Source organism: Pezoporus flaviventris, unplaced genomic scaffold (assembly GCF_033815535.1).
Source record: "Pezoporus flaviventris isolate CSIRO_AGI_PZ_B2104156 unplaced genomic scaffold, CSIRO_AGI_Pfla_v1 ptg000054l, whole genome shotgun sequence".
NCBI lineage: Eukaryota > Metazoa > Chordata > Aves > Psittaciformes > Psittacidae > Pezoporus > Pezoporus flaviventris.
The window spans coordinates 4,586,919-4,731,097 of record NW_026892602.1 but is presented as its reverse complement, the minus strand read 5'-3'; the positions used below and the strand labels follow the sequence as shown (position 1 = coordinate 4,731,097).

General features: G+C 38.0%; 1 protein-coding gene across 2 annotated transcripts; it reads right to left on the bottom strand.

Annotated features, from left to right (window-relative positions):
- Positions 1-50,997: 50,997 nt before the first annotated feature.
- On the bottom strand, positions 50,998-128,334 carry TOX3 (TOX high mobility group box family member 3). Of its 2 annotated transcripts, XM_061469050.1 has the most exons (7): positions 127,630-128,334; positions 77,139-77,204; positions 72,990-73,244; positions 58,468-58,737; positions 56,346-56,573; positions 55,056-55,136; positions 50,999-53,167 (listed from the first exon to the last, which is right to left on the bottom strand). In XM_061469050.1, exons 1-7 carry the CDS (start codon positions 127,729-127,731, stop codon positions 52,433-52,435), a joined length of 1,737 nt encoding a protein of 578 aa, XP_061325034.1. In that variant the 5' UTR covers positions 127,732-128,334; the 3' UTR covers positions 50,999-52,432. The 2 variants fall into 2 exon arrangements, with proteins under 2 accessions (XP_061325035.1, XP_061325034.1); XM_061469051.1 differs by lacking the exon at positions 58,468-58,737 and having other exon boundaries at positions 50,998-53,167.
- Positions 128,335-144,179: the final 15,845 nt, after the last annotated feature.

Genomic DNA, 144,179 nt, shown 5'->3' with positions numbered 1-144,179 from the left:
TAAACACCTTAATTGATCAATGTAATGAGGAATTACACTGGTTTCATATTCATATATACGTATGTCTAGCTAAATTAGGCTTATGATAATTTATAGAACAGTACAACATACAGAAGCTATCATGAAAAACACAAACACTTTACAAAACTGAATTTCCAATTTCATAATCTGAAAATACAAGTCAAACAAGGAGAATATTTCCTAATGTGAGTTAGAAGTTCATATCATGAGGCTTAGCAACAGTGGGAAGATTAAGTATGGGAGTTTTATTAAAGGATTTTTTTCTTTAATGCTTTTGAAAATCCCACTTCACACTATTAGTTTCAAATATACTGGGACAATTCTATTAGCTATCGCAATTAAGTATTGACAACTTCCAATGAAAGATGTGTTCTCCTATTTCAGGAGATATTGCATAAATTAATTGCAGGCTTTTTGCAGTTAAGTTGCATTCATCTTAAGTTCAACACACACCGATGCTTTGGATAACATTAAACAGAGACCCTTGACTACTTCACCACATTTAATAAATAAATGTATAGGCACATCTTACTGAGGATAGAAGAGAGAAAAGGCTATTGTGTAGCAACATACCATGCATTTGTAACATATTGAAGATATCCAAAGGCCGTACTATTTTTAGCTTGCTCTTCTAAAGAAATGAGTCATTTGTGCTTGTGTGTCTGTCCGTTTGAACCTGCTGGCCAGTTACCCTTGACAGATAGGCAGTGTTGTCAGAGGGATTGTTGATAAAGATTTCATGAAAGCCAGAGGCCGGTTAGAAGTCAGAGCCAAATACTGTCCCCATTAAGAGATCCTCAGAGGACTTTGTCCTTGTACATTCTCACAGCATTACTGCCAGCTGCTTGCACAGAGGACATGATTGCACCTGGACTAGCAGAGATCTGTCCTATCTTTTGTTCTCCTAACTATGCGAGAACTTATGAGCTGTTGGGGAAAGATTATAAAATACTAAATTAAACAACTTCAGTAGAAGACAAGGCTGGAACATGGAAAAGACGTTGAGGTACTGCCATGGTGAAGCTGTAATGAGGGGAAATAAAGTTGCTGACATGACAGAACACTTATGAGGAAATTGGAAAGAAACCTGCAAGACTCCATTAGGGAAGGTTCATAAAGGAGTTGTTCCTGGAAAAACAAGTGCTCTCTTATGGTGAAGCAATTAACTGGAATTCACTCTCAGAGGTATTGCAATTTTGTAAATTATTTCAAGAGAATAATCATCTAAATATACTAATGCTTTTTGTTCCAGGTGAATATACAGAGCTTTCTCCCCCTCTAAGCTACTCATTACAAGATGTCCTGTGCTCCAACAACAGCAATTTCATCCCACATTGTATTTAGTAAATTGTACTGACGCACATGAAGCCTTCCTATAATCTCTGTAAACATGGCTGTATATCTAAAGGCAACTGTTACATATGGGTCATTATCTATTCTATTGCTCAATATCTCCTGTTCATGATCATGTCATCTCAGTAAAAATGAAGTTGTTTTGCATTTAGATGCCAAGTAAGACATTCTAAAATGTATAAAATACAAATATTTCCATAAACATAATTTTCTATTCATATAGTAGATTATATCATTCATATAATGCCTTTAAACGAAACAAAATATACATCTGGAGATTTAAACAGCTCCACAAGCACTAAGTATTTTGCTTTGAATGCATTATTACCTGTGTACACAGTACACAGAGAAGGTTTTCTCATCCATCTGAAGTTTAGAATAAACTGAGTCAGGAAAACAAGAGGCCAGATACAATTTTCCTGAAACTCAGGGTGGCGAGTATCACAGCTTACACATACGGTGTGGCAACATATGTGTACAAATCAAAGAAGCTCATCATTCTTGTAAAGCATTTCTCCAACATGAGCCTATTAAACACCTTTCTCTTCTATTTCTCCCTAATGTTTAGACATCCTGATCAAAAGGTGACAGCCACTAACAGGAACATACCAGTTTACCATCAGAGAATAGACTGCAGCTGAGCTCCCTGTTCTAAAGACTCCCATTTTGTGGTTCTTAAAGTTTAGGGCGCACTACCAACCCACCCCATCTGAGACCACATAGCAGTGTACACACTCCCCCATTTCATCCTGTCAGGATGTATTTCAGACGAGACCAAGCTCAAAAGTATCTAACAGGAGCAGCAGAAAGCCTGCAAAGCTAATGAAAAAAAAAACAACCCCCAAACAAAAGCCCACATAATATAAAGTTGTTAACATCCTGCATTTGACTCAACTTGATAAAAGTCATTCTGCAAGACCTGGGCAGTTGCAGTCGTTACCCCAGTGAAGCATAACAGATGCACAATATTCTCCAATGCTGTCAATAAAATATAGCCTGGTAGTATTTGCTTAAGAGTAGATACATACAGGCAACCTCTAAAAGACTTCTCATGAGGTTCTCAAAATTACCTCCTACAATGCTTCCCATAGACTTTTCCTTAGGTTTGCAAATGCAAAACACATTTAATGTCCTAATATTTAGCAAAGTAAAGCTTCAATTGTATGATAATTTGATGGCTGGGTTAGAGAGGACTTGTATTATGAAACTAGATGTCTTGTAGGAGCACCTTGGTGAAGCACATATTTCAAAATTAAATCCATTTCATCCATTTTTATATGTGCTTTTTTGTCTAGATTATCTACACATCCCTGCAAAAAGGACCTGCTGATGCTATGGCAGCCCCATGGTTATACCAAATCTATAAGTACAAGGAACCATCCTGCTTCTGTGAGCAGCTGCGTAAACAAGGTAGTTCTGTAGTGCAGCATATCAATTGACCTATTCAAAAATTACACCCTCAGATCCCACTTAAATAAAAAAATAAAAATAAAAAAATCCATCTAGTTTTCGTCTAGAAAAAGTGACACTGGAGGAAGAGGCCAGCATTTTCAAGTGGGGTTTTCCTGTCTTTCATAATATTAAAAGGCCAGATTCTATTATTTTTAATTTATTGTGCAAGAGCTTGGATTCATTAAAGCTTCTGGAACAGGTCAAAATAAAATGTGTAGAGTCAGGCATAGGATAGTAAAAAAATAACTGTAATTCAGAATGAAGAAAATCAGAGGTGTATATCCCTTTAAAAAGTCACTCTGGCATTTTAATGAAAAAGTTCATCTTGGTGCTGTTTTATGATATTTTCAAAACCTAATGATTTTCCTTAAAGAAGAAATCTAACATTTTTTGCGTAGTACACAGCTCATTATATTTAGCTGTGACGTGAGGGAAAGCAGGCATTCATGAGTAATCCATCATCAATAACACATGAAAAGTCTGTTGGTAGTAACTAGCTTTATAAAAAGATTTTGTGGGTAAGTGAACATCTATTTAATCTCTGTTAACTTTTTTTCCCTACAATTTAGAGTAGGAGCTTCTCTGTCATTGCAACACTAAAGCATCTTCTATCATAAGAAGAACAAAAGACCAAAGCACCATTCAAAGATGATAACATGAAAGGCTTTTGGGGCCTTTCATGCTTTCAATCACATAGCTCTGAATCCTTCCTTTCTCACTTATTTCTGTATATTATTATATAAAACCGTGTGTCTGTCCAATGGAAGTTCTAATCTGGAGGTCAGGATTTAAAATAATACTCATCTAAACTACAAATTGTTTGGATGCTTTCTCAACTTCAAGCCCTTTTTTCTAGTTTTCATAAAATTATCCTGTCAGTGAATTTAGGCCTCAGGGCAATTTATTCATTTGTTCTTTATTAAATAATACCATTTTTCATGGGTTTAGTGCTTTTCTTAAGGACCTAAAAACATTTCTCAAATTATAATTAACAACATCCTAATCACACTTGTATTTTTACTCTCATTTTACCAATAGAGAACGAGAGACATGATTAGGTTTTTTCCCAAGATTTCTTTTAAAACTTAAAATAAACTCATGGCAGAGTTAAAAACAGAACCCATAATCATAGATGTCCAAATACTGTGCTTTGAACACAAAAGCATTATTTCAGGATGTGTCTTGTTTAGAACAATTTTCTATGCTAGACAAAACATGTCAGAGTATTCAGTGGTTTTTGTCTAGCCATAGGTACATGAAGTATTTATTCACATGTTGACATGAATTGTGTCTATGTAGCCTATGAGAATTCTTTTTTACTCTGTTTTCTTTCTACTACGTTTTCAATTTTTCCGCCTCTCATCAATCCTCCAGAAGTACAGAACATGCATTTTAATGGAGAATACATCAAAGGTACACAATGATGCCCAGCTACTCAACAGAATGCCAAACCTGTGAATCACAGCTCACAGACAAAACAAAGACCAATCTAAACACTTTACATGTGCTCAATTTCTAATCTCTGTATGCAGGAATATACTCAATATACTTTCCTGGGCTCAACAAGATTCAGCTGTGCTTCTACTGTTCACACAGTTTTTGCATTTTTGCAGCCTTCTAGAAATACCAGCATAATCTCTAAAACCTATATCTGTTAGAACCTTGTCTTTGCCAGCCCTCCTGAAAATAACTTTAAACAACATACTAAAATTTTAGTTGGAAAATTAAAGCAAAAAATGAGGTGGAAGGATTTTTGCAGAGCAGAGTGAGACAGATTTAGATTCTTGTACTTGCAAAAACGTATATAACGGGAATATAATTTATCAGGAGGAAATAAGTTATATCTTAGAAAAAGTCAGCTTCATAAAACATTGTTTCTCTGCTGAAATTAGAAGCAGGTATGAAAGAATGAGATAACATGTAAAACAGTTAAAGAATTTCATCCAAGAATATCCAATATTTTCCATCCATTCAGTAATAGTGCTCTTGTTGCACAGTGCCTCTCCCCTCTGTAGAATCATTTCATTTTTAATGGAATAAATACATAAATTTAAAATCTGAAACCTTGCCTGGAGCCATTAGTTGACTATTGACAATGTCCATACATTTTCCATGAAAAGACCCTTCCTTACATCCTTCAACATTATCAAGTCAGAAGGAAGAATAAAATGAGTAAAATTATCCAGAAGTTGAAAATAAAATTTCTACTCCATTAAAACATTGGGTTACCCTTATTTTGTTTGTTGACATGACGTCCTCCAGCAGAGCCCCACAGTACTGAAGACAAGAGTTAGCAAAAGATAAGAAACCCCATGTCTCCAGGATGCAGCTCCAGTTCTACTCCATGGCAGGAGCAGACTGTTAAGCACTGTTAACAGCAACAACTAGCAACAGCAAAGCTGTTCTGACAGACTGATGCTTCAAGGACAAAAATCTACCCTTACAGCTGACCAGAAGTGCCAGAAATCTAATAGCGGAAGCCGTGCTACATCTGTTTTACTTACACCCAGGTGTGTTTGACCTGGGATTAACATACTAACACAGAAACACCAATCCTGTGCCAATGGTGACTGTAATGCCAACCCTTCTCTCCTTAGAACTGCTGAAGGCATGGAAGAAGGGCAGATCTGTGCCCAGGACAAATTGTAGGCACAAGATTTCCCATGCTGGGGCACAAACTCCTCCTTCCTTATGTCTCCTGAGTGCCACTTAATTATCCCCACTGTTGACCAGATCAGAGGAGGCTGCCAAGATCTGACAGTGGACAAACAGAGTAGCTTTCCTGGGCAAGCCTTCAAGACGTTGCTCAGGGATGCCAAGAGACCACATCAGAGAAGATCTAATATATTTTAACAATCTGACTTCTAGAAGCTTTTGTTTTCTTTATCCAGAGACACAACATTATGTGCAAACCTAGCAGAGCTCTGATGTTACTTGTGTGTCACATGCTGCAGATACTGTTTTGCATCGAAAGCTAAAAGATTTTATTTTTCTAAGGCACATAGCTTGTTAGGAGGTATTTGGACTCCGAAGCATAAGGCATCTGTAGAAATACTAAGACATTCACATATTTTAAAGTACTTAGAGTCCAGGTAGTCACATATCCATCCTTGCTGTTAGCAGAGAGCAAAGCAGGCTCACACTCATTCTCATCTTTACCCCAATACATACCTAAATGAACTGAGAAGAGAGAAGTGTAACTACAACTGAGTGGAGGCCACAAAGCCAAAGCTTACAAATAGAGAAGTTTGTAAGAGCTCCTCCTCCTGAAAAGATGCGTCTAAGTGTGATATTGTCACAGAGACAACATCCAAGCAAACTGATAATAAATAATACATTACAAATAAAACATCAAGAAAAAAATGGCGGTTTGTGGGGTTTTTTGAGGTTTTTTTTTTTTAATTAAATACTCTTGCCTAGTTTTCCTTAGCTAATTAGCATCCCTTCTTAGAGGTTTAAGTAACTGCTCATTTACATCAGTGAATGATTGCTCTGAGATTAGGGTGTGGGAAAAATCTTTCTGTTGGGAATAATCTACTTATGCTAGTTTATTGGAAGCAATGATAAACATAGAGATTTTTCTTCCATATGTGCCATGTATAAGAGAAAGCAGAATGATTAATGAACCTGTGAATTTTACCAATAAATTGCTAACTTCAGACACAAATTTATAGTGCTTGTTAGTACAAGTTTCATTAGTTTCATTGCAAGCTATTGGTTTTTTAAGAACGTTTATATTATTTCTGTTTGATCTGCTGGGAATGACATTTTGCACACCATTATTTATAATCTACAAAAATTAATTATGCTTCTAATTAATGGTATACAAATAAATTTTTGCTCAAGGAGTTATTTATTCTGTTGTGAAGCAGGAGCTTTAAAACTGTATATATACACATTTCAGGTGTGCTTCTAGGGTTTTCTATTTTTTCCTTTTCATTTTTACTAATTTATTTCTTCACAGGTTTCTGAGAGCCATTAACATTTGGCTTTTGTGAAAGTTTTCAGATGCTCATATATATTTGTTCTTCAGTAAACAAGAACTGGATATACAACCTTATATGAGTTTCCTTTCCTATACAAAGAATAAGGATTCTAAGAAAAATAATTACAGGAAAGAAAAAGTGGGACTATATTGACTGATTAATGTATACCCTTCTCATGGCCATTTAATGAAAATAGCTCCAGAGACTGATGTGTTATTATCTAGAGAGCACATAAACCAGACAACCCTTATGCAAGCTACTTTCTTTTGCCCTACTATTTCATTCAGCTACAATTAGGAGTCATTGTAATGAAGGTAAGACACCCTGACCCACTCCGTTCTCACCTCCTTTGTCAGGTTCTCAAAAAGCTGCAATTTAGTGTGAGTTCTTCCTGCAGGTTTGCAGTGGACCTTAGCGGCTTATTTTTGAGAAGCGGGTCTGACACCATCAATCTCTTTTCAGAGTCACCCAATAGCTGTTAGGTGATAGAAACTCTGTTATGAAAGGGGCTGAGTGAAGGCAGCCACACAACTACTCTGCGCCTGCTTTCCATACATTTACAAGTTAGTGGTAGATACAGTCATAGCAAATATTTTGAACTGATGATGCAGAATGTTCAGAGAAAATGCTCTTTGCACCATAAATGTTAATTTGCCCAATAAAAAAGAAACTACTCCACATAGTGTGTCAGGGAAACTGTATGTGGTGTTATGTCCAGGAAGAACACCTCCAGGTTTGAAATACCAACAGCCAGAAAATAATTTGAAAACATTTTATGGACTGCAGTATGCTCACAGAAATCCTTTCAAACAAGCAAATCCACCCTGAATGGGCAAACACAGGATAGAGAAAGTGAACTATCAAATTCTTAATTGTTAAGTCAGAAATAGCTTAAACTTTATTCTTTTTTTTTTAATTGAAATAATTAAGTACTGAAATAATTTATCTGGAGCTCAATGAATCATTCATAGGCTTTAAAAATAAAGATTAAGCAACCTAGGACGGTAATATTCTCAGAATACTTTCTAGGCCATGGTATGCATACACATCTGAAAAATGAATGGTTCTTCACCACAGGCTGTCTGTATTTCTCTCCTTTTTCCCAAGCATCTGACATCAGCTGAGGTTTAGTACTTTAGCAAAGGTGAGTAAGCCTCTTATGTCCTGTAGATATTGTCACATGCGTCTGCAGACCTTGTTTTGTGCTTTTACAGTAGATGTTCACAACCAGAGCTACTGTACAAGGTGGCTCCTCAGCTCTCTGCGGAGTCAGACAGAGCTGAAGTGACCAGCTCCACACCCCTGGCAGCCAGTTTGCATTCATCTGCCAGCTATTTTCTAGAGAGTTGCTCTGGCACAGTCCACTTCAAAGGAAGCTGCAGAACCAGCTGGAGTTTTTTAGATGCAGCCACGGACTAAATGAATAAAATTATTAAAATGAAACAATTTTTTAAAAGACACAGCCTTGCATATATATGTGGGGGTGACGGCTGTTCGAAAGAGTCAATCACTATTAGCAGTGAGGGTTTTGTGCACAGCAAACACAGCAATGGCTGATGGTGATGATTTGTTCTACCAAGAGATCCATCGGTTCCTCCTCTTGTTACTGGTAAAACTGGAGAAGGCTGTTTTCTCTCTAGGGAAGGGACTTAAATTCAAATATAAAGTTTTTATCAGCTGCCAGTGAGAGGCTTGCTTCAGCCACTCATTAGCTACGTAGCATCTGCTGCAGTGACATGCTGGGGCCCTTAGCAAGAAGGGGAGTGAAGGTTGCTGAAGCATTAAAAAGAAAGTAGAGCATGATGACAGCTGTGTGAGGAGAATCTGGTGGCAGCAAGAGGGAAAGGAGACTCAGAGTCTTCTGAGGGAAATACTTCGTGAACCTGTTGCATATAAATCTACTCCCATAGGTCAAAATTATTTAAAGCTTCATGCAATTACCACAGGCTAGATTTATTGCAGGAATGCTCCTGCTTCATGAGAGGTTTCCCACTGTAAAGGTGAACATATGAAAACTCATACAAAGGAAAGGGAAGGTCTTCATCCAATCTGTACCACAGCTAGAGGACTACCTGAATGAGACACAGAGCAGCTGTTTTAAATGGGGGCAATATATGGAATAACTGAATATAAAGCAATACCAGAGACCAAATGCATGAAAGAAAGGTCTTGTTGAACCACTGAATACTATGGCAGTAAGATCATATTGATCTGAAAATTTACAATAATGGTACAGCAATTTTGCTTTAAATATACTGCTTTAAATATACTGCACATACAGAAGGGGAAGTCTTCCTTTTTAATACTGGTCCTGTTCCAATACATATCACCTCTTTTTCTTCATAGTTGTCATGTGGGTCATGTTGAAAACATAATGAAAGTAGCAAAAGGTATGTTGGACAGTTTAATAGAGAAGTCTAATAAACAGATGTTAGTAATGAAGAGCTACCAGATATATTAACATATCTTCTTTCTAATAAAATGTAATGTAAAGTAGATGGATTATGATATTCAACAACCTCAGTAATGGAATTAAAATTGAATTATATGGAAGAAAAAACAGCTCTGCTCTTATTTCAAAATTATGATGATCTACTATTATGATCCATCACTAGCAGAGCAGTAGGTGAAACAATAATAAATCATTCTTATTTATAATGCAGAAAATTGTAAGAAGCATCAAGAGGAGCTATAATTCATTTTCACTTCAGGTCATATTTAGACATCTACTGCACTGTATTTTTGCATAGGTATATCAGTAGCATGGTAATTCATAATCCATCACACAGAATCAAAACAAATGCAAACTGAGTAAAAAACTAGGTTTTCCCCAGTATATTTAATATTATATATTAAGTAACTGCAATAAGTACAGATATGCATAACATTCAAGTGATATGCTGTATATTTTTTCTATTATGCTAATATATTTCAATGATTTGTGCAAAAATCCCTAATGTCTTTTGTATGTAAGGACTCACGAAAAAACTTGCATTCTTCTTAACATATATTTACCAGGTTTTTGCCAGGCTTTCTGGGTCATAGAGGTGGTGATTTGCCAGCCAGATAGTGGCTATTGGTTTCCTTCTTGGTTTCTGAGTGCACAGACATTCAAGGGAGCTTACTAACAAATTGGTATGGGTTTGTATTTGAGGGAGGAATTCAGTTATTTTACCTTCTCCTTTTTCTTGTTTTTCTTCAGTATGAGTATTTTTGCTCCATGGATCATGCAGGAAGCACTGTGCTGCTGAAAAGCAACAACTTTGATATACACCAGATCACTGGAGTTTATTATAACAAGGATTAGAGAGTCTTAGTTCTATTTACAAAGAATTTCTCTCCAAAGCAGAGTGAAGCCCATGCAGCTTATTCTTCATGTATAAATACCTTTTTCTTAAGAAAAAAAAAATAAAATAAAGCAGCATGAGATTAGTTTGGACATAGAGACATTGAATTTTTTCTTTGAGATACTGTAAAAGAATAGATATTTCTGTTGCTGGAGGGAAAGTGTCATGTTTCCTAGATGCCAGATCCAAATATCTAAGGTCTAGGACTAGCACACTTGTTTTCCAATGTATATCCAGGTTTGTACAAGCAGAGGTTTCTGATGCCCAGGACCTGATGAAATGATGAAAATATCTTTAGTATCTTTCAGTGGCGCAGGCAGCCTGGATACCTCCCAGGATATTCAACAAAACCCCAGCAAATATAAGGCATAAATTCAGAAACATCTGGAGAAAGTTATAGCAAACTGCTTAAATTTACTGTAGGATATGGCATTTCCAATGCCTTTTGTTACTCAACTTGTCACTTCTCCATCCTCTCCTGTGACAACCTTTGACTCAAGCTCTGCCCCTTCACATAGTCTCCTGACATCCTGACCTATTCCCACCAGTAACAAAGCACACTTTTCAGTTACAATTTACAGCTGGCCGAGGTCAGACTCTTAACACCTCTAACAGTATTCTACAATGCTGTTAATTATAGAATTATTTCATGAGAACATGTGTCTTTCAGCTTAAAATGTATCCTCGTGTTATTTTTGTACACCTAAGGCCGCAGCTGGAGAAAGAAGCCACCCACTATCAAAACTAGGAAACTTTTGAAGAACATTGTTGAAAATGTGAAGGTGAGCTATACATCAGAACAGTTACTTGTGCTTCACATTAGTGTTATATCTCCTGTTGTGGACAGGACATTCTTCAGGAGAGCTACTTCAACCCACACAGCTCTGGGAGCCAGGAGGGTTAATATAACCCCTCCCTGGCAAGTTGTCATAAATGAAACACCATTACCCTGCAGCAGGAGGGGATCTGCCCCTCCATGTCTATGTACTCTAGGTTTGGTAGAGACATCTGTCTGATAAATAGCTCATTTTGCAATCACTATCGTATAATTTAGTATTTTGACAGGTGCATAAACTTAACAAGAACTTTCTATAAATATTAAACAGTCTTTCTAAAAATGAAAGCTCTGAAATTAACCCAGTTCCCTAGGCCTGCCTTAATAATTATTCTGTAGAAAGGTTTTTCTGAAGAAGAAAGGGGAAGAGAGTTCTCTAATGAACGAGTACTGAAGTAATTTGGTTATACTGTATATATGAGTTTTGTGACTATCAGTTTCAGGGGCTATCAGACAGTACCCACCATGACAGCTTTGAACCAAGCTTTCCTTTCTTCCCTTTGTTTTGGGGGAAGGGTTTTTTGGTTTTTGGGTTGTGGTTAGTATTTTTTTTTTTGGTTGGTTGTTATTTTCTTTCATAGTTCAGGCTTCTCTCTTTATTCACTAGCCTGAAGGGAGATGTTTATTATAAATTTTTAAGGATATCACAGAACTGGATCAAGTTGAGTGAACACACAAGAAGATTTAGGGACGTAAACACACGATAAAATTAATGAAGATGTTTTCTGCTGATGCTGTTCCTGTTGCATTACCCCTTACAACCTACGATAGTCTTTCTATTGTCCACCTCCTTCCTCCTGGCCTCTGCTCCTGCCCTGACTGGGCATGTCTCCATTCCCAGAGAGGCACTAAAAGGATAAAACCCAAAGTCTTCATGCTGCTGCTTCTTTTATTCTTTTCCTTTTTTTTTTTTTTTTTGCCTTTTTCCCCTTCACACACATTGATTTTACACAGAATGCTTGCTACTTTCAGCACTTGCTGCAATCAACATGAAAATGGAGTGCTACCACTTCTGAGGGTACCTTTCTTGTTTTGTGTCCTATTACAAAAGATCATTTAAAAAGAATGACACAGCTGAAACCTGCTGTTTAACTTCTTGTAAAAATGTTCTCTTTCTTTCGTCCTTAAATACAGTATTTAAAGTAACCTTTTAGGAGGCCTTTCTTTTGTCATAATGCAGCATCTAAAAAATAGTAGTCTGAATATTCTCTTGCTCTGCCCTAATAATGGCAATTCAAAGTTATCTGAAATGCATGCCTTTTTTTTTTTTAAGATCTTCAGTGGTCATCAGTTAAACAATGCCATATCTCTTTAAAGATAATCAAACAACCCAACACTGACTTCACACTTAAAGCAACGAAAATGATTCTGAAAAGTTATAAGTTGTCCAATACAACTGAAGGGGCCAGTCTTGGGACTGAAAATTAATACCCAGGAGCTCCCAGCTCCCAGTACCCTTCCATGGTTAAATATAATGGCTATTCTTGGCCAAACATCATGTGCATGCCTCAAAACCCTGACAGGGACACAGTATCCAAGACACCAAAATCTCAGTGAGAGCCACAGTGTAAATCAGACTCCCTGACACTTCTGCCTCTGTTATTTTCTTGTATACCAATTTTTAAAACACCATCTCAATTACCTGTTTAGAACCTGTTTGCTTGTTCATTACAGTTTTGTGAAGTTCTATATATTCCATGCTTCACTAGACTTTTTGCTTATCTCTTATTTTTGCACTATAAGGAAACACTTCTAGAGTAAATCCAGCTTCGTGGTGAGGATTTCACCACCCCTATCCCTCCCCAACATCAGCTGTATTTCAGCCTTTTATGTCTCTATGTTAATACGCAGATATGAAGATGTCTTGGGTTCAGCAGTAGCAGTCATTTTTCTCCTCCTTCGTAGCTGGTGCAGCGCTGTGTTTTTTACTTTCAGCCTGGGGACAATGCTGATAACACCGATGTTTTTAGTTGTGGCTAAGTAATGTTTACTCCTACCAAGGACTTTCTGAGAGGTGCCATGCTTGACCTTGTAGAGGTGCCATGCTTAACCTTGTGCTCACCAACAAGGAAGGGCTCGTTGGAAATCTGACGCTCCAGGGCAGCCTTGAATGCAGCAATCACAAGATGCTCGAATTTGAGATCCTCAGGACAGTGAGAAGAGCATGCAGCAAGCTCACTGCCCTGGACTTCAAAAGAGCAGACTTTGGCCTCTTCAGGAACCTGCTTAGTAAGGTTCCATGGGATACAGCCCTAGAGGGCAGGGGGGCACAAGACTGTTGGTTGATATTCAAGGATCACCTACTACAAGCTCAGGAGTGTCGCATCCCAACTAGAAGGAAGTGGAGCAGGAGGGCCAGGAGATGGATAAGGAGCTCCTGAGGAAAATTCAAATGTAAAAAGGAGCTTATAATAAGTAGAAGCAAGGACAGGTGGCATGGGAAGAGCACAGGGATGTTGTCTGGGAAGCTAGGGACCAGGTTAGGAAAGCTAAGGCTCAGTTAGAATTAAACTTGGCTAGGGATATTAAGTATAACAGGAAGGGATTCTACAGGTACATAGCAAATAAAAATCAGACTAAGAACGTAGGCCCCCTCAGGAAGCTCTCGGGAGAACTGGCTACACAGGATTTGGAGAAGGCTGAGGTTCTGAATGACTTCTTTGCCTTGGTCTTCACTGGCAAACACTCTGACCACACCACCCAAGTCTTGGAAGGTAGACGCAGGGACTGTGAGAACGAAGACCTTGGGCCCACTTTAGGAGAGGATCTGGTTCAAAATCTGAATGTGCACAAGTCCATGGGACCTGATGAGATCCATCCATGGGTCCTGAAGGAGCTGGAGAGTAAGGTTGTGAAGCCACTGGCCATCATATTTGAAAAATCATGGCAGTCAGGGGAAGTTCCCAACAGCTGCAAACAGGGAATATAACCCCCATTTTCAAGAAAGGGAAAATGAATGACCTGGGGAATTACAGACCAGTCAGTCTCATCTCTGTGCCTGGCAAAATCTTGGAGCAGATTCTCCTGGAAGGCATGCTAAGGCACATGAAAATCAACAAGGGGCTTGGTGACAGCCAGCATGGCTTCACTAAGGGGAAATCCTGCCTGACCAATTTGGTGGCCTTCTATGATGGGGCTACAGAACTGATGGACAGGGGTAGAGCAGTTGATGTCATCTGTCTGGACTTGTGCAAAGCGTTCAACACTGTCCCACATGACATCCTTGTCTCTAAATTGGAGCGACATCAATTTGATGGATGGACCACTCGGTGGATAAAGAACTGGCTGGATGGCCACACACAAGGAGTTGTGGTCAATGGCTCAATGTCTGGCTGGAGACCAGTAACGAGTGGTGTCGCTCAGGGATCGGTGCTGGGACCGGTCTTGTTCAACATCTTTGTCGCTGACATGGACAGTGGGATTGAGTGCACCCTCAGCAAGTTTGCCGATGACACCAAGCTGTGTGGTTCGGTTGATATGCTGGAGGGGAGGAATGCCATCCAGAGGGACCTTGACACACTTGTGAGGTGGGCTGATGCCAACCTCATGAAGTTTAACCATGACAAGTGCAAGGTCCTGCACCTGGGTGGGAGCACTCCCAGGCACAGCTTCAGGTTGGGCAGAGAAGAGATTCAGAGCAGCCCTGTGGAGAAGGACTTGGGGGTGTTGGTCGATGAGAAAATGAACATGAGCCGGCTTCAGTGTGCGCTCACAGCCCAGAAAGCCAACCGTATCCTGGGCTGCATCAAAAGGAGCGTGACCAGCAGGTCAAAGGAGGTGATCCTGCCTCTCTAGTCTGCTCTCCTGAGACCTCACTTGGAGTATTGTGTGCAGTTCTGGTGTCCTCAACATAGAAAGGACATGGAATTGTTGGAACAAGTCCAGAGAAGGGCCACGAGGATGACCAGGGGTCTGGAGCCCCTCCCGTATGAAGACAGGCTGAGGAAGTTGGGGCTGCTCAGCCTGGAGAAGAGAAGGCTGCGTGGAGACCTCAGAGCATCCTTCCAGTATCTGAAGGGGGCCTATAGGGGTGCTGGGGAGGGACTCTTCATTAGGGACTGTAGTGACAGGACAAGGGGTAACGGGTTCAAACTGAAACAGGGGAAGCTTAGATTGGATATAAGGAGGAAATTCTTTCCTGTTAGGGTGGTGAGGCACTGGAATGGGTTGCTCAGGGAGGCTGTGAATGCTCCATCCCTGGCAGTGCTCAAGACCAGTTTGGACGAAGCCTTGGGTAATATGATTTAATGTGAGGTGTCCTTGCCCATGGCAGGAGGGTTGGAACTGGATGATCTTAAGGTCCTTTCCAACCCTAACTATTCTATGATTCTATGCTCTGCCAGGGAGGAGGTGAAGCTGGGAGGAAGCAGAGACAGGACACCTGACCCAAACTAGCCAAAGGGGTATTCCACATCACAGCACATCATGCCCTTGGGGGCAGTTACTCTGAAGGTCTAGATTGCTGCTCGGGTCGGGCTGGGTATCAGTCAGTGGGTGCTGAGCGGTTGTATTCTCTTCTCTTGTTATTTCCCTTATAATTATTATTATTGATGGTAGCAGTAATGGTTTTTTGTTATACCTTAGTTACTGGACTGTTCTTATCTCAACCCCTGGGAGTTGCATTCTTTTGATTCTCCTCCCCATCCCTTCAGGAGCAGGGGGAGGAAGAAGAGGGGGAGTGAGAGAGTGGCTGCATGGTTCTGAGTTACTGGGTGGGCTTAAACCATCACGGAAGAGTAAATAAATATTCATGCATCAATTCTATTAAGGACTGACTTCTGGCTATGACATTGAAGGTAAAGTTTTCAAAAGATACTTTCCCACAGGAGTGTATGACGTAATTCTAAAAGTGCTTTCTTAAAATGGTAATTTATTAATAATGGCCTTATGCATACACAATTACTGTGGAGCTTATTTTGTGACACTGAGAAATTTGGGACTGTTCAGCCTGGAGAAGAGAAGGATGCATGGAGACCCCATCGCAGCCTTCCAGTATGTGAAGGGGGCCTATAGGGGTGCTGGGGAGGGACTCTTCCTTAGGGACTGTAGTGACAGGACAAGGGGTAATGGGTTAAAACAGGGGAAGTTTAGGTTGGATATAAGGAGTAAATTCTTTCCTGTTAGGGTGGTGAGGCACTGGAATGGGCTGCCCAGGGAAGCTGTGAATGTTCCATCCCTGGCAGTGATCAAGGCCAGGTTGGCCAGAGCCTTGGGTGACATGGTTTAGTGTGAGGTGTCCCTGCCTATGGCAGGGGAGTTGGAATTATATGATCTTGAGGTCCTTTCCAACCCTAACTATTCTATGATTCTAGTCTATGATAACAAGCTATAGCAGTCATGTCCTTTTAATATGCAGGGCCCTGCTTTGTGCATGAGCTGCCTAAATGATTCTGCAGCTACATGGCCTCATGATGCTAACAAAGCAGATGACGAAAGCCACCCTGAACAGTGCCTTCAAAGTTTAGTCAAATAAACCTGACATTTAATTGATCTATCTAGATTATTATTTAAAAGAAGGTGCTAGTAGCTGCTCACCTCATCTTTAGTCGTTGTGTATGCTATTTTCATGCACATGAGTAATCTCATCTGTGGAAAAGGGTGAATTAACCAGATAAAAATTCACTGAAATAAGGTAATGTGCATAAGTTAACTGCTCCTAGCATCACACGTAATATTCTAACACCAGAAAATACAGCCATAGGCACATGAGCTGGAAATCTAGACCACTTATAAATATAAAATACTCTGAATTCAAAATCAAGTTGATTAAATGCAAATTCCCAGAACATTTACCAGAAGTTTTCAGGAAAACTAAATCCAATTCTTGTGACTACTATATCAAATCAATTCTAATTCCTACAAACCTCCATTTGAATATTTCTATACATTTTACCTTGCCTGTTCCTTACATGAATAAATCCCCTGAAGTCCCTCATTATTATTTTACCAGAACGACTCCAACTAAATAGAACATTTTCACGTGCTGAAGAACTGACTTTTAAAGACATATTTTTCCAGTAAAATAATAGGGACCTCAGTAAAGTCAGAGAGCTCCCAGAATATTGAACAGTAGTTATATTTAAGACCCATCTGAATTTCATAGACAGGTTTTATCATGTGTGATTTCCATTCCATTTTCTTCATCTCTGTTATAGCATAAAATTTCATCAAGTGTAAATGTCAGATCTTTTCTTTATTATTTGCTAATGTCATAAAAAGCTGAATTGTTTGCTTTGTTAAAGGGCTTACTGAGCATTGACTTTTCTCTATTTGTATTTTACTATCAAAAATGTTTTAAAAAATAAAATAATAAAAAAAAAATCCCATCTGAAATGGGATTTAAATAACAGAGCAAGGTTTGTCATTATCATAAATGTATAAAGTGATTTGCAAGTAACAAAATGGATCATGGATTCCAGATAATACAAACTGAAATGTTATGTTCAGTATCACGATTAGATTACATTAATGTAGTTCATTTTAAATAGTTTAAAGGCCATCAGATGCATATGAAAAGAATCTGTATCATAACTTAGAATAAATAGACTGAGACATTTGTTTATAATGTCAGTGCTAAACAAATCTATTACTACATTTCTGCATGTAACACTGTTACCACTGTTATTAAACAAGCAGAGCATGAAGATAAATTATAGCTTTAATTATAAACATTACCTTTGCATATTTATTAATTTAAAATGAAAAAATGTTCACTAACCTTGGATTATTTATATTTGTTAACATTTTAATTAACTTTGGTTTATTTACATGGATTCTTTGCTGCTGGTGGTTATACATAGCCACTTAACTTCTGTAATCTGATTTATCATACTACATATTATCCAGGACATCATACAATGCTGTTATGACTAGTTTTGCTATAAGATATATATTAAAAACCCCAGAGTTAATGTCTGATGGGAACCCCCTTTAAGCTCACTCTTAAACTCCAGCTTTGCTTTGCTTTTTCTTTTATATTACACACATCTATCCAAGATGCCAGCCATAATTCAAAGAAAACTCTGCTTACCCTGAAATTATTCCACTTGACAATATACCCTTGATTCAATATTGCTAACATTCATTGTTGAAGTGATCTGGGGAGAAAAAAGTCCTTGAAGGACTCCATGTTTATTATAGCTCAATAATGAGCAGATAATAGTTTATATGGAGAAATTAAGGTCATAATACAGCTTGAAAATGTTCTTTGCCTGGTTGAAGTATATCAGAGGAGAAGAAACTGCTGAAGTTTCAAATCCCTGGATGAGTTTCAAATCCTTCTAACTTTCAGCTAGAAAATAAGAAAAAATGGTGACATTCTTACTGCTGCTTTACAATAAGCCTCTTTATAACTTTCCATCATCCAAACTTAACCAAAGTCAAAATAAGACTCAGCTGACTTCAACAGCAACTTTATTGGGCCCACCTGTGAAAATATGATTGAGCAGAGCGGCAGCCTCACACAGCAGATCTCACAGCATGGGCTTTGTCTATCTCTAATCTTGATGACCTGATAAATGGCAACTATACCAGTATCTGTCTTAGGACCAAGGTTTACATATGGCTGTTGAAGTGGATAAGAGGCAAAGGCACTACCACACTTTTAAAATTTATGTTCAATTCTGCTATCAGATTTCAGCTTATGCTTGTATGGATTCACTTTTTCCCAAATATCTTAGAGGAAATTGCTTAATGTTGTCTCTAGCATAAATATATATTAAAAAGATCTTTAGAATGTATCATATTTTGTATAATTAAGGTTTTATAAAATAAATTTTATAATTATGCAGATTAAGTATCTCCATCCCTTTTAATATTACAGTAGTGGAACAAAGGATAGATGGGTTAATTTTTGAAGCCTTTCTAAATGGCACAAAAAAATTAGACTTTGTGAAGAGTTCCCCAGACATAATATAGCTAAGTGATCACATGTCCAAGATTTTCCTCTCATTTGTTTTAGGAAATTAACTTTTTTTTTTTTTCACTGAGAACCCCCCAAAAATATTATGCTGTTTTAATGGGTGTCTTAATTATGCATTAATAAGCAAAAAATTGTCATTTTCCTACTTTCTGCATCCAAAGCCAAAAAACTACCTCTATCTTTATTTAGGACATCTAAACTTCTGTGTTTTTAAATAAAAATACACTAGAGTAAGTTGCAGTCCTAGCAGTGACAAAAAAAAGAATACCCTTATTAATTATAAGATGCCCCTGTTTCAAAACCTTATGAGTAATCCCATTTAAAAGCAGTTGAAACTCTTTAGTGAGATCACATGTTAGCTTCTGATAATCATCAGTAAAACTGTCTAATTATTCCAGCTCATTATTCATTATGATGACTGAAACCTCCTTTATCAACTCTTTTGACTTTTATAGTTTTATTATTCTTGAAATCATTTACAGCATGTCTCTTACCATAGCTGAAATTGTAATTAACCTTAACGATATCATCAAACATTTTATCAAGTTTTTCATCCAAAACTTTGGAAAAGTTTGAGAATAATAGGCAGAACTAAATTTATAATGTCCTCAGTGGTGGACTTTGTTAATCCAAATCTTGTGAAATAGTGATGTAAAATGAAGTTTATGTACAAATCATAAAAAAAAGAATCATCACGCTTACTTTAGAAGAATACTGGCTGAGTTCCTGCATTAAGATGACAGTACTTTTAATGATATCAAATTAAACTCAATAAACCAATTATCATTAACTCCCAGAGTCATTACATCTCTGGGCATGACAAAGATCATACTTCAGCCAACATGCTAGAGAGCTTAGAGACTGAATGAATGTGTGGTTTACTTCACAGGGTCATGTCCTTGATGTTATTGTCCCTGACAAAGGAGTCAACACGGCAAGAGCTGAACAAGATGGCAAATGTGCACACTTGTCTGATTATGCTTTTGCCAAATTTCCTCGACAGGCAAGAAACATCTCCTGGCAAAGCTTAGCAAAACTCTCCACAATTCCAGCCCTTCTTCGCAAAAATGGAGGAGAAAATCAATCTAGCCATGCAGAAATTAAAGTGGGAAATGCCAAGATAATGCAATTTACTTTGTATTTTCTGGACAAGCCTGGAAGAGCAGAAACAAAACCATCCATGTGTGGTGTACTTGGGAAGACACTACAATTGTGAGACTCTTGTATCTGCTTTGGAAATGGTAAGTTATGCAATTCTTGGGCTGTAGTTCCCAGCAATTCTATTCCTGTGAAAATATCTTAGAGAAGAGAAAAGCCCAAATCAAAATCTTCTGCTTTCATTCTGTCATGGTTTAAGCTGAACCCAGGACACATTCAATAACAAATTCTGCAAAGTTTATAATACCATCTTAAAGCACCTCAGAAAATGGTTGAAAATGGAACAATTGATTTCCTATTGAGCCTAGTTACAAGTTCAAACACAAGCATTTTCTTCAGATTTTGTTTAGTTTAGATTTTGCAGAATCCGTCTCCTACTAATCCAAATATCAACATTTTATTAGGAAAAGACATGGGAAAAAATGATCTTATTTTGATCTATTTTTTTTGGCAAATGGAAACACTGGAAAAACTATTTATTACACAGCATTAAAACTCTTGCTAATGATGTTAATATCAGCATAATGTGGATATCTCAAAATGCAAAACTGAAAGAGTTGGTAGTTATTCCTTATTATGACATATACAATAAATTTACTTCTGATTTGTTTTTAAATAGCTCCCTAATTTAGTTACGTTTTCTTAACCTGTTCCCTTTTGCCTAATACCTTGTTCTCATCAGGAAACCTTAGGAAAAGAATTTGGAAAGAGATGATACTAATTCTGCTGTGACACATTTAATACTGTGCCAGCTTTGACAGTTGGAAAAAAAAACTATTTTTCAGCATGAATCTTTCCATTGAATCTTAACTATAGGATTTGATTACAGATTTTAAAAGTTACATTTGAGCTTCAGTAGTAAGCACTTCTTACTGAGAAAATACAAAAGAGGTGAAGTGGTGCTCGTGCCTGGGAAAGACAATGTCCTGGGCTAAATCCTGCTCTGAAATGCAGCAAGCACTGACTTCAAAGAATATTCCTTTTTCCTTGACTCCAGTGACATTTTGCCCAGGGGCACAACATTTTGATGAGGAGAGGAGGATAACTGCACCTAAGCACCTTCTACTAAGCTCTCTTGCTGTTTCCCACTTGATACAAATAAATACAGGAAGATGCAGGTTTAAATTTCACAGGTAAATGGGATGACTTGCAGGACTCAGACCACACAATCTGAAGGTTCAGGTTTTGTATCCAGCATATGGGAGACACATCTGAGTGGCTGGAACTCCAGCAAACTTCTTTTTCAGTTTCACAGCATATGTCCGAGATGTTGTTCCACAGATGTTGTGTATACAATCTTAATAACATACCCATTTAATCAGATCTGACACAGTACCTTAGATATCACTTAATTGACTGAGGTTTATATCTTGCATATTTAATAGTTACGTGATTTATCTACCTAATGAAAAAAAAGACAAATATTAACAAATGCTACACTGTGAACTCAAATTAAATGTGATGGTTTTATTTCTATGGATTTTTTATTGTACTAAATAAAGCTCCCAAGCTGAATCTGTAGAGGGGAAAAAAAAGTTCCTAATTATACCTTTCCAGTCCCTTACTAGAAAATCAAAGCATCATTGCTGAGACAGCTAAAAAAGATCTCATTATGTCCCAGTCATCCTTAGCACCAGGTCTTCGTCTAGTAGCAGGCAATCTTTTATCTTCCTTTTTTTTGTCCAGGTTAACTGTATTCGTCATTTGTCCAAAAGGCTGCAACATGTCTCATGGCATTTCATAAGCTTTATAAATTCAATTTTTCCCTTTATTTGTTTCCTCTGGTAGTTTTAAATCAGTTTATCTCTCCCACAGAGCAGAGGTCCTGACCTGACATGGGCCTTTGACTGTCACGGTACTAACACAAGAGCTCGCTTATCAGATCTGAGTGCCTTGGAAACCCAAAGACATCTGGCACTTACTGAGAATGAGAGGTTAGTAAAATTAATGATGTTTTACTGAAATTTAAAAGGTAAATATTATGGTACGTTAGAAGAGCATATATACCCATAAACTGCATCCATATGGACACTGCACATGAGAGGGGGCTGAGCCAGAAAAGGAGAAGCAATATGGAATGCTAAAAAGTGGCTGCTTCCCCTCTTCCCCTCCAAAAAAAGTTGAGTTGTTTTGTTTTTTTTTTTCTCACACAATTCTATTTTCTATAGTTGAGTTTAAAAATAAAAGGGAGGTCATTCTATTCATCCTTGAGCTTCCTGGAAAATTACTGAAAGTCAGAGACATGTGGAAGATATCCCCATGAAGGGGCAGTCAAGTAAAATTCTTAACTCAATTTGTCATCTAACTTATGACAAACACTTGAATTACAGAGAATATTTTGGCAATAATACATCCAAAATAAAATTTTGATATCAAACGCTAAGAAGAGGTAGGTGTTATGTTAGCTAATGTACCTATTTTCTCATTTTCAAGAAAATTAGGAAACAACTGTACTTTTTGCATAAGGGAAAAGCAAACCCCAAAACAACATTCAGGACCTTTAGAGTTTATTTAAGGTCTTATAAAATCAAAGAATACATAGCACGAAATATGTTTTCCTCGGAAAGTCACTTAATTTTTACCACTGAAGAAAAAGAACTGGAATATCTGTGGAATAATTGCTATTTTAATTATAGCAATACTGGTTAAAGTTTCTCTTGCTGCCATAATGTTCATGTTTGCCAAAAGGTTTTCTGAGTATCTGAAGGAAATTCCTGGATAATTATGTAATCTTGAGAAATTTAAGAGGAAGTGTTCACTGCCTCCAAAATTAGACGACTCTCAGGAAATATATCTGGAATGACAAAAGTTAATTAATTTGTAGTTTGATGGAGTAAATGTCAAGGTATGAGTGACGTAATCAGTCTTACTGCATTAGTTTGATTTGAAATTTCATGTTCCTGCCTTCCTCCACAATCTCTAGGTCTGTGTGGGGACCAAGACAAGGAAACACCCTCTCTGGTTTGGATTTAAAGCTGGGAAAGTGTGGGTTTTGTCAGACTCTGCGCAGCCCCATCCCAGCAGAGATGCACTGAAAACTGGAATATTCATTATTCAGTAGAGAAAATGGACCTTTGATGTAAAGGTCACATTTCTTTTCATGTTCCTTGTGCTTCCTCACATCCACGTGAGTGACATCCATGAAGAGTAGCACAATTATCTTGACACCAAGTGAGCTGTTTCCTAAAAGCTGTGAAATATCTGTAGCTAATGTTTCCAAACAAGTTTTGTAATTGTGAGCAGAGCAGAGGCCATCAAATCTCACCCAATAATCCATCCAAGTAGTTTGCCTTTGTATCAGCAGATATGCTGTGATTTAAGGACGTTAAAGAATGGACAGATTACTGTACTCCTTGTTAAACACTTCTAATGTTTAATTATCCTCATAATATCCTGCAGATAAGTGGTACCTCAGGTGGTTTGAGTTCCACTGATTTCAAGAAGAAAAATTAAGCTAAACTCACACTGTTTAGCAGAAAGAAAAAAAGAGAAATCAGCAGTAGTCCTCAAAGTCTGTGGAAGACATTGGCACAGAGGACTCGTGCGATGGTTACAGTGGGGAGCACAGGGCAGCCCCTTGAGGAGTGTAAGATACAACTGCTCCATGCAGAGCTTCTTGAGGACAGATTCAAAAAATCTGTCAAAAATCCCACCTTGGCACAGTCTGACCTCAGGTACTGGAGCAGGTGACCACTTGAGGAGTCTTTTCAAGACAAATTGATGCCATTCTTTATTTTGAAACTTGATGTTCATTTTCCGGCTATTGCAGTATGACGTGGGTTTATTTGATGGATTCATGAGCATCAGGTCAGGTGTCAGGTCTCTGTTTCTAATATACCCACATTTTCTTTTAAGATTTGCACTCATCATATCGGCCAGCATATCTTACCTTAGCTAGTCTTACCAAACCCAAAAATGCAGTCTTCACTTTCATGAACACTGCTGTAATGTTAACAGGAAAATGTATGTGTAGGGACATGCAAATGGGCTCTTTGTTATTAAATCATGATTATTTCAGTGAAAACTAGCTTAGCACATAATAAAAGTGTTGCTATTAACATATTAACAGGAGTATTAATATTACTGGTGAAGTTAAGATCCCAAAGGTATAAATAGTTTTTTTAGCAGATTTTCTTTTTTTCTGCCAAAAGGGTATAATTCAACACAATCACTTGCCATTTACAAACAAGTTGTGCATGTGTTTTAGTAAGAATTTTCCTTTTCCATAAGTGCAGAAAAACATCAGGCCCTGATGTTAACAGGTAACCCCCTGGCTTTATTAAATTTAATGTCAGTTTTACCATGAGCTTCAGTAAAAATAAATAAATTATCAGGATTTCAGTTAAGTCCTTACATGTTCATTCTGCTTTTCTTTCTTGCTTTTATAATCAAGCATGCTCCAGCTTGCTCAATGAAGTTTGTATTATTTTCCAAATAAATATTTCATTGACACTATTCTACAGAAATGGACAAATCACAATTTAGAATAATTTATGGGAGCATAAATAAGAGAAGGTCTGTTTTCCCCCCACTCATTCTGTCTTCAAGTTTGACTTTGATTAGAGTGGGATTGCCAGTAGTGTTGGACAGTTTACAAGCTGTCCTGCAAATCCTGAATGATGTGTTTCATGCTGAGTCTATGCCCCACAGGATCTGCCAAGCAGGCATCTTACTAATCCAGTATTGAACTATTCAAGCATGTGGGAGTTCGAACTGTCAGGAACTGTAAGAATCATATGCAAGAAAGTCAGCTTTTCTCTCTTTTTTTTCTTGCCCATTTTATATAAGTAACTACATTTATCAATATGTTACGTGCTCATCTCAACACTAGCTTATTTTGATTTCTTGCTTTGAAGAAGCTGCTATAATCAATCTAAACAATTCAAGGAGTTTCATATATTCACTTCAGAAAGAGCTTCTGTGAAGAAAAGGCTTTTACAGTTCATGTAAAATATAAATGCAGTGCTGGGTAGCCGAAATGAGACAAATCTCAAAGTGGCTGCAGACTTCCATGAACCCTGAACAACTATTTGAGCCTCTTTTTCCTCTTATCTGCAAGCATGGCCTCAGAAATCAGTGGATCAAGATCTTATTGAAACCATTAGCACACCCAATTTTCCCCATTTCCAAAGTTCAAAGGTAGAGAGGAAGAAATGAGCTGACCCCATGATGTGGGATTTCTTAGCTGCGTGGTGCTCCTGCTCAAGTTCCCTTTGTCACTCAACAGTTTGCAAATGAAACAGCACAACTTGGTTCAAATACGGAGCTTGGATTGGATCTAAGGATACTGTACACATAATTCTGAGCCACTCTCCAGAAATGCCTTGACACAGATTTACTTATAGATTACACAGTGTAATTAACGCTGCATTTCTGAGAAAAGTCTTCAATAATAAAGAAAAAAGTCCTAAATTTTTGGTCACGTTCTGTGTGGAGACCCATTGTTGTGTATGACCCAAAAGTGATTAAGAAAAGTAGATCAAGGCAGCAGAAATTGCTCAGAATTTTTATGTGACCCCGTGAATAGAAAAGAACTCAGAGCTCTCTGTAGTAAAGTGGGTAATATCTATTTCAAGAAAATGTTTTTATTGTTTATTATGTCATAAGCAAAAGAGTAAAATAAACTGTTTACTATCATGTATAAAATGCGTTTGACCAGCCAACTGAAAAACTAATTTCATTTTCTCATTACACTGCCTCAGGCATCCTTTAACGTCAATATTTATTACAGACAAAGAAGAGAAATTAAAAAGATAGGTTACAGTGGAAGAAAAAAACATTTGTTTCAGTATTTTAAAAAGACTAATAAGCACTGAACCTGCTAATCATTCTTGGTAATTACCATTAATTTCACAAGAAATGGAAGAGGCGTCCTAGGAATCTGAATTTTAATGCCCCAGAAGGAAATCTCCTGTGTGGAAATATTAAGGTTTCCAAAAAAACTTGAAACAGTAAAACCAGGAGTCTCTGCAGGGACTGCTAGGTCTCATTGCACTGGAATAGGAAAGTTAGTTATATAGATGCTCCTTAAAGAAGAATTAGAGGCATTTTTTCTTGCTTCTAGGTGGAATTTATTGTTCCCCTTTGAGTACGATTAAATCAGCTTCACCAGCAGTCGTACGCCTTAACATCTCTTACACCTCTGCACTGCATCATATTGCAACCGTTCTATGGGCTTACCAAACAAGACAAGAAAATGCCCACAGGGTAGGTCACTGAGAGACCTCCCAACTCCCTCAAGGGGTCATCTCAGCCCCTTTCCTTCACAAAGGAGCCATTTTAAGGCAGTCCCACACTGAAAGTAGGCCCCATGGTGATCCCTGAAAGAGACACAGGAAAAGGTAAAAAATATATCTGCATTTACCAGTGGCCCAGTACCTCATTCTGTAATGCAGCTTTTTATCAGCTGTGATTGCCTTTTGGAGATATGTGGCCAGAAAATCGACAAGCAGCAAGACTGAAACAGTTGACATCATAAGTATTTACCATTTTCTGGTTTGTTTGTTCCTTCGTTATTACTTTCCTTGAAAGATTCAGAGTGCCATTGAGCTCTTCACCTTAAAGTGCCTGCCAGAGCTTGTAGCAAAATATTTAATCATCTGGTTCTTTCAAGACCTTCCATGTGCTTCAGCTACTGGGGGACTGGCAGCAGGGAGGACCTTCGTGGATGTAACATCAACTGCGCAATGATGCCAAAGCAATGTGTTCTCACAAGGTGCTTCTGCCACAAACTCTACAAAAGCAGCATGTTCTAACAAGACAACAATACAGTAAAACATTTCATAAGAAAATAAGATGTCACATCTTTTTATGTAACAATTCCAATCCTATTCCCAAGCTAGATCACAGACATAGGAATTCAAGCTATTCATTTTCCTGAGACATCTTTAGGAACCATCAAGTTTTCTTTCCTTTTTTTTTCCTTTCTTCCCTTTCCTCTTCCAGCATTTTCTTTCTCTCCACAGAACATCTTGGACTTCAACGGGAATGGTGAATATCATCTAAAGATGATAGAATACTACCTTAAATGACTATCACTATCTTCCCTGGAAAAGACTCAAGGGAAATATATGTGTAAATATCTGAAGTTGGTGGTGGATGGAGGAACCAAAGCATAAGTGTGTGCAATGAATGTGGTCAGCTCAGTTTTTTTCTGGAGTCAAACTATAGGGAATCAATCCTGACCCATCTGTAAAACTCAAATTAAAAACCTCTTAAACTCTGCTAATAGGCTAATTTTTAGGGAGCATTTACTTTCAAAGCATCCTCCAGGTCAGTCCTTCCTGGAACTCAGGTGAGAAGGATTGCTTTTCCAGTTCAGGCCTGATTCCCAGCTGTTGTGTTCTGGTAAAATTACTTCAATTTAGTCAGTAACTAGGCCAGTTGATATCAGTTCAGAATAGTTTGTACATGCCCATTTGCAATGGTACATGTGGTGTAAAACATGAGACAATAAATTTCCTTATTTAGATCTAAGCCCTAAACAGGTGTTTTTCTCTTTTCTTCCTGAAAATTGTTTAAACCTTTCAGGCAGGTGCTTGAATGATCACTATTAAAAGCTAACTTATGATCTATCTCCTTTCTAAACAACACATTGATCCAAGACTATATAGCATATAGTTATGACCAAGCCTATCTAATTATTCTTTTATGTAAGTCTCCACATTATCTAAGTGTTTCTCTGACAGACTAACCCTGAGATTGTAGCAAGTACTCTTCACTTTAAAGTTCTTCTGGCTTTTATCAAGCAAAAATAATATTAAACTGTTGAATCCTAATGTAATTCATCTTAAAAAAGGCAGCAGCAAACAGCTAATGCATAAGGATGGTGAGCAAAGCTTGCTCTTAATGCACCTGCAAGAACCTACCACTAGTAATTTATGCAATACAGTTTGTTTGGTTCTGTAAAGCAATCTAGTCTTCCAGGACATAGAACTAATATAACATTGGATTAAGAGTAAAAGAGGTGCTAGAATAATATTTCCATAAAGCAGGAATACACCAGTATGCACTCACTATACAGAACTAAACACAGTATTTTGAGAATGCCTTCTATTATTCTTGTGAATATTCTCAGGGGGATAAGAAGGCTTTATATCACAGATAATTAAATGCAGGCTCTTTACTATTATATCTGTTGTATTCCAGAGAGCAGTAGGTTATAGGGCAATAGACTGAAATTAGATTTTAGCAGAACATGTGTCCTGACCTTTATTTAAAGCAGATCTATTTACTTTATAATGCAGTTCATCTTGTAGGAGCTGATGTACTCATAGCCAGTGTAAAGGTTAAGACATATGTGACTCAAACTTTCTGGCTTCTAACTCTAACATAATTCTCTGTGTTTATATTGTGCAAAGAGATATTTTAAATAGCCAGTGTTGAAAATAATCTTTTTTGTGGTGATGTTAATTTCAGCTATTGTAATGTTTAGACATGCAGTGGAGCAAATGCACTTCTGAATTGCAAATCTAATGGGCCTGATCTCAACGTAAATCAGAATAGCTCTACTGAATTAAATACTGAAGCCAACGAAATTTCGCTGATTTATATCTAGGTACCTAAGTTGGAGCTTAAATGGATTACAGCCAGATTTACATGATTGTAAGTGATAAGATCTTGGCCTCATGTACTTTGATACATTATGGGCCAGATTGTGAAACCCTTATGTCGGTGGCACGACTTGCATGAGTAAGTGCTCACTGATGTGACTGTGAGCTGCGCAATCTGGCTCTGTATTACACAGATGTAAACAAGTAACCAAAAGAAAGTTATTAAGTGGCTTTGATGATCTCATAAATAAACAAGTCATGACACTTAAGTAGCTTTAATAGTACCAGAACCACAAGAAATATGTACAATCCTCTATTACAGATGCCCTGTGTTGTGGTCTTTAAACATAATGGATGAGAGGTGATCCAACTATATCATGCCATGATTCTGGATACCATTTGATTTGCAGAGAAAAAAAATAGCATAAAATTGGACAATGTTGCACTACACGATTCAAATAGGAGGGTTTGCACATTTCTCACTACTCTTACTGTTGTTGTCTATTGATCACTCCAAATCTTTTTTCCTTTGGCTTGTGATCTTGTTTTTTAATTCTTGTTCTTATTTTCTCCTCCTTCATATAATTTATTTTCCCAGCAAGACTTTCACATTTTGAGCACTACTTCTTTTTTTTCTCACTAGGTAAACTTATAATACTGATAGTAATTGAATACTCATGAATATAATAGACGTTATACATGTATGTACGCACATTTCACAGACATACAATACTAACAAATTTTGATTCGATGTACATCATATAGGCTAATTCACAAGAAACAGTCATAACTTTCAGTGGTCATCCAAGCCCTTGAGGTAGTTACCTCATAACAGATCTCTGAAAATGCATGCCCACCCTGGAGCCACTGCAATGTCCTAGCAGAACAGCGCTTCTTGATGTGACATTCTGCAGCCATTTGAGACCTGTACAAACATGTTCGCATATCACTTAGCAGAAGGTGAGAGAGTTAGCTTATTGACCATGTCTGTAGCTCTTAACTACTAAACACTACATAAATTATTTCAACCCAACACACGGGTTCTTCTGTAGTTACAGTACTGTGAACAATAAATACAAAAGAAACGGGAGAAAATAGCATTTTACTTTCAGACAAATGGTGGTTCATTTTGGGGAAGTTTCCTTTAAACCTAGTCTGTGTGACCACCTGGATTATGATCACAATTTGAGACATACAGGGATAATACTTAAAACTTCAATTGAGTTGGGAAGGGGGTGAAGAACAGTAACTCAGCAACTTCTTAAACGCTGCAGGAAGCAGAACAACAGAAGGCTTTTACAAAAGGAACATCTAGAAACAAAAGAGTAACAGAGAAATTAACTAACAGAGACTGCTGGAAATACTGTGGGCTTCAAACTTGTCCCACCCCAGAGATGCTTACTTCTTCCAGTGTGTTTTTTGTCACTGACCAGGAATCATTCACTTCCTGTGCAGTACTCAGCACATTCCCCAGCAGTGGCACCTCATGAAGCTGAAAATACAGCTGCCAAGGAGCACTCTGTCTATCTCAACATTTATTCCATTTGGGTCAAAGGGCATTCCCAAGGTTAAGGTAATCTGAACCAACAAAATAGAGAGGTGGGAGTATAAAATGTGTTGTACACCTACACAGCAACTCAAAATTCTACCTTAATCTTCTTGAGAGATGTAAAAAGAATTATATGCCCTAGGGAATTTTTTTTTTTTATAATTTTCACATTTTAGTTTGTATACTCCTTACTATTGCCATTCCTCTCATTCATTGTATGGAATTCATATGAATTACAAATTCAGTTTTATAAACCATAGTAAAAAGAGCAATAAGTAGTAAAACTAGTTCCAAGGGGAGAGTCTGGACCAGGAGCTCTGTTCTGACATTATATGATAAATATCGATTCGCGTGGCTGTTAGGCTTTTCTACTGGATTATCCCAAGTCTGTTTTTATTGCTGTGCAATAAAGACACATAGAGCTGTACCATAGGTGTTAGCACAGTTAGCAAATGGCAGCAATGTGGAGTCCCAGGCCTTGCAGCTTTGCTGAGATTTGCTAATAGAAAGCTAAGACAAGACCAGAAAACTCTTGTAGAAAATGCAAGCCCAAATACGTATCACCTAACTATTCTATGATTCTGTGACCCAGGGTAGGATTTGCATTATTTCCTGCTCAGTTCTATGGGAAACTAAGCTGTCAGCAGGCAATCCAGTTCTTCTGATACTCCTGTCCTTCATCACACTTTACTCTGTTTTATGGCCACCCAAGTGAAGAAGTGTGTCTTAGTAATTGCATTCAGGGAAGAGGCAAAACAATTCCAGGTTTCTATGTGAGAACCAGACTTCAGAGAAGCCGTTATATATTTTGATGGAGCAACACTTGTTATCAACAAAAATACCAGGTAAAAAAAAGACTGATGGCTAATAAAATACAGCTTCAGCCTAACCACTATCATGTCCACTGTAGAACTGGGAATGTTGAGGGCTGTAATCACTAATATTGCTGTTGCTGCTACAAAGAGCTTAATAGAGGGGCCTTTACACTGACGCAGCAGCACAGAGGGTTTCCCTGCAGCATCCTCTGTGGATACCCAGAGACTCCAAGGTCTCTGACAGACAATAAACTCTGCCACTGTCACAAGCAAGGGGAGGCAAAACAGCAGCGAAAGCTGTTCCCCTCAAAGCAAAGCTTTCCTGTGAGACACATAATCTGTCCTGAAGTGGAAAAACAGCTTTGAAAGGGGGCAGCCTTTATGATGGCTGCTACACTCGGTCCGTGCACAGGAGTGAGAAGTAGCTGAGAGGCTGTAACAGAGCATATGGCACACTGTGGTCCGTGCTTCCTGGCACTGCTTCTGAGGAAGCCATGAGAATTTCCCTGTGCACACTCACATATACACAAACTGGCTGCAAGGAAGTTCGTGCAGTCTCTGGCATGGGCAACTCTTCCCTCTGTTACCCCTTTTTCTCATTTTATGGCATTTCTCTTAAGTTTCTAAACTCTCATTTTCCTTCCTTAGACAAAGGAAGGCTACATTATGCACAGGGACATAAGGGAAATGGTGAATCATGAAAAACTGTAACTAATGCTGAAATGCCATGTGTGGTGTTTTTTTGGACTACATTGCAGGAGATTAGTGGTTTATATGGATTTTTTTTTTCCCAATAAAAGTCTAAGATTTCTCTTATAACTAAAATAAAATCAAATTAGGAAATGGCACCAAACCCACAAACTTGGTAAACATCCTCAGTAGTGCAGTTTCAAATACCACAAAAATTTACTTATTCTGGTAATCTCAAAATCTGCGGAGCATTTACCACCAGAATAATAAGCACAGATTTTAATGGGACCAAAATGGCTACTGCAGTGTTTTAGAGGAAAAGTAGATATATTATAGAAGAGGCTTTACATCACAACCTTTTTGTAAAGCTTGGATGGCAAGATGATTCTTTAAGACACTGAAGTCACATGTCATTAATCAGAAATTACAGCCTTTATTCATGTATATTTGACTGAAACTGCATAATTTTAGACTCCAATAGCCTTGGATAAATGACCCTAAGTATAGCACTTTTTCAAATTGACAGAGATAGATGATGGACCAAAAAATTATGAACACAGAAGTAAACATGAAAAATAGACAAACCCTATAGTATCACATGGATTTCTTGTTTTCACTTTTCCAACTCTTTCCCTCTCAGTTTTTATCTCTACAACCTTGCTCATCATGTTTTAATCATTTTTATGCTACTGAATTTGTTACATTGTGCCTGCAGTGCCCCCACACTAAACCCTGAGCTTGCTGAAAGATGCATTCAGATAAATGGAATTGATTTCATATTTTCCCATTCATGAAAAGAGTCTTTAAAGTTAGAAACTCTTTATGCAATATGAAACTAAAGAAACTGATTACTTCTAGGAAAGCGTTTATCTACATCTCTTGACAAAACTGCACAACACACATGAGTAGCATTCCTTTCACAGTTAACCAGCCTCTCTGGGGCTGCAGCAGCAGCAGCTACCCCATAAGTCCCTTTTATAAACACAAACTACCTGACTGAGCATGGGATAAGTGATGTAAATAATGTTCTCTAAGTAATTAAAACCCCACACTATTGATCTTTTTTCAAACCAGTATGTGCTCGCACTTATTGATGAAACAGTAAAGAGAAACCAGCACCTAATTAAATTCATTGTGCATAAAACAGTCCTCATCTGTAACAGTAACCACTGCTGGAATTAATTACTGACCCCACCTTGGACCCAGCACACCTCTGCACTGTGCCGTGGTACCAGCTGATGTTCCCTATATGGAGACGATGCAGGTCTGAGCCTGAAATTAAATACGGTTGATTTTATACCTTCCTCAAAGTATCTGCTTGTATATGAGGTTGAGTTTATGGCAAGAAATCTGTACTGGGCACAACATGAACAAGCATGCTGTGCCAAAGAGGGTTCACTTATTTGCTGACAGGGTTGGTTAATCTCCCTGTGACTGCTGGGAGATGGGAGAAGGCAAGTGTTGCCCTGTACCTATTCCCTCTGCCACCTGCAATCAGTCATACGGTCAGGTTTCTGATTTCAGATGGGCTTTAGATGGTGTAGTTTACAAAACAGATTTCATACCATGAGCAAAATGACCAAGCCAGTAGCTTGCATCAGCATTTGGATATATTTTGTAATTCATGTCCTTGCAAAGAAAACCTCAAAGATCTGAAGATGAAATTAAAAACAGATGGTGGACCTATTGGTTTTTTCCTTCAGATCAAGTATTGGCCAAGTATGAGCATTGTAAAGAAATCACCATAGCCTTGATATTTTGTGCTGCTACCAAAACTGATGGTTGAGCTGATCCATCACACACAGTTTGATTTCCCTGTTGCAGCCAGCAGTGGTTAGTTGTCCTGGCAACTGAAATGCAGTTCTAGATGCTGCTTTTATCTGGAGCTATACAACAACAAAAATCTTTTCTCCCTGTCAGGCTTAAATGAAAAGTTTTGGAGGTGGTTTTAGTTATTTGTGGATTTTTTTAAACCAAACAAATCTTGATTTGAGCAAGTACTGGTAGTTTTTATGGAGGTAAAAATGAAGCTTTAAAACTGTTTCCATTGGTATTAATTCATTGTACTCCAAAGCTTTAAACTGATTCTGAGAGATTAAAATTCTATATCATTTCATTAAGAACATACTGATGCATGTGCTTTTAGCCTGTACAAAATTAAAGGGGTTTATTGGCACTTTTCTCTATCATGACAGTGACTTTCATATTGGATTAATACGGCTAATATTGCCACTGCATTATCACTTTATGAAAATTTGCTAATAAGATTTGAAATTGCTTAATAAGAATATCCTAGTTCTTCCAAACACCTACCCTGCTGATAACCTGCTGAAAGTTGGACTGCACCGTAGCTGCAGCAGTAGGGAGTGAGTATTTGATGCCAGGAGAGATAAATTTTGATTTTCCCACTGCATCATGTAATGTCATCCCACATCAAGGTCCCCCAAGTTACTCTATGTCAGCCCAGTTTAGGGCTTCATGCAGCGTAACAGAAGACAACATGGTGTAATCCAAAGCAATATGCTCTAAGGAGCCTGTTGCCTCATTAAAGAGCTTGTGCCACAGGGCTGGGTGCTGCCACGATTGATACTGCTGGTCTGCTGAGCCCTGCACCCTGCTTTGAGCAGGGTCAGCACAGGACTCCACTCTAGCTTCCAAGCTGGGGTGGCCAGACCATGCTGTAACCACCTGCCCCAAAGAGCTATGGGCAGAGGGAGCATCTGGAATATATGGGGATATGTCCTAGGGCAGGTATGCTGACAGTTGCCATATTTCAAAATAAAAATTGAAAAAAACAACCCAAACCCAACAGCAGCAAAAGTTATTACCTGCTGTTTAATTTGGAAAGCTTCCACTTTGGGGTTGAAAATGAATGGTGCTATTTTTTTTTTTTTTTTTTTTTAAGTGTTTAACCTTAGCTTGCTGTCCTTTGCTATTCCTTGCACTGGGCAATGGTTTGGATACTTGCAGAAAGTAACTGCAGTTGTGGCTTTGCAAGTGAGAAGATCTTGGAGGCATTTACCACCCAGAGACACCTGGGAGCACTCTGGGACTAGGAGATCAATCATGGTAGATAATCAGACCAAGTCCACAGATTTGCAACAGATCCATTGAGAAGAAAGTTCCTGCTTCTTACGATAATTGCTAAAGGCCATCTGACTAGTCTGGAAAGCAATAAAGCTCCATTTTTTCCTTACTTCCAGCTGTCTCAATTTTCTACTGGGCCATGAAGACAACAAGAAGGAAAGCTGGAAAAGCATCGGTCATAATTCTGCATTCCCTGGCAGATATCTCAGCCATGGAATTTTGCAACAGCAGAATCTGTTCTCGGGTGTCTGCTTTTCTCCTGCTATAAGTCATGGCTTGTTACATTGCATTTATTACCCAATGAAACAAAAAAAGCCCCTCTCTGTAGGAAACATTTGGGTCGACGTTAGCTGCATGAAGTGCTCAGTGCAGGGCACAGTGTGCTGTGCTCCAGGGAGTACTGAATGCCGGTGTTTATCCAGCAGGAATCTGGAGCATCTGAATTTCTTTTGTTTGGGTTTGGTAGGCTTTCTTTTTCTTCTTTGCTATCTTTTCATCCAAGTGAAAAGCTACTGCGAAGAGCCACTGTGCAGTTTAAAAACAGATTAGCGAGCAGGTGTTCATCTAATCCAAGCACCCACCATGAATTTGTGTTTATTATTACATCATGTTTAGACTACAAGAAAGATTAGGCTGCTACTAGAGTGTGCATGTCTATGTTGCTCATCAGGACCATGCTACTGCAGGTTTTACCGCAGGAAAAAAAAACAGTCTTGGAAGCACAGTCACAGTAACATGAATAGGCAGCCATTAGGTCAAGATCTACTTTCACACTGAGCTCCAAGTACCACCCAGGTTTGCACCAGCTGAGATTCACCAACACTACAGAGACATCTGATGTCCATCTGTGGGCCATTAGGAATAATTTGCAAGCTTATAGCCCAGTTCATTTTGATTTTTTGTTTGATATTTTGTCACTTCTCCACAGGTGGATATGACTTCACATCACATCTATGTCATCTATGGTTTAAGTCACTAATTAGTCAAACCCTAGCACGAAAAGGATAAGCAAGGTTATATGAATCAATGTTAATGAAATACTAAAACAGGTACTCCCAAACATTCCACATGTATTGATCAGAGAAGGGAAACCACAGAAATGAGCAATACCCGATCCCCTGAGACAACTTCCAACATGGCAATTGAGGGACTCAGAGCTCCTCATTCTCATTCACATGAAGATTGCTGAGGCATCACTCTGACAACATAAAGATACCTCAAAGGGGATATAAATATTCAGACTTTAAGGTCCATTTATATTGCTCTGTGTGTGTGTGTGTGTGTGTGTGTGTGTGTGTGTGTGTATAAAATAGCCTTAGGGTAAATGAGTATTAAGATAATAGATTTTAAGGCCAGAGGGGAATCACTGTAATTACTTAGTCAGAACATGGAGTTTTACTCAATAATTCATTTACTGAGCTGATGTCTTCTGCTAGCAGGAATGCATCTCAGTACCACAGGTAGTTACTGCACAGTGAGCAATAAGCATATTTGCAATGAATACACCGAGGCTACAAAGTACAGTGAAGTGCTCTCTGGTATCCTGACATCACAATTGTAAGAGCTGGGTCCCTTGTGTTTGGGCTAGATCCCACCAGGCTGGGAGTGCTCAAGCTAATAGTACTGCTTGAGCACTTTGGCTAAGGCACAACAGGAGAAAGAGCAGTCAGGACAGCCACGCAGTGAGGGTACTGAAGGGGAAACCTTCTTCGACTGTTAAGACTTTACAAGTATGCAGAATTCAGCCTGAAATCAGGGACTGCTGTCATTGATGGAAAGAAACACGGTGCTGGTAAACACGGTGCTGAGAAACACAGCTCTGGCAAAAAGCAAGGAGGCGGGAAGACTTCTGCTCAGAGGTGGATGCAATAGTTCTATTCTGAAACATAAGAAAAAGCAGATGACCTTGGGGCTTATCTTCCATCCTTCTGGGTACAGAAGTTTATATGCACGGTGTTGGATCAAGCTCTTTGTGGTCTAGATGACTTACTTTTAAAAAACTTGGGTTCAAAAGTAGGCCCTTGCAGAAAAACAGATGCTGCAAGTGAGCTGAACAATCTTTGGTAATTAAATTGTAATAAAAAAAAATTGCTCCATTCATTAAGTATGGTAATTGACCAAAAAGCAATAGGACACCTGCTATTTTCATTATAACTGCTCTGATATAATTCAGGGTGCAATCTTCATGTGGAACAGGTCATTTAGATTTAACATGGCTTCAGATTATTGTATTAAACAGCTCATAAATATCCTCACATTGTATTTCCAATTACTGATTTCAACAGAGTTTGACCAAAGACGAATCCTTAGCCCAGAGCCTAGTATTTATACCATTTTACCAGATTTCTAAGTGTTCTCATCTTCTGTTGCCCATTCCTCTAGGCCCTATCTAGCATGAAATCTAGTCTTCATAGATCTCTCAAAGTTCAGAGGGCGTTGACTCCTATTTTCTTTATTTGTTATTTAAATGTAATAATGTACCATTTTATTGTTATTTTTATTTATTATTTACAATATGCCAATACATGGTAGTGTCTCCCCTGCAGAATTACAGTCTGACAGACAGATGTACTGGAAATGGAGCAGAGGACTTCTGTTTTTCAGCAGAGGGCTTTTTTACATCCTGCACAAGAAGGATTTATTGTCTAACTGTATGGATGTCAATGCTGAGCCAATTCCATTTCCATTGTACAGGGTTCTTACTGCAATAATGTATTTACCCAAATAACAATCAATGTGGCAATCGGTTGCAAGGATCCAATCAAACACATTTATACCAGTTTTAATTTAAGTAGTAATGGAGTAGTAGTAAGTAGCAAGAGAAAGAAAGAAGATGAATTCATATAAAGTAACAATTTCAGTGGGTTTTGTAGTGTCAAAATTACCCCAAAGCTCCTAAATTGTGTCTTGAGAATTTTAGCTGAGCTTCTTCTTGGCTGGGTTTGTAAAGGCTCTGCTTATTTTCAGTTTCAGCTGTACAACTTGTACAGCACATCGAATGATTTAACCAAGCAGATTTAGAATTCAGTAGACAGTGTTCTTTGTTAGATTTTAGTCACATACCAAATTCAATAGGCTCTCTGCTGCAGGCGTACGTCAAAATGCCAGGAAGGCATGAGACATTGTTGGATATGTTGGAGTTTATTGTTTAGAAAAAATTAAACTTGGTCTCTCATTCAATCTTTTTAATTAAATAGTCATACTCTAATGCTTAAGGAACAAAGGAAAAGGGAGAATAAAGACAGTTGTTCTGTAGAACACAACAGATATTTCTTTATTTCTGTGTTGAACAAGTCAGTATATGTCATCTTCTCTGAAAATAAATACAAGTATTTTGCGTAAATGTGTTCCAAGCAATGAATTACCATCACTACTGCTAGCTATTACCTACTTAAGATCATTAACGAACAGACAGCTTTTCTGCATAAATAGAGCTGTGTTTGTTTCCTAATAAGAACTGCCATATTCTCTGCTGGTGAATTTTGGAAAACAAGTCTTAGATCTCTCTGTAAAGACCTCACACAAAAACTGAACAGCCATATGTGATAGCTAGTTAAAAACAAGTCATTTCTCTGCTCCCTGTCTGCAAATTTGTCCTTAACTATGAACACTGAGCAGACTGTATGTTAGATCCCAGGCATCAGGCATCAGCATTAAATTGCTTAAGCCCAGAGAGCTACTAGGAGTCTGCCAAGCCTCCCATTTCAAGGAATCCTTTCAAAAGCTACTCTTAGTGGTCTGACCACAAACCCACCCAACTAGATTTGAAGTGGCAACACTTGAAAAGTGCTCAGTGTGGGCAACCACACCACAGAAAACCAGAAGCCCTTAACTATATCACTACTGCACTCATTGGGTCACTGTGTGAAACATGTTGCTCTCTAGCAGATTTCTTCCTTCATTTTGTTAAACCATGGAAGTAAGATTTTAATTTTATGCCAAGCTATGGGGCATGGTCCTTACCACTCTATGCCGTGTTTGCCAGACTGTGAAGCATGTCATCAACCTACATTAAAAATAACAATGGTTTTGGATGCTTGCTAGCATTGGCTGTACGATTGTCAAAATAACTAACAACACAAAGGAGAAATCTCTTTTACCCTAGTAATTGCTAAATTGTGTGACAGAAGTGTTTTATTCTTGCAAATGGAATGAGAATGGGAAATGGTACAAAATCTAACCCACTGAATTACAATTTTTAAATTATAATCCTGTTTTCCTCCCTGCAGACCTTATTCACAGTAACTTGCAGCAAATCAATCAGCAGCTCTTTAAACTGAGCTTCTTAATACTCATATTCTTAATTATCTATTTAATGTGGATAGTGAAAGTTCATTATTCCTCTTCACTCCAAATATTTTTAAATGCAAAGTGAAGCTTTACAAGATTATGACCAAATATACACTGTTTTCTTATACTGAATTGTGAAGGTTAGTAAAGTCATCTGACTAGTTGTGATCAAACAGCAGCCACAGTCGTACAGGCAGAATCTTCTCTGCTCCCATTGAAACTGAGACTTATTTGGCCAATTTGGCAGAGCAAAAGCTGAGTGTACTCAACTCTAGTAATATTTGAAAAATAAGAAAATGCTCCTAATGTACTTACAGTTTGATAAAGAAGGAAAATTAGTAGCTATTGTTCAGTGCTCAGCAATTAGGCTTGAATCTTGGAAAAGATTAATAACTCGATACAGTAAATTTTCCCACTTACTTAGCCTCCTGTTTTCACAGATTTTGCCTATGAAGTTTGTTCACAAAATTCAGCTTTACCTTACCCATTCTGAAACTTCCCAAACCCAGAGCAACCTTTGCAGTAGTTTTAAAATTGCTCTTTTAAACGTAATACTTAAAAATAAGCATAGCAAAGGTTTACCCAGACCATTCTCCAATGTCCAAAATCAGCTGCTCTGGGACAAGAGTAAGCATAAGACATACATAACATAGTATTTTCACATATTGCCTTCCAGCCTTCAACAAATTTTATCTGGGGGGCTTCCCAAATGCCCCATCTTGTAAAAGATGACAAGAAATGTCATCTTTGCATTGAATAAACCTGAATGGGTTTTCCTTGGTGAGTTTGACCAGTCCATCTTCTGAACCCATATGAACTTCTAGCATCCTGTCAGGAGGAGCCCAACAGATTGAATATATGTTCTGCAAGAGCAATGAGGTGGCTGGTACAGGGGCTTTACAGACAAGGAGCACAGGATTTAACCTTACTTTAGCTGACAGTACAGTAGCTATGTGTCTGGGTTTTGGTTTTGGTTTTTTGGGGGGAGTGGGGAGGGTTGGGTTTTTTTTGGTTTATATTTTCTTTTTAAGCAGAATTTAACATTTTTATTTAGTTGAACAGGTTTGAAGTAAATCCTACCCACTTTCATTTTCCAACTACAATAGCCAATAATTACTTACAATCCATGTGCCGTCAAGGTGAGCAAGAACCTTTTAAAATGTAAAATAACATGATTCTGTGACAAATAGAAAGGAAATAATTTTCAACATAAGAGCAGTTGGAAAATTATTGATGTGTACTTATTAAAAGTGTCTTCAAGATACCAAGACAGGTTTTTTCTATAAATGCCAGATGAATAAGAATGGTAAATAGCTATGATATACAAAACACTTCAATGAACACAGCTGGTTTTGGTTTATGCTGTGGGTTGGGGTTTCTTTAGGCAAACCTATATTGCTTCAAAGAGCTGTATATGGACCAAAAGTGGGAAACAGTAGGGAAAGGAATCTAATCCCACTGCTAGGTAAAGACAGAAGAAAATAGCAATTGCTTTGTGACCAAATATCAGGATGGTAGAGGCAGTATCTTTTTTTTGTATTCACCAGCTGCTTAATTGCCAGGTGTGGAAAGTGAAGCACTGTACTCACAAATACATGAATCAAATTGCACTTCAAGGAGAAACAATATCAGCTCTTTCAAGACCAACCATCCCACAAGCTCAGTATTGCTCACAATTGTTCCTGCAGGGCTGCAAAGCTAAACAGGACTGCACTGGGCTCTGATTCAAGATGTCCTTCACCTCAATTACAGCAGGCACTTAAGCATAATTCTTTTACTTTACAAAAGTATTGAAGCTGCTCTGTCAGGATTTGGTCCAGTGACAACGTGAGCTTACAATTGGTTTCAAGAGCTGATGTCTAAAACCCCACTGGCACTAAACTGAAACCATAGGATAGAAATGCTATATGTGATACTGTAATGGGTTAATGCATCTTTGTTCAAGTGCTTTTTAACTCCCAGAGGAATCACCTATCTACTCCATTCCAAGGATTCAGTTTCTTTCAGTACCTGACCAGCAAATCTCAGTCACAGCAATATTTGCCTTGAGCTGTAGACAATCAGCCACTTACCCTGTGCTCTTCCACACACAGGAAACCCAGACGGATGTTTTAAAGAAACAGGTGCAGTTATCAGCATTTAAACATCCCAGACTTTAATTAATCACCAAGAATAATAGCAACCTGGTTCATCTTTTCATGAAGTCACCTATTAAATCTGCTGCTTCAGTTTTAACAAAAATCTCAGTAACAAACTTTTCCTCTCACTTCCCTTTTATAAAGTGAAATTGTTAACAGATCCAAAAAACAAAACAAAAGTAAAATATAAAACCTTTGGGAATTTTCATTATTTCTATTTCCAAGGTCTGGAGAAAGAAGAGGCAAATTATGAGCTAGCTTTTCTGCTGTTCCTAAATCTTAATCATGTTTCCTACTCAGGAACATACTTTATAAGGAGCTTAATTTTAAGCATGTGCTTAAGTCATTGAATCCAAAAAGAACAAAGTAGAGTAAGGATGCTGGAAACTGGAAATGGTCTCTTGGCAAGCTACAGATACCATTCCCTTATTTCTGCTTTCAAAAAGTGACAGAGTCCATTGATGCCTGTAGGAGAATTTTGTCAGTTTGATTTGATCTGGGATTTAAAATTTTTCTGTAATTAAACCCAATGAATTTTAAGCAGATTTTTACATCTAAACACATGCTTAGTCAGTATCACCTGAATATGAATAGGCTTGAACAAATGCCTTTGCATTTCACAGTAAGGGCTGAAATACAATTATGCCAGCCCACAGGGGTTGGTGCCCCATACTTGATCCCAATCACAACATCCATCACCAAATCAGCCATCTGAACATCCATTTAGTAACACTGCTCCTTTCCCTCAACAAACTGCATAGACAGGGAGAATGGCAGTGAAACTTTAGAACTGCTTGCTTTGTACAGACATTTCCAATTAATGACACCAAGTCCCACATTTCTCATTGCCTTATTGCCAACTGTTTTTCAGTAGCATACTGAGGCCACTGGACAGATCAGTTCCACCTTAGAATACCTACCATCCCGAAAGCAAACTATCCTTGACCCCAAGATGTTGCAGTTTAAACACTTAATGCTTTGCAACAGAAACAGAAAGGCATCAAACAATTCAAAGGGCAGGATTACAGGCTGGGAATCAACTCTCTCTTGTCCCTCCTTCTCTTCCCTACGTTTTTAATCTTACAAGGAAAACACAACATTTTCTGCATGTCCATTGAGCTAGTCCTTTCTAATAAAGTCATATTGGTTACTGGTCTGGATCCTCTAGTGAAGGTGTTTGAAGGCAATAAAAAAACACCAGCTAGCACTTTCTGCTGCTTGGTTGACAGACTGCATGCATGCTGGTGTTTCACAGCCTGCCTGTTGGGGTGCAGGCAGTGCCTAGGGCTGAGCCAGTGCCTCAGGGTGGCTGCACGCACAGCCTAGTTCCATAGCCCATGATGGTGACCCCAGAGTCCCTCCTTGCCAGCGGTTCTCCCCAGCACCCTCAAGCACCAGCAGAGCACGCATCCTTTCCCATGCAGACAAGTTTTTCTTTCCTGTGAGGCCCTGCTCAGGTTGCACCATAAAGCTGCAGAACAGAAAGCTCAATGTGACCCTGCAGGTGAGTGCTCAGAGGAAACCTGCAACTGGGTGCGTTGCTAAGCACCTTCCTATTTCCCCAAACCTGATACAGCCAGCAGTCAAAATGCTCTTAACTCACAGCAGAGGACCACACACGCTGTTTCACAGGGTGAAGATTCCCTTGTGTCTCTGGGACTACCCATGATGATCCTGAAAGCCATTTTACCATCAACGTTGCCTGGCTGGGACCACCTGGCTGTTGAGAATGGGCATCAGAGACTAACGACATGGCCTCAAGTCTGCATAAAAGAGTACTGAACCAGTTGTAACAAATGGGAAATAAAATTTGACTTCAAGAACATAGCTTGGGTAGTGCCCACATGTGCTCTGCACCCTGCAGGGACTCTGCAAGCCTGTCATGTTGTTCCTAGTTGAGTATTATGAGCAACAAATACAGGAGGAATTTTTGCTGCTCATAAAAGCTTACACAGTCTGTAATTTTGAAAGATTATTTTTCCTTTTTCAATTTTTGTTACTCTCAAATAACCTGAAAGCTATTTTATTTCTCTGAATGGTTTCTTGACTTACTCAGCTTTTATTGGCCTGTGTTCTCTGCTGAGAGAGTACCATGTGAAATGCTTCTGGTTTGCTGAACCAGATGATGCTGATACAGAGTGCTCTTGTGCATTTCCTCTGCTCCCAGATGCTGGCTGGAAACTTGTGTGATTAAACCATGCTTCCCCCTATGAATGCCTATTTGGAGTCTCTGCTTGTCCTAGTTTTGGCTGAGATAGAGTTTGGGTGGGATAGAGCCATATTCAGCTCTGCATAGGGCAGCAATTACTCCTTGTTAGGGTTTTTTAAGGGTGCAAATTTTCCAGAACCATAGTGTATGTATTCTATACCAAGAGATGTAGATGACAAAATATCTAGTCATGTCCTTTACCTAAGATTATTTTGGTTTCATGCCTTTCCCAGCAAAGAGGAGGGCTCATGCAGGCACCATACTTCCATCTGCCATCACCCAAAATTACCCCACGAGAGCTATGGCCCTTCCATGGACAGGCTCCCATAAGAGCTGCGTAACTCTCCAAAGAGGTGACCTTCTTCTGATACTCGGGTTCATGGTACCTCAGTCCATCTGTTTGCTTGGTCCTCTTGTGCTCCTGCCTCCCCTGGAATGCCATGAAGAACTGTGAGTTACTAGTGATAAAAAATATAAGGCCAGCACTCTTGCTGGGACAGAAAGGGCTTGAAATCCACCTTTACTACATTTGTGTTAGCCAAAAATCATGTCCAGTTCGGAATACTACAAGTATTTTGCATTTTTTACAGATAAGGCACCTCATACTGTTAACAGCTTTTACCAGGTGTAATTGCACTGTAGTTCTATAAAATAAAATGTAATATAACACTTATGCTTTCCAATTATACAATAGTAATTGTGAATAATTATATAAAATCTCAGGCTTTTTTACGGTTATTTCCAACACTGAGTTTGTGTACACTATAATAAACACCATCTGTACAGAATGTAAGACACAACTTCTGCTTGAGCATAGATATATAAAATTGTAGCATCAACTTTCCAGTGAGCATCCAGTTAAACAGCTATTGTCTCTGTCTTCCTTTAAACCTCATTAATTCAGCAACTTAGCCATTTGGATTCAAAGTCTCGCTTCATTGCAGCCATGCTTACATACCTCCAGTATTTGATTATTGCAAGAACATTTATGCATATGCCCTAAATCCCTGACTCCTCCTCCATCCACAACCACCACATCCAACCCCTCTGTGTGCAGGGTTGATTATGCACCAGTGGCTGACACAGAGCAGTGGTTTCTAAATTCTTGCTGTGAAAAGCTTTTGAGGTGTTTCACTAGAAGGCTGCTAGTTGTGAATACCAAAGCAGGGGCTTTCCCCTTTGCAGAGGCCCCTTAAGTAAAAAGTACAAACAATGAAAAAGAAAAGCAATAAAAAAGAGAGAATCCTTCTTAGGGTCAAGCACTAAACCCTCTTTTGACAGCTACACAACCAGCACTTGCTCTCCTCAAGAGAATTTGACCTCCAGTAAGGAGCTGAACAAAGTATGTATTTTATCTACAGTGGACAAATATGTTGCTCTAAAGCAACAAACAAACTTCAGATAAAATATACAGACAGCAATAGGAAAAAAAAAAAGAATCAAACCACAAGCTCGCAGAAAAGAAACCCCACTATAATTCATGCAAATTTTAAGAAAAGAACAAAGTATTTCTGATTTCATTGACTTTGTGTTGTATGACAGAAGGTTAATCAATCTAAAGTGTTATATTTCTCCTCTGTTACTAACCAAAGTCAAATAACATTATCATTTTGCTTAATGCATTTAAATGAGGAATATTTTCCCAGATGCTCTGCACAGGCACTTTGCAGATTTCAGTGGAAGTTGTTTACATGCACTGAGCCTGGAAACACTTTGCTATGATAGCAACACATACCAAAGAGTTTTCATTTTCTCAATTCAGGAAGAAAATTGCTGTTCCTCCCCCTCCTTCGAATTAGCTCTCTTTCTGCAAGAATTATTCCTGCATTATTTGAAAAAAATTACAAGCATGCTCATAATGGCTGCATTTTTGTGTCCATCTTCAGTTAAGCCCTGCCTCAAAACCCCCTGAAATTGCTGCAATTATTTCTACTGGCTTCACAATCTTTATTTAGTTCTGCAACTGATTGTGACCTGGCCAAGAATATGCAGTGGTCCATTGCTGCCTGAAAATTACATTATATATTGTGCTGACTTTTAACACTGAAGTGATGTGAAATAAGATGCGAACAGAGCCCGCACAGAGGGACCTACACCTGCTGCCCACTCCCTGAGCCATGCTGTGGGCACCGGGCCTGGTGCACATTCCCAATGGGCATCTGCCTCCTGTGCAGCTGAACTGGCAGAGGTGCACAGTCAGGTATCAATCCATTGTTGCTGAGCTGCAGCTTTGAAAACTGAAAGAAATCAGAACAAACTTAGCCTTGGGTTTAAAGCCATGTGCAGCTTCAGCTGACTTCAACAGAAGTGAAAGTGAGAATATTATGTTTTTATTATTATTTTTGTTCAAAGATGCTTTATTTGTCCAAGCTTGCCAGCAAGTTCTGGCCATCTTCTGAAATGAAGTATAAGGATTTAATTTGCATTGGGATAAAAAAAGGAAAAAAAAAAAAAAAGGAAAGTGGAAGAAAACAAGAAAGGCTGTACAGAAACACAAGTATCTCTAAACTGACACTTGGATTTACGTGTATTCCACCAAGAGCTCAAGATCTGCTGTAATATGCTATCTGCTGTAAATGACCAAAACACAGATTTATCTGCCACAGTATTTTAAGGGAGAGAGTCTGTTTATTCAAGGATGATAATTATCCACAGTATGCTGAGCAGTAACCAAACCCCATGCTGCAAAGCATCTAAAATATTACCCCCCAAAATCCCCTAATGCACACCTTATATTTACATACATTTTAGAGATTTTCCACATAAAATTAAGCACATGCATCTGGACATCTTTTTATTTAAACAAATACCTATTATGTATGTGGACTATCTATTCATTGCCTTGCAATCTAGGAATAGTAGGAACAAGAAGGGAGTCTGCAAGAGGAGAAGCTATTCACAAGGAGCTTTCCACAGGTGATGAGCAGGTAGAAGCAGGGTGCAAGACCTGGCATGGGGCAAGTAAGCCCTGGCTGCTGTTGTGTTTAGCCAGGTAGAGAGAAATGTGGATAGGGACGATAAGAAAAATGAGAAGCTGAGAGGAATGGGGAATATGATCCGGATGACTCCACAGTGCAGAGCACACAGAGAGGCTGCTATATGAGGTTGGAACACATACTCACTGCAACATTGCTCAATACTATCAGTTTACACCTACATATACACACGTACATCCATGCAGCAGTGAGAAACCCCTGACCAACAGATGATAGAGCAGAATTTTTGAAAGTGAGCTCTGATTTTCAGACACTGAATATTCAGCACTTCCAAAATTAGGAAGAGGAAAGAAATTAAGCAATGGTACAGCTACTTATTATTTTTTTAAATATCCATGCTGTATGGTCAATTCTCATGAATAACAAACTCCAAAAACAATTACAAAATTAAGCACCTACAACCACCAGCATAACATATGGGATTTATTATTTATATGTTATGCTAATACAATGGATATGATTGTTATCAGAGCACTATAGGATATAGCATTAAAAACATAACAGCCTGCAGTAATTATATCCTTCATGTTGCACAAATATCTCCATAGGCAGAATGGTGCTTTGTTTGCCTGCATTTACTTCTCTGTGGTCAAGGCATCTGCTCAGCCAAGAGCTGTGACTGCTGATTCAGGTACAGTTTTTCAGAGCTATGCACAACCCATCTGAGTAACTGAGTACACAAATCACCAGTCAAATATGTAAATTCTTTACACATTTATGATGATCAACAGTCACCGAACCAGCACAAAGCTTAGACACCTCTACATGAAAAACAGACCTGCGACTTGTTTAGAACAGAATCTAACAAAAGAGAATGCAGAAAATATAAGGTAGTCTATGTTGCTTTTAGGTTCTAATTATTCTTATTATCACCACTTAGAACTGTTTGGAAAAGAAATACAACATTTTACAATTAGACCCCTGATCTACGAAAGCACTTGAGCAACTGTGTAACAGAGCATGTGAGTAGTCACTTTAATGAAATTACTACTTATATACATGAATTATCCACTCATTTTAAGTGATTTGCTGGATCGAAGTCTTTCTGTTTCAATTAGAGTAGCAGAGTTAAGGTAATGTAGCAACACCAGTTTGGAGAAAATAGCAGACCAAAGGTGTCTGTATTAATAAATATATTCTCAGAAGGGAAAAAAAATAAATTATATATGTAGAAAATGCCCATGTAACTACACAGCATCAACCTAGAAGATTAAAATGAATTTTGTTTGTTTTGTATATGGGCTGAAGATGTTAATGCTTCAAGAACTTGGACAAAAGCCTCACTATTTAAAATACCACTTCTGCTTTTTAACTAAGGTAAACATTATAATCTCCAATGTAGCCTACTCAAGCACCAGAACAGTTCATTCAAAGCAATGCATTCTCTTCTGAAATATTTTAGTATTATAATTGAAAATTGTCTCCCTCAGATGCACCTGAGAAGCATCAACTTCTTGGTGACTTTAAGAACCAAATCCTTTAACACAAACGTAGCTTTTCCCACAGGCAGTTGAAAATATTTAGCATTTTTTCAGTTGAATGCAATTTTCATAATAAAGTAACTCAGTCAGATACCTGACACCACAGACAAAGACACCAAGTGAGCAGCTCCTGCCAACCTAGGCAGAGCATGATAGCAACCCCCAGTTACATACATAAGTAGGCTTTAACATCCAATTGCTGTAACAATTCAAGTAATGTATGTGACTGTTATACATTATATTCACTATTTGTAACACATGCTTTTTATTCCTCAACATGCAGGTATTACGTATTGCACTGTCTCTCAATCAACCTTAACGGAGGATACAACAGATCTTAACTACCTGTAATACTAAATTCTACCCCTATGACCAGTTTGAGGACATCAAAGCTGCCCTTTGCTACTCTAAACACAATTTGTATGCCTAATTTTAATTTTAGGGGCTATTAATCAGAATTTGTTTGATATAATATCCCTTCTGCTACAGATTCCTCCATGTAAAAACACCCCCCTTTCTGAATGGCACCAGTCCTTCACTACTGATCGCTACTGATGCTGCCTCCCAAACTTTAGTTAACTCTTCAGTTAAATTTCATTGGTAAACCTCTCAAAAAAAGTATAGGAATGAGGTACATTTAGTTCTGCACCCAAATACTCAGTCCAGTCTATCAAATCCAAAATGTTCCTATTTAACTGCATCTCTGGCAGTTTCAAGGGTATTATTTTAAAACTACAGCGTATTTTGCTAAACCAAGCCCTACAATGGTCCTGTTTTACTTCCATCCACTTAGCCTGTTAATGCAGGCTAATACTGCATGTTCTTGTGGCAGCAAAACCTAACGTGTACTGGGAAGCTACAGTGATAGATTACATGTACATGCTGTGTCATATCCAATTAACTCAAATTGACTGTGTACTGCATTATGCTGTTAGTGCATGGAAGATCAATAAATATGGAGAAAATCCAAGGAGGCTCTCTCTGTTCCCATCCAATTCTAGTAGGTCTGAGACAGATCATGCTCCTATGATGTGTATGCTGCTGCTGAAGAGGGCAGGTGGTGCATAGACACCATTCAAACTTGGCCTATTCAATCTAAACTCCTCTAACTCGCCATTCATGCATAGCAAAACACCATCTGGTCCTATTTTGCCTCCAGCAATCACAGCTGACCAAAAACGATAATAACAGCTGTTGCAAAACAAAAGCCAAACAAAGGGGGGAGGGAAAGGTTAGAATGAAGTCCACTGCTGCAAAATACTCCATGAAGTGAGAAATGGAAAAGGAACCATTCAAATAGTCAATCCCCATTGAAAAGAGTCAGTGCAAAACTTCTGGTTAAACTTGAGATTTTTAACCCATCTGTCCTGCAAATTACAATGGTCAGGTGATAACATAAAATTAAGAGTATGTTGCACAGAGGTATTTAAAGGCTTTGTTCTGCAAGTTAGAAACTAATGACCCTGTGTCAGCTAAAAATTAAACCTCCTTATGTTCTTTCATCATGTGTCAACCTGGGTTAATGTGAAAGTAGAATGTGGTTAACCAGGGTGATGAAGCATCTGAAACCTTGGGAAAAGAAGGGAGCAGTTAAATGCTTGTAAATGATATGAAGGAAAACATTATTTAAACCATGCATAACACTGAAATCATGTGGATACTTCATTTTTCCTGCATAAATTGCATATTAAACTATTTAAATTAACAGTTTTATTTATGACATGATAGCAAAGTTACTCACTTAGACTTGGGGAATATGAACACCAACTTGCACAGTTTGAAACACAAGATGTTCTGCAATATGCTATTGTGGGTAATGTAAAATATAATTTTGTAGTAAGCAGGGAGATGCTCCAGTTTTTCAAGATTCAAATTTTGATATTTAAAATGTATGGTCCTGCTTGATGATTAATTTTGGTTTGTTTTTTTTTCTGCAGTAATTAAAACTATTTTTTTCCTGGAATTGAACACAGTAGTTCAGCAGCTCTTAATCAAATGTGATAAAACCCAGGATTTATGAAACCATTTAATGAGTGTAATAACACCTGCTTCTCACTGCAAATAGTTGAAAACAGGCACTTCAGCTGTAATTAACTCTTATCATTAGTGACCTTTTTCCAACGATACTTCTTAGGTCTTCAAAACGACAATTATAGAACTAATACACAATTACTGTCACATACAGTTTAGCAACTATTTCTGAAGACGTTTGTCTAAAGGTTTCAAAACAACTATAAAATGGTTCCCTTTGTTATGTAACATTGGTTAAAACTGACACACACAAAAATCTCTACCAATCAGCCATATATGATGCAGGCAGACTTCCTCGTACCTAGAATAAATATCCTCTCTCCCAGACATTAGTAGATATCATACTAAGGCTATAAGGAGCAGGGGTAGCTGTCAACACACACCTATTATGAAAAGCTTCAATTTATACATTATTTTTTTCTGCTCCAAGAAATCTATAAATTTATAATTAGACTCTTTTGCTGTTCAATATTTATACATAATAAACTGAGTATCTGAGGATGATGAAATATTGAAAGCTGAGTTTGTTATTAATAAACTCACACAGTGTAGTACCTTTTCCCTCAGGTCTGGCTGCAACTTTCTGGGGATCTGTATTCCATTATTTTTTTGCTGTAGTCCGAGCACAGTAGTCATAGACATCTCCTCAAACAGGATTAGGATTCTGCTCAGGTTTGACACTTGCTGTTTTTAATTTTCATTTTATCATAAGCAGTTTAAGATTGTTGCCAGTAGTAATTTGCAATTTTTATCAAGACCTCTTCATTATAGCTTCTGACAGGACAGATGCTGTAATTAATCATGCCAGACAACTGGGGATAGTGGTCAGACTGCATTTGCTGCACAGTTACTGCAGCCAAGGAAGGGAAAGAAGAAAATAAAGAATGTATCCTATTTTTCCAGAGTGAAACAGCACTAATAACCTGACACCACATAGGGTGTGAATGTTTCCAAACCCTTCATATGCAATACCCACCCTCTCCATCTCTCCTCTACCATGTCCTACTTTTATGATAAAAGGATCAGCGAAACTCTGAGTTGGGGGCTTATAGAGGGGAAGCCCATGGCAGGAGTTGTGCTTACATCTGAAATGGAAAGATACAAAGAAAGCCACAATTTGTGCTTGTCTCCAAACACCACTGCTGAGAGACAGGTTCTCTATGGTGCTCCTGCAGATAAATGCAACACAGGGTACCATGAATGCTTTGTAACTCTACCACCTGCCTTCTCTGAGAGACATACACAACTCTTCAGCAGGTACAAGAGCTGATCACACTCTTGGATCCCATCAGTACCTGCTTACGCAGTATGTGCATAAAAAAAATCCAAAACATGAACTAAATTTTCCTAGGAAGTGTTTGCATAAGGCAACGTTTCCAAGTTTTCCATCAAAGACTCATGGCTCATTGGTTTTACTGAAATGTCTTTATTCTATAGCAAGATAAAAGCATTTATTTTAGATAAGCAAAATACAAACAACTTAATTGCTGCTATCATAACTCATAAAAAAGTATAAAACAGCATAAAAACACAATAAGCAATGTAGCAATTAATAATTCATGTTACCAGTGTTTACATTAAAGCCTCATTTATGAAAACTTTACAACACATGATATGAAAACTTACAACTTTTAAAGAAAATATTTACATTGATCATTCGGTGGAGTTTCATTTAAATATTCCACTGCTTTTACAGCGTATTAAAAACTCTTGCTTTCATCTCAGCTTTCTGTAATAACAGTTTTATTTAAGTGCATTCCCCTTTTAAAAATACAGTGTATTCCATCTGAAACTTATCACTTCAACACAGAATATAATATTCACATTTGTTCTGTAACTGGAATTAACGTAAGAGTGTTAATGTCAATATATATTTTCTTACAGACTATGATAGATTTATTTGTAGAAATGAAGTGAAAGGTTGTTTCGAACATTTAAGTTCAGCTACTTGCATTCTGAAGACATGTAGGAGAGAAAAAACTTAAGAGCTTTGGCAAAAATCTGTGATTTACTCTTTTTTTTTCCATGACAAAAATGCCATCAACTAATTCATGTTACACAAGTATGATTGTATGAAAACCAATCATTTTACAGGTAGTTACAACTGTGCTTTAAGGGCTTCATGAGTTCATACTGCCTTGAAGTGCACTACTCACTTTTAGAGAAAGAAAGATTGTATCTTAAAACTCTGCAAGGCCATTTTGCAGTCATAAGGTTCAGGTATTTATTAGGCCATTTGATTCACATATTGCAGGTAAAGCTTAAATAAATTAAAAAGGCATCACACGAAAAAGAGCACAGCTGCTTTTTTTTTTTAACAAAATGATTTATAGTCAGCTAAAAGATGATACACAGCTACATTGTAGTTCTTTATTGCCTATCTAATAGACACTTCAGAGCATCATTTGATCTGTTATGCATCCCTGCATAACTACCATCAACAATTTACAGTTTTTAGCTAAATATGGTTTATTCTTATCCCCTTCACCACTAAAAAGCCATGTTACAGGATCATTTCTTTTCAGAAAATACTGACCTGTGATAACACTTGAGTCTGTGTCTGAGATTGTATTTGCGACTGGTGCTGCTGAGGTGCTGGCTGAGGGCTCCCAATGGCAGGGATGGGAGAAGTGATCTGAGAAGCTACTGGAGAGTGCTGCTGAGGAGAAGGCTGTGACTGATGTTGCATATGCTGCATTTGCTGCTGCTGCATTTGCTGAAGCTGCATGTGCTGCAGTTGCTGTTGCATTTGCTGTTGATTAATATGCTGAAGATGCTGATGCTGTTGCAAATGCTGTTGCATGTGATGCTGAAAATGCTGCTGTTGCATTTGCTGTTGTATTTGCTGATGCATTTGATGCTGATGTAGCTGCTGCTGTTGCATCTGCTGCATCTGTTGCTGCTGGAGCTGCTGTATCTGCTGCTGCTGGCTTTGCATTGATGGACTGACTTGAGATGGAGACGGCATTGCCACCATATTTGTTCCCATAGAGCTTATCAACGGGGCAGCAATGTTTGTTGGCATGTTTGGTGCAATTGTAACAGAAGCTACAATCTGATTCATCGGCAGTCTCATGGTTAAAGGTTTTGGAGCAATTGCTCTTGGAAGGGGCTGTTGAAGAGTTTGCGGAGAGGATGACACTGTTGCATGTTGAGAAAGAGAAGTATTCAGAATAAGGGAGGAAGACAGATTTGTGGATGCCAGTGTTTGCTGAACAGAACGAATTGTCTGGGCCTCAGCAGATTCAGCAGCGGCCTGTGTTTGGAAAATAAATTAATTTTATTTTTAACAAAAGAGACATTGCTACTGTTTACAAGAAATAAAGACACAGGTACCCAGGGAGACTTTTTCTTCTTTTGTTTTCTATCAGAAAAGATCACTGATTCACTGAACCATTGTATAACCTCTTCATCTGTCTCTGTATGATACATCCAGTTCTTTCTTGGACAAAAAACTAATTCATGCACTTGTTCAACACCAGAAAGTCACAGATGTCACATACCTTTTGTGGCTGAAAGAGCTAAAAAAGGCCAAACACTTTCTATATGTTTTCAAAAACCCCTGGTTCTTTGGAAGACAAATCTCAGCAGAAGCATATGTCCCCACACCAGTTACAGCATAAGAGTTTATAAACAACAAACCTTCTCACGCAACCTTTAAAATTTGCTTGTAGATTTTCACATCTAAGTAATCAAGACCAAGGTATCTACAAGAAACAAAAGCCTAAGGGAACACTATCAAGACATCCAACTGAATACCCTGGAAGGGATTCAGCTGCATCAGAGAGTGCCCTGCTTAGGGAATGCTGCCTTTTTTTCCAGTGTCCTGGAGGTTTCTGATAAGACATATATGAGGGAAAGGTCCAAAAAGGTCTATTGCAATAAATTGCATCCCTACTCTCAGCAACTACCTTGGATGAAAAAGCTACAGCAATTATGTCTTAAGTTGGAGGAGGCGAGATGAAAACCGGCCTTGACTTAGAGTGCAATTTCCACTTAGACTTCCCACAAGTTACTTGGCAGCCCAGGTCCCACGGATATTGGGAGAAAATTATTTCTGATGTTTTTGAAAAAGGAACTTAAGACTGAAGAACTAAATTCCCTCAAAGGTATTTAGAATTCTAGCTGCCGTTGAAGTTAGCATTGTGATACTAAACACTTTGAGAATATTATCTAAGTCCTAGAGACAACAGAAAAACACAGCTTTTCAACACAAGGAGAAGAAATTTTCCAGCTTTCAGGAACACATGTATAATGTCTGCTGTTGTATTTTTAATCAATAATTAAAACACACAGCAACTTTCTGTGTGATTTACTAATGCTCTGCAGTTGTATGTTCAAATAAACATCATCAGGAGTTAGATAGCATCACTTCCTTCTCTTGCTTTCTTGAGATCAAAGATATTTTTGTAACTGATCTTTATGAAATATTGGTAGAGAAATAACTACCTTGATTAACTTTTAATCATGTTTTAGATGTCCATAAGCATATTTCCGTTTATGGTATTCAGATGCAACAGATCTACAACCAGAGTAGTGCTGCTGCTTAGAAAGGTAAGTTCTCAAATAAGACAGCAGAGCTTTGTTTTCTTCACAAGTTTTATTTTACTTCAGCATCCACTAAAATACTCCATATAGCTTTGTGCCAGCTAGTCTATTTGTAGGTACTCTCCAAATTCAGAGCCACCACACATTTCTTCCCCTCACCTGCAAGAATCACTTAAGCTTTGCCATGTAGTAACTGCTCTCCAGCTCCACACAAAGCAAGTCCATCTTTTGAGGAGCACTTGAGGAAAAAACAAAACTCTGCAAATAGCTTGCAAATGTTAATGTCAGAAGGTCACTGTATTTTTCATGACTGAATTTTACTTTTGCAGTGAAGTGCATTATTTTGCCACCATAAAGGATGATGTACATTTGCAAAGTTATTGTTTGGTAATCATTACTGTGCCATTGGAGAGATGACTTTTCTTTGCAGACACTAAGAAGGGTTCAAGCAGCAGCACAACATCTGGTAGAGCTGTATTAATGCAATCCTAGGATTCTACTTCTATTTTGCATAACACCACACCCCCCACCACCAATATTTAAACACCACTGCCAAAAGCTAACTTCCATTGCATGGAAGGCATTATTAGGCTTACCTTAGAAACAAGGCTTGCTCTATAGGCTGCAAGTGCCTTTAGATACTCTTTTTTGGCAGCTTCAGTTTTTCTTTTATACACCTGTTAAAAGAGATCACAATTTCACCAACTTCAATTATTGAGGTGGTTTTGCCAGAATGAAAAGAAACAAAAAACAGAGGCCAAAATCCAGAAAATACTCTACTGTTACATGTGCTTTTTCTTCCCTGGCTACAGACTTTCAGGTCTACTGCTGGACCAGAACTTATATTGTGAATAAAAAAGGTGGCTAGAACAGCCAACTGCTTGACAAGACTACCTATGCACACTTTACTTCCCCAGGAAATACTATCTTAATGACCCTAAGTAAATACAATATTAGAACATGGTGTATTTCAGCTCCTAAGAAGTATCTGCAGTAGTATAAAATAGCAGAAGATGTCTATGTAATATTTTTTTAAACAAACATTCAAAATACATATTAAAAAAAAACATCTTTAGAAAAGTTGTTTCATAAAGCTTGGACGTTTCTCTTTCCCCAAAGCCAGTATGAGGGAATAAAGTCTGCCTTTAAATCATGTTCACCATCATCTGTTAGATTACACTGAAGGTTTCCAAATGTATTTGATAAACAAGACCACTCACATCTTGCTGGAAGGCGTCCTATGTAAAATCTACTTTTTCATCACAGCTTCCATTACCTGTTGCTGCAAGGAGTATCAACAAGCAAATAGCCTCAAAGGATTTCCCCCCCTCCACTTCCATCCATGTGGAGGAGTTACTTGTGTGTTGAAAGAAGAACAACCCTCAAGGAAGAATAAATCTCATCATTCTGTACCAAGTTTGAGTTGGAGGTAACATTTTACACACGACATTGTAATGAGGCAGATGATTGCCTTCAAAGGCTGGAAATCAATACGCTTTGTAACAAATTCATAAGGCAGACAAAGGGAAATACTAAATGTGCTGTACCTTCCCCTTTTCTAACTTACGATTAATAGGAAACAAGAGCTTTGAAATAGGAATCGTCAAAAGACAGTCTGAACAGGTTTCTAGGACAGTATCACCTGAGATTTTTTACAAACTGCCCTTTAAAATTTGAAGACAAACACAGCCATTTAATACTACCTACTGCCTCTTATAACAAAATGCTTTTAGGTACCAGGTCTTCAGCAAGTTCAAAAATCAGTATAGCTCTAAAAAGGAAGAGGTCTACATCAGCAAGTAGCATGTTCTACTCAGAATAAAGGTAAGAAGATATTTTTTTACAAGGATTACTATTTTACTTCTTGCCCTGCATCAATTTTTTACCTGTTTCTGTTCTTCTCCTAAACTGTCCCACATAGAAGCCACTATTTTTGAGACCTCTCCAAATGTAGCATTCGGGTTCTGCCCTTTAATTGCAGCTTGTGTATCCCTGAAAAAAAGGGCATATGCCGACACTGGCTTTTGTGGCTCATTGGGATCTTTCTTTTTCTTCTTCTTAGGAGTCTTGGGCTTCTTGCCAGAATCTGGGGCAGCTCTTTTTTCTCCAGTAGCCTAAAAAATAGTAACAGCGAGAACAGTCAATATATACATGAAATAAGTCAGGTTAATTATGAAAAATTACTGACAGTCTGGTCTAATAATATATGGGTAAAACTACTATGTAGGCAACATTTTGGAGAGTCCCGTTGCACAAGACTTTCTCCTCCCAAAGAGTTCTTAATTTCATCAGATCTACTGGAACTAAATGTATGAGTAGTTACTACTCCTTGTAAGCATAGCTGAGAGAGTCAAATCTTCCAAGCTTGACCTGAAAAAATACACCCTAATGCTAATTTGTATTAAAAAATAACTGAAGGAAAAAAAAAAACAAACTACAGTATATTTTGAATTGGCAGCCTATGTTTTTCTATTAAGATGTAATTTCAGCAGCAGAGACTTAGAAGAGCTTGGAGGCATTTCCTGATTCCCACACTTAGATTATCAAGTAAGACATGGGTCAGAGGTTAAAAAGCCCACTCTTCAGGCAAAAAGCAGTAGCAACTCTGCTGCTTCTATCCACCTGCAGCAAACACCCACTGTGTCCAGCACACACCTCCAATGCCCCAGTGCAGGGTCAGGTGCCCGTGCAGTACCATTGGAGGCTCAGGTCACTGCCAGGCACTGGTACTGCTCCTACATCTCCCTCTTGCCCCTGGGATGGGGAACCCCCACAGCAGCACACCAGCATACAGGTAATTCTGGTCCCTGCATGCACCTCCTGCCCTGTACCATCTTTCATTGAACTATGCACAGATTATTGCAACAAGGGAATAATGTGGCTCTAAATATACCTCCGTGATATACATTTTACCTTGATATTTTGAGGATCCTGTGTAATGATCTTTCCATATGCACAATTTCCATTAACTTGATGAGAAAACCTGTCATGGAACAGTCTAAACTATGCCCTTTAAATATACCGATATGATAACGTTTGTGCTTTATTTTGTTGATAAAATTTTCCTTTTATAACAGATTTATTTAAAGCAGTGTAAAATGACTAAACTTTCAGTTAAAAGAAAGCTTATTTTATTTCTGTCTAAATGCATCTATGTTTTATACGACTCTAAAGAATACCAAAATGACAAAACTGTCCAAAGTTTCACCAGATCTATAAAATCTGAAATAAATTATGAAAGTATTAAACCATATACATATATATGTATATATATATATATATAAATACAGTTGGGGTATTTGCAATACACAATGGAGCTGTGGAAACAGTGCTCTGGATGCTAAAACTTTACATGGGATTAGAAGGCAACACAAGAAGTTCATGAAAGAAAATTTCTCTGCAAGTTATTAACTACAAAGACATCACTTCTGGCTCAGCAAGTACCTGACCACAAAACATGCTCTGGAGAAGTACCATTCTTGAAAGGGGCCTACACGGATGCTGGAGAGGGACTCTTCATCAAAGACTGTAGTGATAGGACAAGAAGTAGTGAATACAAACTTAAAGAGGGGAAGTTCACGTTAGATATAAAGAAGAAATTCTTTACTGTGAGGGTGGTGAGGCACTGGAATGGGTTGCCCAAGAAGTTGTGAATGCTCCATCTCTGGCAAGTGTTCAAGGACAGGTTAAACAGCGTCTTGGGTGACATGCTTTAGTGTGAGGTGTCCCTGCCCATAGCAGGGAGGTTGGGAGTAGAGGATCTTAAGGTGCTTTTCAACCCTAACTAGTCTATGATTCTATGTATATTTTTACATTTATCACTATGGAGTTATTACGGAAAGGTCTGAAGTGGCTAAACAGGAAATTAATCATATTTCACTATATTGTAACATTTGTATTTTATATGACCAAACTGCAGCTGAGATGATCCTGCCACCTGCCACATTCATGAAAATATAACATATAGACATGTAAGGCTTACTCACTACAGTGCCAGCAATAACTTACTCTATTTGATTCATCTGCATCTTCTTCATTTATAGAGCTGGATGGGGAAGGAGTGGCTGATTTACTGGCAGGTGGGGAGGGAGAAGTGTGTGGCAAATTAGTGCCTCCTAAATTTAGCCCCAGCTGTGCACTTAGCTGAGACTGGTTAATGGTGGTTAGCTGAGAAGGAGGCATAATTCCCGAATGAGTAGCATCAGTCATGTGGACAATAGATCTCATAATCAGAGAGTGATCCTGGCGATACTGGGAAACTTGTGTGTGACTCTGATCCTAAAAGAGATTGAAACAGTATTTAGTCATTAGCAGTTACCATATAGAATGATCAGGTAAAGTTACTTTCACAGGCTTACAGAACTGACTTGCAGAACTGTCAATTTGCAGTTTGGTTTGTTTCTTTTTTGACAAATTAGATGCATTCTTAATAAATTAAATGCAGAATCAGTTTCTACACTTGCTCCAGACTTCACTTCTCCCCCCCAGTTGTGAATGAGGGTTTTTTTGTGGAATAAAAATCCCCATTTTTAAACATTTCTTCCCTTGATGCAGTGTGAAATACCCAGATAAACAGCAGGGAAGCAGGCTGACTGATGACATGGGGAAAACACTGTAACTGAGAAGACACAAACTGCCATCAAATACAGAAAGTAAACAAAACCAGGGAGGGGGACATATACAGAAAGAAAAGCATTTTTCCTTTACTGACACTCAATTATTCTTAGCTGTTACTAGTAATAGGAGCAGGTATAAAACAATCCTGTCTGAGTGGGATTTTAAAGCTGATTTAAACAAAGCACAGTGCCCAGACAGGTCTCAAGTGCAGACACCGCAGCATGCTGGAGAACGTAGTCATCCTAACCACTCCTAAAAAAACTTGTTCCACCACACAAAACCAGACATTTTTATCTTTAACAGTCAAACACATGTGGAAGTAGCAAGCTATGTACCAATCACTGACTTCATTTTTCATGTACATCATGTCTCAGAAACTCAAGGACTCGCTTGGCTGTGTTTCTAGTTTCCTGAGGACACAAATTATGTCTTCTTCTACATCTGCACAACACTTACCACATTTATAAATTAAAAGCAAGACACTGAAGGAAAAGCCAACTGGAATCTGCGTATGAACAACTCAGTTTTCTTATTTTCAACCACACACAGATCAATACACAATGAATCAACTTTTGAACAGATTTTTTTCAACAGTTAAGACAATAAATAGCTCACAAATTGATTCAGCAACCTGATTAATCTATACCCATTGTTTGAACAGACAGTAACATGAGAAATAAATTAGATTTTGAAAACTCCTTCATTATTAATAACCTGCATTGCAATTAGTAGCAGGTGCAATGATCCTTAATGAAATGACACAGAACAAAGAAGCAGTGCTGGGCCCCTGGTGTACAGTCCAATGGACTTCCACAACAGAGTATGACCTTCCCAGTCCTCTCTTCTTAAAATAAGCCCAAACCAGTTTTCAAATATCTGTGTTTTCATTGAGGTAAGGTTAGCCCAAGAGACTTTCCTTGTACATTTGTACAACTCTTCCTGAACAGAGATAGTGGTTCTGTGCTCCCGAAAGCCTTTTCTTGGATGGGACAAGTGCAGCCGTACAAAGAAGCAATACATATGTTAGAGAAGATGCACAACCTGCCTCATCCATTTTATGTACAAGTGCTACAGCACCCTGCTTCCCTGTAGCAATAAATCATATTATTTGGTATTCATGTGTCTTTCTGCTGATGCCTATACAGAAAAAGAAACCCTTCTTAGCACTGAAGTACATATGATGTTGCACCTGGATCCAGTACAGAGGAAGGTAACCCCATGAGCTCATAATCCAGATCCTATGCACTCTTACCCTCATTCTCCCTGTGCTTCCCAAGTAATTATCAGTTTGGCTCATCATCCATACAGCACCATGCTGTTTCTTCTACTTCTTAAATTCTTTTCATATTTTGAGTAAAGGAGTGTGCTTCCTTAGAGACGATTGCATGTGCCAAAAGTGGAGCACTTGATACAGAAAGATCAAAACATGAGACTTATTGGCTGAAATACCCATTTGCTTCAGGGCACCCTTCTGTGAAAATTTACTATCATTAACTACAGGGTCATTTTGACTGTGACTTGTATTGGTAGTGGCATCTGGAAGTCATTCAAAGTCTTTTCTAAAGGGATATCACTTTCTGCATATTACTCCATTCATTTTAGCTTACAGGCATTGCGTGAAGAAAATCTCTGCTGCTAAAGCAAAGGCACAGATCATCAGAATGATCATTTCTCTTTGAAATGAACTTTTGTCATTATTTTTCAGGTAGAACTTTCTTGGAGGCGTTCTACACCTAAAAGGCTAGCTTTTGTTCTCTCTTCATTGTTACACAATACAGGCTTTTCTGTCTTTTACACTGAGGCTACAAAATGTGATGACGTGGGTTACAAACCATTTACTCCAAGTCTTGTCATTTTGGTTGCATCTCTGATTTTACTGAGACTAAATTCTCTTGACTTGCACTGACCCAGAATCTAATTTTATACACACTCCCATGAATTCTTAACTGTCCCTTTTTCTGACACTATTTGATGCTTGTACAGTTTTTTACATCCATTTATTCCAGATTTTCTTTTCTGGATCTCTTCCTAATTTTTTAAGCTTTTTTTGTTTGGTTGGTTTTTTTTTTTTTTTGTTTATCTTAAAATCTTTATTAAAAGCTAAAAGTGGAAACAACAATATTTTGTAGCTGGCTGTCTAGAACCAGACAGACAAGGCATGAAATATATATTTCATGACATACCATATGAAATAAAATATTTTCTATTATTTCCAATCTCTTATAATTCACATGCACTTACGCTTATGTACATTTGATACCGACAATGTATTTTCTACACTTTTAATTTAAGTTACATGGCTAATCAATATTTAGAAAATGGCAAAGGAATGGAGATTTAATTTTTTACTGTGTGGTATGATGTTGTGGGCCTCAACCTAATGTATCTATAGAATAGCTTTCAGACAAGGAAGTATAACCCATTTTTTATGTTTGACAGTAGTTTGACAAGTAGCAAGAAGTTAGGGGAGCTAGTCAATAGCAACATGAAAGTCCACAGCATTTGTATATAGCTCCTGAGCAAACAAAATCTTCAAAGAAGGAATCAAGAAAACAAAATTTCCATCAATTATCTTAACTCTTATTTTTTCACTTACACTACAAAGACCAGTACTGAACCAAAAGGATCTGCAGCATTTCATTATGCACAAAATGTTTATCAAAGAAGTGATTAACAATGAAAATCATCTCATAACAGGGGCACACACAGAAATACAAGTGCACTATCCACATGACATCCTAATTACATTACTACATGAAAATTGAAAAGCTCATGAATTCAAAATAATCCACTGAGAATACCATGAAAATTTTAAAGACTATCACAAGCTCTTTTACATAAACTTAACCAGACGTAAAAGTGATACATAAGCTTTATAAGCATTTAAGATTTTGTAATATTATGCAAAAAATGACAGATTAGTTCTGACAAAAAATCATGAACTTCTCAAGTGGACGGAATCGAGTTTTGATTGAGCCTGATCTGCTTTACAGTCTTGAATTGAAGCTAGGCAAAACTTGGTGATTTTAAACACAAGTCAGGCAAAAAACTCAATCACTGATCTACTCAGCATGACAATCAGGCAAAGATATAATGTGTGAAACAGAAAATCAAAGAGAAATAACTCATGTGATTCCTCCACAGAATAAAATGACTTGGATCTCTCTTTTGTTATCTTACATGAGTGATACAAAAAACCCGAAGGTACAGATACATTTACTGAGGGGAATGTCAGCTACCTGTATGGTCTCTTCAGTTATACACAGGGATAAAAGAGGCAAAGTACTATCCAAAATCTTTCTCCCTTCTCAAAACGACTTTATGGCAACTATACCTAGGCACACTGGATTTCTGTCACCACTCTCTTACATGGCTCCAAAAGTACACATTAAAAAGGCATTCAGCATTTGATGCATACTAGGCCTCATCAAAGGAATCATAAGGATACCCATCCATCAAACTACCCTACTTTCAACTATTCTAATCTATTTAGACAGTTATACCAAAGAAGTCATACTTGGGCATACTGCTAAAGTACACTTCTCACGGTATATGCCATATCTATAGCTTACTTTGATTTGCTAAAGTAAAAAATTGACAAAATATTAATTCCTCAACAGCCACTGGAAAACAAACAACAGATTAACGAGACCTAAAAAAACGTAATGTTGTGAACTCCCATGCTTTAATTTATACAGTATGATCCAAGGTGTTTTTCAATAATTACTGTACCTGAGCCAGCAGAAGTGAAAGACACCATTGAGTAATAAGGGAAAAAATAAGGAAATAACAGAAGAATGAACTTTCTTTTATCAACATCCAGTTGTTAATACAGCTAGTAATACAGCTCGTATCTGTTTTGACAGCTAAATGCATCCAGCCATTACATCAAGATATGCCCTAATTTCCACTAACCCTGCATTTTGAGAATCATTTATATGCAGTAGTTTTATCCTGTTTTATCCCTGTTACAATTTTAATCTCTATGAGTAGTCAACATTATATTTTAAAATATAACTAGGAAATTACTTCTTTAGAACATTTTGAGTAACCTTGAAATCTTGATTAAAATCAGTGTCTACAGCCCTCAATCATTTAAATAGGCAACAGCTCCCTAGTTAAACTCTGTAGCCATGCCAGGACTGAGCCCATGGAAGTGCCTACAGGAACATGTAGGGCTAGGATCTGCTCCTATACCACATGAGCTAGTTTAAGGAAAATGAGAAATCTGCCAACAAAAATATCTATGCAAAATCCAGCATTTATGGTTATGCTAACTGTGCCCTGGTTTCAGAAGCTGACTTAAAACATTATATATTCTATTGCCTAAGGAATTTATCACTGTCAGTGTAACATAAACTGATGTAATATTTTAAATGATATGTTTAAGTTGAATGAAATGCACTGCAAAGTATAGTGAAATCTTCACTTGTCCCTGTCTGTAAATTACTCCCCTTACTTTGGGGTAAATCAGCATATATCTATAAGAAAACCTTAATACTCTTTTTCTCCACAAGTAAAGTACAGCTAAAAGAATCCAATTATCTAAATTTTTACTAGATTGGAATTCAATGCCAATCAAAACAAATCAAACTAACAGGATGCTTTTCTCTGTCAGAGATTAAATCTAGAATACCAAAGAGTTGCACTTGGTACTGCCACTACTGAGGAACTGTCCTTCCTCTCCCCTCCACAGATACTGCCATCACTAATAGATCTGTCAAACTGCAGCTATCAGAAGATTCACTACAAGCAGCAATTTCTTCTTTCTGGCAATGAGAAAACTCTCACGGTTTGCTTCATGTCTCTGTTGAAAAGTAAACCTTACCTAATTTAATTCCCAAATAAAGACTTCAACAAACAGTACATGTCCATTCAGAAAAAAAAAAGTAAAAAATTACGCTTGCAGCTGGATCTAAAACATCAGTTGATGAGAAGAGGCTTACACGCATTCTGCTCCCTTTCTTGGTCTGTCTGTTCCCCAAGTTCAGCTACACCAAAAATTACTCTTTTCTGTTCATACAGAGCACATACACCACAGCAGAGACATGAAGAGAAGAAAAAAAAACCAAGAAAACAAAACAAAACACAAAAAACATGAGGGCCCACTGATGTAGTCCTCAAAACTGATCAACTATTTCCTTTTGTTCTGGCAATCACAGATGTCTCTAGAAATTCACCTCCTGCTATATGAGTTTCCCTACATGGCTGCAACCTCCAAGTTAAACATGTCTTATTGGAATCTTTCTCATTTATTGTGGCTTGCTTTTCCTTGGAGTCTGACCTGCAACCATGTTTGCAGTGGCCCCTCGTGCGGCTAATGTTCCTCACACTCCCCTCTGCAGCACAGACCTTCCTTCAGAGCAGACCTGACCTGTTCCAGGACATGGTCAGAGGGCTGTGAGACACCAAATCACAAGTTAAAACCATTTCTTCCATGGAACCACATTTGGGGATTAGGCAGTAGAGCACAGCACTACCTCAGAGGTGCAGTGCCAAGCAAGAAGGTGCCAAGGGATGGATGGAGCCAACCAGCCTCAGCACCTGCTGACCAACACTGCTCCAGTCCCAGGTCTGGGCACCTCTGCAACACTTCTGCGGCCTCTACTGGTACCTGCCCATTTGCAGCATGCTCGGCTATCTTTAACAAAATGCTGCATTACATGGTGAAGTAATACTAAAGCTCACAGCTAGGCCAAAATCACACAACTACTGCAGTAAGAGACAATGACTTTTCTCTGAAATGCTTATAATTCCTACCCAAGATGACTCACCACAGTCAAATGGAGGGGTTGCTGTTTGGGAACTTTGTTCTTACCCATTTACCTTCCTATGACTCTGTCACTCCCTCATGCAGTCCCCAAAGTAGGCTGAGAGATCAATGCTTCTTGGCTGCGTCAGCTGCTATTAAGTCCTTCTGCTCTGGAAAGGGCTGTGCTCTTGCAGATCGGCAGCATCACAGGCTTGCTACAGCCCTCCACCCACCAACAGCAGCAGCTATGGATGCTTCAGTATCACTTAATTCTTTATAACCTAATTTTTACACCATTTTGCAAAGGCATTTAGAAACATATTCCTCACTCTCTTCTCCCCCAAACATCTACCATACTTTAAAGCATATTGAATCACACTCCTTTTGGACAAGGTACCCAACAGCATGATCACAATACATGTGTGACTCAGATCACAGATCTGGGCTCTCATCTGATGAGCCTCTTGGCATGATGAGTTTCTCTTCAAATTAGCAGTACAAGCTTAGGTCTGCTGTATGCAAACAGCAAAGGCACATTGCAAACAAACCCTGGATACTTAAAATTAAGTCTCAGAATGTCAGATAAATGCTGTTAGCAGTTTTGTTACAACCTCTACAACTTCAGGTGCTTCAGCTACCAAATCAAAGGCAGACTTCAAAGGTTCTTGTTTATGCAGTAAGCAACATGGGAAGAGACTGCAAGAAAGCATGACAACTAACAATTATCAAAGGTAACAAGAACTGTGCAAGAAATCAAGAAATTGGGGGGGGGGGGGACAGACATGGGGGTTACATAGCACTTGTTAAAAAATTGCTATGAGTGTTGGTAGTTATGTTCTGGGGGGTATTTTTTTTGGGGGGGTGGGTTGGGGGCAAGTTGGGAGTTTTTGCTTGGGTTTTGTTTGTTTGTTGTTGGTGGCTTATAAAGCAAATCAGAAAAGTAGGTCTCGTTATCGTTTGTACTACCAGAGCCGTGTATTTTCTTTCTAGCTACCTGACAACATAGAATAATTTAAAACTCTACAGACATTTAGCACTTCTTCATAGCTTGAGAACTTGAAGTGGAAGCTGAGCATTGCATAAGCTGTCGAAGGGAAACATAGGTGTCAACAGCAGGGAATGGCAGGAATTGCAAAGGAAGTTTTCAAATGACACACAAGAACAAGGGTGGCTGGGACCAATGAAGTGCTTGGCCAGGTACAACATATCCAGACCAGCTGCATCTTCTGCCTCGTTTGGCTGGCTTAAGAAAGTAACACCTGATTTACAGAGGCAGAATAGTTTAAAGCCATGGCAGAGGCTTAAGGCTCAGCTAGCATCCACAATCATATATGTCTGTGTTCTTTCTGAGCTCAGCTCTCAAGGGTATCGGAGATTCTCCCTAATTCCTGACAGCTTTCCCACAGGGTTATGTAATTTTTCACATACTCATATGGCACATGACAATTTTTTTCAAAGCTGATGGTTCTCAATTTAGGCATTATTAATATAAACCAGTCACAGTCTTTTTTCCCGACTGTTCAGCCAATGTTACTGTGTTTCTTTTCTTTCATGCCTAAGTCCCTCATGTATCTCAATATGTAATAACCTACTGGCATCACTCTTTAATTTTTACCACCACCAAGAAACTGCTATTCAGTTAGGTGTCTTTGGCAACTGTTGCCATTTTGTTTGCTATGGACAGGTCCTTCCCTGCAGTTACTATGAGTTGCTAATTTTTGGAAACACCAGAATGTATTTCCTTCTCCAGCCATAACGGCTTATTAACAGATGGCTCATTGTGCTGTATCGATGAGAAAGGAGGGAAGGGCATGTCTCTCAGAAAAGTGACTACATTATCCACACTGATTACTACAATGTCACCGAGGACATGAAAATCTACACACTATTAAACCCCTATTATTTAGTACATCATCAGGCTAGCACTGTCTTCATATCACATTAGAGTCATTGCAGGAAGCCACCTCTATCTGTTGCCTCCAGGGATTCCAGCCCATTGTCCACCTCCCCCAGAAGGTCCCATGAGCTGTGCACATACACTCCCTGAAAAGTAACTAAAAACACACAGCCACATCATTAGACCTAAAGTAACATCTTTAACCTTTCACCAGTAAAAGAAGTCAGACTCTCTAAAGACTTGAAAGTTCATCAGCAAAGCACATAGCTCAGATCTGTGACAGAAACCAGATCATCACAGCGCTGAGCTGACAGTGGACACCAGAGATGCAAAATCCCAACACAGTCTTAACGGTCTAACTTTACAAAGCATCCACCACCATTTAAAAGGTTCTGTATATGGCCAAATGTTACGGACCTGAGCCACCAGAGCATCATTTAATTTGGTATTATTTAATTTTGAGATTAATTTTCTTGGTACCAAAAAGTATTAAAAACCATGGGTTTTAATGGCTACCATTTCTGCTGAGAAACGCCAACACAAGCTGGAATGACACTGTTGATTTTAGAACTTGACTTTGGTTAATCCACCATAGTAACAAAAAAAAAAAAAATAGAAGTAAGAAAACTCTGAAGATAATCTCTCTAGTCAGAATAGTTGCCATTCTTATAAATGGATAATTATAACATTTTAGAATTAGTTGCATGTTTTATATTAAAGATGACAATAAACATGTTCATAACAATAACAAGGGCTTGTTTGAATAGACCACTCCAGGCGTTAAACACATTAATGACCCATGAAATAACTGTTTCATTTGCAACACGTTAAACAATGTTGTTATAATATTGTATTAATTGAAAACCTACCCATTCTTTCTAGATAGGAGATTACAGACTGGGTATTAAAAGAGAAATCTGCAAATAACTTTCATTGTAAAGGAAAATTAAACATACAAATTAGAGGCACACAGTCTGGTGAGTAGTGAAATAACTGTCTTTTGCCAATTTTAAATTAACTTTTTTAGCTTTTATTCTTGCAATCTTTTGTTGATCTATTCTATTTAAGGCTAATTAATAATTTGGAAATTCAAACTACTAAAAAAAAATTTAGACCTTCAAATAAAAGGCACCACTGTTTTGAAACTTTAATAATATATTGTTGTATGCAGCCTTTAAAAAGGGCAAATTTGCAACTCAGCTCCTTAAAACCACATCATTGAGCTGTTTATTAAAAAGTCTGTTCCTGAAATAAAAGCAATAGTCACCATCGTGTCTTTGGCTTGAGCACAGTGCCACTTCTAAGTACCAATGTCATTAAAGATGAGCATATTCCACTATGAATTAGCCTTATCTGTGCAGAATCCTGAATGCACTGATGGCACGGCAACAATTATTAAATATAAACAGGCTCAAATCCTTAACAAATAGAAAACACATTTTCTCCAGCAGCACAAGTAATACAAAGAGCAATATATGTAAAATTATCTGTCTGGGTTTGTAACATCTGTACTTTTTTGAATTAAAAAAAAACCAGACTGAAAAGAGACAATTATTTTACTGTCTGTTTCTTAGATATCAGAAAGAGAACTTTGAAATCCATCAAAGCTAACCTTCTGTTATGTACAACAGGCTAAGCTGAAAAGAATGTTAACAAGTTCAATTTTCATTTAATCAGCACTACTGCTCTCTGAAATGTTTCATTGCAGGAAAGAAATAAAAATAATCTATATGGTAATTATGAGGATGAATCCCCCAGTAACTTTCAGCTACATGAAAGGTCAGTTCTATTCAAGATATTTTATCAGTCCCCTGCACATACTCCTGTCCTGTCATTTTAAATCTGAACAGCATTTTATTTTCCCATTTACAGCTACCTGCAGAATTAAGTACTTAAGCCAAATAAGAAGAAAAAAAAAAAAAAGAAAAAGAAAAAAAAAAAGTTGAATGCTGGCAAAGGCTATAATAGCATGGAGACAAATAGTTCAGCTGCTCTCTCTCAAGCCTCTGGGGCTGCAGATTTTTCTTCTCCTGGTGCACTGTGGGTATTCAAAACTTGTTCAACATGATTTCATTTCATTTCAGGCACTGCCTGAGAAAACTAAATTACAGAATCAATCATACAGAAGGTCAGAGTGAGACTTCATTACAAGTATTGCATGCTTGCATGAATATCTTTCATTTATGACTGACCCAATATGTCACAATAGCTGTCTAGTAAAAATAATCCACTTTCTGAAATTGATGTACTACTGATGTCAATGCTACTCAGCAGGCTGGGCAGATTAGAGAGGTGTTAAAAAAAGGAACCCTCAGGAGCACAAGTGTAGTTTTATGGAATTGCCACAGTTTGCAGATTAAAATAATTTTTCTATGGGCAGCCCAGCAGAAAACAGAGCATTAATATAAAATACTGCGGGCTGATTTTTAATGAGGGTATTGCTGCTGATTTCCACTTATTTATATTCAAGTATTTATGGGGATAATATTTGCATCATATAAATTCAAGTGTTCTTTCAAGTCAAATGTACATCAACACACCATTTTTCAGTGACTCATTTCTGAACATCAGAATTTCATTTGCATGTAATTAAAATATTAAAATTAATCAAACTGACTCCATTTTATCTCCTTTTTTGTTGCAGTTACCCCTTCTTAAACATAGAAAAATGCTGTTAACTAAGATAAATGTGTTGTGCTTGTTGCAAATGAGAATTAATTAGCATTGCGACAAATTGTCACTCTTTCCATAGAATGTGTATCATAACAATATGAACAATTCTTAACTCATCAATACAACCTTTTAATAATTGCTAGGCCACATTAATAAATATCCTTCTGGTGCCACTAATGATTTTTTCAATATAATAATAGACAAAGAATATGTTAAAAACAGAATCTTTTATTTTTGGTTTTCCTGTGGGAAATACGTGAGACGCAGAAATATTACAAGATGGCTAGCTAATGCCATATCTTGAGGAAGACACAGCAAAACCTTGACATAACCTATTTTTAACCATGCCTCTGGCGATTCTGAATTCAAGTTTATAGGTGAACATGTCAGGTAGTACATAGAAAAAAGCCAAAGACACACAGTATTGATCATCATTCTGTCCAAGCCCATTTTAGTTTTTCAACATTTGTGATTTAAAATCTTATGACATTTCTTCAAGGTGAAATTCTTCTACTGGACTTTTCAACAGGGTAGGACTACATTTATACAAATTACATAGTGTTTACAGGAAAGCTCTTTAATGTTTCACAAGATAAACTCAGTGCAGTTCATGTGAAAATAATTTAAGTTATATTCAGCTAAAGAAGCTTTAGTGATTAGCAATACACTACTAATACAGCCTTTAAACAAGACTATCCTAGTACCGCTGGGTGAGAACATTGTTCTGTAAGTGTATACGAACATCATAATTATTTTACAACCCCATCTTTAGTTCTTTCATATATAGTAAATTCAATTGACCATGAAATGAAATTTCACAGTTAAAATGCCTCCTTTACATTTTTTTATTGCTGCAATAAAGTTTTTATAGCTCCAAGGCAAGGTAATTCATGAAATGTCTAATTTAAAGATTAAGTCTAATAGTATTAATAAATAAATATTTACCAGTTTAATAAAGTCACATTTTTCACATAAAAGATGATATGTTTTCATTTTCTGTTTTTGAAATACAGATTAACTGCTGGAAATTTTGAATACTAAAGAGAACTATGTGAGCTCAGCGGGAACCTACGCAAAGACCTTCCGTTAATGTTTTTAAACTTCCTGCAACTATCCAGCATTTACTAGCAAGAGAAGATGACTACTGACTAAAACACAATGGCAGGGGCCACTCCAGCACACAGTATAAAACCAATCAAGCAGTTGTGGGGAAGTGTCTGACAAAAGAACTATGTGGCTCCTCCATGTGAAATTACTCAATTCATCAATTCTCTGCAGCAAAACTACACATAAGATACCAATCTGCAGCTTTGAACTGGCAATCACCCTAGAAAAATGCCACTGGACTGTAAGGGATGCGAAAGCATGAGTTTCTCTAGATCTTCTCTTTGACCAGTATGGGAACAAAATCTTACTACTGTAGTTAACATACACTATGCCATGAATTTCTATATTGCAGAATCTACAAAAGAAGCAAAATATGAAAAGCCTTTCACCCAGTGCAAGAAGAGGTACAAGGAGGCCTCTTCTGGCTGGAACTGTTTAGGTGAAAGTATTCACTCATGGAAGAATCCAATTCAGTGAAACGATGCAAAATTAAAAGGCAAAACCGGGTCAGGTTGCAAACCACTTGATAACATTGAGGGGATACTCATACACGTAACACAACACTAATCCAGCCCATGATATTTATTACATATTCCTGAGCAAGTTTCATAGTATCATAGAATCATCTAGGTTGGAAAAGACCTTTATCATCAACTCCAACCTTTCCTTTACCCCAGGACTGCCAAGTCCACCAAATTTCATTGTATTCAGTGTACACATGCTTCATTACTTTAGTTTTCCACATAACATTCATGAATCTCAGGTTATATTAATCTGATTTTTCTTTAGTAGTTGCCCAAAATACCCAGTGCATAAAAATTCAACACAAAATGGGATCTGAAAAAAAAGTTGTATCCTGCAAGGCCTGTTTTATACAGTTCCCGCTTTGTATCTATGGAGTTACTGAATTCTGTACCTCTAAAGTAGTCAGCAGTTTGTGCTTAGTTCTGTGCTAGCTACTCTTCATGAAGTTTCCTCAGCAAGGAAGCACTAAAATTTGAAATGAAGTCAGAAGCCTGCAGAATTCCCCAGAAATATTTGCTGCATGTTGATTTGTATATCTTTAATCAATTTTTGCTTGCCAGAATAATAAAAAACAATGTACATGAAATCATAAACATGACAACACAATTTTTATTATAGTCCAGCAGTAAATCTGTATTTTCACTACACAAAGCTTAGCAAAAGGTCTATATAAGACAACTTATCAGAAGTTGATGAAAAATATCTGTTCAAGCTAAACAATCGCTCTGTCTTCAATATGCAATATAGAAACTAATTCTAATTCTAACCACTGATTTTAAAATGCTAAGTATGATGAACTGACTCACAGCTGTGTCTCATCACTTTGACTATGAATTCTACTGCACAGTGCTTAGAGAAATCCAAGCAGGGAGATCCCTCAATAAAAGGGAAATATAAGTGGAAACTGCCTGTATGCCCTCGCGCCGAGATCAGAGCCATACAGTATGTATAGATTCTGGAGAAGACTCCATGCAGCCTTGGTTTTCATTGTTGTAATTAACAGGAATCATCACAGGAATTAGCCTAAGCGTACCCGTCAGTCAGCCCTTCCCCACACCCAGGTCATCGTTTCCCATTCCTGGGGTGCTAGAAACAGCCCAGGAGAACAGGCTCAAACTGCTTCACCCTCTATGGTCAACAAGAGCACTAGACAGAACATAGTCTTCTTATGGCCCTGTATTTCTCAGTATGGTCAAGATAATACATCCATATTATACAAGTTAAAAAAAAAAATAAATAAAAAAATCTATTTCAAGTTAAACAGATTTAGGCCATGGAACATACAGAAAAATAGGGAAATAAAAGGGGTTTTATTGCTGGCATACTGTGTCTGGCTCCCTTTCTAAACTGCTTTCAATACTGCACTTTCAAAATATCCTGATAGCTGTCAGATGTGGGTCCTGTATTTGAAATACAGACAAGCAATTCCTTCTGAGTGCTGTAGCTCACCCTGACCAACAAAATGGTCTTTCAACTCTTGATGGCAGTGTCAACTGTATAACACAATTTTGAACTTTAGCAGTGCTTGGGATGCACATGATGCCAATGCATATGGGCTTCCAAGTCCATTCCCAAAATTTGAACACTATGTTTGTAAAACCTGACTGCTTCTTCAGAAGAGATCTGTTCACACACAGTATACCCCTGCACTGTACTTTAACAACCATGTTTATCTTCCTGAATCCACCAATATTAAACCCTTAACCACTTGCCAACTGCCTAAGGGAACTGAATAATAGCATATCATTGTTTGCTCTGTAACATTCACAACACATGTCAGTGTTCATACAGAACACTCCCGCACTTGATGCAGAACATTTGCAAATGTTTGTTTGGACCAAAACACTGGAAAATTGTCAGATCTTCTGAGAGGTCAATTAAAACTGATAGATGACACAAATCTGTATTACTGTGCCTTGACAGACATTAGGCAATGGAAACACAAAGAACCAGACCTACCATAGGCAATCCATTGCTGTGGATGATGCCATCTTGCTCCACAAGATTGCGGGATATTGTAATAGAGGGAAGATCCAAGCTCTGTGGGGGAAACTGAGGTGTAAATTCATTTGCTTGTGCAGGCAGCTGGTCACCAAGGCTCTGAAAAGGCATCAGTAAATCTGCCATCCCCAGGGTGGGGTCTGACTCGGGGGGGGGGGTAATGGGTGGAATTTCAAACTCTTCATCCCCAAGGCTCGGTGTATGGAATGTCTGCTAAAAAAGGACAGGACAAGGAAAACCACGTTAGGGCACATGGCTCTCAGCAACCTCCTCCAGACCTGCAGTCCAAATCTTGCTCTGATTTCAAATGCAAACTCTATTTGCAACAGAATTTTTAAGTTTTGTATGCTGAGGGGGTTTGTGGATCATTCTGAGTAAAGATTTAAGTCTCATTATCATATGGCTTTAATGGAGTATCAGTATTAACAGTTTTTTAATGCCTACTTAATTAGCAACATCTGTCTGTTGCTAGTCAGAATATCAGCTACATTGGATTTGGCTGTATAACAAATTGCCACTTTACTGATATGTTAGTAAAATAGCACAAACAGCTTACATTACTCTCATGCTTCATAAAATACTGACGATTTTGTAGCGTGCGCACACACACACGTACAACATTAATTCAGCACTGACCATTTCACACCTTTTGCTTTCTTTTTATGCACTAATAAACATGGCATATTATAATTCTGGTCTTTATTTCTTTTCCATCCCAAAAGCACAATGCACCCTTTTAAGCAACGGTTGTAATGGGGAGGAAAGACACATATAAAAGAGTGACGGTGATTGCAGCAGCTTCCAGTACTTTCTGAAGCAAGCCAGTTTTGCTGGAACAGTAGGTTTGTCAAAAACTAAACACCTGTTAAGATGCCGTGAGCAAAACATTTACTGCCAGTTATCTTCAGGGTTTGTGCATGTTTGTACGTGTGCATGTGTCTGTCAAAGATAATCTTTATTCAAGTGGAGTCTGTATCTGGCTTCAACATTGCTGACTTTTATTTGGGAAACAAATGAGCTATGCTTATTCAGATTTCTTGTGAGTTAAATGAACTTTCATATATTATTTCAGGTCCACTGCTACTTAATAATAGAAATTCAGTGCTTGAAATTAGGCCATTTTAAATGTATCCAAATCAGCACTGTCTTGATCAAACTGGGCAGTTGGCAGTCCTAAAATGGGCACTCCTGTCTTGTTCTGGACATGCAAAGCTGCTCTAGGATTTGTTTGTTTGCATTAGTTCAGGATTTGAGTTCGGGGGGGGGGGGGGGGGGGGGGTGGTGTTTTGTGTATTATTTACATTGTTTGAACGAGTGACTTAATGCCAGTTAATTTAAAAATTATAAGTTCAGTGAAAGAGCTCATTAACTACTGCAAATTGTCATCCTTCAAACTGTTAATGATGATATAAATTAATAACCACTTGAGAGAAGATGGAAACTGAAACACAAGAAAAACCTTCACTTGCATATAGAACCTGTCAGCTGTCATTATTGGTCTCACACCAGAAATGATGAGGTCCCAGATTGCTCCAGTCTGCAGTACTGTAGGAGTCTGGTGAGACTCTACCCATCTCACTCAAACTGCAAGACAGCAGTTTAATTCTGGATGTGAAAGCTGGGCCTGGATTATGGAGACATTTGACTTCCCTGCTGCTATATTACAAAAGGTGTGAATTTTCCTTCCTGTGGACCCTGCAGTTCACAAACACAAAGGATGGATTGGCCAAGAGAAGTGGTTGGCTAATGAACCCTATGGCTGCATTTGCAGTTATTTTGGCACTAATGTGGTCTAGTAACAGATGCAACTGTAATTTGTGACTCATTTGCTACCCCATTACTGCTTAATGAAATCTAACATATCACATTAACAATACGGATAAACACTCATTCTTGATATGTGGCATTTGGCTGTTTTCATTACCAGTGTAATTAACACTTGAAATATTATTTCAATAAATATTTAAGCTGCTTTAACATGGGTCCGAGTAATCATGACATGGAGACAGAAAACATAAAGCAAATGTGTGGGTTCTAAGCCTGAATGTGCTCTAGGATTACACTCTTAAGGCATTATTTACAGGAATAAAATAGGCTTCAAGCTCAGCAGTGCTCAGGCCCAAAATCATAGTGAGAAAGCTACATTCACATTAATGTAAAACCACTATAATTAAATAGACTGTAAATGCAGTGATTGCAAAGTTAGGGTCATGATTTAACACTCATATTTTTATTCCTTGATTCAAGCAAAAAAGTTCAGTGAAATCAGTATTTTTATAGTACATTTGAACCTCTCTTTACCTGACATCTTTATGAGATAGTAATTATAAGAACTGGATTTTTTCTTCCCATCTAACAGAATAACTCCAGGGCAGCTGTATAAATATATAACACAGCTAGACAATAATGCAGTATTTTACTTAGAAAAGTAGCCTTCATCTCAATACTATAGCTTACTACAAATGTAAGAGTAAATTGATGAATATCTGAACATTTTTTAAATATGAATTCAACTCTCACTATATAACTCATCCAAATATATATGTGTTCTTTTTTAAAAGCATATAATGGACCTAAGATCGAGGATAAAATAGATGTAATTTGAGAAGAAAACAAGCCCCTTAGTGAAGTAGTCTTGAATCCAAATCGCTGCAGCATTCAGTCTGTAAAAAAGGCCTAAATAGTACGCAATTTGGGATTGCAGTAAGGTGTTGTTATGACCAAAAGATGGTATAACATTTGTGAGATTTATCTTACCAATCACATTTTTTAAAGTTATTAACTTTTCAAATACTTATATCTTATACTTTTGGGTTTTTTTTTTAACTGTGTGCATGGTTAAATGCCATCTGTACTAAAATGTTCAAAACATTTGTTCCTTTTGATAAAAATGCAAATCTGGAGAACTGTTGTATCAACACATAACAGCCAATGTCTGACACGGTGAATTATCACAGCTGGAATTAAATTGTCTCTGAACAGCTGCTGGCAGCAGAGCTTTCATCAATGTTTGATTCAAATGTAGGAAAGAAATTCTACAGAAAGAAACATCATGTTGTCATTACAGATGGGGTTTGTGTTCATTATCACAAATAACAGTGGAGCTAGTGCCAAACAATATTCCCTTATCTAAGCAGTCTTGCTGGGTAAAAAGAGATGGTGACCACTGAATAAACGATTCTTAAAATACAACTCTTAATTTTAACCTTCGTATTTATTTTTTCAACTTTCTGCTTATTTTTCCCCAAGATCACTTTTTAAAAAGTGCACAAGAATACCCATTTACAACACGTAAAATCAAGGCTGACCAGTCTTCTAAACTTTTTTCATGGTGGAAAGATAATTTATAGCACGCACCCTACATAAATACTTAATTCTTGCTCTCCATATTGCTGCGCACATTACTAGACAGTTCATCTTGCACTTTCCATCCTTCCCTTTGGAATAAGAGTTGTTGGATCTTAGTGATGAGCAAAAGATCTGGAGCTGTGGTCGGTATTAGCATGTTGATAGTCTATTCACTGGCTGTAAGGTAGCACTGCTCTAACAAATACATGGACTGTAATAGCCATCCTTCCTCCTGTTCCCATTCTCAAAGGCAGCAACCAAACACATCACCACCATAACCCAGCCAGGCTCCACCGGCTGGGCACCAGGGTTTTCTCTTGATCCTGGACAGAAGTTCTTTCATGCAGCACATGCAATTCAGGCTACAAAGTTGGGTTTGATTTCCTAACTTACATGTATATTAAGAACCCAAATTAAAATGAATCTATAACAGAAATTAGCCCATTAGTCAGTAATGGCTATTACTAAGCTTGCTTCCAAAGTGTACACCTAGTGTGCTTTTTGTTTCCTTCTAATTTTTTTCATACAGAAAGCAGATTTGTTTCTATTGACATTCTACGTAAGTAACAGCCTTATGGACAGCTAAATTGACTTGTAATGGAGAGCTGTCAGGTTATTTTCTTTCTCATTAAAGTCTTTATTTTGTGCTCCATAAAACACACAGAAATTCAGCACTTCACTCTTCATCTATTCAAAGTCTGTTAAATTATCACAGCAAACAGCAGAATATAAGCATAGATAAAAAAGATAAACATCTACCTCATTTGCAGCAAGAAATGCATTATTCGCTTCTGCCATGTTCATGTAGTTGTTATTGTTTCCAAACTGAAAGAAAAATAAGTATTTGGATTTTAATGAATGCCACCATAAACTTTTCTTTACCCCATCACTGGCATAGGGAAAGTTGAATAAAATCCCAACAAAACCAAAACAGATGAGATGTAATTTTGCAGACGTTCTTTGAAGTCAGAAATAGACAGGATTCAACATTATTATTACCCCAAGTACTGTATCCCAAGTCCGTATTTGGAAGATATCAAAGTGTATCTCTTCAACTTTCTTTGTCCATATAGCAAAACCACCCCACAGACCTAGAGGTGACTCTGCCAATTAAGTATCCATTAGAGAGAGACTACTCTCCAGAGACATCATTTTGACTCCAAAACATCTTTTGTGATATGCATTATAATATTTATGCAGATGATCATGATCCGGAGAACTGCTGCAGCTAGACGTAGCTGGCATATTACTATTCCAAGTAGACCCGGTTTTAAGAGATGAAGGTCAACAAGGGGAAGAATGAGAATCTGCAGCATTGTTCTTAAAATCCCATTCTTTGCACAAAATTTAAAAGCCAAACAATCCCCCTTTGTCTACCCTTCATTCCAGTTGCAATCCCACGCCCCCAGTGAACATTAATACCAGAAGATTTCGCAAATCAGAGAAACTGTATCACATTGAGACTTTGAGATCTACCCGGGGTGGAATGGGCTGAGTGCCTACTTGCTCCCACTGAGGTGTAACTCCTCTCACAAACATGATCTGGAAGGATCCTCTCAGATGCCATAGTTTCCTCCAAATTCTCAACTATGAACATTTGTTGCAGAAGATAAGTACTTTTACAGACTGAGCATTGAAGAGAAAGAGATTATCAGCATTTGGTTAATTGGCACTTAGTGTGCCTTATTTCCTTAAACAGCACTTCCAAACAGCAAGTAGTCTGGTAAACTATTCCTGCATGTGCTGCCGGAGCAGGCAAGGGTCTAGCCTGTGCTTCAAGGAACACATACGTTATGCAGCTACCACTACAGCGCTAAATCACAGGCTTTAACATTTTCGTATTTCTGCTATCAAGCACAGTCCACACTGTAAAGGTTATCAAATCAGAAAAGTCCCTGTGCTGTCCCTACAATGCCCTGACACATTGTGGCTGCTAAAGCCACACTAAACATTCTTCCCTTAACTCCCACTTTTGATGTCTATAAAGCAAATTTTTCAGGCAGGCTTAGTTTCATCTTGCCAAATCTTGGTGGGCCTGCCCAACCCAACCCAACAACAGCAAACACCACCACCACCACCCCCAGCATAAGTTCTGCAACAAGTGCATGAGGATGGGTAACCATGAACTTGCACAAGTTGTTTTGCAAGCAGAAACCTCTGTTGCATGTCCTGAAAGGAAAACCACTTTGTTCCAGCTCCATTCAGGGCCGCAGTGCTTGTGCCTGACTCTTTTTAGCAGGCAAATGTTTCAGTCCCTGATTCTCTCTGGTTCCTCCAGCATCCTAAAGCAGAAGTTCAGAATGATCCTTTCAAGAATGGTTCCTTCTCTGAAAATTCCAAAATCCATTTCTTAAAATAAGAGCAAAAGTTAAAAGGAAAAAAAAAAAAAAAGCAAAACCACAAAACCCAAAACCAACCAAAAAAAAAAAAAAAAACCCAAACAAAAACAAAACACACAAACAAAAAAATAAAAAAAAATCAAAACAAAACAAAAAACAACTATAGTGATAGAGTATGAAAAAAGGAAGATGGACACGAAGAATTGGGGCCTCATGTATGTGATAAATTGCCTGATTGATAAAACAGGACACCAACAGAATCAGAATACAGTCATGAAGGAAAAGGAATACTAGATGAGACTGCTCATTCTGAAGTATGAAATTCCATTTGTGTGCTTAACATGCTGAATCTTTCAACCTACAACACATGTTAAGCAACAAAGGCCTTAACACAATATGTAGGCTGCCTCATAGCTATTAAAACTCTGTTATCCCCAGCTATGCAGATACTCAAGTAATGTCATCCATTTTTAAAAAGCCCAGATGTCACCCATTTTTGGAGATTTAAAAATTCAAGTAAAATTTCACATTCAAATTACTGTTTGGCACATAATGATGTGGAAGGGGGGGATTTGTCACACAAAGACATTAGTACTTCAGCTCACCAGTGAAATCGACAGGCTAGATTTTTCTCATGTCAGTTACTGGCAAACTAAGATTTATGTGAAAAGCTCAAAGGGCTTCAACAAAGCTGTTCTTCCTACAGTGACAAAGAAAAAGAAATGAAGTTTTCAAATTATCCCTAAGTGCAAAGGTACAATATGTGTAGCTCTAACGGTGGATAAATAAGTGGGAACAAACTCTCTCCTATTTTAATGAGCTTAGCATTTTAGGGGCTCCAGTGCCTCAAAATGGCCCTGCAACAGATTTTTACTTTGAAGAGTCAAGTTCTACATTGTTTTGCTCTACATATATTCCTCACACCACCTGTACTACGTTCTGATTGCCAAGTGGTTTTATTACTTTTTGTCTTATTTAAGTAAAACAAAGGGGAAAGTGACAACATAATTTTCCACTTTATTAAGACTATGGAAGCAAATGATGTAAGGAGGAATGTCAAAGCTGAAAGTTACAAGTACATATCCTTTGATTCATTCTGTTCTTGGGCTACAATATTTAATACCCTATTGGGCATGACTCAAGCACTGATGTCAGAACCTGGCATATTTAAGGCTTTTGTTAGTATGGATAATAACTAATATTTAAATTCATTTTTTTGTTTCTGAAGTAGAAATCCATCGAAGGCATACAATTATCTGTGAGTATTTCTAAGATTAAACTTCCTTATTACCTAATGGTACCTATAACAACAAAAGAAAATAAAATGGTTATTATCTTAAGGACCTAAACAATTCAAAAAACAAATTAAGCTTAGAGTGAAATAAGAACTGGGTTAGAAATCCTCTTCTGAACAGTTAGTCTGCGAATGTAATTACTGAAGAAACTACAGCTAATCAGCTGTGAATTGTATCCATTAATTAGTATTTGCCCTGGAGAAATGAGAAAAATCAGTAACAATGTTAACACTGCAATGCACTGATGAGTACTGAAACACAGGGCCCTCAGCATTTAGTCAAGCAGGTGGCTCCAATGGTCCAAGTAATTTAAAAAGCTCTCACCTGAAGTGCAGAGCTGGAATTACAAAGCACTTCTTGCATATCTTTGTATCTATATAAGGCTATAATTAATGGCTTTTAATTTAGAAACACTTTGTGATCAGCTGGGAACAGTTATAAATCATTTTAAATAGAACAAGGGGTTCTTGTCTATTTTAGTAAGATAATTTGGGAAAGATGTTTTTTGTGGAATGACTCTTGTTGCAGTCAACATTCTTCTCCATTTATTTTCTAAAGGATCTCTTGCTCAGGCCCCTCATAAACATCCTACAGCATTTCTATAGTTGACAGCAGGCATTCAAATCAAAGGTGAGATTCAGCAATTGGGTCTGCCCAGATATACTACTGTGGGGTCCCACCTGTTGGATTTCCCTGGAACAGGAAAAAAGAACAAAAGAAAGAACGAAAGAAAGGGAAGGAAGGAAGGGAAGGAAGGAAGGAAAGGAAGGAAAGGAGGGAAAGGAAGGAAAGGAAGGAAAGGAAGGGAGATGCAGCTCCTAGTCCTGCTATCTTTTGTTTTCATGCTGGCATTGGGATGCTTTGCCAATCACACAGCCATTGCAGTTAGCAGAGTTTTGCATAACCTTTTGCATCTAAAGATCTCAGGGCACACTTGCTCTGTTACAACAAAAAGCATAAAATCTTTCCAGCTTCCTCTGGCAACACATACCATTGCCTTACAAACTGTTGTTTGTTTCCTTTGGTTTCAAGAGTTTGCACTCCATCTCAAGGTTTGATGAATACATTAAGCATGAGTACCACAACAGCAAACCAACGGAAACCACAGGCATATCCTGATTTCATAAAATGAACAGCAAACAAACAAAGCCAGTTCTGAACTTGCTGTGAATCACAGCTTTCATTCTTCATGTAAATCATAGCATTAATACTACAACAACTCAGTCCTCTAGTCTTTCATGCTGCAAAGGCACTTGAATCTTGGACCTACTGAAATCCATGTCCAAGAATTGAAGACTGTAATGAGAGACCGGATGTTTGCTTACCAATACCTCGTATAAGGTATGTCAGGAAAATTGGTTATTTCTATAACGCTTATTGAAGCTCTTCTCTTGGTTTTGACTACTAAACCTGAAGCGCAACATCTAGCTTTATTCATCTCTTCTAGGAAGAGTGTATATTTGCAAAGGTAATGGAAATTCATGTCCTCTATTCCTTCACCAACGCATGCCCTAACACCCAATCAACTCCTGCCCAGGACTGGGGACATAAAAAACGTAGCACGGCCCCATTTCTAGAGACTGCATGTTTTCATAGATCAAACCTCCCTGGACAGACGCTATGATTCCTGTTTGCAAATCAAGGGATCAGCCACTTTGAATCAGCATAGCACAGTGCTACTCGAGTCTTCAAGCCACCCTCTGCACTCAAAAGAACCTACTAATTGGTTGGTTATGAAAGCTGAGGCAGATGAACAGCTTATTTGAAGAAAAGTCTCTCTTGGCAGTTTGGGCTTGGGTAAAAAACAGTAATTAAATGTCCACAGTCTGAATTCCTACTGAGAAAGAAAATTTCAGAACATCTCAAAAGGTTAAGCAGTGGTTACTCTCTGGGCTCTTCTTTTCCAACTGTGATGAGTCAAAAACCACAGCAAGAAATAAAACAAGCAAAGGAAAAGTTTACACCACAAAGCCATAATATCAAAAACAGTATAAAAAGTAAACCAAATAACTAATTTTAAAGGTATTATGGACACACAGAGTAATATTTTAAACCTATAAAAGTTAATGGGAATTTTGCTACTGATTTTAATGGAGAAATTATTTTACTTGCAACATTCAATCATTATTATTTCTTAAAAATTCCTAGATTTCTGTCCTTAAACCAACCCAATTGTGATGCAACTCTAATGTGAAAAACATTAGCAGTCACATCCATTATTCATTTCCTAAAAAGTGCAAATACTAAAATACATTAGTAACTTAAAACCAGACATAGAGGAGCCCAGACTTTTATCTGAGAATCAACTTGAAACAAAAATGAATTTTTAAAATACTGACATTTTTATGTGTAACAGTAAATTTCAATTTACCAGGCAAACAGATTTTCTAAATATTATTTTATAATATTGTTATTTAATTTAATAGTGCAACCACAAGGAAGAAAAAAATAACCACATTGGAAGGGTTACTGTTCCAGCACGGAATACCACCAAAATTATGGAATGTGAATGTCCCAAATGAAAAAGTCAAACCAAATATATATTCATAACAGGAATGAAACACATTTTATAATCTTCTCTTAACTAATCCAGAGACTTACATTTTGCTTAAAAGGAATGATTGCAATCCTGTATCCAAACATTACTTAGCATCTGAGAATAAATAAAAAAAAAAAAATTTATAGAGTTATTACTGAACCCACTCCCTGCACCTTTGTTTTTTAAAGAAAGCCCTACCCCAATCCTTACTGCATAACACAATTAAGGCTTTGTTATCATAACACTAACAGTCCTTTCATAATTACTACTTAACTTTTAGGCCAAATACACATTTAAAGTTTCTCAGGATAGCATCTCCATACAAAATTCTCACCGGCTTTATGCTGAACTGCTGCCTGCAGAACTAGCTCCAAACTAGCTCTGTCACAAAACTACATATCCGCTTGTGTATGTACTTTAGGCAGTTGCACACCCAAATTTTATTCTTTCTGATGCCAATTTATTGCTTATATTTTATGGCAGCCTCAACTGATCACACTTCCAGTTCCTGCAATAAAATTAGAAGCCGTATTTTTTAAAATACAGCCATTAATAAAATCATTCTTTTATGGTGTGAGCTTGCTCATTAGTTTTATATAGGATAATATCTACTTGCACAAATACATATTATGGCAAGGATCTCAGTTCTATCTTCATATTTGGCGAATTAATTCCTCTGAGGTTACACTATCCTTATGAGTAAAAAGAGAGATAACGATCCCAAAAGATGTAATTACAGACCAAAACTAAATTACTTTGCAGGTTTAAGTACTGTATCTTAATAATTTCACCAGAGAACATCTTCACTGCATTTGGGCAGATTTGATTTTGCTGCCTGACCAATAATTACAGCTCTGGCAAATACAAAGTCTGATAAGGACATCAATTAAGAATGAGCGTTGTGTTATTAAAAAAAAAAAAAAATCATCATGTTCACAGCCTGAGTGAATGAAATGCCAAATTAAATTAATGGAGATTGCTAAATCTAGCTGGCTGGTGGGGAACCATGCAGAAAGTGGGACAGCATAGACAATAAACTGTCTGTAATTAAAAGATGAGAAGCTGGACTAATGCTACTTCAGCCTGATTACTCCAAACAAAACAATATACTCTAAAATTATTCTGGCAACAGAAGTAGAAGGAGTGGGAGGAGGGCTGGCAGAGGGGGCTTTTTCTTGAATAGTCTCAACTATCCCCACCTATGAACAGTGGCGTCCTCACAAGATGTATTAAATTAAATATTGGGAATTTCCTCATCAGGAAACAGAATTTATTTTCTCAATGAACATAAAAATAACAGAAGAGAATTCTCCAATCATTTCTGTGCTAGATGGATATCAAGCTGATCTCTGTAGAAGCTTTAAAGTATGATGTGTTCATAGCAAGAGTAGAGCGTTCTTTTCTGGAAAAGCAGGTCCTTCATGACAGTTTCAATATTTATGATTTCATATTATTTTATAAAATGTAAGTATTCTATTTTATTTTTTACTAGAAACAACAAGGCAGATTTTAGTAGATGGTTGACAGAGAGAAAACCACTAAAGTTGTTAGAGACTTATATCGTTACAGGTTAATGAAGCATCTTTTGAAACCTGAATTTTAATACCTTGTAAATAAAGAAGTAATTTTAGCCCAAAATGAATGCAAAATGGTACCCGTGATTTTGACACTACATAGCTACCTACAGAAATTTCTGCACCCCTCTGGCAGGATGCTAACGTTGTAGAAGAAACAGCACCCACTGCCAGGCATAAGAAGTATTATTTACTATAGACAACATGCAGCTATTGGAGGTTAAGAATTGCATCACTGAGAATAAAGGAGGTGAAGAGTTGGAGCAGATGCAGTTAAAAGGCCATCTGGGTCAGTCTTTGACCAAATGTCAGTATGCAGATTATCCCAGTTACATCAAAGATCAAACAGCTACGCATGTGTGCGCACAAGGGTATGGATACATACACAGAGGTAATGCTTTTGTCAGCAAAAGATAAACATTTTGAAGAATTTCATTAAGTACTGGACCACTAGGTAACATGTATTATATATGCCAAGTTTATACTTGAGTCTTTCCCTTCATATTCTTACAGCAAATTTTCAGTTAGTGATTATGAGAGCATAGTACAATAGAAATCAGCTTTCTGAGACAGATTACAGTATTATTCTTCTTTTCAGTAGATGATATCTTGTGGAAGGGGATTCATTTCCTGCTAAGTTTTGCCTACTAATTTTCTAGGAGAGATCTTCATGTATGCATGAAAAACTACACAGGAACTGTTAGCCTTGGTGACTTTAGACACCAAAACTTACTACACAACAGTTTTTTCTCTCAATTTCTTCCACATCTAAAACACCGTATCAGGATCCTGCAATACTGAGGAGGAAACTCTGGCCCCATTGAAAACAAAAGGAGTTCCTATATGGGATTTCTCACCAGAAAGCTTAATTTGCTTAAGAACACATCACTGATGAGCAACAGGCCAACAGACAGGAGCACAAAATGTTAAAATAAATGTGTAAGCACCCAGTTCTGCCGCCACATCACGAATGCTGAGTTTTAGGCAAAAGAATAATCTCATCAGTGGTTTATTAATTATTGAATCTGTACGTAAGACCTGTACAATAATATATTTGATAGTCTTTTGACATTTAAAATCTTAAAGGCCTTTAATTCAGGGGACCATTTAGATTCCAACGCTTGAGTCTTAAACATCTGCCACACTAATTGTTGTACATGTGTTTCTATACATGTGTCTATGCATGTACATATGTATAGACACATACTCTTTGCTGAGAGAAAAAAAAAATCTCAGTGGGATAAAATACCTGAGCAAGACGCTAAAGAAAAGCAGACACTGATATTTTATTCATATATCCTCAGATCTCCATCAGACACACTGCCTTCAGATAGTACAGACTTAAAAGTTTTAGGAAAACAATTAGAATGAAACATTTGAAGTTACTTTACAAGCTTTCAGCCAGCAAATAAAAACTTCGACAATAACAATAAAAAGCACTGACTTAATCTCTCTGATTCCAGCCAAAATCTTTATTATGAACTCCTTCAGTGAATTCCATGGGCAAATCTGTAACTGAATGATATTTTGCAAAATGTGATACTGTGTGAGTCTTAGAATAGTAATGAAATGATTATTTAATGGTCTCATGTTAGACATTTTCAGATCTCTTAAGGGTACAGTCTATAAAAGCTTTTACAAGCAAGAAGTAACTTTGTAGGCATATGCAGTGTATTATTCCATTGACTGACAGTTGAGTCAATTCAATGTATGTCAGATTTTTAATGCTACTTTTTCCATATTTAAATGCTGAAATACTAAAAGGTGTTCCAAAGTGTAGTCCTGGTAGAAATATTTATACAAGTTTAAGGTGTTACAAAGGTAGCCTGATTATTGAAAGTTCTCTCCAAGATAAATATACTAAGTATTTTCCTGTCACTTGCTCAAAGAGTTTCAATTTACCATTTTGGCTCTCTGTAGACAAGAATGATTTTCCATTCTTCCTACATTACCTTCAGTGGTAGTAAAATGGAGAACCAAACATGGATTCTAGGTATATTCTGCACCCACCTACATATACTAAGACTACTTTTCCTGTATACAAGGCTAATACAAATATAAGACCAACCCACTAAGTTTCACATAAAAAAAGACTCCACAAGATCTGCAGATGTTACTTCAAAAAGTTCTGAAGTAAATTTGCTATCATCACACCCTGTTGTTGCCTAAAGCTTAAAATAGATGAAAGAACCAAATGTTAAGATAAACACATTCAGTAACAAAGCCAAGGAGAGGCCACTGTAGTTCAAGTATTTGTTTAAAAATATATGAATATTTAAAGAACACATTTTCTTTCTTTGCTTTCTAACCTAGAGAAATTTGCTGTGATGAACTATGAAATTATTTTTATGATCGCACTCATGAGCATGTACTTGTTGCTGGAATAAACCAGACGACATAAATGTCGTAAAAGAAATGTATTGCTAAAACACAGAAAGAACATACTTGTATGTAAGCTTATGTATTTTTTTCTACAACTTTTTGGATTCTGCAGGAGAAAGGTCTTCTCAAATACGCAGTTTCACAGCATCCATTCAATGTATGTACTTTACAAGGTACATGTCTCTAAATAGCTCAAATTCGGTGTAAGATCTTACTTCCTATGGCATCAGAGGACAGATGCCAGTTAAACTATGCTTTTTTTCCACAACCGCTTTAAAGGGTAAAGCACAATTCCTCCCTTTCCATAGCCCTGTGAGAGAGCTGAAATGTCTCTATTCTCCATGACATTTAGCAAGTGGATTACGATCAACAGCCTTTCAGAATAGCTTCAATACATACACATGGTACTGCAAAATAACTTTCAAGAAAGACCCAAAACAAATCATTCTGGGGCTGCCAATCTACCTTCTCACGCCCCCACCCCCCCACCCGGAGCTGATACAAGCACCAATGCCAGCACTTTGTGCCACAACTGGAGTCCACCAGCTTGTGCCCTGCTTAGGGACAGGAGTCCTCTAGCACACATGGGACCTGAAAGCCAGTGAGGTCCTGAACTACAGCAGCACCATGACCCCTCCTGTCCTAATACACCGAGGTCAGTATTAAGGGCTCTTCTTTAATTGCCCTCAGCATGGGTATAAGACAACTATACACCTCTATTCAAGCATTCTTTTACCCTCAGCAGTTTATTTTTAACTGCTGTAAGGGATATTTTCATAATTTTTAAGGGGCAAAAATGCATAAACATAGAACTGTTTTCACCACATAAACATTTCTGTTTCACTTTCCTCTTCAAGGCATTAAGTTCATACAACCAAGGTGTTAATCATATCTACCCCCACCTTTCATTTTATGTAAACTGTCTAACCATTGAATCGAAGTATTTCTTAACATAATGACAGCATTTTCTTCTTAGAATCCCAAGAAACAGTTTTATATCACTATATCCAAGATTACTGTAACATTTTCTCACACAAACTTAAAGTGATGTGATTATACTGCAATTGGGCTGTAAGTAGCTTTTCTTGAAATCTTGTATCAAATTTCACTCACTCCAGCAAAAATTGTAAATTCCATTCTAGACTCTGATTCAGCTCTACTACACCAGCAAATTATATTGAGTTTTAAATATAAAATTGATAGAGAAAGGGTGAAGCAGATGTAAACATTTTATAATAATCATAATGGAGGAGCACTCAAGACACTTTCAGGCTAAAATCAGCACATACGTAAAATCTTAAATATCCCAACTCTCAGTCATGTTTCTGTGGGTTTCTGTGATTTTTTCTGAAATCAAATACTTTTCACTTTGGAAATACTAATCATAATTGAATAAAAAAATTGCCTTATTTTAAAAGTTTATATTAACTCTACTTCATTATATGTAAGGCAGTACGAAGCAAGCTGTCTACTTCAAAAACAGCCTGCAGGATGTAATACTACTTCTATTACACACACATCTGAATGAGAAACAGAGAAAAGCCCCGCAAAATACACCAGCTCCAGAGCTGGAGTCAGGGATGATTACCCTCAGGAAAAGCTCTAAGCTGCAGCATTCAATAAGCAATGCCCTTCTATGTGGGAAGATCAGGAAAGCACAGATGAGGCTCCAGGATTTCATATGCTGTCCTAGTAAGAACAGGGGTTGTATAAGAAAATGACTGACAGGCACAAGATTTGGGAATTTTCCTCAGATTAAGACATTCTTCAATTTGGGAAAACTATCCTGTCAATTTAATATACATTTATAGATGCATTTTGGAAACAGGCACATCACTTCCTCCAGTTTCTTTATCTTAAACCAACCTTAAACCTGGAGGATTTATCCAGGATTTTTTGTTGGGGCTGGATTACAAATCCCATAGCAGGGAGGTCTCTGAGGAGTCTTCAGCAACAACTAACTTTATTTAAACATGCAAGATTGAATTGGATGCAATGCCCTGCAATAACAGTGGAAGAGAATTAAACTTGAGAGTGGAATAATCCCTCATGCTAGCTTGTATTCCTGATTTATACCACTGAGACTAATCAGGCTTAATTTACGTATCTTTAACTTCCCACTGTTTTATTCCAACCTAAAAGCAACATCTTGGACAGTAGAAACTTTATTTTGTAGGTGAGTAACCAACTTTAATTGCATGACTACAGCCTAGCATTTTCTTCACTTAATTGGGTCACTATATTTCTTTTTGTAAGTGGGCACAGAAATTACTTCTGCTATTGATTGCAGCCCCTGAGGTTCTGCTGAGAGTTGAGGACACACAAATGGTACACAGCAAATTCTATTTGTCATGAGTGAAACGAAGAGTTTCACTCAAAAACTTCACTCTAGGAAAAAGTAAAAAACTCTATGAAATTCCTGATGCTAAAATTATGAAATCTTCTATTGAACAAAACAACACTAGTTAGTTAAGAAAAAACAAGGTGCTCTGTTTATAATCTCATTTTAAATTCAACCCGACCCATAGCCTCACACGTACAGGGCTAGAAATGTGTAGCAAATTGTGAAAGTCAGGCCCCCAAGTTTTCAGGTGATCTTTAGCACTGATGCTTCAAAATACTAATGACTAATTAGTGTTAGAATGAAGTGCATATTAAAAAGCACACCACAGATCTCAATAATGTAATTTCTCCTCATAATTTTCAGATGCCGTAAAAAATAACAATATTTTTTAATGTAAAACAAAAAATGGTAATAAAAGCTCTCTTGAATAGTAAAGTACTACCCTTCACGTATTGATGTTAGCAAGCCTGAACCTTGATGCATGCAAATTCTTAAGTTTCTTTTCCTGAAGAGACATCAGATCCTAGTGGCATTTCTGCTGCCAAGCTGTTCCACAGCTCGCAACTCACACTCTGAAAATACTCTCCTAATTTACTGGTCTGAGACAATTCAATCTTATGTTCTTCACACCAAAGATGTGCAAGAAGTTGAATACTTCTTAGTCGAATTTAAAATAATCATATTTAGCTTTAGTATGAATTCAAATTGCATGTATGAACTAGCTGTAACTTCTTTATGAACTTCCTTTGTCTGAATATTCAGAAACTATGCAAGATATTCCTAGGAATACTTGTTAATTACAAACCAGGTTAATAATTTTAGGTCAAACAGGGAAAGCCTAAAGTTTCTATTCATGTAGCACTCTTAAGTTCTTATTATTAGCTGACGGCATGATGGTGATCCAAGCACTACAGAAACATTTCTCTGGGTGTCTCTGAGACAGTATTTTTGATACAGAAACCATCTTGATGAAATCAAATAATACTCTGTACCATACCTGTGTGCCTCTGGCAGACAGATGTCTGCTACAACTAGTTGCAAGCTACTGGGAGTTCTTTCATTTTTATTTTATATCTTGAACCTTATAATTCCATCCCACTTTTAGAATAGAAAATATCCCAGAAATCAGAAGTCTTTGTGTAGAAGAAGTGAGACCTGGGCTCAGGGCACTCTCAGAAAACCCTATGTTTTCAGGGGTTTTCATTTCCAAATATCCAGGGCTAAAGCTGCCTCATTCCTATATTATATTTTGAATCACATAATAACTTCAGCCAAGCTTTACAACACAGACAAATTATGTTTCTGTGGTATCAAAGTTGTGTAAGAGTTGTGAAGTACTAATCCCACGTCCAGTTCTGGTGAGCAAATGAAACTATGTATAACCATGCAAGGGAGCATGAAACATGAGAAACACTTCATATGATCTCAGTAAGAGCAAATCAGGAAATCCACAGGGTTGTTTGCTTCATTCTCCACAAATCTGGGGAGCTTTTTACTCTACCACAGAATTCTTCCGTCCCTTTTTCTACCTGAATTGGGAGATGCTGCATACTCTTAGTGTGAATACAAAGAAGGTGGCAGAATGAGAAGAACAGCATGTTATGTTCTAGCTGCCAAAAGAGGAATATACCAACAAAGAGTGGGGAAATAACTGATTGGTAGCAGTAAAAAACAAACTATATGATAAATCATTACCTTCTCTTCATTTGTATAAGCATCTAGAATCACTTCTGATAATATTCTACTGTACAGTGATTTCTAAACTTATAAAACCGCCAACCAAACCATCAAGATAATGGTTTTGTGTGTAACTGCCTGATCTGCCCTGGAATTACTACAGTAGTTCTCCGGTGAGCTTTCATGTGCTGATCTAAACAAGGTTGCTCAATGGTATTTTGAAAACTTGTTAAGATTAAAAAAAAAAGAAAAAAAAACCAAACTTGTTAACAAAAAAAAAAAAAAGTATTGTTTAATGGGAGAACTGACTTGTCAAATATAATATACATAGGAGAAATATCATATGCAAATGCTATAAAATGCTGTACTGGGTGGGTACTAGGAGGCAGAGAAAGAGTGGAAGAAAGGCTCATAGAAAGGTATAGTAAGACAATGATTATTAGAATGGGATAATAAAAACTACCATATCAGATAGATAAGAAAAGAAACTGAAAACTGGCAAGAGAAAAGAAAATAAATTTTGAGGGAAGATTAACACACACCAAAGGACTAAAAAACAGATTCAGAAATTTCTGGTATATTGTAAAATATGATTTTGAAAGCATCTAGAAGCAATTCAAAGCATATATATTTATGTGCACTTTCATACATTACTTTTCAATATTTTGAAAAAAAATGGACAACATGTAACAGTGAAAATGAAATTTAAAATGATCTCATAATTCCAGACTGCTAGTAGTTCTAGTGAAAAGGTCTTTTTCCTTTGTCTCCCATACAATCTTACGGTTTTGCCTCCCCAACAGCATGGTGCAGTTGTTCATGTCCTAGTTCACATATGTCCATGGGAAACCCTCAGTAACATGCCATGATGGTCCTTCACAGACCTCCCTTAACACCCCTGAAAGTAGCAATGATAGTTTACAAGTCACATAGGAATCTCTTCCAGTGGTATAATCTCACCTTCATCCAAATATATATACAAACCACTGGTTATAAGAAAGACCTCCATTTCTGTATCTATACACACACCAAAACCCCTACATCTCTCAAAATCAGAATGCAAACAATAATTTGTGTAAGGGTCATCTAGGAAAAGCAGAAATCTGCAGTGGTACTTAAAGGGAGAAAAATGGTGAAGGGTTCTCTGCAACATAAATCAGGCTGTACCGTTTGATTCAGATGGTAGTGGTTGTGTGCTATATTCCAGTAACTGCGATATCATCTGTAGCTAAACTAGCTACTATAAAAAAACAAAAGGGCAATCAATTTTCACGTCACCTGAAGGTTGAGGTGGTTTCTGTCATGTTGTAATACTTGACCATGTGTGAAAAGGGGATGAGGAGTGAGCAAGGGTACACTTACTGATTACATTCCCCAAAGAGATGTATACACTAAATGCTTCATAAACAGAACACTGAACTGAGAGAATACCCAGTCTCTGTAAATATGGTGTCTATTAATGCTTCACCATTCTCAAATGCAAATTCTCTTTCTACTGTGTTCACTGGTTCATTCCTCCCAAGTTTCACTCTTTACACAAAAATCTGGGCAAAGTCATGTGCCATTCCAGTCTCTCCATCCCTCAGACGCATAAACCCATGTTGCTGTCACTAACTTCTGTCTTCTTCAGAGAATGGTGTTCAGCACGTGAATATCACAGTGCTTCAACCTTGTGAACAGATTTTTTCAATTATCAGAATATGAATACGACAGTTTCACACACTGCCCTTGCACCAGAAGTTCCTTGGTCATCTGAACATTTGGAATGATCACCAACAACAATGAAGGAGATCTACAGCATCTCCAGCATCCATGAAATGGTTATAATAAAGAATTCTATTTCAGCTCTCAGCAGTAATGAGAATCAAACAGACATTCCAATGTCTCAAAGTCATCATGTCAGCACTACCACATGGTTAAGCGACCTCAAGTTCCAGAGATCTTGTCATGCACCAAGCCTCAAACTTCCACTCATTTGTTTAGTTATGTGCTCTATAACTCAGTATCCCTCTGCTTATGTTGATAAAACTGTTTTGACATCCCACTGCAAAAATGAAACACAGAACTCGTTAGGATTTGGGAAGGTAAATGTTATTAAAGTTTCTTTTTCATCTGAGGCAGGACTGAAACATGGAGGAAGGAACTCCTTAAGCAAGCTAAAATGACAAACATGGCACATTACGAATCCACACATCTATTTACAGATAGAAATGGTCCAGTTATTATCTTGCTGGCTATAGGTTACTTTGTTGAAAAAGTCAGCTTTTATACAGAAGCTGACTTATTAGAAAACTGGCCCGGAAGGAACATGCTGGTTATTTACAAAATCTTATTTACGCATCGAAGTACATCAGATATTCTGTGCACAATTCACACCTGACTAGGGAATAAAATGCACATGTCCTAATCGAAGCAGTGATGATTAAGATTTATATAAGCAGCAGATAAATTATGCTTTGCTATCATGCACTACCGAGAAGCTTATGAATACAGAAGCAGGATTAGTTAAGGACAAGGGAAATTATACATGTAAGAGTTAAAGCATAAGAAAAGAGATCTGGCTTGTATCAAGTTGACGCTTCAGATAAGAGACTGCATTATAACAGGTTATCGTTGCAAAAATAATTTTGATTGGCATCTCATTTATACTAACTACTGCTTGGAACCCACCCAGAATATGCAGCGTACTATAAACTGTTAGGAAATATATTTGTGTATTGTTCAATATTTACAAAGTGCTTTATTTTGTAAATATAAGACCTGGCAGAAAAATGAGGAGCATTAAAAATAGTTCTGCTTAAAAAGAAACACCTTTTCCCTATAAAAATAACTATTTCATTAAGCATTTATAATTTTGCTCAAAAATGTTCACAGCAAAGCTAAATAAACTTTCAATAGGAGAAATTTGATTGCTTTGTTCAGCTGCTCAAATAGATTTCTATCTCTACTAATTTGCATATTTCTGAATATTTTCTTTCAGGTCCACACCATTTTTGTTAGCAAAATCAATTTTCTGTTGGACAAAAAGTGAGATTTGGTCTAATGATTTTAAGCTTTTAAATAAACATGAACAGAATGGTGTAAAGAGCTCTCCTTCTAAGAAAAGAACCTTGCTGTTGGGAAAGAAAAGAATTCTTTGCATTCACGGATATCAACTGACAGCAACAGATTTTAAGAACAGAGAAAAAATATATAAGGGCAAAACAAAAATAGCTGCAACCTCATCATGTAGATACAACACAGACTGATGTTAATTTTTAAGGAACATTGTATACAAACGTACATATACAAATGGGAAGAAACAATGAACTATGATGTGAAGGCTCTCTTGATTTTCCAGAGCTCAAAAAATATTCATATTTATGAAACTGTTTCCTCTGCACCTGAAGAGAAAGATTGTTCTAAAATCCAACAGTTCTGCAGAATCCTTAGCAAACACCAAGCAAATGCACTTTTTCCTAGGTCTGTTCAGCTCTGCTAATAGTTATTGTTTGCACAACTGTAACTAAATACATTACCAACTAGTTGTTCAATCTATATAAATTTAAGAAACACACATTGCCAAGGAGTGACTCATATATCAGTCTATTATATGCTACAGAGCTGACTGTATTAAACAAATCACTTTCCCTACAGCTGAAGAATAGAAGCTATATACAGAGCAGAGGTTATTGTCTAATTTAAATCTTGGCTCCCTTCCCAGAGCTGTACAAGATTCCAATTTGTGGAAATGTTACTCTCTCCTGCTGCCAGAAAGGCTACAGAAAATGGTATTGGGTGCCTTCCAGAAATATGTCTGCAAAATGCCAATCAACAAGTCACTAAAGATTAACAGTATGACTGTACCAAATTAATTTAAATTATAGAAACATATGGCTAGGATGTTTGCACTGCACTTAACACAACACCTGCTTCACAAACAGCTTAGTTTCCTTCCATGGTATAAAATAATATGTGTCAAATACGTTGAACCCAATTCCTATAAATGGGAAAAAATCAGTTAATAAACAGAAACCAGGGCTCACCACTACAAGCTACCATTTTGTAATGGTTAGATCACTATTTGAAATTTTACATCAACCTAGATTAACTGGTCTTTTCCCATCATTGTAAAAGTAACCAGCAATGACAGAAACAAAGAAAAAAAAGAAAGGATGTCAGAAACTAACATCTTCACATTCCATTTCAGAGATCCAAAATTTTAAATTGATTTTGCTAAAATACTTGCAGTCTCATAATAACCCTTTAAATACAGTGTTATTGTGTCTTCTCTCTTTACATATATATATATATAAAGTTGACATTCTTCAGCAAAACCTACTCCTGAAAGCACAATGAGTTTATGAAAAGTTAAAAGATTAACAATCATACACCACAAGTCAAATATTTTGTATTTCCTTGATGTTGTTTTTCCATTACTTTTATAAAACTCCTTAATATCTGTGATCAAGTCATCAAACAGAAAAATAAATGAAACAAAAAAAAAAATCTGTGACCGTCTTAAAAATATTTACATATTGGTGCACGCCATACTTCAGATGAAAAGGAAGGGAGCTGCTTTATGTTTCCCTCCACTGCTTTTCTATTATTGCCCAGCTAATGGAAATACATCAAACAAATGTTCTACAAGAGCAATAAATATTAAAGCTGACCTATCCATCTGGAAGAAATGAGAACAATACTGCTCACTTTTAGCCCAAATATGACACTGATAAATGAAGCCATGAGATTCCATCACACTTTCAACAACCTGGGCTAAGCGCCCAGCACGTGATTCTTGTACCAGCAATTTTCTCCATTCATCTTCATTAGGCAGTCACTTGACCTGCCTTCTAACACCCCTGTCAAATTTGAACCTTCAGGGGGCTTGTTGTACTTTCTAACAATGTACTTTACAAGCTCTATCCCTTTTTGGAAAAAAACCCAAACAAAAACAACTCAGATGAACATAAAAGAACATATATGAGGCATTTTTTTCTGGAGAGAGAATCATCAGATACTAGTCATTATTAAAAAAGCACATCAGAGCACCTTATATGTGACAGAAGAAACAGCAGCGCTCTTGCAGCCCAGAACCAACAACACAGCCTGGTACAAAGCACAAGTGGGCAAAGCAATAACCCTTTCAGCCATCAGAAAACAACTACACATTCAAATGACAACGTATCGTGCCACAAACGAAATGCTCTCCATTTTCTCCCTCAATCACTGCTTGAAGAAAGCTGGAATAAGCAGCCATAGTATTCTTAACCTAACAGAATAGAAGTGCTTCATCACATTACCAGTTTTACATTACATCCCTGTTATTTTCAACAATATGATAATATCAGCACTGATGTGATTATTCTGTAATAGTGAAAATGAATACCAATTCAGTGAAAATGAATATTAATTCAATACAAATTTCCCAGTATAATAACAGGCTCCTAACAGGATGCTTGGAGACCTCCTATAACTGTTTATAACTTCATGATCAATTAGGGAAATCAGAAAGGCTAGAAGCACCAAAAGGCTTTGAACTTTTGCCATTAAAACTATCTCAGACATTCATGCAATTGCAACACCTTCGTTAGGGTAGACCTACAATGTTTATCTGATAAACATCTGATGTATTCACTCTGTTTTTCTGTTACGCACAAGCTGCTTATATTTTTTTTTCAAAGAATTCTTTAGAATTATAAATATTGTAGACTGTCGTGGTAATGTAACAATTAAAATACACCCACATAGATTTCTATTAAGCAGTAAGTTCTTCAACCCTTTTTTACGTTGATCATGTCTTACATGAGTGGTTTCATACAGTTGCTAAGTACGCCAGGGACTTACTCATCCAGGAAAACATTGCTGAATGCAAGTAAAGACTGCAGAATCAAATAGAAAATAGGTACATATGACACAGAGGTAAGATGCATTTCACTGTGATCACCAGAAAATTACCAGACTCCTTTTACACAAACCAAACAGAGCCTTTTCATGAACAGATACTTCAGTCGTGCCAAGTTGGATTTATAAGACTAACATTTTTACTTTTCTTTTAAAAACATTCGAACTGTATCTGACTTCAAGGGAAAACACAGAATATCTTTTTTTTTGTCAGGATTCTACAGGCTTCTGCCAGTATCAGAAGCTACACTGAAATACTGAAAACACTTCCCAAAGCTGGGACAAGAATTTTTATCATCATCTGCAATTTGATGTCAAGACCTGACATAGGTGTATTTATGGTAGGTACATTCATTTCTTGACTATAGAACACATAACAGGTAATAAATAAGTAATTGCTTATGAGGTGGTGCACTTCCCTGCACAATATAAGGAATGCTTGTCTATGAGCCAGAATGCTGATCTGAATTTCTTTTTAAGCATAATTATATGTTTTTACATCAGCATTAGAGCAAATGTACAACAATCCCAGCAATGTTTTCATTAGGCTTTTACAATATAACAGACAATTCACAAGAAAGCTATTGATGGCCTTAGGTTGTACCTAAGCCAACCCAATATTATGCTGCCTTTAGTATTACTTACATTGGTATCTGTGTATCTGCATTAGTATCTGTGACTGCAAATGCCTACACTGATCCTCTCTGGAAGGGAAAAAATGGGTTCTGTATTACTTGCATGTCTGAGATGCTGAAGATTTCAGGCACTTTGCATTGATTCCAAGTTCAAAGTTTGTCATGTCTCCTTCACTGACAACATGGGCCTTGCCCATTTTCTTTGCATGAATAGATTCTTCTCAAGAATGAACAAATGTCACTGTGATGATAGAAAGATTAAAAAACTTCACAAGTGGTTTTCAGGTGTCATTCAGTCTATAGCTGTTGCAGACAGCTGAGTCTCAACAAAGCCACTTGGAAAGATCAACTTGTAGATCCAGTGGTTCTCAAAATAAGCCTCATGTCCATTATCTATCAATTATCTTTGTCTGAGGTGAGATTGATACCAAGCTAATAATGAAACAAACTGCTCTAAACAGAATCTCTGGTTACAAGAGGACTTCTTAATTGTACTGAATTCAGCACCTGATTCCAACAAGATTAAATCAATTGTTTTTCAAAGGTTGTGAACTAGAAAAATCAAAACATTAAACAATGGAAAGAGAGGCCTGAACAGTTTTCAAGGAATTTGCTGGGGAAAAAAAAAAGTGAGAGATTTCAGCACAGCCCCAAAGATGATCCTATGTATATATCAAGAGACAAAATGTTACAGAAAAATCTAAGAAGGTGTGTCAGAGAAACTACCTTTAGGTGGCAGAAGACCTAATTAAAGAAAAAAAGCAATCATCTGCCTGCAAGAAGCCATACATATATATAGGCAGAATCACTGTATGCTAGAGGTAAGAGGGAAAAAAAAACCAAACAAGCAACACATATTTCAAGAAATGAAGTAGAACAAGAAGTGAAGCAGATTTTCACCTCAGCTAGCTGAAGTTTGCTGTGGAAAGTTTTATGAAAAGTGAGGCCAATGTGTTATGATAATGTCAGCTTTGCCATCACCACCATTTATCATGCCAGAATTATTCCATGGCTCTTGATGATGAAGTGTCACTTCAATTCTTCAAGACTGAGTAATACCGAAGCAACCTGCAAAAGTATTTTCTAAACATCTTCAGAAAGAAAGAAGCAAAAGTATACTTATAAAATTACAGTTTATGCATATATTATGCTTACATTATGCATACATTATGCTTAGAGTTTATGCATACATTAGTGCAATATTCAGTTGGAATTAATTTTTCCTTGAGTAGAAACTTCAGTGAGCAGTTGTACCTTGATAGCAGGCAACTCATCTTAAATTTCATTAATTTTTCTTCTGTATTACTTTCTTAACTTTATTCAGAATGCCCTTTCAAATGCAGTTCAGCCATGAACTCATTTATAATGCAGTATTGTTTGTGTTGAGTCTTTGCAGCAGGGTTATCACTACAGGTTAATGGATTTGTGTTCTGAGAAACCATGATTAGAATAGCTGACCTGTATTCTGCATACAGTGAAAAACGTATCTAGCAATGGGATTGTTATCAACCGTCAGATACTGAGAGCTGCGTGTACAGACAGCACTAAACTCAGATGTTATTACTCTATATAGGTATTGTGCAGTGGTTCAATTTGACATGTATAAATTACTGAAGCTTTGAAAAATAACAGTATCTATCAATGCTAAAGGCTTTGTTTAGAAAATGATTGGCAGGATTTCAAGCACAGCATGAATACGTATTTAAAATGTTCATGGTGCTTTAATGGACATTTTCATTAACAGAGGTTATAACAATGGCAAAAATCTGAAGATTTTTATTACAATAATTCCCTAAAATTCGAAGAGATATATTCCTACTGTTGGAGAAGACATTAAAAACAAAGACCCCTGAAGTCCCTTCCCAATACAGTTATTCCAGTAAAAAAATCCAGCGCAAATGAAGGAATAAGTTTCCATAGAAGCTTTTTAAGTTTTTTTGTCCCCCCTGTAAAACTTCTTAAGGACTGCTCAGTACAAAGTAGTAGAAAAATTAAGCTATCAAGGCTTTTCTCATCCTCTTTTTCATTATGATACATGAACTGACATCAAGAAAAAAAAGCATAAATGACTTTAAGTCGACTACAGAGCTGCTTGCTATCAGGGAGTCAGAAATAGTGATAGGAGAATGTTTAATAGTAGCTATTACATTTAAATAATAAGTAGTGCATTCAAGGTAGAAGCCAAACTAATCACCTAGCAAACAACAACACCTGCTATCAGAACAGACTGACATACGATGCAGGCTTGGAGTGTCAAACCATTGCATATGCACAGCAACAGCTTTCCCTTGTTCAAAATTGGACTTCTACACATTGATTCTTTTAACAAATGCAGTGATACTGCATTGTGATAGTGAACCCATTCAGTTATAAAATGTGCATCAATAAAAAAAGCTTCCAAGGAAAGACCTGAATTGCACAGGCTCAAAATTTAAGCACTTCATAGCATCGTGCCTATAAAGTCATTGACTTTCATGAGTTTTACCTAGTCTGTTTCCAGTTCCTGCAGAGGAAAGAATTCGCTCCAAGTTCAGATATGCTTCGAACAACTTGGGTTATGGGAAAGAGTGATTTCAGATGGTCTGCATCAGTCTCTCACAGGTATAGCTCAGAGAAGCCCAGATTTCAAGAACTGTCCACTTTCACCACTACGTGCTTTGCTGCACTCCCCAAGAGTAAGAACAACTGTATTCTACGTACACACCTTCTGTGGTCTACAGAGCTGAGTTCTAACTATCATACTTCAAAATTCAAGTTTGGGTTGTTTTTCTTTTTTCTTTTTTTTTTAACCTCCCCAGTAACTAGCTCTAAATTCCCAAACCAGTTAGTTACATCAATTGCCTATTACACTTACCTGCTTTCTTTTAGAGGCAGGAATATATTTGCATCTGACACATGTCCTCGGAGTACAATGTCATTGATCACCTCCTTCTCATTTAGTATAGCAGCTTAATCTACCTTAGTTCTTGTTACAGCTTGTTTAAACTGTTTTCAGACTTTTTTTCTACCTAACTCCTATCACACCAGCTGTAACACTTTGGACATAGCATGCTGTGCTAGAAGCTGATGATGATCACTTCTAAGACAGTGTCACTGAAATACTGCTTTCAGCAACTTGTAACAGCACTTCTCTTTAGCAGGAAATGATCAAAAGGTGCTAGAAAAGGCCCTTCATCCCTTGAATATCCCGTTAACATGGAATTTGAGTGGTGTCTCCACACAGTACACTTCCCAGCTTTGAACCAAAACATCTGTTTAAGACTTGCCAAGACAATAACTCCTTGAAGGGCTGTCTTCCAGATTTTCTGATGCAAACTTCTGTCACAATGAAATAATGATCTCTGGGATAATGATTCCAAAATAATAAACTCTGTGAAATACTTGAGGACTGAGCTTTTAAATAACTGTCCTAACATCTGCTGTTACCACACTTAGATCAACTGCCCTAAAGGCTGTATTTTCAAAGCCTGAAAGTTGGCATGCCACTGGGCAATGTACTAACCAGCACTTGCTCAAAGCAATCAGACAATTCAGCCCATTCTACTCAAACAAGTGCTTTCAGCATTCTGTTCCAAATAACATTAAACTCATTTCTGTAGTGATGATAAGCACTGCCTATACAAGAGCATTGTTTTATATGGAACCACACTATGTTAAAAAAAAAATAAATCATGAGTAGTGGAGAATTCTGGCACTCACCAAACTGAAGCGCCAACCATAGCAAGTTTTTGTTACCCAGACATCTACAGGCTGAAAAGGCCTGAGATGTTATTGACTATGAAACATGGATTCTTTATTTTCAAAAATCCAGATGCTACAAATTAGCTGCCTTGAAAAAAATAAAAACCAAACTGTATTTTGAATGCCAAGAAAAGAATTTTAATGTAATGTGATGCAGAACACATGTTTCAGTATATTTCAGGAAAACATTCATGAATGATACCTTTTTTATAGGGCTTATTGTATTCTGAAGTCTATATAAGAAAAACATAAGCATAAGATTTTATTATCAAGGGGTAATGTCTTTAATGGCTTAAGCAAATAACTGGTAGCTCAGATATCTAATTGTTTTGAAAGAAATTAATTTGGACTGTACTGGATGGTAAGGTCTGTTCTTGAAAGCAGAAAAGAAAATTAAGACCAGCTAAACAATGTCCAGTCCAAGTAAAAGAGCTTTTCTAAAGTTACAAATACCCTTCAAAAAACACTACATAATTTGACTCTCTATGTCTATGTATGCTCATTCTGAGCTTTTTTTAAACAATGGTATGTGTCATTTAAGTTAGAATCAAATTTGAAAGTGTCTCTATCCCTGAGCAATAACCAACAGGAACATATTCCTCTGAATTTTTTATTTTTCTGGCACAAGAAGTTATTCTCACATCTGTTAGGGCTGATTTGGAATCACTACTCTTGAAGACAGATTCTCTTATTTATTTCTTGAACATGATTCCCTGAAGAGTTAGAGAGGCCTCAGACACACAAATGGGGTAACACAGGAAAACCAAACCTGTGCCAAGGGCAGGGGGAAATAATTTTAATGCTCCAGTGCAATCTCCTGAGCCCAGGGAAATGTAACCAGCCCAGGGACTTTTACTGATTACAGTTCAATGCAGCTTTTTAATTTCTTCCCTGGAAGCCACTGATTCACCTGTAACAGTCTCAGAGGAGTTACCTATAGATTTCTGCATCTTACTATAAAAGACTTGCTAGGAAAGGAAGGATGGAATTACAGCTAAGGAAAGATGTGCAGAATTCCCAATTCTGCCACCCGAGTCTGCATGACCTTGACCAAGTCACTTGTCTGTACCCCTTGGCCCCAAGTGTCTAATAAGAAAACTTCTATCATCACAGTGTATTGACTTTAGATAACTAAAATATAAGTAGGAAAACTGAAAGGACAAAGAGAATAAACTGAAAGCACTAAAATCTATAGATAAAAGCTTCAAACTTCAATCACCAGGTGGCATATTAATACCCAGTAGGGTACCAAACTAAGGAGGCAAAAAAAAAAGCTGCAATATTCATATGTCATTACAGAAAATGGCTGATTAGAAACTAAGTCTTTATATTTGCTTTTACTTCATTTATGTAACATTTGTTAGACAACCAAAAACAACAGAAAGCCACATGCTTAACTCATGGTGCACAAGTTAAGATGTAGTAGTCTTTCCTTGGAGATGCCCTGGTATTTGTTTGCTCCTCATGTGTAACAGTGCCACATTTAAAACAAAGTCCCCTTCCAGTGGCTTAGGGCTAGATCTGTAAAACACTGTCCTTTGATTCTTGCCTCCAAAAAACTTGTGGGCATTCAAGTTACAGAGGAAAGGCTACAGCCCCAAATGAAAGCAGGATTCACAACTACAAAATTTCTCTTTGACCTAGTTCTTACAAAGCTGCGGTCTTCTCTTTACGAGGCTGGCTGAAAAATGGTGTAACTACTGGCTACCTGTAGAAATACAGGAACTTTTTCTACATATAAACACTTTTGAGAAAAATAGCAGGTTCCTATAGGCTTTAATGACAGCAATACTGAAGCAGAGATTTTTAAAGCACATATTTTTGGATCTAGAGACTTTCTGTCTAATAACCTCATCCCTGCACACTAGGGTACACACTTCTGAAACATTTAGGTTTCTAAATGACAGAAATACTATTTGGTGAATTAGTCCTTGGGACTACAAAATCACAGAATGAATCAAGCACTCATAAGTGACTGATGGCTTTTATTCTGGTAACTCATCTGGCTGACTCAAATAATTTAAGACTTCTTTATTTTTTTCCTTAGTACAAGGATGACTGTACAATGCAGACTATTAGTGATACGAAGCTATTTCAGCTGTATATGCAGTATTCATGTGCAACTCAGTATCTCCCCCTACACATGCACAAAACCGCATAGAGCAGCAACTGCTGCTGCTGCCCATGGTAGCACTGGAGAAAGCCAAGACTGAAGATTTATGTTCCTTTAATATTTGTTTAATTCTTTTGCACAGAGGCTTTTTTCCATTATTCACCTTGATGATTTAAAATATAAGTGACACTACCTCTGCACTTTGAATTAGTGAATTTTATAAATGGTTTATAGAGCTTAAGAGTGGCTGCTCCTTCTGAGCCAACAAATAATGCATGTTATTGGTGCGAGATCACAGTTGATGTCCAGAGTAACTCCACCATTCAGATCAGAATTCAAAACCCACTTCACTACCATTTAATCTAGTTTTGTTCTGGTTTGAAGTTATTGCTTTCATTTTAATCTAGGAAGAACATAGAGGTGTATATCCACTACACAGCCCTGCACTGAGAATGCACCAAAAGCCATGAATTTTCAATGTGAAATAATCTTTGTATTTTAAACTGTGACACTTGCATTACATACGCTATTTATTTATATTACTCATGGCACAAGTGGCAGATGGATCCCACTGAGCCTGAAGCCAGCACTAACATGCAGCTTTCCTGTATACGAAAGGCAATGCTTTCCAGAGCAAGAAGCTTTTGCTTCATTCCTGTGAGCTAGACAAGGTGACACTGAAATTTCTGAAAGGTTGCCGAGGACAGAGGAAGGAATAGTAGAAACTGCTGTGCTGGAAAATTGCACTGCCATAGAATAAATCATAGAAGAGCCACAGGAGTTGCATTTTTCTCCTTTGCATTTTTTCTAGGAGAATGAGCCAGAGGTTGGCTCAGAAGACAGACTCCACATCGCCACATAAACTGTTAGTTAGGACTTTCATCAATTACCTTGCTTACACAACATTCCTGTATCTAAAATTGAAGCTTCTAACAGGTAAAACCAATTTCCTTGTTTTAAAGATGCGATAGGTTTACCTTTTGTTTCTCTGCTAAACTGACTTTAAATACATTTGTTTGGTCACAATCATTGCAACTGCATCCGGAACTAATAATACAGAACTGTTTATACTGCTGTAAATCATCAGCTTACAATGCCTATTTTCTTATCAAACTACCTTCCCTGCAAAAGGAATGAGCAAAGAACTCTTCCCCAGAAAATAAGAAAGCACAAAAGATGCTACCTTTGCAAAAACACAGCATTCAGATACTAGATTATAATTAAGTTTGTATTCCAAGTATCTCCATGCCCACTGTTAATCTTAGACAACTGTGCACGAACCTTTTAATTAGCATGTTATCTTTGGTGCAATTAATATCTTGTACCTCATATGTTATCTTCAAATTAAAACTTTTACTATCTGAGCATTATTAATTAATCAATGCGATTCTAAAAGGAAATAGACATTATTCAAAAGAAACTGAACACTTTTAGCCACTGACATTCTAGAACCATTTTTTTAAGCTGTCTTCAAATACTACAAAACTAACTTCAGCTTACATTGTCTTTGTAGACCATACACAAAACCCATGACCTAATTATTACATAAATTGTTTTATTCCTGCCAACAAATATAATTTTTGCATTACACAAAACATCCAACTATTTCAGTCAAGAGAAAATTTTAGTAAAAAGGAAAGAAAAATAGATTTTTAAAAATCCTTAATGATCCCCTCAATACAGACAAGAATCTTCCTTTCTATTAGGGCCTGTAGTAAAGTCTATAGACAGTAGCACCAATTCAAAGTAAGAAGAGATGTGATCGTCTGACACATAGATTATGATCTTTCATAAGTCATTGTGCTAACTTGATTTACTGTGATGAATGAATAAATTCATACCCACATAGCTTGTCACAATACATTTGATTTGAGACATTAAAAGAGGAAATCATCTGAAGATTTTCCTTATAAACTACTCAAGACCCCTGGAAGATTTACAATTTTACTATCACAGATTTAATAAAAGTAAACACAAGTCAGCATAATGTAGCTAGTCTCCATCAACAAATAAAGATACCTTTTCAACAATAAATTTCCTGTGCTTAAACTAGAAACATCTTATGTCTGTTTATAACCAAAGGACTCCTTAATCTGTATTGCTCCAAAAGAAACAAGAAAACACAACAGGAATTAGATGCAAAACATTGAGTTTTCCTTAACTGGCTTAAAAAATTAAAAGCAGACCTATAAATATTTAACAGATGAGATTAAGATTTTCTTAGACTACAGAGGAATAGATTCCCAGTTTTATTCCACAATTGGAATGTATTCATTCCATTGATTCCATACAGCCTTAAACAGGAAAATTTAGGATAAATGGGCAGCTACCCAGCATACGGTATCGCTACCTGCATAATTATGTAAGCCATTATAGTGACTTGACTCTGCAATTCCTGTTTTTAGCATCATCAGTTTTTATTAATCCCACATAAATTAAAATCCATTACAGCATATCTGCTTAAAAAAATAACAATCCTGACACCCATGGAAACACCTAAGTCAAAACACCTGTGGATTTAAGAAAAACAATTTGTTCATACTTCCTACATCCATATAATACTATAAACATAAAGGGAAATAAAAATGTCATAATTATACAAGATGGTAGTCAAACATGCTGATTCACATTATATATCCATATATACTTCATACAGAACAAGGTATACTACAGACAGTAGTAATATGCATGAATGCATAGGAATGTCTGTAGTAGTGCCTAGGAAGGTCTCCCACAACCCTCCACAGATAGCATTGAATTAAGCTTCAGAGGACTGCCAGGAGGTCCCTATAATTATCTCTGTTTTCACAGAAAAAGTCAGTGAAGCACAGGCACAATAAACTTGGGCTTGCCCAAGGTCATACAGCAATGCAATAACTGAAAGGGGATTGGAACCCAAATGCTCTGATTTCCCTTTTAACAAATACACAGTGTTTCTTCGCTTACAATAAAGAACAAAACCAGAACATAAGCTATTTTAATAGAATACACTTGCTAGATTGAAGTAATCAGGTTTTACTAGTTGATTTAGAAAAATCTTGAACTATGTCTGGAACCGTAATAAGAAGAGAGAATAACAGGACAAAAGACTAATAAAAGAACCGCTACTAATTTGATAAGGAATGAACTAGATTTCTATCACATCTACATCAGTGTGAATCAGTGATTTTTTTTAGAAAAGGATACAATTGTGCAAGCATAAAGATTCTTACCAAAATGAATCTTTTACATTTCTTACCAAGAAACCAGACAACTTTCACAATAGAAAGCACAGCAATTCTGATTGTACTGGTTTTAAATCAAATACAAACTCGATCTAAATGCATCTGCTCTAAAAAGTCACTTAATACAATCAGCATGAGAAATACATTTCCTGCTGAAATTACTCCATCCCTTTCATGCCACATGGAGAAACCCAAGTAGAATAGTCCAAATGAAGTCCTACTTGCTTAAACGATCTCTAGCAAAGCGTAGATCCTGAAGGTCACATCAGTATGGGAACACACTCATGCTCATTGTTATTGACAATGGAAAACACTCATGCACATTGTTATTGACAATATAGTGTATTTGGATACCGCTAACTTTTAAGCATCCCTAATCCATAAAAAAAACCCAACATGATCATGGCTTATTACTATGCCACAAAAATTACATAACTACTGCTTCAAAATCAAAACTATTTTAGATTGAAATAATAGCAGACAAGACAGATGGAAAACAAGGTAATGAACTCCACGGGCAACTGAAGGAACCAGTGTGGTACCTTAAGTCCACTCTTTTCTGGACTTCCAAGGAAAATTTGGTTGGAAGACCCAAAGCCCAAAAGACATGGAAACACCCATCTGTCTCTGCTATGCTCCCTGAAAGTATTGGACTACTTTCCCAAAGTTACCATTTTTACACGTCTCAAGCTTTGAAATGCCAACGAACTGTATCACAAGATCACAGAATCATAGAATAGTTAGGGTTGGAAAGGACCTCAAGATCATCCAGTTCCACCCCCCTTGCCATGGGCAGGGACACCTCACACTAAACCATGCCACCCAAGGCTCTGTCCAACCAGGCCTTGAACACTGCCAGGGATGGAGCATTCACAACTTCCCTGGGCAACCCATTCCAGTGCCTCACCACCCTCACAGTAAAAAACTTTCTCCTTATATCCAACCTAAACTTCTGTGTTTAAGTTTTAACTCGTTACCCCTTGTCCTGTCACTACAGTCCCTAATGAAGAGTCCCTCCCCAGCATCCTTAGAGGCCCCCTTCAGATACTGGAAGGCTGCTATGAGGTCTCCATGCAGCCTTCTCTTCTCCAGGCTGAACAGCCCCAACTTCTCAGCCTGTTTTCATACAGGAGGTGCTCCAGCCCCTGATCACCCTTGTGGCCCTCTTCTGGACTTGTTCCAACAGTTCCATGTCCTTTGTATGTTGAGGACACCAGAACTGCACACAATAATTCAAGTGAGGTCTCAAGAAAGCAGAGTAGAGGGGCAGGATCACCTCCTTCGACCTGCTGGTCATGCTGCTTTTGATGCAGCCCAGGATACGGTTGGCTTTCTGGGCTGTGAGCGGACAACGAAGCTGGCTCATGTTCATTTTCTCATCAACCAACACCCCCAAGTCCTTCTCCGCAGGGCTGCTCTGAATCTCTTCTCTGCCCAAGCTGTAGCTGTGCCTGGGATTCCTCTGACCCTGGTGCAGGGCCTTGCACTTGGCATGGTTAAACTTCATGAGGTTGGCATCAGCCCACCTCAGAACCGTGTCGAGGTCCCTCTGGATAGCATTGCTTCCCTCCAGTGTATCAACCGAACCACACAGCTTGGTGTCATCAGCAGACTTGCTGAGGGCGCACTCAATCCCACTGTCCATGCCACCGACAAAGATGTTCAACCGGATCAGTCCCAGCACCAATCCCTGAGGGACACCACTCGTTACTGGTCTCCAGCTGGGCATTGAGCCATTAATCACAACTCTTTGTGCATGGCCATCCAGCCAATTCTTTATCCACCTACCAAACAGACGTCTCTCCAATTTAGATACAGAAGCTCCATACAAACCACAACTATGCCAGAAGTTACTGCTTTTACTGACCCACATATCAATTCTTCAGTTCTTAGAATAGTGAAATTACCTCATATAGTAATTTAAAAGGCTAACGTATCTAATGTTAAACAGGCCATTGCGCAGCTTTGGATGAGTGATGGATGTTATATATTTTTAACTTTAAAAAAAAAGAAAAATTCTTTGGTTAATCCACAACCATAAATTTGGATCTTTCTTTCCAAGGACATGATTCTGATGAGGAAAAGAAATTTACAAAACTTGATAACAAATACAGTGCATTTAATAAATCTTTGTTATAGCCTCTTATGCAGATGAAGAGAACTAAATAATTAATCTAATGCTATTGAGCAAATGTCATTAACATTTTTTGAAGACTAGATGGATATTAGCTTTGTTGGTAAGTGACATTTGGAGTATTTAGGGGTTTATAAGAGTGGTTCGTTTCTTTACACAGCAACAAATCTTCACACAGTACTTCTTCTGTCTGGTTGTAGAAAACTACAATTGATATCTTTTCCACATATACTTAACCTCCTACAGATTTATTTGATTCTCAATAATTACTATTTTCTGGTAAGAGGCATATGTTATTACAGCACACTGCACTCCCACAAGCTGTCCACTCAGTGTATTTTAATAAATCTCTGCCAAAGCTGTATAAATTTGATCCTGTTTAAATTTAATAAGGATCAGAATATATCAAAGCACAGATCCCCATGGGAGAAATAGAAATTTTGCATAGTTATTGAGTGCCCTATTCATAAATACAATGTGTAAGACCTAGACCATCAATGTTGAATTAAAAAGAGAGCTAATTTGTGCAAAGCCAGCTACTTCTTAAATAACTAGCGAAATTAGTGTTTAATAAAACATTTTTTCCTATACTACTAAACACAGCAGCACTGCTACAGTTTTAATATTAGCATTTTAGTATGTAACTACTGGACATCTGCAGCACAGAAATACCTTTTCAGGTACCTTTTGCAATTCTTTCTTTAAAGACTTAACCTACATAAGGATACAGACAGCTAAACATATTGCCACATGTTTCTCTTTGGGTTATACCTTATTCTTTTCTATTCAGCAGAAAACAGATCAGCGACCATGACTGTGGCAAAATACCAGGAGACATAACTATACAAATACATGCAGATCTAGCATCTTATGAAGAATTTTGAGGATCTTTATCATAAACAGATACTGCGCATCTTCCAGATACAAATACATTTATATACTTAATTCTTCATATTCCAATGATTTCTTTAAAAAACAAACAAAAATAAACCAAAAATAAATGCCTAAACCACATTTCCACGAACACATACAGAGACTATACCTCATAGCTACTAGTTACTAGAAATAATTTGTTAGTCTTCCATTGGAAACCTGCATTCCTTATCATTGGTTTCTATTAGACATTGTGTACATAACTATACCCCACTTTTAAAATAGCTCAAATTTCTTTCATCGTCTTTGTGTTTACATAATAGGTACGAGAAAGAAATAAGACTGTTTATCCTGAATTAAAATTTATATTTTCAAAGTAAAAGCATGAAAGTCAAAAGACAAATCATTTTACATAAAGATCTCTTCCAAGGGAAAAAGGAAAAAAAAAAAAAAAACAACAAACAACAATGTACTAAATCAATTTGCCATTGTTTCACAAGTGAGCCACTGAGAATGAAATCTCAGGCAGCTGAAATTAATAGGAGTTTTTCCATTGACTTCAACAGGCTAAAGATACCATCCTCAGTATTTTACTAGACACAGAAGCCTGATATCACAATTAGTATAGTACAACATAATTCAATCCACCAAAGTGAAGCTGATCATATCATCACTCAATCGTTGTTCCCGTTTACATCTATGATTATATTCATTCTTGTTTTATTTTCCCTTTACCATCATACAGGTGTTGGAGCTGGGAAGAACCTCAGCCACGTTTGTCAGCAATATTCCATTATCAATTGTCAATATTATGTTACTATGGTGAAAATGCAGATATAAAAATAAAGTTGAAAATTCAAATGATATCAGTGTTTGGAAGGCACAACACAGGCAACATAGCTCTGCCCGAATATTGCCACCGAAATCATAGCACTTAAAGCACAGTTACTTTGAATTAAGATCAAACGTACCATTATATAATTCTTCATCCTGGATAAATACACGGCTAGGTCTTTTATGTACCACCTGTACCTCAAGGTTACAATCTATCTTCGTTTTCAAGAATTTTGGAAAATATTGCACATTGAACGATGATAATGCTGGGTCCATTTGTTTAAGAGATTCAGTGCTTAAGGACAAAGTTACTGAGTTATAGGACAGTGACTTAATTTCCTTGCTTTTATGGGTTTGTTTCAACTTTAATGTTATTTCAACAAAGTACTTTGTGTTTATTATGGAGATATTCTGCTGTATTTCCCTTTTCTCAGTTCATGAAATTTTCAATATAACAAGAAAAAAAAAACAGCTCAAATTCCTATTTTGAAAACCATACTGCCATTTTTATTCAGCCTGTATTTTAATATAGCATCAATATTTAACTACTTCATTAAATGAAGTGTGACTTTTATAGCAAAAATGTCAGTCTTTGCAGTTCATTAAATTCATTTAAACTATAGCTGCTTGATTCTTTTCTCCTGAAGGAATAAAGGACTATTAACTGAAGGCATAAACTTAGCATTAGCATGTACTTTTCCCTTCAAATTAACATGCAAGATTTGTAACAGTCTTTACAAATTCAAGGGATTGTTTATATTCTTTTGCGTTATCCTTATTTTTATAATAGATGTCACTTTTATAGCATATACAACTGTTTATCACAGCTGGATATGACCAGTAGGATGTCACAGAGGATATTAACATGCCACGTGCTATTATGAATCTGTAGAATTCTACAAGTAGTATTAAAAATGCATTATTTTGAACTGTGGCATCTATTAAAATAAACTGTGTATTATGTAAAACGTAATAACTCCTGGAATCCAACAGGGTTTAAAAGTACTGTTTTTCTGTTTCATAAAAAAGGATACTCATCAAAGAATGTTTTAAGGAGGATTTCTATTAACTAACACGAACACAGGGAAAGCTCCTGCTCCTCCTGTGGCAGCATGTTTTTGCCACATGTAATAAATCGTGGTCCATATTCTAGGATGTCTATGACTTTATGAGACTAATGTCTCTAAAGCTGGAAAAGCTGATTCGTTCTGATTAATAAATTGATGTGATTACACAATATTTTAGTAAGAATAAAAAAGCTACTTTGAAATGTGCCAAGATACAACCTCCCACTTCTTTCAATGTTTGGAGCAGGTCTCAATGACAGTGAAATCTTTGGGTTTGGAAGACAATCATGAGTTCTTTTCAATTTTACTGTTTGCCCCCCACCCCCCACCCCCCACCCCCCGCAAAGCAAGTTGATTAAGCTGCTCTCTTAACAGGTAGTAATGACCTGAATCACTACCATGGTATGTCCCAGGCTTCTCAGACTGCACAAAACAGTCAATGCTTAATTTATTGCAATACAGATGGTGATTAGGTGGAGCAATGTGGACATGTGACATTTTAAAGGGCTTCACTTTCAAACTATAATACACATCCTCTGAAAACCAGATACTTTCCTGGTGTCTTCAACATGGAATCCAAAATAACCTACTACATGCAAACATTTTGGGTACAATTACATATCATGAAGACTTAGGTTGGAACTAGGACTTTAAAAAATACCAAATAATTCAATCTATGATTCCAAAGTTCACCATATTCCCCATTCCTCTCATACATGGGTACTTTAGCCTCAACATACCCTCCAAAAATCAAACTAGAGAGGAAGAAGAAATTAAGAATGCAGTAATTAATGCCTACTTAAGTCAAAAGTTTCATTTAAGAAACATTCTTCCATGAATATCTTCTAGGAAAACTACTTTACGCCTCCAAGTTTGTGTTGAACTACGATTGGTTTTCCATGCGTCAAAAGTAACAGGATTTATAGGAAATTCTGGTGCTTGAACTACCTTATTCTGGATAATTTTTTCTAAAGAATACTATGGAGAATAAAAAATGAGTTATCATGTGCCTAGAATTCTGAAGAGTTAACATGCAGCTACAAAGAAATAGGTATCCAGCCACTGTATTAAATCCATGGGCTCTAGAGAGGTCACAATGACCAGCTCAGTCACATCAGGATGTACATGCACAGTCTGCAAAACTGGGATTCCCATCCTAGTTCTTCAAAGCAAACTCTTCGCCAGAGTTCAGATAGCTATACTGAATACAAAACAAGTGTCTGGTTCTCCCAGTGCATGGGCCTCCCAAGGCAAAGGTGAAACTTCCACTTTTCCAAATCCATGTTTTTCTAAAACAGTACAGGGAGGATCAAATTAATCTTTGCTACCTATTCCCCTCATGCAATCACAGTATCATTCAGGCTGGCAGGGACATCAGGCAATCTCTAATCTAACCGCTGCTCAAAGAACAGGCCACACTGAATTCAGGAACTGCTTGCTTTGGGTTTCTCGTCAGCCAGATCTTTAAAAAAACATGAAGGATAGAGAGAACCCTTTTGGGCAGCCTGTTCCAATACCCCATTGTGATTTTTTTTTCCCCTTATATGCAGTCTGAACCTTTCATTTCAACTTGTGTCTGTTACTGCTCATCCTCCCACCTCCTATCCCTGTGAAGACCCTGGCACCATCTCCTCAGAGGTCAGGGGGCTGCTGTTAAGTCCCCTGAAATCTTCCCTTAACTCCAGGCTGGACAAGCCCCACTCCCTGAATCCCCTGCACAAAGGCCAAGTGTGCCAGGGATGGAGCATCTTGCTAACCCTCCATGATATTTTGATACATTAGGCTGAAGATAAAAGCACTTACATTGAGCTTCAGGGCTCTGCAGTGCTAAAAGAGCCTCACAGGTCCTCCTCCCAGCCTTTTTTTAAAACCTACTTTACAAGAGGAAAAAAAAAAAAGAAAAATTATTTCATTTTTTTCATCCAGATAAAATACTTAATTTCCCATTTTGATACAAGAGCATAGACAAATAGAATACTATTGTTAGTGTAAAGCAGCTGAAGAGCTGAAGTAAGACGAATCATTACTTTGGATAACTGAGGCTTTGAAGAAAACTTTTACATCAGCTATAGCCACCAACTTCAGAGTTTAACTCCCACAACAAATGAACCCATACTTCAAAAACTAACAAAGCTAAAAACCTCTAAAAAAATTGTATACTGGCTTTCAATCACACCTTAATTGCACAAAATTATGTACCTGTACTGGAACATACTAAGAAATAGCAGCAAATAAACATGATAATAAGAGTTTTGCACTCAAACTGCCTTATAAGCAAGCAGCAAATCTTCACAGTACCTTTCAGAGATCAATAATACCCAGGAAAGCATGCTACAAATGTAAATAATCAGACCTGTAGAAATAAGGCTACTGGTGTCCAGGAAGAGTCATCCAATTCAGAACCAGCAGGTATTTACTACCTTCTAAATTTTTCTGGAATTCCAGAATTAATCTACAGATTTCTTGAGGCAGAGACTCAAAAGCAGTTCCAGAAACATCAAGCTACCATGTTCAGTGCTAGAAATGAGAGTCTTTCAAAAAAAAGAAGTAGATTTACCAGGCCTTTGACTACTGTACCACACAATTGGGCCATTTCTTTTGTAAACAATAACTAAACTAATTCCACCCCAGTTGAAGAATTCTCAAGATCAAGACATGTCAACTCTTTGTTGACATACCAACTTCTGCTCACTTTTACCTTTATTTAATTCAACTTTTCAAAGAAAATTAGTTGAAGGAAGTTTCAATTTTACATGCTCCAACCAAAGGACCACCTCAGGAAGTCACCAGATAATCTTTAAAAAGAACAAACATGCCACCTACGTTTTTCTATCATAGGATAGGAAAAGGAAAAATCATAAGAGCAGTTAGATATAATAACTATTAATAAATAATAATAAAAAATAATAACAGTAACAGAGGACAGGAGAAATTTCCCTGTATGAGTAGCTAAGAAATTACATTGTTATGTTTGCACACTGGACTAAAATGAAGTATCGATGAACATCACAGGATAAAGCATAAAGCATATTTCCCTGGAACACTGCATTCTCAAAAACTTCTAATTCATTTACAAAAATATTGATACAAGAGGTCTTTTAGAACCGAATTCCTTTTAAATTAATTTACTGATTTATTAAATTTAAGCTAAATGCTTGTATCCTTACTTTAGCCAAAAATATGTATTTCATCACTATGTCTACATGCACACTCTATAAATGATAAAAGGATCTGTATAAAATGCATGTATTTCCTACCTAAATAGGATTATAAACTTGACTCTTCAAGAGAAGATTGAAAGAATGAAATTATGCTGTATCTGTATCAGGGTAATCTGTAACCTAACCCTTAATTCTGTAATTCCACTTTTATCATATATACACAAACAAGACTACATGCTCTGTCCTTGTGGATTAAAGAAAAGATAAAGATATCCACTATTATCACTTGATCTCTAGAGAAGAGAAACATACTTGCATTGCTCAAGAATACGAATGGGCACTAAGACAGGCATTCTCAAGACATCCACATCAAGACAAAACATTTAATAATTTGATACCATGCATCCACAGTCTGCCAAACTTTCAGACACAGATTTTCCATTTCCTCCTTCAGACACTTCAAGGCCCTTCACACCTCCAAGGAAAAACACATCATTTCTAAAGGAAAAACTACGTTATCCCTCTGAATCCACAGATATAACTCCCAGCATCTGTAAATCTCATTTATAAATGTTTTCCACTATAAAATTACACTTCAGACATAAATTTTCATTACTAGCTGTATGCACATCGCCAAGACTGTTGTTGAGTCTGTAACTATCATATCTATACTTACCTTGTCCAAATCAGCCTCACTTGAGATCACAGTGCACATAGCAAAAATTCAACATTGCAAGTTTAGCAATGTAAACATGAAGCCTAAAAGAACCACATTAAACAAAATTAAAAGTACAATTAACCCCTTGGTTCCTGTTTCAGCCAACCACAGTATATGATATTTAGCATAAGCTTCGACCCCTTTGTCCCCACCATTACAAAAAGAATGCCTCAGACCTTACTTCTCAGGAAAACAAAGGCTTTCTTCTCATTCCAAGTCTAAGCCCATAACCAGTGTTTATAAAGCCACACTTGTAACAACACTGTCTTCTCTCTCACCCCACTGTTTTCAGTATTACTGCTAAAGCATAGACACTTCAGGATTTTTATGTCTTCTTTTCTTGAGAAAACTAAATTCTCCAACTGTAAGGTACTTATTTAAAAAAAAAATAAAAAAAACTTTTCTGCCAGACCTGCAATTTTATGTGTCAGTTCTTTCACACTTCAGAGATGAAGATTATCTAGAGCTTCCCAACTTGAATGTAACATTTTGCTTCATTTTCATTTGGTATCTAAGCCAGGGAACACATAATAATGATTTATTTATTTAGTAAAGGTGCAAACAAAATCAACAGGAGACCATTTTTAGGATTTTCAGTGAGGCAGATGTGTTGCTTCTGGTAAGGATGAGAGGGCAGGTAGAACTGATGCTTTTCAGCAGCCAGAGAAACACGTCTAAACATTACAGCCTGTCCTCACATAACATATTATCAGTACTGATTCCTTTGTTTTGTCAGCAGGTACAAAGAATTGGCTTTATCCTTTTCGGTGCCCAAGAAACCACTACTTCAAAATACATCCTCCGAGTTGAATTTTTTGCAGCAAGTTTATGAAGCTCAACTCAAAAACAGAAATCTCTCTCTTCTTCAAAGAGGATACATGCTTCTGCGCAGGAGCAGGACTGCACCCGTTTCTTTTGAATCCATGGAGTATCTTATAAAGTAGGTATGAGAAAGAAAAAGCTGAGAATGTTTTAAATCAGTCCTTACATGAAGTTCAGGTTGTCTCATTGATTGTTTGGTTGGGGTTTCTTTTAAAGATAATCATAAATCATCTTCACACAGAAAACTCCAGTAGTTGGGATCGATAAAGCAACTGGCCTAGCTCTAGCATACATACTGAGATCCATCATCTAAAATTGTGTTATTTCTTATTTCTGCATTCAAAGATCCCTGGCAACTAGAATTTCAAAAAAAAAAAAAAAAGACTGCAGATAGGAGCTCCTTTGCTTCAATGCCATCAGCCAACCTAACAGAGGAGCAAGGATGAACCTGTCTCACTCTTGTGATCAAATAAGAGCCAAAGATCAGTTCTCCAAAATGTACAGGAAATCTTTAAACGTAGTGACATGTATTTTAACATGTAGTTTCAGCCTCTTCTCTGGAAATACTTGATCCTCAAACTGTAAATATTTAGCTGTGTTCTCTAGCCACCATTCCCTCTTTCTCATCAAGGTGTTTCACTGCCATTTCTCCAGTCTTTTTCTAAACAAATATCCATTTCCTTTTGGCAGCAGAGAACGCGACAACTGCTTCCTACCGCAGCAGTGCTGAATATGAAGCAAAACAGTAAGACCAAAGTAAGAAGAAATGGAAAAACTGTAGTTAAAATGAAATACAAGATCAAAGATTTCTCACTGACAAAATTCTGTGTCAGATTTGTGGTGCATTGCTTGTACTCACTCTAGCTGCAAAGCATCAGTCTCAGCTCATGATTCTGAAGGACCAGAACTGATTTTCCTCCATGGAAATCGCTCCTTCTTTTTTACTTTCACATTTATTTTAAAAGAAAAAGGTTACATCTGGGGGGACAGAAAGCAAATGTATGCTTCATTTCAGTTCTCACCCATGCAGAGAATAAATGAAACTCAGAAGATCAACAAACACTTTATATAGTCTAAAATCATATGGATACCTATTATATTGTTATGATTTCTAGATTTTATCTTTTCATACACATTTTAAATACTCTATTGATGCCATGGTACTTTAATGGAGTTTATTGTAATTTTTGAGTCACAGAAACATTGAGAATGAGGCATAACAGCATAATGTTCACCTGCAATTAGTCATTATATGAATAAGCTCTTTATCATCACTGTTTCTCATTTATGCCTCATGATGGAGTAACATTAAAAACTTTTATCTAGAAATAATTCTGCATAAACACACAAATTCATGGAATATGATGTAGAAAAAATTATAGTGATGTTATTTAGCAATCCAAACATTATTAGTCATGACAAGGAGCCCCATGATCTCCAAAGAAATTGTACATATCCTGATGTATGCATCCTGTCCAGTCGCAAACAACCTTTCCTCACCTTTTCCAAGTGGTGGAAGACTGTTGCAACTGATGCAGAGCAACACACATTGTTTGTGCTTTAAAAACGTGCGACTGTACAAGAGTCGCATTTTTGATTCAGTGTTTATTGGTTATATGTATTAAAAGTAACAGCTGCCAATTTTCTTTCCAAAAAACACCATATAGCTAAAAAAAAAAAATAAAAAAAAAATCCACACTCTGTTATCAAGTGAAGAATCGGGATTATTCTCCAGTATGTAAACTCTCTGCTAGACTATTAACGAAAGGACAAAGTCCGAGACCTCCCTTGAAAAACTGCCATTTACTAGAGACAAGAATACAGGTACATAGGCAGCATGGTTGTATGACACGTTATCACCAGCAATATATTTGTGCTGATAGATGTCAATCTTTGCCATCCTTACTCAAACACTTTATAAGACAGAAAAAGGCTGCTATCCTATCGCAAGTTGTTTGCCGACAAAATTTAGAAAAACGGTTTGCTACTTAAACTGGTCGAACTACAGTTGCAGATTGCAGCAAAATGAACACCAAAGCTCACAATGCAGTTTTATAGCTGGCTTTTGAGAATAATTACAGGTAGAACAGCAAGACTGATCTTTAGGCTGTACACTATCACGAATCTATTTATGTGAAATACTCAAGTGCTACCGGTTTACCTGCTTGAGTACATACTTAATGAACAGAACTACTATGTTTTCCTATGATCTTTGATTAATCTAAATTATACTTAGCCCTAGACTATACTGCCAGCCTTTCACCTTGTTCAGTCAGAGCTGCACATCAACTGAGGTTGTCCCAGTTGTGGGTGTCTCCAAGAATTTCAGGTGTTTGCTGTGTGCCATCAGCCAGCAGGTCCAAGCCAAAGCAGGCAGCAAAGCCAAGGCGACAAGAGAAAGCCACCCAAGGAACGTGTTGATGCAGAGCTCACGCCAAAGGTTGTCTCATAAATAAGGCACACATAAAGCTGATTCCACAAAGGCAAAATGTCAGAAGCAAGTCATCATCCCCATAAGGCATGATGACTGGGAAAAGATGGCGTCCTGAAATACCTCACTGAGGCCAAAGATCCACATGTCCAATTCAAACATTACCTTAAGTTAAGACAACCATAAGAACTGAGAATGCAGGCAATCACTGCTTGTAAAATCCTTGAAACCACAATTACATATTCTCAACAAGCCATTCAATACCCTACATGCCTTACATACACCATCCAAGATCCCAGCACAAACCTATTATGTTAAAAAAGGCTTAGACCAAGGTTCGAGAACAAAACAAAGGCGGCTTTCCTCACCAGCAGTTCTGCTGGGGCGTAAACAACAGGTAGATTTCTATCACGGAAGCAATAATGCAAGCCACCATTTAGGAAGCTAGGCTGCTTTGCATGACATGACATCTGATTTACCACACCACATGCGCTCCTCGGGTCTCAGCTGCACCACCACAGGAGCATAAAGATAACTTTAAGTAGGTTTTAAAAATGTCTGAAGGAAAGGACAGCAGAAACATCTGTTAAGTCCCTTTATTTAATAACATCTTGCATTTGTAAATTATTTGGCAGAACAAAATAAATTGATACAAATTACTTCATTTTATTTGAAATACAGTTATTGCACGCTCTCAGAAAACCACAGACAGAAAGTCACATAGGTACAAAACATATTTACTTTAATGATTACTTTGTAGTGCAAATCTAATTAAGCTATCGTAACTGCACCCAACAATGTATTTACATTTGTGAGCAGTGTTGAGAGCAGTCTTGGTTTTCCTTAAAGTTCTTCTGTAAAATTCTGTTTGTTTTGCCACATATAGAATAGAGGGGTTTTAGGTAAGGTTAATGTATCTCAAACCATGTCAAACAAATAGGCAAAAAGAGAACCATGTTGGGTTATGGTAGGAAACCACAACTATCAAGTTTCTCACTAGAACAAGTCAATACCATGATATCCCCTATTTACATGACCACCTATTATCATTACCATTCATCCACATGCTTACCAAGAACCCACAAAAGTAGCAGTATTAACCTACAAAAGCAAACACAATCACTGTTTTCCCATGCCTAATTAAATTCTTATTTAAGAAAGTAAATTGCTGAAAAACTAGAGGACTGCCAATCCTCCATCAATAAAAGTTTACTGATAAAAGTATAGTTTAAGAAAAGCACTTTTATTAATAACAAACTAATACTGAAATACAGTATCCTAAACCATTCAAAACTCATCTGTTTGTATAAGCCATGTGACTATAAAGACAGTGGCATAAAAGAACAGCAGATAAATATGATCTGCTCTGAAAATAAGCTACTCTGCTATGCAGCAATTGATTTTTGCATGGTTTTAACACAATCTTTCATATCAAAATTAGACAGTTAATCAATATTGAAGTGTTCAAATATGTCCTGAACCTACAAACCTCTATATGTGACTTTATATGTGACTTTCAGTAAGAGCTGTCCCATTGGGATAGAAAGGATTATTTACGCAGCTCAGGTGGTTTTCATGCATGGATTCAATGAAAACCAAACCAAACCAAACACAACACAAAAAAAACAAAACCAAAACTAAAAACGTAGTAGTGTTTATACATCCCTCTTTAATTTTTTCTCATTATCAGCTGCTTACAGATTTGCAATGTAAACTATATCCACTTCGAGTGGACATGAACAAAAAAGATTTTCTCTTGAAAAATTTTCTTAAGAAAACCAAATGAAAAAATTAAGAAAACTCACTTTCAGTGACCAAAACCACCTTTGTATGTAAACTTCATTTTCCACAAACCCTACCACAGCGGTAATTTTACATGTTTGCAACCTTTTCGTTAGGTTGCCCAGTTGATCACAACTCGTCAAACATTAAATACATAGAAAAGAAAATCCAAATGTAAATGTGTCTATTTGAGCAGTATTCTGCTCTAACATAATGATTTTACATAATCAATTACATACTCTGCAAAGCAGATGAGGACAGTGAGAAGGTACCCATGCTATTGGCCCTGCAGCTCTCACCTCAGCCAGTAGCACATAAGGTCATAACAACAACCCCAAAAAATTATTAAAAAAAAAAAGTAGAAGACAAACAGATCCCTTACTTCAGAGGTTGCCAGTCCAAATCCTGGCATTTCACCCCAATATACCCTCCATTTTTAACTTCACGATGTCACAACCCACTCTTTTCCATTTGATTTAGTCTTAGCTCTTACAAGTCTTTGGCTAAGAAGGATAAGATATACAGTCATAGTGAGCAAGACAGTAAGTAAGGCTGCAACTTCACAACAGAAAAAATAAAACATTGTATTAATAACAATTTCTCCCCATGAAATGCCGAAGGCAGGCATGATCTAATGACCATGTAAGTGTAAGATACCCACATTGATCAGTCTCCAAGGAAAATAAACAAAACAGAGATACAAGTGCTGTGAGGGTGGGGGAGGATTTCTTTCCTTTTTTTTGTTTGTTAATGAAGCTTAAAGGGAATTTTTTTTTTGTTAATTAAGCTTAAAGGGAAATTAAGGGAAGCTTTCAATTTCCAGTTTTTGAGAATGGACCGTTTTCTTTTCCCCCCTGATACCTACACCAGGCTATTAGGCAAAACATGAGCTGTCGGGCAAACTGGCCATGCAGGAGCAAACAGAACACTGTGCCAATAAGTGGTACATGAACTATACAAACTGAAAACTAGATGAACTGTTCGCTTAAAACACTTTTCATTTTCAATAACAAATATTGTCTAGTTTTGGTAGAACACCTATTCCAACAGAATTGAGTCAGTCGTATCTCCAGCACACAGTTCATAAAACTCATGTTATTTTTAATGTGATGAAAACAGTATTTTCAGCCTGTTTGCCCATTATCATGGAGTGTCTGAGAATGATCAGGAAAACATCTGTTCGGATACCTGAGGTACCTGTGGCAGAAGCAGCTCTATTACAACAGTCTCCCCTTTTAGTTCTGCTAGTTCAGCAGCCCTGCAATGCCTGTATTTTTCAATATATTGTTTCGAATACAAACAGGGAGAATACATTCAAAACAGATTTTGGACTGGTTTGACATGTGCTAACATGCAGTAAAAAAAGATATGAAATAGAAATCTTGTTATAAAAAATAAATAATGAATAACACAGCAGCAAGCATGATTTCATCAAAGTCTTCATCTGAAGGGAGCACAGTGGCAAAGACCAGAAGGCTCTTGTGTGATATTGTTATCTAAAGTCCTGATTAGATTTTCACCTCAAGAGTTCTCAATTTTGGTAGCAATCATCGCAAAGATACTATGGTGACTGGCACTCTATAAATATATCACACAGACAGGTAACAGTATTGAAGGCTGATATCAGGCAAGAGTTTGAAGCATTTGAAAACTCAACCCTGCCATTAGGTGTGTATAACAGCACTCAATTTTATGGTAGTAGAAATGTGATTACAGATAAAAAGATAGGATTAGTGCTGTACAAATTCTTCTCTTAAATTAGATTATCAGCATTCAATAGCATTAGTTAGGGTTTTAGGAAGTGCCAGAATTCAACAAATATATAGGTATGTATTAACTGTAAATTTAATAAAAGCCTGCAGCACAAACCAAAGGTCATAGTTTGAATGGCCTCACTTTGCCACACACCACACAAAACCACAATGCCTTCCAGCTGACACCAGCCACCCTCATTTCAGGTATCTACCAAAGAATATAAACTGTTATTTCCTGTGTTTCTGCTTTAGATTTTATTAAAAACTCATAGTAATCCATTATAGGGTTGGGCTGGACTCAGTTGCTCTGGATGAATAACAATTCAGGCAATGCCATGGGAATGAGCTTCTTGTCATCCCAGTGAATTCAGTCACTACTTCCTCACCCTAGAGCAGAGGTGCGAATGGGTGTCCATGTCCACAGCATGCATGCAGAGCTCTGATTGCTGCAAATTATCGTTATTTTAAACAGGCCCACTGGTCACTTCCACACATGCTGTAAATACTTCAGATTATCGCTACACATTAAACTCAATCATCATATATTACCATACATTATTACATATATCTTAATACAATTGTAACCCATTGTAACAAGAACACCTAAAAATATTTTTTAAAATCAACTAAGTATACTTTGAATACAACCAACACCTTATGTCTTGATAACAAATGATACACTGGATATAGAAGCTGCCTTATTTGAGCAATAAAAAAAAAACTGTGTAGTGCACAATCCAATCAGTACTGCCATTATACCTGCTCCTTCTGAGCAGCATAGGTGCTTGCACAGTTGCTACCTTTGGCATACAGGGTCTTCCTTTCACAGCTAGCTCTTCAAGTACATCAGGAAACCTGTGAGATGATTGCTCCTGAAAAATAGCATCATACAAACCATGGTGATGATACAAATTATAATTTCTATTCTTGTGGACATACTCATCAATTATTGTACTGCTTCCAAGTACTGAGAATCACATATTCAACATCTTTAGTGCTGGACTGGACAGCCAAGTACGGTGGGAACTATTTTGCCCCCCACACAAGCTGCCTGCACAGTCCTGAGATTTCAAGACATCAGAGGCAGGGGAGGGTTGTTCTGTGAAAGCAGCAGTTCAGCAAGAAGATTAATTGGAAATACTGGCTAAAATGACGTTTACCGAGTTGATACTGCAACAGAAAGTTCCAAATCCCTTTCTTAAATTGTCTCCAGCAAAACCAGTATTTGGGTCACTGCTTACACATCTCTACCTTATATCTTGTGGGACCTCTCTGGTGCTCTCTGGCACTATCCCACCACCTGGGGCTGCCTCTGTCATGGTCAGACTGCGGGTACATGCGTGACCACAGCACCCATCAGCTTCCAGTCATCACAGGCTACCCTGGAAGTAGCAGAGTAGAGCCCCAGTGTAAACCAGCATACATGCAGGGCATGATGAGTGAGCACAGCACTTTCTACCTTACCAGCATACATGCACCCATTGCCTCTCACCATCTGTTATATGAAAGAGAAACCTATGCATACATATAGCCACACCAAATTTGTAAGAAGAGAAATTTTCAATCATTTGCATAAGTTTAATCCATTTTTTCCTAACAACACATACTAACAGAAATGACTTAGCGCCCCAGTTTAGCACGTTACTAAACTACTGCTGTCTTTGCTTTACCTCTGGAAGAACAAGATAACCCTCCTGAGCTTCCTTTGTAAAATGCAAAATATTTCAGCCAAAAACATCAAGCTTTGACATTCACATATGTATGCTAGTGCCTAAATTAAGGTATGTACGTTTGAAATTTGTATCCTTCAAGGACAATCTGTGTAGAAGAGATAAACATTATAGAATGCAGACAGCTAAATAATGAAGTAAGGATTCTGGAATTTAATATAATGGTAACTCAAGCACAGAGCTGTACACGTTTAGGTTTTGGAGTTTTCCCTTTTTCAAATTGCATTTTAAGAATTATGGTTCCTTTAATAATAATAAAAATGTATTCGCTATGATGAATAGCAGCTCCCCAAATATTTTTAATACAAGACATGTAATTTACTCAGTAAGTGAAAATGTTTGTTTAGAAAAAAACTAAACTATAGAGAATGTCCAAAATCATTCTCCATCTGCAGAAAAATAAAAGGGCTCAAAACAGAAGCAGAATGGTTTATAACAGCTGGTCTCTTTCAACTGTCAGAATTTTTTATAACTACTTTTTGGTGGGTTTTGTTGGTTTTTTTCAGTATACCACACCAGGAATTTTCTAGAAACAGGCATGATTTCCCCAGTGCAATTCCATGAAGCAGAGGTGCATCACTATTATCCCAAACCACCACCACCAGCCAGACACATGCAGGGTCGATTTATGTACTCTCACACCAGAACTGAAAACTTATCAAATATGGCCCTGATCCAGCAAAGCACTTAAGCACATGCTTTACTTTAAGCATGTAAGTAATCCTATTAGAGTGAATGAGATTCAGCACAAACCACCGGACTGAATCTCAGAATACCTTGGTTGCGGCCCTGACTATGTCTGTGACTGTGTAACCTTGGACAAATCACAGTATTTCTGTGTCCTTCCTTCGTTTGCCCTTTACATGTGTTTACCATGTTGCACACCCTCTCAACAGAAACAATCCCAATCTGGAATTTTCTAGAAACGGCTGTACTACAAATAACAGCAGGCATACTTACATACATTAGTCTGTTTCCAAATGGCTATCACACACTCAAAATTAACGCCCCCCAAAAAAACCCAGGGTGACATGCCTTACACTTTGGTCTACTTACCCAGTATTGACAACCAACGCCAAAAGCATGACACTGCTCTTAAAAGGCAGCTGTGGAGAAGGAATCCAAGCAAAGGGGACCTGCAGATATGGGCCAGGGCAGCTCCCAACCATGTGCGGCTACAAGCCCGGGACTTACACCACAATTCCCCTCCTGCTACTGGTTCTTTGCTTGCAGGGCAATACGAGACCCCCAGTCCTGCCCGGGGCTGCATGGGTCAGTCTGCCATATTTTTGCCAGTGCTGTACCCACAAAAGGGACTCCACAGTCAAGGGAAAATCTGTTTAAGGCATGGAGGTGGAAGACAGCATTGTCTACACAGGGTGCAATGTGTTTACACTAAAATGCTTTATGTTCAGTATTCTCAGACACTGTGATATGAAATAGTTTTCCACAGGCAGGCCATACACCATCAATGCTATGTCTAATAATCCTGAGAATATTTTGACATAAATAACTCTGCCTTTGCACATACATACAACCACACAAGTTGTTTACTCTTGCTATCACACTTCCTGCTTCTCAGCAGTTGTCACTGGCAATGTCACAGTCACAAGGAGAATATGGATTCAGCTCCTAACAATGAAGCAGGCACGGACGAGCGGGTTCTGAAACTCAAATGAGTTTCAGAAAGACTTGAAGTGAAATACTGTCCCCGGTGAAATCAATAACAGTTCTTCCATTTACTTCAGCGGAGTAAATATTTCAACTCCTTTTTTTTCTATGCCTTCTTGTCATCTCAGTGCCTAACAGAGTAATCATTTATTTTCCTTGGGAACACAGGCAAAAGGATGGAATGGATGGGAAGTGAGGGAGGGAGGGAGGGAAGATTTCAAAATATACTCTTTTTTTTCAGATTAGAAAAAAATAACCCCAACAGTTTATAATGATTCCTGTAGTTACAGATCATAAACAGTGCAGAAAATGAGATTAGATTAATGCAGGTAAGATCCTTCTTTCTAGGAACTCATTCACAAATTCCTCTTCTGTCCTTGAAACACCTGTATACCACGTTGCTGCTTTCCTCGTGGAGACAAGGAAGAGCTCACAGCAGCAGCAATCCAACCTCGCCTGTGTAAGCCTGCTCCCAATCACGCCTTATGCATACAAAAATATCTATTATAGGACACATGCATCATGAGCTGTATTCTGTTAATTAAAATATTTTCTGCTGCAGATTTCTGCTGTATTCTGTTAATTAAAATATTTTCTGCTGCAGATTGGAAGTCTGACCTATAAGTGACTTGCCAAAATTACGTTCAGAAGTACAGCAACTGAAATGTGTTTTTGAATAGGTCAAAAGTTAGTTACTTTGGACTTCTGAATACGTGCTCTGTTCTCATTGTATGATGAAGGGAAATACAGTTAAAAGGTTACATGTAACTCTGCATTTGCAGCAAGTTAAGGGACACAAACTACCGGCTTCCAGAAGACGTTCAAGGTTTTGGACATAAAAATGAATTTAAAAAAGAGCCCATACAGTAACCTGTAACAGAGCCTGAAAAAATGCCTGCCATGCATAACACAATAAAGTCACTGAATAAGTGAAATTTACAGTAAGCATGCTGCTTCCCAGTCAGTGCTGCATGTTTCCCAAATTAGTTGGCATATTAGAGAACAGTAAGCATTTACTATGGATTTTAGATCTAAGTCCTTAGCAGCATTCTAAGTTAAGGTTGACATTTCATCTTTAATTCATCCTCCTGTGTCTTTCTATATTAACTACTAACAAAGCAGCATGCTAACAGCCTGCACACAGAGAGCATGCGCAAGGCAGGGCCGTGCGCGCAGTGCTGCTGGGTTTCGAGTGGAAGGGGGTCCGTGCCTTCCAACACAGAGGCAGCCCCCAAACCTGACAAACTGACTCACTTGAACTTCTCATCAGCCATGGTGGACGTGGTCGGAAAGAGCTACAGAGGAGTAAGCCCATGATGTCCATTCAGAAGCCATTTCTCTGGGAGAAAGTTTTTTTCAGCTACTGAGTCTCTTCATTTTTTGAACATGTTATTTCTCTCTCAAAGTGATCCTCGTGTTTCATCAAACTTAAGCTACTCTTTCAGAAAGGATTCTCAGAAAGCAGATTTTAAGAGAAGTTAAGACTTCGTGCTGCACCCTTCTTTTCCCCAGCATCTTGCAAGAGTGCCTCACAAAAGGCCCCAGAGGTTGGACAAACAGAGCACCAGGAAAAACACAGTGTGAAAGGGATCTTTATGTGCCTGTGTGAGGGCCCAATGCTAATACCTCAATGTGCCATTGACACATCCCAGTGCAAACAGCTAAGTCTTTTTCAAAATAGCGTGAGTCACAGTGTCATTCTGAACTTTGCCTTTCCCAGATTTGGGTGATTTGTGAAACAAATCATCCCCGCATCGTTAAAACATATTTCTGTAAATGCAGGTAGCCCCTGGGAAACGACTATCGCTTCTGACTGTAACGCTCACTCCGTGAAATACTCCTGCCGCAGAGAAGGTGCGAATAGGTAGAAGTGATACTGTAACTTCTCTGACAATCATCTCAACACCAAACCGTTTGCTACCTCCCGCGCTAGCCGCTGATGTATTTCTCATTAACCCTCCTGTTTGGTATAATCCTTTAGCTAGAGATTGGCCGTAACAGAGCCGGGATCACCCCAAAGAGCGGAGCGGAGGGAGGGGTCCCTTCCCTTCTTCCCGCCCCAGCAGGGCCACCGTAGCCCCCCCAGAGCTCGTCCCGACCCGCCCAGGGGCCGCACCGGCTCTAACGCGGGGAAAAGTTGTGCCGATCCCGGCTGGAGCCGCGCACGGCTGCCCGCAGCGAAGACACGCAGCGAAGACCCGCTGCCTTTTGTTTCCCGGCCGCGGGGCAGAGTCACTCGCGGGGCTGCTCGGGGTTCGGGCTTAGCCGAAGCGCCGGTCCGAGGCAGCGGCCTGCGGGGTGGCTCCCCAGGGGCCGGGCCTGACAGCTGCGGCCCCGCTGCTCCCGTCTCACGCGAGTACTCGCTGCCCCCAACTTTCCGGGACCGGAGGCCGCCGGGCAGACCCCGCTGGCCCGGCTTTGCGGCAACCCCAGCCCCGAGCCTCCCCGCCCCGACGAAGCCGAGGTGCGGCTCCTGGGAGCCGGCCCGGCAGCAGCAGGAGGAATGAACACGCGCGGGAGTAATCACCTTGTTGTAGTTGTAGTAACCCAAACACTGGGCAAAGTCCAGGTTGGAGGGGTCTCCGGGAAGAGAGCTGCCCCCCGCAGCCGGGTAAAATCTTACATCCATGCCGGTGCTTTGGTCCAAGAAGTGCACTTGGAGAGATAGCCGGGAAGCTTTAATAGATCCACCTTCAGGTGCCTTCTCCGGGGCTGGGGCGCGGGCAAACCGCCGAGGGACCGGAGCTGCGTATCGCTGAACCTTCCCGAGGAGCGGGATGAGAGAGGGTCGGGGGGGCGACGGGGAAGAGGCGGCTGAAAAGTGCAGGTAAACAAGGAGAGGATAGGAGAGGTGAGACGCGGAGCAGAGCCCAGGTGGGTGCCCGTCCGCCTCGGCGGGAGGGGGAAGAAGGGAAGGCAAGAGAGGAGGGAAAAGAGCGCTGTTGATTTTTAAAAAGCTCCGTGGCAAGCCACGGGCTTTGCCTCCGCATTCAGGAGCAGCTGCTGTACACAAAGGAACCACGCGCCTGGCGCGGACGGACGAACGGACAGCCGCTGTCCGCGCCGCCGACAAAGGCGGGGACCGGGACTGGGAGAGCCGCTCACCGCAGCCGCAGAGCCCCCCGCGGCTGCCGGGACGGGGCGGCCGCCCCGGGGCTAGTGCAACAGGGCACTCCCGGCCGGGACAGGAGCGCAACGCGGGGCCGAGTGCCGGAGCAGCCCGAGCCGCTCTGGCCCCGCTCCGCGGGAGGGGCGGCCGGGCCCCGCCCCGCCCCGCCTGCTGCTCCCCCCTCACACCCCCCTCCCCGCACACCCTCCCACCGGGGCCGGTGCTCGCCTGCCCGGGCCGGTCTCTGCGGAGCTGCCCGATTCCCTGGTAGGGTCGAGGTGAGCAACTTCCGCTTTACGCACCAGTTTTCTGTCCCTGTTTTTTTGGCAGCGCACTTCATTGCTCAGCACCGCTGCCTTGGTGCGTCAGGTTGGTGGCAGAAAAAAAGATTTGTCTAACAAGCTGTCCAGAGCAGGACTTTAAAACACAGGAGCCTGATCCACAGAAACCTCTTTGAGCCCTCAGAGTCACTGGATATTGATTCCAAGACACCCACTAATGATCCAGACTTGGTTAGCCAGTCATAGGTGCTGCCCAGCTCTACCAGCTACCCTGCATAAAGCTTTCCTGACCCCAAACCTTGATCCAGATCTTTTGGTCAAAACACTAAAGCAGTACAAAGGCAGTTTAACCTCATGGCTTGTGCCCTTCAGACAAGGAGCAAGGAAGGATGAAAACACACCCTTGACTCAAGGCTTCTGTAGCAGCGAGAGAATGGCCTTCCAGGTCTAGCGCAGATTCTTACGCAGTTGTAACACAGCTGCAAGTACCCCCCAGAAAGTCTGACTCCACTTGATTATAGAAAAAAGAAATAGAAATGATAACACAAGGATACAAGGTTTAACTGTAGAACAGCTGCAAGACTTTACCTGAAGGTCTGTGCATCGTATCCATGGCTGCAAGGACAGAGACCCCAGGCCCATACTGCAGCCCCATTCCTGATGGCAGCCTGCCTCGGGGGTGTAATGTTCCAAAACATGATTGTTCTCTGATAGAGGGTGAGCAAACCATAAACCAGTACTATAGCTACAACATATTGAAAGAGAACATCTTCCCAGTGTGTTCCTAGAAATCTTATTTGCAGTACTTGCAAATAGCAATTAAATTCAGGCACAGGTAGCTCCTGCTAGTACAGGAGATATCCTTATTCTGGGTATTGATCCTAAAGCGTCACAGTTTGAAGCAAGGAAAGATCTGTAAATTGACATTTTGCACTAAGAGCAGAGTTAAACAAAACACAGATATACATCAGTATTTACAATTAACTTTCTAGGAAAATGTATGTGAACTGATAAATGAAATGCCTCAGTAAAAAAGGGCATATTCTGTCAAATACCTAATCCAATTTCATATTCATTGTGCCAAACCGTTTGTAACCAAAGGGAGAAAAACTGCAAAATCTGCTTTGTTGCTAGAAGGGAAGTGGTTGAAGAACATAAAGCCCAGAGAGTTTGCACAGGCACACACCATTCCTGGGGCAAAAATTTTCTTCTGCTTCTGAGAGAAATCATTCAGAAGTAAAGACATCGAGTCTGTTTCAGGGTGCAACTTTGCGTTAGAGCATTCCTCCAAAGCAGGGATGGAAAAATGTTGGCGTATGGGTACAGCAAACTCCTCACTTGCAACTGAGGTTTATAAAGTAATACCTGCTTTGTTTTCTTCATTGGGTGACAAACATTTCTGTAACCCCATGTGCACATGTCAGAATAACAGATTCTAGGGTGCAGGCACGGATCATTGGCACCAAGTTTGATGGTGCTCTGCTGTGTAAATAAAGGTATTTCAGACTGCCTCCTCAGGTTCTCTTCACTCCTAAATAAACTTGAGAGCATATCCCTGTTGTTGCTTAAGCAAGGAACAAACAGCAAACAATTCCAAGTTTAGGAGTTGGCCCTGTTGTCATTTTGAAGGAGCCCCGGCAAGGCTGCAGGCCTGTACAGGACATGACTTCCAGGCAGTTCGTGGCCTATGGCACGCTTCAGCTGCTGCAACAGCTCCTGCTGTGCCCCAGGAGGGGCTGCCTTAATGGGCACATTGCAGCCCATCCCACCTCTCCTGTCCCATGGCCTCAGCTCCAGAACCAGGAAGGAGCCTGCAGAGTAGGCGGTAACAGGCAGGAGGCATACAGTGTGCTGTGGTGGCAGCTTCTGGGTTAGAAGTCTTAAAATCAGAAGAGAAACAAATACGGTGATGTAAATAAAGGCGATTTGAAGTGCTTTGATAGAACATGCTGTACCCAACGTATTTTTTTCTGAAAATAAAAGAACAGGCACAATAATAAAAGCCCAGAGTGTTCTATCTTGACCTCACTGGTACAGAAAGTTAATGTGAAATTGAAACGGAACAAGTCAGAAATAAATAAATAAATTCCATCCAGGCAAAACATTTATCTCCAAAATAGTATTTGGTGAAAAGTTTTGAAATACTGTCTATTCATACAATTATGAAATTAAAATACAGAAATTTGGTAATATTTCCAACAAAAATAAAAAAAAAAATTCCAGTTCCTGACTAGAAACTAGCTTTGTGTCATGGTTTAAGCTGAACCCAGCACATTTTTGGCACCTCCACCCAGTGCTCAAATTAAGTCTTTCACAGAACTAGTAAGACTGCAGTGAAATTAATGAGTGATTTAAAGAAAATCACAAAAGAAACAGATACATATGCTACGTTGTTTTTCATTTTAAACAAAACGTTAGGCTTAATGTGATATTGTGCCAGAGAGAATTTTACCAACTAAAATATTAGGCAAATGTGTGTTTTACTTTTCTCAACACCTCTTCAATATAATTTATTAAATAAGTAAACTGGAGTAATCACTGTGCACTTTAAATCCATCTGCATGATGTCAAATCTGTTTGTTAGTAACAATGATTTATCTCCGGAGTTCATTAAAGATGAGCCAAAGTATTTACATCTCTCTATGCATATCACTTGGAAGGAATCCAACACGTTCTTCTCTCAAGTTATTCTCTTTAAGGTCCCTCAGCAGAACTCTGGTTTGGGGATTATTTTAATTATTTTTTCTTTCTTTGAGAGCAGTTGGAATTATGAAGTACTTGCAGTTTTCAGTAAATATTCCCCTTTGTTTCTGCTTGTTTAATAAAAGTAAGCATCTATCTACAGTACTTTCCCTGATCCTGGTAGCCTTGATTTTGAAGAAACTTTTTGAAAAGCATTGTTCCATAAAGGTTTGAATGTATGTCTACAGATGTCAACAATTATGATTCAGGCAGTAACACACAAACTGTGACTTTGTTCAGTCTTCAGCTATACTTTCTTCTGACTCATCATCACAATTCAATTTTAAAAGCCATTAGGAGCACTCAAATTGCTTTTCTGATGTAAGAACAGAAATTGTATTGGAGTAAATCAGTTACCTACAAACGTAAAAGTTCATACACAAATTCTTACTGCTGCCCAGAAACTTTTCAACTTGCACAGGTAAATACTAATGTTCAGGCCTAGCTGATTCCTACACAAGCCTGGTGAGTCCTTTTCTTTGAACTAGGACATAGCACAAGAGTGTGTTTAATGGTTATGGCTTACATGCTTTATCATTAACTGGTACCTTTACAGCCTCTGCAAAATCTTTTGCAAGCCCTGCGTTCATCTCCCTGACTGTAACATGGATACAGTAGTAGTGACTCAATAATGCTTTCTTTTTGCTATGCAGAAGTCAAAGGCACTGGGAGATTTACTCCAGCAAATAGCAATCAGGAAGAAACCTCAGAGATGAGAGCAGACACACTGACTCACTAATATCCAAATGTTCAGGTAGCCCGCCAACTCATCCTGCAACTCAGCATCCCCAATGTCCCTGGTCCAACAGTCCCCTCCTGGCAAAGAGCAAACATGAGAGGGGCAGGAAAATGAGGAGAAGGGATGGAATGAACCAAGTTGGACCAAGGACTCTTTGCTCTAATTTCACAATGCAGAATCAACATTAAAAAAAGATGTGACATTCATTTTCACAGTGCAGGGCCCAAGTCTATTGACTTCTCTTAAGAACTGGGAGGAGCAAAAAGAGATGGAAAAATACAAGATCCCCAGTGTCACCTGTTAAGGAGCAGTGTCTTAGCCCCTTCCCCCCGGAGCAGATGTGGAGGATGAAAGGGCACAAAATAAAAAGGGGAATACAAAAGGAGAAACGAAAGATGGGGTACCAACCAGGTATGGTTTAGAAAACAATGTAAAGCCTCCTAGAATCAATCAGAAGCCCCTTTAACTAGTTGCAAAGGGCTTTGAATTAGACCTATATTCTACTTATAAGTACAGCTGCAGAGAATCAGTAATATTTTGACTTACCCCTCAAAGCAGCAACTACACTAGTAACTTTTGGCTAAGAAGTATTATTAAGAGCATAATAATTCTTTAGAGTTTACCTGACTGCACACCCTTCTCATCAGATTGTAGAGGCAGATGGCATATTTATCATGCAGGCATGAATATCCTATATAAATGAGGCAGTAAAGAAAAAACTTTTCTTCTTAGCATTAATTCAGATCAAATATTCATTGATATCTACATTTCTCAGCAAGTATCTCAAGCAGAGATCAATAAACACTTATTAGTCACTGACCATGTTTCCTGCAGTAAAGGAGGGAATGTCAGCCAGCAGATGGGAGCAGCCAAGTAATCAGGGGAGCTGGAGACTACTGTTTGTCTGCCAGATGATCATTTACCTTCTCTTTGTCTCAGTTGCTGCATCTAGAAAACTATAGATCAAAGGATTTAAAAAGAGCAACATACAAAGCAGTTTCAGTAGTCATTCCTTAAAAAAGACAAATCACTATTTAAAAATACAGATGTGGAGTGTTGCAGGGGGTGGGGAAATCACAGCTGAAAGTTTTTGGTTTGTGAAAATTCTGCTTCTTTCAGGCCCAAGTCAGGAAATGCATTACCTTGGGAAATTGGGAAAAACAAAATAATGTGCCTGTTTTGATGTTTCTCTGGATTGCTGAAATCTTTTAACTATTTCGCCGCCTCAACTCACCTACAACAATTTAAACCATGTTCTAACAGAAAACCAGGTGTTTGCTTACGGAATAGAGACAAGCACTAATAATGATGAACTATGTTTATTATGTTACAGCAAAAAAGGTTTCTGCCACTTTAAAGTATTCCACAACCCTCCAAAATAACCTGTGTGTAATGGACAATATAGGATTACTTTTTGGCAGAGTGAATATCCTGTTGCTATTGACTGCAGTGTTACAGTAGCTTGACATACTAGTATGCAGTCATTGAGAGATAAAGACCACGTTGAAAAACAAACTGATTGCAGTACTGAAAACAGAAAAAGAACTGTCCAGTAATGTAAAAATTGACTTCTTTCAGAGAACAATGACTGGAACAGTGTTATTTCTAGATTAGCATCAAAGAATAAAAGCTTTAACTGAAACCAAGAAATTGTTGTAATGTATTCCTTTCTTCCAGGGGTGCTATTTTAAAGCAAGACATGAAAACTTGGTTAAAGATGGATCTCTGTGTGTGTGAGGTTAGGTAGGTAGGTAGGTAGGTAGGTAGGTACCTAGATAGATAGTATATATATACAGACATATATACATATGTACATATATACATACATAAATTTAATTACATAATTTGTTCATATAAAGCTGTGGAAGCTGTGTAGTATGTTTCTGTTTGGTTTTCCCCTCCAGCCCTTTCCACATTCATACCTGTGTTGAGTTTAAACTAAAAGAATTGTTAAAAGAGGATGAAAAAAAAAGCTGCTGGCATCTGCCTTTTAAAGGGGATTTACGAGGACAGTGTATACAGAAAGAAAAACAGCTTCATCATGAGCAATCCAAATTCTTTACATTTCTGTATTAGTCTAGACGAAATTTTCAGGCAGAAACTTTCACTTTACAGTAGAACTAAATCTTCTTGCTGAAATAATTATCTTAATGAAACTTATCTGAAAAGTCTTAGTGAGACAGGGTGAAGAATATTTCCAGACGATCAAGATTACATTTAATCTTTGTATCTGCAGTGGATTCACTCATACCTGGTTTTCAGTTTTAATTTCATCCAGTGTTTTATTAGGTAGTCATTTGAAATATACAGCATATAGCTATATAAACTGATATATTTCAGATGCACATTTCATTATGAAGTACCTAAACAAGGATGTGGTGATGTTCCTGGAGTGATAAAGGAAATATCTTTCCATGACTTGCTGTGTTTGATGCAATAATACTGTGTTTTCCAAAGGAGAGGGCACACTTACCCTTGAAAGCCTGTGTGATATCTGGGAAGACATGAGCAGCAGTACCCTGGCTGTCCTTGGATGCCATGGAAGGGGTTACATAAGCTCTCAGTGACCACAGTGCATATCACTGTGGTGATCACAGTCCATAGTCCACAGTTGGTGGGTGTGGAAGAGATGGGCTTGGAAGCCACTGAAGGACTTCATGAGACGCTGCCAAGGTTTAAGGTAAAAAGCCATGTATAGTTTCACAGTCATGCCATAAATATAGAAGTAATTGTTTAAGAGTCCTGCAGTTCTCAAGTACCTTTCAAATGTTACCGTGACCTACTGGATATTACTGTCACTTTCCAACAGCATAACTTATAACATAAAATAATTAGGGACCAATTCTAGAGAATAAGTGGAGAAACACAAAAAATTATCCACATTTGATAGGACTGTAGACATATAGGTTTATTTGGATAGAACACATCCATACCATAAGTGGGAGTAGTCTTCCAAAGGACTCATTAGTTATCCTTTAGGTCTCCTGATTAATGATGTAGCTTTCTGAGAGCATATTAATAACTCTGGTATTAATAGCATAATTTTAGCTGAGAATTAAAAAAATCCCAATATTTCATAAGTACTTGTACAATAGAGTTTGGAATTTAGTAATAGACACATGCATAAATTCATCAGATTAAAAATTAACAAATAGATTTCTAGAAGTGTGATCACAATAACATCTCCAAAATGAAGTACTATACTTCCATTTGGGAGACTTATGTTCTGTTTATAGAGCTGAGTTCTCTTTTTTGATGCTTCAATGGGTCGGGTTTTCAACACTGAAAAGCTGAAGATAGATTTCATCCAGTTCTCTAGACTATTTCCCCAAGCTCATAAACAATATGTGCCAAGCTGTTCTTAAAGAATCAGCCCTCATTTCCATGAATAGCTAATATTTAATAAAACATCTGATCAGAAAACCAGATCTAAAAAATATCAGCATTAAAATAACACTCTGACTTGCTACTAAATGCAGTGTTCTTTGATATAAGTCTATTTCAACTCCATTTATTCCAGGGTTCTACAGCAGTCAAAATAATCAATGCAGAATTTTCCGTGTGATTTACACATTGCTTTTTAAAATGAATTGACTGAAACAAAAAAATGCTTATTTCTACTGCCTGGCTTGTTTTCTAAAGCATATTCTCTGTCTTTTAAAGTGAGAGAATGACCTCTGCTTCAGGAACAATTTTATGAGATGGTGTATTTATCAAATGGCTTCTCTGCTTTCAAGAAAACAATTTATTTTCACTGAGCTCTTCAAGATAAGCATTGAAGTCAGGAAGAATGTACAATGACATTCATAATTACATTCAAGAAACAAATATTTTGCTAAAGAAAGGTTTTGTATTTTTATCTTTTTTAGAGATACAAAATATCTTCTTTCCTCTAACATACCATTTAAAGACATTTTCTCCCTGAAATTACCAAGTATATTTTCATATGCATGGAAGGAGAAGCCTGGGACAGTAATCTTCTCATAGAAAGGCTACAATATGCATCCTAAATAATGAAAACTGTAGCATAATCCTTACTACCAAATTGCCTTCCCTGCCCCACTCTTAGGAAACAATCTGCAGACAAATGACAGGAAGAGCAGGAGGAAACATGACCTTGCAGAGCCTCCTCCAAACACCCCCTATACGCCCAATCTTAGAAAATAGACAAAACAATTGTCCCTTGGAATGGCACATCCATCTCTGCAACTTTCAGCCCACATTTTCCCCTTGTGAAGAGCTGGTTTCTTAAGCCCCAGAGCTTGCTGCAGAGCCTATGGACACAGAGCATGATGCCTCCTGTTCTTTGGGGAAACAAAATCCTGCTCAAAAAGCTCCCTCCGTTTCTGTTACGGATTCATCCCTGGACCTGTTCTCAGCTATCAACAAAAGCACTGTCATGCCAGACAATTATTGCTTCCTGCTGTATTCTGTACTGCCCCTAAAATCAAGGTAGTCCATAAGATATCTCATCTTTCAGGACAAAGCAGCCACATATTTAGCCATATAGTCCCTGTATTTTGAAATGCAAATTCTATAACTACCTATGCAAAAGCTGCCATGAATACGTTTAGAAGTTCCATTTAGGCTGCCTGGAAACATGGGTCTTACTGGATTAAAAAGACGTATTGCTATCACTCCAATGAATGCCTTTTAATTTGTGAGAATTCATTTTAGAATTAAAAATATAAGATCTAGTTTATTCATTGTCAGTCAAACATCCTAGCTTTTCATTATTCCATTTTTTTCAGTGCATGGAGGTAGTTCTCAGCATAAAGATTCTCTGATAAAGTTCTCCTCCAGAGACATACTCTTTTTGTAGGCTCAGCTAGTGCAGAAATATCATTCATTTGTAATACTCATCAAAGAGAAGTGGGGGAAAAAAAAATCAAAAGCAGCTGAAAGAGATTGTATTTCACACTAATATACACCAAGGCTTTATTTAAAATATACAATGTTAAATTTGATTAAATATCAACCCACCATTCAGAGTGAAATAATCTCTTTTAATTTGCATGTATCTGTTTGTGCCAGAGAGAAGCATGTTTGCTTTCAAGCAGGTGCACATCCTGCTATGACTAAATCTCTAACTCATCAAACTGCTTTACCACTGTGGGACATGCCCTTTTTTCTGGAACAGCTTCAAGCATGTTCCCCAGCATTTCAGCCACCTGTTTACTGAGTTCATACTCCAAAGGAGTATGCATGCAATTAGATACAAGGAAATGAAAATAAATGACCTTGTTTGTTATAAATAACAAAGAGACTCAGCAAAATTAATGCAGTGAAGCCTGACCTTCTGACCTGAAAGAAAGAATCACCTCATTCCTTTGTAGCAGGCTCACAATGCTCCAGCACCAGGCATTGTTATGCATCTTTGCCTCTTTTGATGTATCTTGAAGGAGTATATTCTAAATATTAAATGTTTTACAAGTTAGATTAGGAAATTTGCATTAAAAAGCATGTTGAAACAAAGTCAAGAGAGCAGTGATAAGGATTATCACTGCTGTATTTAAAGAGCACAGGTAAGCCCTGTATATGGTAGCTCACTATAATACAGCTTTTCAATTTAAAAATAAAATGATATTCCAGGTACTAAAGTGCCATGGAATGTCTCCTTCAGCGTTGGGTGAATTGATCAGGGAGAAAGATTTTAATTACCCATCTTGAGGGAACGGAAACATTTTTCTTTTGTGAATTGTTTGTGCTGTGATGATCTGACAGCAATGTACTTCTGCAACTACTGCCAAAAATACACATTTTTTTTTCATTATCCTTTAATTAGGCAAGCAGAAATGCCTTCTTCTGTACAAAGTCTACTGAATAATGTTTATAAGGGTTACATTTTCACTTTGAATGACTCATGTCATTCTGGAACAGTGTCCTGAGGTAATGGAGGGCAAGGTGCTAGAAATTTGTTTCACTGCTTGTCTTTGAAGGTAATGAGAAAACACAGTTGTTTTTATGGCAGTCCTCACAAAAAGAGCAGTGTGTAATTACAGTGCTGGTTCCCATCTTGTCACCCTCCAAAACAAGTCTGCTATTAATTCAGCAACTCAGAACTGTTGCAAAAATGAATGGATAACATATTTGTATCTCCCTGAAAGCAGTTCCTACAACAGGTATTGTTTGAAAAGGATTTATCCAAAACTTGTTTTATGGGGGCTTTTTCGTTTCTCTTACGATACCCATCCAGCTTCTGAGGTAACTGCAGACCCCTTCATAGCAATTGAAGCATCAGCTTTGCAAGTTTCTTTTCCACTCGTAATGAATTGAGTGGTGGACAGGGGACCATGGGGGCAGCTCTACTTGCAGTGCTCATGGGTTGAAGGGCACATCATCAGTGACACCAAGGGCCAACAATGCCATGGGGAAGTGGAGGGAAGAACTGAGAAGTACTGAAACAGCAACCGGAAGATGTGAGCACAGCCCTTGTGCTGTGCAATGGCATGGAGGATTTGTGACCAACACAATGCCCTGGGGATTGGGAGCATGAAGGTGCAGCAACTCTTTTCTTCCCCACTGTCTCACCCATCCTTCCACATTCTGTATGTGATGGAGCAGCTCCACCCCCTTAAGGACACAGCATGACTCGCTCCTGCTCTCATACTTTTACAGTGTAAGGGTGACCTGAATGAATCATTCCCAGCAGAAAAACAGTTTAACACAGCCTTTCTGTTCATGAAGTGTCGTGAACAGCTTGTGTTTTTCCCAAAGGTATGTATCATTAAAAACTAAACAGCCCACATGGCTGAAGGTAGGGATATGCTTAAGTGTCTGACTGAATCAGAGCCCTTAAGAATATTTTCTTCTTGATAAATCTGCATTTGTTCACATGGATTGAAACAAGACCACTCAGATTTCTAAGCTGAGATCTGTGAGGCGGGGTATGACAAGACACATTTGAGAAAGACCTGCACAACAAACAGCCTTCTGAAAGCTGAGACCAACCAGAAGAAATTCTGCTTTTGTGGAGCACAAAGTTGTGATCTCTGTCCTGTTCCAGAGCTCCAGAACCACATGTTGGCCAGCAAATATGTGGGCTGCAGAGAGGCTGCAGTTCTGCTCATGATATGCAAGGGCTGGAACTGACAAAGCAAAGATGAGGATCTATTAATATGTCTCATGCTCCAAGCATGAGATCTTACTGGCCTGTAAATTGTGAGTATTTATGTGAATATCTATTGTGAAATGCCTAGACTGGGTTTTTTTGGTTGGCTTTTGCTGGCTTCAGAAGTCAGCATATATAGTTCCTCTTTTTTGTGAGGGATAAGAGGAAATAATTGATCACCTTCTACAAAATCTCATTTTGATCAATTCAGAATAAATTATAGATTAATATTTTCCAACAGGTATCCAAAATTCATGTTTAATATTTGTCCTGAAATTCTGTCACTGAAGGATTTGTGACAATTCAGCTTAAAAATTGTATCATTCCAGGCAGAGCAAATTTGAGGCTTTTAGGAAAAGTCTATTAGCTCCCCAGCACTGGCTCCATTACAACCTCAATAGGGAGTATTTAGCACAAATATATATATAACAAATAGGGAAAATAGTATTGCAAATATTCTATTGTTATGTATTTATTCAAGACAAAGCTCCCGAACACTTGCAAGCTACCTAAACAATCAGTGAGTGGAAATATTAGAAAAATCAGAATGGACAATTCCCCCTCCTCCTTCTTTTTTTTTCATTTCATTTGTATTTAAATGCTTACCAGAAAACTGACCCTGACCAAAGGCACTCAGCGCCCATCTTTAATAATGCACTAAGAACCCAGCAGCAACAAAGTAGTTATGCTAGGTAGCTGGTGACTTCCATGAACTCTTTCCCATCACTTGAGGAATCCTCCTCTCAGGTTTTTCCAGATTTTTTGTATTTTTCCATCATACTCCAGCCATTTCTTCCCATGGTGCCATGGCACCTTTGTGTCCTGCCAGCTGCATATTGCCAGTGCCTCCATAGTATATCATGCTTGTGACAAAAGCAAGTCAGGAACTCATAAAGTCTGGGCATCAGCTTGTGCTGACAGCTGCACTCTAAGAGAAACTGCAGGGTGTTCTGGAATGGAACTCTGCCTCCAGCTACCTCCCTCAGAAACCCAACAGTCACCTACCTATAGCAGGCTGCTGCTATAAAGCCAGAGTGCCCATACAGGGTTACCATGTGGCCACCCATATGCAGAGACACTACCCCTGGAGCTCTGCCTCATTTGCCATATTGCTAAATGCCAGTTTCACTTGCAATTCCAAGATGAGCCACACTGCTTGCAACATCCACTGCCATGCACAGTCCCACAGTCCCAGCAAGCCTCGGTAGGCATTGTTTAACACACTATGGCTCAGGTTCCCAGAGTATTATAAAAACTATACTGTCTGGTGCAGACTGAGGGAAGTATTTGAGTGTCCCTGATGACAACAGCACAGGACAAAACTGATTTCCGTTGTTTTCAAGCCATAGAGATCTCAAAGGTTAAAAGCTTTAATTTCAGCACCACCTCAGTATTATTTACAGATAGAAGAATAATATTAGCCCAACTAAATAAATTTCCCCCACTAATGGAAAACTTGCATGAGTTATTTGGAGATGGGAGGCAGATGAACAGAGCAAAATCATTTTCTATGTCTCATGAGCAGTGTGGTCTACTGGCTCAGCGGTTCTAGCCCTTTTTGGACTAGTTCCTGCTCTAGCATGTGGTTTATAACCAAGCTTCACCTAAGACAACTGAATATGTGCGTAATTTCCCCTCTGCAAGTTTCCCAGACTTAACACTGCCTCCTTAGGCTGATCACCTGTATTTTAGAGCAATTACTACCACCCTGTACTTCAAGGCACGTTTACTGCAAATTGTGCAAGCAACAAAACCACACTAATGTGCAGCTCAAACATGCAAGATGATTGTGGAAGCACAGCTGTTTGCTCAGCATTACATGCTTGAATGTCCTTGCAACACATGGGTGAGACACACCTCACTGCTGGGAAGAGCAGTCTTGCTTTTCCATAATGATACCCTAAGCAGAATACTGGGAAAGGCAAAGAACTCAGCACTGTTACAATCAAAAAATCAGGGCTAGAGATATGCAAATAAAAACACTATTCCAAAAGGCTGGAAATGAGTAGCATCCAAAATGATTGATATTATAAACTGGATTTTAAAACCAGCAATTTTCAGGAGCATTAGTTTACATGAATTAGATGCATAAATGGTTCTCAAATTCAACTTAAGTCAACTCACCCTGGAAAGCAAATGGTGTACTCTTACTCCCAGGCTGTTTCAACTGTTCAGGAAGGGTAGCTACCCACACTGGAGACCACATATTTGTTTCATAAGAATACAAGAGGCACATGCTGACCAAGAAAAGAGTTGTGGGAATAGAATTCCTATACACAAACTAGGGCTCACCCAATTGCAGCCCTTGCAATCAACTATTAAAGGTGCCACACGGTCGAAGTTATTGTCACTAGCATTGGGGAAATGCTAAGAACTAACAAAAGTTTCCTTCTTTCTGCCTCTGGTACCCATATGAGGAGAGGGTAAGCAATACCACAAGCAGCTCAAGAGGACAAAGACAGTGTCAGGGCCAGTGTCCCTGTCTCAGCACGACAGCCCTTACTGGCCACAGCCCTCTGAGCTACTGATGAGCAAATAATGATTTGGTATTGAAACACTAAACCAGCCATGCTCTGGACTGAACAACCACAACTCTAACTCATTCCTTCATTAAATTCTTTGCCATTCCTTGAGAATGAGAGGTTCTATAGAAAATCACATTGTCCTATACTCCATTGGTAAACAATATCTTATATATGTTAAACTGGTTTATAGTAGTCATCTGTTCTTTTCAAGCTGTGACAGGACTTTGAATTATTTGCTCTATCAGCAGCTGCTGTAGTAAATGCTACAGTTATGCTGTGCATGGCAGGCTTGTGGAAACACCCGTGACAATGAAGTGAGCAGAGAACTCATACATGATAGAATCACTCAGCAGACTGGTTTTGGGGGATGTTGGGCCTCAACAAACAATCCTTTCTTCTCGGGCTATAGAGGAGCTGCTTTGGGGCCTACTTTGGCCATTAGTCTAAGGAAAGCCTTTGTTGAACCTATAGTTGCTTCTCTCATTGAAAGAATAAATCACATTCTTATTCTGAGTATGTCTCCATTGCATTCAGTGATGTGAATGTTGTTCCATGGCTGAAAAACTGGGTAAACAGCTTGGTCCCTGTGCCGGCCCAGTGCTGCTACATTACTAGCTGAGCAATCACATTTAAAGACAGCTTGGATGTGCCTATAAGAGCAGCAGCCATGGCATAGATCTGTACTGCAGACAGCATACTTCATTTTCCAGGAATATCACGTTCTTCAGGTTGCATTACCAGGATTTGAAACAATTTACAACCCACTTTGCCTGAGAAGGAGAATCCTATCTTTTCTATGATCTTATTGAAGCAAAACCCAATTTAGGCATGTTTCAGGAATGGTTCTGAGTCTTTAGAGTTTTTTTGGGTTATGCACAAACATTTCAATTTCTCAAGCACACATCAAAAGCTCATGGCCTGGATAGTGGATGCCCCCCTTTTAATATTTAAAATCCACAGTAATCCACATTCCTAAGTGCTTCAATGTATAGCAATTCAATATTCAATCACCTTTACAATCATATGTCACTCTCCACACTTCAATTTGATTCATCATTTACAGTTAACTGACCTTTGTGCCCATCATCGTATCCTCAAAGAAAAAAAGGATGATCCAGGTTTTGGCAGCCCATAGAGACCTTTGCTGATGGCTTCTATACAGATGGCCATCCTTGGGTGAATAGATGGGGTCTTGCATGGTACCTGAGCTTCAGTTATTCAAAATTAAGATTTCTATATGATAGAGTGAATCTGATGATCCATCATCACCCTGGCAGAAAAGTTCCCATATCCAGGCAGGATGCTACGGCCTCGTCTGAGCTTTTGAGTGACAACTAAGTATAACAACAAATATAGCACACATTAGTCTGTGGCACCTACAGACAGAATTCTCCATTTTACACTTTAAACAGGAGTTTGTCACTGGAAAAAAATGACATGTCCCTTTTACTTCACATTTCAGTTAGCACTTACCCATCAAGGCCTGTGCTACAGAAGAGGACCATGGCTGAAGCATAAGGGGAGCTGTTGGTTAAACAGGGAAGCTCTTGGGAAGCCCCCCTCCCTGAAGTGCTCTCACAATTTTAGCTCAGAGCCACAACAGGCAAATTCCTGAGTTGTTTTTTTAGTTTTTGTGTGCATTTGTGTACCCTGCACAGATGTAAAACTAATTAGAAAAAAAAACAAAAAAGACAACAAACAAACAAAACCAAAAAATTCCTGTGATCACACAATCCCTCCTGCTATACATGTTTTCAAACAGGGTAGACAGGGTAAATGGCAATTTTTACTCCCTCTTTCCACACGCACACTTGTGTTACTGGGGAGCCATTGGAAAAATTTCCAGTAACCAGAATTATAACCACCTCTAAATTAAATTTCTATTTCAACATTTTTCTGCCTTCTTTTACTATTTATTAAACTAGAGCTGCCTTGCAGACAGATTACGTGCAATTATTTGCAAAGGAAACAGCTCACTGTAAATGCTAATGTTAAATGTCTGTATTTTTTAAACCTTAGATACACTAACCCTTTAAATTATAGTTTTAATTATTTCTTCCTCTTGCTGCCATTAGTGAAATATTTCACGCACTTGCTCCCTATTTGTATAAGAAATTCCAACTAAATATTTTTGCTATTGATTTATTTTAGTTCTTGCTTCTTTGTTCCTGCTTCTCAGAAGAGTTCAACTAATGTGATAGCATTTATCCTGTCTATTCCCTTCAGAATTATCTCTGACTCAATGGGATGACCTCTTATCCTCATCTACAGACCTGCTTTCTCTAACTTGAACATATTTCTAACTTGAAATAACTAAGGTCTCTTTGCCCTTGTACCATACTAGCATCAGTTTTAAACCTTGTCTGTACAATAACATTTTTGTAAAAATAACTAAAACCAGAGTCTTTTGAGCATTACTATAATACTGTCATCTCTCACCAATTTCAGACTATATGAAGCCTCTGTATTTGCATTTTACAGTTTGATGTAACTCTTTTTGTTCACTCTTTTTTTGTTATTGAAAACTCATAAGCCTTCCTGCTGTCCGTTGGTTTGTGCTGTCTTTGAAA

What these genes read in the sequence shown, in the direction of transcription:
- TOX3 (XM_061469050.1), bottom strand. Translation starts at nt 127,731, where the DNA reads ATGGATGTAAGATTTTACCCGGCTGCGGGGGGCAGCTCTCTTCCCGGA. An exon ending in ATGCAGATGAATCAAATAGA is followed by an intron (nt 56,574 to 58,467) that starts GTAAGTTATTGC and finishes ACTATTTTTTAG; the next exon opens with GCTACTGGAGAAAAAAGAGC. An exon ending in TAGGAGAAGAACAGAAACAG is followed by an intron (nt 55,137 to 56,345) that starts GTAAAAAATTGA and finishes CTCTTTTAACAG; the next exon opens with GTGTATAAAAGAAAAACTGA.